Below are 116,706 nucleotides of genomic sequence, written 5' to 3'. Positions count from 1 at the left end.
ACAAATCATGAAAAAATGTCAATTTTGAATTTTTAAACTTTTGCCAAATATCGAGATACCTATTATAAAGTTGGGCAGCTGAAAATTTGGTTTTGAGGGTTTTAGACAATGCTCTTTCCAAAAATCACGGTACCGTTCAAATCGAAGGCGGACACCTCAATAAGTTCCCTTGTCAGTTCGTTCGCTAACATGTTCCTAGCTGGCGAATCAGCTAATTTATTTTCTTTAACAACTTCTTTTTCATATTGAAATTTGCAGCTATAAAACTTGAATATTTAAAATTTTTGTCGGTAAAATAAAATCCAACATCTTGAAGAAAAAGAGAAATATTATAATTTTTAACGAAATCCCAATAATTTACTACTCTATACCTAATCATTCAGGGTCAAGCTTTTTACCTGTAACAAATGGGACTTTTGATCACACTTCTCTAACCGTAGAACTGGAATCACTTTTGCAGACTTCAAGCTGTAGAACAAATAGGATCTTTGCGCAAAATTTTCAGGCAGTAAAAACGGAACACTGGTGCACACTCTTCAGGTACATACATTGTATTCGAAAATGAGACTTTTGCACACATTCTTCAGTGAGTCACTTTTCAAGCAGTAAAAAAAATGAGACATTTGGGCTCATCCTGCCACAGCAACTTTTTAGGAAGATAGTAGATTTTACACTCATAAATCTTGATACAATTTTGATGATTTTCATTTCAACTTTCTAAGCTTCTGCCTCAAGTCAAGAAAAAAGTAACGTAATTGTGAATCTTGCTCATTAGTCATTAGTCATCTAAATGTCATCTTGATATCTGAGATGGATCAGTTGGGAAAAAGTGTTCATGTTTGCTGTAAAAGGCTCTATAAATACTGTCGTCTGATCTGTTTACAAGAATAAAAGTTTTAAAATATTCATCATCCTCTTTTTTTAAAATTTTCATTCAACATTCTACCTATTATTCTCTCTCTTCCCAAAAAGAAAGTTCAGATCGTACCCTAATGTTGAACGCTTCACATTAATTCTCAACTTGAAATTTATCAGTACGTACGTGCATACCTATTCATCAAGTTAATCTTTTCTGTTTCCGTTTTCTGTAGTAAGTACATATTGGTAATTTAAAATTTAATGCCGCCAAAAAGTATTCCCAGAAAACAGTAAAATTGTTTAATATATAAGTAAGAAAATTATTCTCATTTATTTATAACATATCACCAGAAAGTCATTCTCAAACGCAATATCGAAAAGAAATGAGGTCCAAATTTTAAATTCCGTTTTAATGAATAATTTCCCTTTCACTGAAAAAGAAATCGGAGGTTACGAGATAATTTTGAATAGATTTTTGTTTAGTTTTTATTGAAATATGATAGCAATTCTGCCAATCATTTAAATCAGTGTTTTTTTCCATTAATCTAAAGTTCACCGCCGGTGAATGATTCATTTCGAAGAAATCATAGTTGATTGAGTAATGTTTAATTTTAATGGAGTGTGAAATGAATCACTAAAATTGAAAAAATAAAGTACCTATTAACTTATCATTTACGAAGGTTTAAATCTTGCCTATTTAAATTCTATGTTGCGTTGTGCGTTGAAAATCAGAAGTGGAACATTTCTTAATTTTTTTCCTTGTTTTACTTTTTGATCTGACTAGCCTAGGTAATTGCATGTTGCTGAAATAGTCAAAGTTTCGCTTTTTTTTTTAATCAAACCGCTGCAAAAAAGTTGTAACATTTCAAAATTAAAAACCAGAAATTTCATTTTTTAATGTTCTGTTTTTTTTAAAGATTATTTTCTGCATTAAAATGTTTTAGTAACGTTTTGTCACTTTTTTGGTTCCTGAAGTTTTTTTTTTTTTTTTTGTGAAAAATTGAGTACGACCCTTGACCATTTACTTTATAGAGATTTTAACTGATTTTTGACAAAAACTGCAGAAATTTTATCAATTGTTTGGTAATTTCCTTAATGCGTTATTCTGTGTTTCTCATCATCATCATCATCGAGTCGTATAATCGCTCGAGGTGGATTCTCAAAAAGTGGTAAATCTTATGTCCACAGCAAATTTCTCAAAGCATGATTTTTTTTTCTGGTCCGTAGGTACAAGCATCACCTCCCTCACATTTTACACTTGATATTAAGCTGTTCAGCCCCCGCTTTCATTGGCGTACATTCGATTTTATATACCAAATGTCCTTCGACTTGCCTGTCTCACACCATGTTTTTGAAATGAATGTAATAAAGCGTTATGAAATCCTTTTTTTTTTTTTTGAAAAAATGACACATTCTCATCATCATAGAATACTAATGGTACCTATATTATTGTGCAAATTGCAATCTCAATAAGTCCATATAGGAAGCTCACATTTCACATTTGAAAACTGTCTCACAGTTTTTGCGCCAATTTTAGAGCAATTTTTAATTATTTTTGCTGACTTCCCAATCCAACATTTTTTTTGGCGAGTGGCTGCACTAGTTCTCATAGAAATGTTACCTTGCACAGTTTTTTAAAAAACCTACGTAACAGCTCGTTTTAATCTGTGAAGTTTTGATGTGTGGAAAAAAATGTGTCCTTCTCGGCTTGAGTTTTTATTTACCCTGTTGAACCCGCCAAAAACGATAATTGAGAAAGGGAAGTTATTCTACATGATAAGTACACATTTATTACTATCGACTTGACAAAATTTCAGACAGCTGTACTTTTATCGCGCTAGCCGACATATTGCACGATAATACAAGCAAAATTTGTCATTTTCTCCCTTCCACACCTCACCTCCATTCCTACCAAAAAAATAAGTCCAGATTCGAACTCTGCGGCCTCGAAAACATATCGATCTATATTACACGATAATATAAGCAAAATTTGACATTTCCCCCCTCCCCACCCCTCCTCCTCCGCCTCTACATGAAAAATAACTCCAGATTCGAATTCTACGACCTCGAAAACATATCAATCGACATATTACACATCGATGAGGGTCGAATCCTAATTATCACCGTTTTGGGGGGGGGGGGTCAGGGCCCACGGGAGGGAATTGAATTGAGGCCAACACTAGAAAAAGGATTTGGGACACCTATACAAATGATTCCCACTTGAAATTTTCCACAAAAATGATTTTTGTTTTTCAAAATTATGCATATCAAAATTGACCCTTTTTTTTTGAGAATTACCCACCTACCATTGTAACATGTTCTTAAAAAAAAAAAGTTTCCTGCTAGTATTTTTCTGATTTCATGAAATGAGTGGGAAAACTATCGTGAATTCGTGAATGCCAGTGTCCCATTGATATGATCCTCAATATGAGCGAAGTAGATGTAGGTACCTATATACAAGTACTTATGTAATGAAAACGACATAACCTATCCGTACGTAATACTTATACCTACCCATAATAAACTTATAATTTTCCATATCAATTCATTTTCGTTTTCTTTTGCACGAATGATGGCGTAAATCATTTCAACACAATTTTGCAAACCAAAATTTCGTACGAATTTTATAAAAAATCCTCACCGTAAAAGTTGACTTGGAATTTTTTTTTTCGAAAAACATCCCGATAAAAATTTCATTTGCTGGAATTCGAACGGGGCTAATGGAGGAGTGCGCGTAAACATGAAACGAGACTACACAGTTAGTGTTGTACGTATACATAGCAAAATGCAAATGCGAAGACTTTTCCGACAATCGACAGAGGTACTGCTGGTGGAGTAAACTAGGGACGCGGGGATAGAGGTGCGGTATTCGTTAGAAAGGATCTTTGATACAATTACCGAGGAATATATGAGCTGCGCTCATAAAAGTAATTAACGTAATTGGGTTAGATGTTAGCAATGTAGTCCTTTGATGTGGCGTTATTTCCTCCACCATTCATCCCTTTCGTTATAGGAGCAGACGTTTGTCTTTGTGAATACATTCCGTGGAGAATTTTATGCGTCTTGATGAATTTAATAGTCAGAATGAGCTTGAATAATAAACGTTGTTATGTAAAGTAAAAGCAGTAGGGTAAAATGTACGACGGCGGTGTGGATTCGTGCAGTGTAACGTTTGTTCAATACCTATACCTTACCTACCTACCTATATAGAGATACACACTAATATCGAAATGTATTCAAAAATCGACAAAATATATCGGAATATTGGAAAGTTCACGCGTTGAAATATCGTGTCGTTAAATCGCATAGCATAGAAGAGCTTCAATTACCTACCTAAGCTTTTGTGAAGAAATATGTACGTTGAATTGTAAATTTGTTTCGAAATTGCTCGCGTATAATTACGATCTTCTGCAAACAATAAAGATATCGTGGCAATTGAAATATGCTTAGGAAAGTTTTATACACCATCGTATATGTATTGTAGAATATTAAAAGCTGCTCATCTTATACGGTGGATTTATATTTTTTGTACTTATATGTAATTGCGAAGACCTCACTCGAGTTTTATTGTTGTTTATCGCAGGCGCGTATCAAAATTTATGATTTATTAATATTATACGTGCAGTATGTAATTTGAAACCAAAATATAAATCGCTTTTCTCTTAATTCTCTCGCTGAATCGTTTCAACGGCGCGAAAAAGCCAAACGATTTTCGGATAATGTAACGTAATGCTTCCTGCGCAACGAACGTCGCATCGTACGTACGTTCGACCGGAAGCACGACAAAACGGGAAATGATACGCAGTCTCATCCCCTACGTATTAGATGGATAATGATCAAATGGTAATCTTTTTTTGATAAGTTACTCTCGAAAATTATTTCGCTCTTGAATTTTTTGAGTTCAGTTTTCTTCAGAATGATGAGAGCGAAGTTCGTGAGGCGAGGTGAAAGAGACTAGGCATGGTGGAATTGAATGCTTGAATCCACGAAGAACGCATCAAGGTCACCAAAATGGGCAAAAATTTGAGCTTTTGAAGTCAAAATTCAGTCCCCTCCAATGAGGCTTACAAGGGTCCGATTTGAACGAAACAAGGCTAGGTAGATTGAAAGGGCATAATTGTCCTAAAACCCTACGTAACTAAAATTTCACGTCCTAAAGTTCAGTTCTTTTGTTAGAAGGGGTTTAAAATGTTCAAAAAACGCAAAAATCTTTTAAAATTTCAACAAATAAAAATTCTTCAATATTTTTGAATTTTTAAAAATTTAAATTCACTTACTAGTTAGTTCTCGAAAATTTACCAAAAATTGAAAATGAATTCCAGCCCTTGAAATTTTTTTAGTAGTATAAATAATCTTGGGATGCTCTTTGACAGCAATTCCGACAACTCTGTTTTCCTGTAATTTTCACCAATGATTGTGGCTTCGTTTTTTGCATTCGAAAGGTTCCATTCCTACTTCACAAAGTAAAAGAATCCAGCTTGCAAAAGCTGCGCAACCTGCCACAAATAAACACACTTGACAAACAAAGAGAAGATGGTACAACACTAGTGAGAGAAGAGTGAAAAAAACACCATATGTATATGCGGCTTATAACCGCACAAATCCATTGGCAATGTTTACAGGGCGAACGACAAGTACCCAACGTGTACGCGTATTATCCCTTTTATGAAATATTCGCTAGCTGATCGAATTTTAAGCCTAAAGGGCTTATTAAATATTACAACTTCATTCGTTCGGTCATCTCGCGGTTTTAAGGGTGGTATTTTTATTCCTTTTGGAACCCCCCTCCGATATGAGAACCGTAATTAGCGGGCTGCACCATCTGTCGTGTGGATGTTACAGTAGCTAATCTTTCTTAGCCCTAATAACTCTTTCTATACATATACATTGTATCTTTCCATGTACCATAAGTTAAGGACATACATTATAAATCGCGTATAAGGGTAGCAACCCCTCTTGTTGCAACACTTGCAGTATATAATTCCATTATTAAACGTGTTTGTATTAAGAGGGTGTTATTTGTTAACGTCAAACGACAATTTGGATTTTTAGTCGTCCTACTCCTGGTATAGTATACGCGAGCAGATTAATTGAGAGAGAAATTTGTTATTTTTATTCGTAATACGAATCAAATTGAGTGTTGATGTGGTTTTGTTTCGCTTGCTAATGATGCGAAATGGATTGGTGGTGGAAATTGGATTTTTTTCAACTTGATGATGATGTCTTGGGTTTGATTGTGAGGTTTGAAGAATTGCATTATGGTTGTTGTAATGATGTACGAGGGTGATTGAGGGTTTTCATTTTTCTAATTTACGTACAGCAGGATGCTGGTTTTCAAAACTTACAATTCAAGGTTGAGATGATTCAAAGTTTAAATAAATTATTATCCAATTGTAGATGGCGAAATTTTCATAATTTGACTGAATTGAATATGAAATGAACCCTTCTGTGCCCAGGAAAGTTCTGATGACGAATGGAATTTGAGAATGTTTATTGCATTATAATATAGGTCTGACTAAACTTGGAATTCAAGGTCATTTTCCTCTTTAGAATTACAAACATCAAAAAAAAAAAAGACTTCTTGGCTTTTGGACAGTTTTTGATAGAAAGTGAGACGGAATTTTTATAAATTTTTCTAAAAGGTGAACATTTTAGGCAATTTTTAAAAAAACCAGAATTTTTTACAATTTTTGCCAAAACAGCAGAAAGCAAAACTGACAATTTCAGCAAACAGCAGGCCTTTTTGGCAATATTATTGGCAGAAAAGTGATACTTTTTTACAATTGAGGAGCTCATTGCAAAAATAGCCCTTGTCACTTTGAAAAAAAAATTGGGGAGGTTCTTTTATCCACTGCATTGTATGGATGCATCAGTATGATAGCCCTCTAAAAGTTTTTCTGAGAGTAACAGGAAATACTCAAGTTGATAAAAAAATCACTTTGAATACACAATAGCAATTCATCAGAACTTTACAGTGGTTTTTTGTCTTGCTTGTTTTTTATTTTCATTTTGGACAAGAGCTATTTTTGCAATTAGCTCCTCAATTTCTCGTAAAAAAGCAAAACTTTGGGAGAATTTTTGGAAAACAGTGAGACTCTTTCAACAATTTTGTTAAAATGCAAAAATCCTTGTTAAAAAATAGAACATAATATTGTAAAATATTGACAAATTTTTTTTTTCGCAATTTGTCAAGAAAACGGGGCCCAGGGGGCTGTTTTACATTCGTTGTTGATGAAAAAAACAAGACTTTTCGGTATTGATAATGTTTGAAAATTTTTGGTGAATAGATAAGTGAGCAAGGTTTTTGTGTGATTTTTGAGAAAAAGTAAAATTTTTCATTTGTTTGCTGAAAAAAAGAGATTTTTTTGTCAATTTTTGGCAAAAAGCAAACCTTGTGATGAGCAGGAATGCCTTAACCACCATAGGTGGTTTGTGACGTAATTCCCCTGTGGGAAATATTAGTGTAATTATTGTTCCATAAGAGTGGGAAAAACAGGTATACGTGTTAAATTCCTTAGATCTTTGGTCCGATGCGAAGATCTAAAACTAACGAGAACCACTTTTAGTTTAGCGACTCTAGTAAGCTAATGCTTTTTGTCAATGGTGAAAATACACAAGCAGACGAGGGCCACCCCCCCTTATCCCCTAGTAGTGATGTTACCATTTATTGGTTAATATGTGTTATGAATTAACGTAAATTAACGTGATGTCGATTTAATTTATGGTTTCTAGGATCATCTGTCTATCATCTGGACATAGAAGAGATGTACCCTGCAATTTTTACATGTCGTCTTTCTACCAATTGCTGCCACTGCACCTAGTATTAGGGGGACGTTGAACCTTTCCTACAGGTTGTGTTCGCCCATCTTATATTAATTGTGAAAATATTGAAATGGTGAGTGTTTAACAGTCATTAATTCAATATTTTAGACGAGAGATATGATTTTAATGTATCTCCAATTGATCTGCCATACCTTTTTTGTGCTATTACCAGGTTTTCCTGTGAACGTTTCAATTTATCTAGTCAGATTAGCATCTGACCATAGAAGCAAGGTAGTATTCGCCTTGCTCACACACGAGATAAATATTTATTTGGTTTAATTTTGCTGAACTGTTTATAATTAATAATTACATCATTAAATGTGTATAAACTGTTTTACATATCAAGGTGTTTTATTTCACTTTGAGACCTTTCTGATGTAGTTGAGACTGTTAAGGATCTAAAAGCCTACTCTCGGAGCTAGTCAGGTTCAGGTAGAAGAGAAATATTCACTCCCTAGGGAATAATTCTTGGAAAATCCCTACCCAGTACTTATCTTTTAAAATTAATCTGAAGGGTTGAAAGATCAGATTTTTGAAAAAAAAAACATTTTTTGAAATTTTGTCGAAATGGTCGATTTTGTCAGGCGGGGTCACATATAGGTACGTATTAATATACATATATGCATTACTTACCTGCTCATTGATACACCACAAAAAAACATTGATCAAGCCCATCACGAGATCTGCAAAAAAAAAAAAAAAAAAATGTAGGTAATAATAATAATAATAATAACTACAGCACACACTTCACCTATTCAGCATCTAGCTATGCAGTCACCTATAGTACACTTAATGAGTATAGAAATAAAATAATCAAACATTCTTGTAATAAACGAAGAACGACGTTGGTAATACATAAAAGGCGAAAACGTTATTACAATTCGCGTTGATAATTCATGAGGACAGAAAAGAAGAGTATAAACCCGAGCACGTAGCTCACATTCATTGAACGCACGAGAGAAAAGGAAAAGCTTAATAAAATAATAAGCTGTTGATAAGTTTTGATCCTGTTCCGTACGGATTGTAAGTTAAAGATGTTAAGGATAGATAATCTAACCCCCTAAAAACCCTTCACCCTAGCTCCCTGTTGCCGAGTACAAATTCTTACTTCGACACCACCTTATAAGCAGCAATCAGGATTACTGCTCAATCATGTTCTCTCTTCTTCCGTCTATGTGTGTAACGTGCTGTTTGCGCTCTTCTTTAACGCTATGATTGCCTTTATTTTACTCGTGTGTGATAAAATTCCATTAAAGCGAACAACCCCAATTTTCTATAGTTACTATACGTGTGGCGCACTTGGCAATTTAATCTTATATTTAATACGTTTTCATATATAAAAAGCAGGGCGAACAAAAAAAATAAGAAGGAAAAAACGTAGATATCAATTTTTCTTCTTTAGCAATTGCCGAGTTTTTAGAATTTTTTTTTCTCATATTCGACTTTTTGTTTTGTTTTACTTTTACCTATGATATGACCTCAGCACTTGAAATATTGCGTCGAAGTGGGTGGGTAGTGGGTAGAAAAAAGAAATGAGAACATGACGAAAATTCACCCTAATTTAAATCCATTAAAGTATCATCTTACATCGTATTAAATAATTCAATCAATTATACAGTTTTTTTCTTCTTATTAGTTTACTCAAAAGTGCGGAGTAAACCCGGAATTAGATTCTTTTTTAATGGTAACTCGACATGTAGCCGCGGATGATAAGACGGCAGGTAGAGGTTCATTAACAATAGGGAAAGTAGTCTGGCGGCGGAACGGTTTAAGGGCTACGTTGAGGGAATGTGTCCCTGGGGCCCCGTAATAGCGATGTATGTGCAAGAAACCGCTAACCTGACAGGCTCATTTTTTTTAGTTTTTATAGCGAAGACGGCGGCGGCGTACGGAGTATATTTTCAGACATTACCATAATATGCAAACCATCTCAACATGATCCCCTTAAGGTTCAACGGTATTACATTTGCCTGTATAAAGCTGCCCGTTATATATGGCATATTTAGCTCCTGGCCTGCCGACAAATTACATTATATACGCGTCCGAACTCCTTACGAAAATAGTTCATTTTTTAATTTTCAACTTTCTCCTTTTTATTATTATATCATCCTTTTTACTTCGTCCTGCGGTAGATTAATTGCGTCTCTATCGTCACAACTCATGGTATAGAGTACACTTCCCGAGAGAGACACGATCTATTACAGTTATCGAAAAGTAAAAAATCGACCAAATATTGAATTTGATAGTAGGTACATCTTACCTACCTAAACCTCGCTGAAAAGTTATACGAATATCGAGAGCATTTTATCGACTGAGAAATAGACGCTTTTCCAGTAGTTTATCTTGAACATACTCGTAGGTAGATATATTTTGCAGAAAACTATAGGTTAGAGAAATTTTTCGATACTAATTCCATTGATATAAAAAACATGCGTAGATATTTGTATCTATGAAAAAAATTGGAAAAAAATTACCTACCTATTTATGAATAGGTAGGTCTAGGTAGAGATACTCATGCTTTAGGGGAAAAATGTCAAACAAGAGGGTCACAAGAAGTCAAATATTTTGAAATTTTAGCCAAAAAAAAAAATTGAAAATCACAATTTTTAAACATTCAAAAACACGCCATCAGACCGAATTTCAAAAGTTGATTTTCATTTTTCTATTGGTGAATTTTTAAAATGAATTCAAATGTGGTTATTTTTTAAAAGAAGAAGAAAAAATTTGAAAGATAAAGTTGAATCGGTGAGAACAGAAAGGGACTAAGTCCATTTTCGCATTTTTCAGGAATAACAAGAAATTGATTTATTCGAAAACTAAAATTTTTGGTAAACATGCTTAAGGTCATTGAAAGAGAACCCGAAGACATAATTTTTAGCACAGTTTCGAAAAAAAAATATTTACGTGCGCCGGCGCAGTTGCTGCCTAAACAAATGGGACTTAGACCCTTTCTGCACTCAATCGCCAAAATTTCCCTTGAAATTGCTCGGGCACGAATGGGGCTTGATTCTACATCTAAGTACATCACTTGGACTGCTATCTCGTTTAAATTGACCAAAAACCCCTTGAGGTGTAAAACTTTTTGCCCAAGTTGTTAATTTTGTCGTCTTTTTTCAGTACAGAGATGAACTTGAATTTCAAAAAATGATCTTCTCGAAAATGTTTGTTATTTTTCAAGGAATTCAAAAAATTTAACAAAAAAGTCATCAATGCAGATCCGCCCTTTTTCTGCGCCCAAATACCGTTTCGTCGATCCGCCGTATAACAAAACCCACATATCCGTGAAAAAAAATCCAAAATTGTGACTTGGTCCCTTTCTGTTCTCACCAATTCAATTAAAGAAGAAAGCTGAAATTTTGAAATTTGATTGATACCTCATTTCCAAAGCGATTAGTGATAGTTTCGCGCTGTTTTGGAAACTTCAGCTGGATTTTGGACATTCCAGTTCATGAAAAATTGTTATGAACGGGCTAAGATAAAATTCAACACATATCTTTGCGATTCTTTTTGATCAAAATTTAGGCACGAATTTTTAAACTCCGTTTCCGTTGGTTCAAATTGAAAATTTCCTGCAGCGATCATTTTCAGAAAAAAATTAACAATTTCTTGTTTATAAAATTCCGAATTTGAATTGGCGGAAAGGAATTTTGAAGATTTGAACCTCAATTAATCTAAAAAGTGAGAGGTGTCATATTGGCCTGGTTTGTATACGTGATATTATACAAATTATTGGCTAGTAAACTTGAGAGTCAGCTTTGTAAACAATACACTTGTCTTGTTTACAAAGTTGACATCGTCATTATGTATTTTAACTCCGGACTTGAAAGGCATAATCGCGTCAAATAAGATTCAATTCTAATTCTTTGGTTAATTCTAATCGGGTTAAAACGACAATTCTTCTTAAAAGATTGTCGTATTTATTCTCTTATTTTATAATAAGTTTCTATTGATTTTATAATCATAATAAACAATTTTCTACCGTTTTGTGACCAATTGTTTATCAGTTCGCGACTTATTTCATTACAATGACGTTTTCTTATTATATCTGAGTGAGCTGTTTACGGTGAAACGATACTTCTTCATAGAGAGGGATTTTAATCCATCTACCATCCGAGTAATTAGTATCACGTAGACCTCAGGTACATTACGAGATTAACTATATCATTTTGGCGCCCAACGATTAGTACTTTTCGTTTTCGCAACATCTGTTACGAAATTTAGAAAAAAACTCATCTGAAGAATATTTTTTGATTACAATTGTAATCGAAAATATTGTATCCGAAATTTTCCAAACAGTGCAACTACTTTCTGAGATACCTTTTTCGATTACTTGTAATCGAAGAAATCTCATAACAACCGTTTCGCGGAAAAATTTCAAGGACTTTTGAGTGCTATCTCAAAGGTCATTCAACCCTTGGGTCTAGTTGCAACCGCCACTACCCCACCTCCACCCGAACGAAGAATAGATTACTGGACGCGGTTGTTTATTTATTCGTTATCTACTGGAGAAATTCTCAATTACGTAAGTAAATTTCAACTTAATTTAAATTTTTTTTTTTTCTCGCTCGATTTTTTCCGTTCGTATTTACAATCGCGATCATGAATAGTGAAACGCCTTTTACTCCAATTGCGAACGCTAACGTTATACCCAGTGTAAACCCTGAAAACCTGGCAAATGAACAGGGAGATTTTCAGGATTATTATGGCAATTATCCAAACCAAAATAAGGAAAATCAAGATCCTATGTGCATAGATCATATCCACACGTCTGGTCCGGTTACTAGATCGAAATCAGGCATCGTAAAAAGCAATAGAAAATACGACGATTTAGTCTTTATTCCTACGAGTAAAAAATCGTCTCGTAAAGCTGCTTTTAAACCCAGCTTGATCCCAACCAGTGTTGTAAATATCTCTAATTCATCTTCACTCGATAACATCCGTGAAGAAGCAGTTATTTCACCAGCAAATGCTGATGATACGAATAATGCAATTCCAGTTATACCGCAAGTTGAGTCGGCGCATATGCACCGACCAATTTTTAATATGGATAATACAACTACTTTCATACCACAGACTGAATCGGTACAGCTGTACCGACCACCTTTCGACATCCAGAAATACGACAACGTCTTGGAACCTAATACACACAACGCATTTTTGGAAACATGGAGCTGGTCTGAAGAATTGAAAAAACAAATCACTTTGAATCAGCGATCAACCGATCTACGTATTGACAACGTAGAAACTTCAACAAATGCACGTATCGACGAAGTAAAACTGGTGGCTGAAAGAGCTTATGAAGATGCGCAAATCCAATTACGAAACAATTCTGTCTTTATGAAAAACATCGACGAGTGGCACGGTGACGTGAATCAAATGATAAGCGAACAGTGTACCATTCTATCAAATAAAACAGCAGAAATCAAAGAAGTTAAAGATCATCAAATCATTACGGACACCAATGTCGAAAATATCAAGACTGCTTTGTCGGCTGATATTGTCCATCTGGACAATAAATATGACGATAAGGTGCAACGCATAAACCAAAACAGTGAACGAATGTGTACTGATCTAAATTACGTAAAGACTGCTGTACAGAATATGGCCAGAAACCCACCGCAGATTGTACAGGGAGCCGCACCTGCTGCTCCCAAAGGTAAGTCGGTGGGAATCGATGCACTAACAGTAAAATCTGCTGGAATATTTTTCGACGATTCCAAGAAATTCTTCCCGCACGCTTTTGTGAAATCATTCAACAGACACTTTGACAAGACTGGAGCTCTTGATTTCCATAAAATGTCAGCATTCAAGGGAGTGATTCTAACAAGCGACCGTGATTATTTCTTGGAGAAAGCGGAACCAAAAGAAACGTTTGAACAATTGATCGACGTATTCTACTCGTATTATTGGGACCGTGCCAAACAAATCCAAGCTTGGGAATACTGCAGGAACGGTTTCGACAAATGCGAAAGCGAAATAATCCTAGCTACGAGAATCACAAAATGGGCAAATAGCCTGAAACATCTGGATATAATTAAAGAAACAGAGGTCATCAAAACTCTATCTACCAAGGCACCAGAAATTCATCGAGTAAAATTACAGAAATGTAAAACTGTAGATGAATTTATTACTAAGGTAAACGATAAATTGGTAGATGAGACCAACACAAGCATTGAAAAAACGGTGACGATCACCAATACTCCGAATCTGACCAGGGATTTAAGTGGAAGTTATCAAGGTTTCAATCCGTTGCAATTGCAACAGATTACCAAAGCGTTAAACCAACAGCAGACGATCGGAAATATATTCAACAAAAACAAAGGAATGCCTTTCAACAAGAATAATTTTCCGCCCAAAAACAACGATAAGCCACCACCTAAGCAAGAAACAAAATCAATTCCGAAAATTCCTGAAGAGCCTCATGTACCTCCTAAACCAAAACCACTTCCGTTCCGAGTGGATCAAAAGGGGCACATACTCTTGAATAAGTTCGGAAAGACACCGGTTACTGCATCGGTAAACCTGATAGATGCAAATGATCCGGAATTACAGGCATCTATGTATAGCTGCTTCTTATTGAACCAACAAGCTAGCGACACAGACGTGGACGCTATGGATATAAATGAGTTATCCAACATGATGTTAAACTTAGGTATTGACCCTACTCCTACCATGGAACAAATAAGAACTGCGGCTGCAGGTGAAGACGGATTGTTTGATCAGTTAAACTTAAACAACTAGGGGCCCGCGGGGCAGCCTCTAGTAATCACGACGCCCCAATGCGTAGGATATTCAAGGACCACACCGCGATTGGTGATGGAATAGTCCACTTCCTCAAACGAGGTGAGTTGGGCAGTAACAATAGTCTTCCTAGTTATTTGAGAGATCAAGTGAGCCTCTCAGATATTTTCGATGCACTTAAAGACGAAAAATTCGAACCAAAAGGCAAGTATATTCTTTCCGCCGGTCAGCTCGAATTAAACTATTCTAAAAAACCATACGAAATCGTCGAAAAAGAACTGAGGAAGATTATAAACCTGCTACTCGAAAAATTCCAAGCCGAATACGTCATTTTGCTATTTCCAATCGTAAAACCTCGCCAAAAAGGCGACAAAGAGGTAACGCTTGCACGATATATCGAATATCGTAAAATTTTCCTAAGAATGACAGAAGATGCACGTGTATTCTTCTGGAGGGAACCTGCAATGGGATATCTCCATACGGAGATATGTCAGAAACAGGAAGGTGGTCAATATATTCGTCCGAAGACAGGTGCTGACAAGAACATTCTACCTAACATCGAACGGTTTAAATTTATCCACCGGGTAAAACGTTATTATCCATTGATCACTACATATGTAGCGCTTCATTATCTAATGGAGAGGAAATTGGATCAACACGAGTTGATCATATACAGGAGTAAACATTGGACAAATAATCGTGGTATACTCGGCGGAGGAATACGAAATGTAATCGCTCCAGCACGTTTGATTTTGGACGATAACACAAATAGAAATATCCAAACCGACGCATTGGAGGTTGAAGAAATGGTAAACAAACCAACTATACTACCATTACCAACCAATACATTAAATTTCGAGTTAGAAACAGAAACCGCACCGCAAAATAACGTTCAAGAAGAAACAAATGTTTCTTCTGATACGAGCATTCACGCGGAAACGAAGACTCAACCTACATTAATGGTCCCTGACATGATTCAGCAAGGAATATTCAGAAGACCTCATACGACTATGCCTACCAGATCGACAAGATTCTCAAAACCAGCTGTGGAACGAAGCCATTTGACTTTGAACCAAATGCTGGGAGTGAAAAGAAATCGTGTACGCTACGAAGACTCATCAGATGATGATGATGACTTTGATCATGAAGCAAAAGAACTTCAGGCTATCGATTCCATTGATAACACCATTATCGACAACGACCACGTTGCTCCAGATTCGAAAGCTGGCATTATCGATTTGAACACGATAGATCCTACATGTGTAGTTTCTACCTTAATCAATACACGTAATTATGCGCTACAGCTGGACTCTGGGGCACTTCCTAACGTTATATCAAAAGAAGTGTTGAAAGATATTATATACAATGCACCTGGATGGTGGAGGTTTTTACATATGAAAAGACCTGTGCTGTTGAAAATGGCAGACAACAACATTGTAAAGACACATCAAAATATGGTGGAAATAAAAATGTTTTTCGGCACCGAGAAGATAAAAGTGCCATTCTATCTAATAGAATCACCAGGAAGAACATTTATTATGGGTCAAGCCACAATGGATGATCTACGTGTTGTATTGGACATACATGAGAAGTTCGCAGAGTGCAAGCCTATGCACTGTCGTAAGTTTAAGATAAATTTCATGTCACGTGACCAGTTCCAGGATGCCCTGTCAGTTTTCTCCGTGCGAGAATATTATACGGCGTTTATTCATGAAATGGTTCATAACATGAAAAAACATACGAAGTACGCGAAACTCGATTTTGTATCAATCAACGAACAAGAACAAGCGAAGAAGCTATATTTAGAAAACCTAAAAAGCGATCTTGAAGCAGCAGTGTCATCTGGCTCTGTCACTCAAGAAGAAGCTACCCAAGGTCTTCAAGAACTGGAAGAATTCGGAGATATTTTCAGTTTAGATCCTGGAAGATATCGAGGCCAAAGGGTAAAATTCAGGTTCAAACCGGGTGATGAACACCTGAAACCGTGGCGAGGGGAAAAATTCCGTCCCTCAAAGAAAATTGAACCAGCTCTTCGTACGGCAATTCGCAAGATGTTGGCAAAGGGTATCATACGTCCGTCTCATTCCTCATATATCAATACAGTAGTACCAGTCATCAAAAAGAATGGAGACATTCGTCTCTGTCTTGACGCTGACGAACTAAACAAGTTTTTAATGAGTGTACTAACCGAACCAAATCCTATTAAGGAGGTCATCTTCGATAACGCTGGCGATAAATTTTTTTGTACCCTGGATTTTACTGCAGGATTTTGGCAACTGGTGCTTGAAGAAGCTTCCTGCAAGTTCACAGCGTTCCAGATCTGCGGCCAAGTGTACGAATTTACCAGATTGCCATATGGCTTAAAAATATCGTCTGGTGAATTCGTACATATGATCAACCAGGTGATCGAGAATGAAGAAGGTATATCAAAGTTTGTCGACGACATAAAAGTGTCGGGAACAACTTTCCGAGAAACCCTCAACAGATTGAAAAAGGTTTTTACAAAGATCAGAGAAAACGGTTTGAAGTTAAATCCAACCAAAACCCAATTCTTCAGAGAAAAAACAGACCATTTGGGCTTTGTTATTTCAAAAGAGGGAATTGGTAAACAGGTTGATAAAATGAAGAAACTTAATGACTTCGAAAAGAAACATACCAAAAAGGGCGTGTTTAAAATCAGTAAGAAAAACGATGCACTCGCACTCGTTGGACATACTGGTTTATATTCAGACTTCATTCCAAGATACTCTCAGATCGTTAACCCTATCTATCTTCTAACCAAAGATTCAGATCCAGTTGAATGGAAGGAGGAGCAAGCAGCTGCTTTCGAATTGCTAAAAGCCGAATATAAAAAGGATTTCAAGTTACAACAACCGCCACGTGACGGTGATTTGTACCTAGACACAGATATCACAACAGATGCTATGAACGGTGTGTTATTTTACATGGATAACAACGAAAAAAAGATAATAATGTTCGTGTCAGCTGCATTCAAAGAGCACCAGAAGAAATTCACTATGTTCGACAAGGAAATTATGTGTCTTGTGAAGAGCGTCCTAAAGTTACAACGATGGGTATATGGAAGGCAAATCCATGTGAGAACCAATCTATACCCGATCGTACAAAAATTTAAAGACCTCGCACAGACACACCGTAAAGCAGCAGGCTGGATAACCACCTTAAATTGCTTTGATCTGAAATATGACATGAGCTTTTCGAACAAAACATTATACACTGTAGCTGCTCCCGAGCTAGTCGTCAGACATTTCAAGACAGAAGTGCTTCCGTTTGTAGTAAACTTTCTAGAAGAAAATATTTCACAACTCATGTACAAGTTGCGCAACTTGGCACATGCACAAGCTGTCGATTTAAAATGTGAGATAATAAGAGACATTCTAGAAGAAAAAGTTCCGGCGAATAACAAAAAGCAACTTGATATCCAAAACAAGAAGAAGTTGAAATACATCCTCAAGAAAAACGAGTGTGATAAGACAATACTATATCGCATCTTGGATGATGGGGCACATGTCCCATACCTCCCTGATGATCTTTTCTATGATACAGTAACTTATTTACACAACGAGTACGGGCATGTTGGTGCGGCGAAACTAGACATGATATTTAAGCGAATCTACTATCATCCTGGATCCCTAGGTTATATTCGTGAAATTTGCGGCACATGTGTGGTCTGCAAAGTAAATAAGAACTACGTCCAACATAAACAACTCGAATACGCTCAAATCGAATCGTACGCAGTGGGCGAAGTTTTGTCAGCCGATTTATATGGACCCTTACCAGCGTACAAAAACGATCCGAAGTACATATTAGTCGTAAAGGATGTATTCACTAACAAAACATGGTTACGATCATTGACTTGTATAAAGAAGAAACTAGTTTGCCTTCAAATGAAGGATATCCTAGCCGACATAAAAAAATACAATGTCAATATCAAGAAAGTCATCACGGACAACGGATCTCAATTTATTTCTGATTCGTGGTACAATCTAATTGAGTCACACAATATAAGGGCAGCGCACACATGTGCGTACAACCCTCAATCGTCCTCGGTTGAACGTACCATGAGGTGTATTGGAGACAAATTAAGAGTCAAGTTAAATAAATTTCATGATCCATTCAGACCGCACACTGGATGGTACAACTTGGTGAAAGAGATCCAAAATGAGTTAAACAACACCCCCACTACATTCGGTTTTAAACCTAATGAAGCCTGGGGCATCCAGGACACAATTAGCTCGAAACTTCCACACACTCCTCAAATATTTAACTTTTCAAATGAATTGATTAAATTAAGAGAGAAAGTGGAAAAGAGCGTAGCTCCGTCAATCACCTATCACGAGTGTATGAAACATAAACTAGACCCGGAAAAAGATCTAGTAATCGATGAGGGGTACGCACGCGTTACGGCAGACGGCGCATGTTCCAAAAATGGCGATGCAAATGCAATCGCCGGATTTGGAATATGTTTTGCTCCTGATTCTCTACTAAATGTATCCCAAAGAATAGTTGAGGGCAACGGTTTCAGTCTATCTAACAACTTGGCCGAGCTACTAGCCATACGCGCTGCAATGAGAGTACTAATCAACAATGGTATCAAGAAAGCAAGAATATTATCTGATTCGAACTATGCAATCAAAGCACTTAACAACACGGTTTCGAGTTGGAAAACGAACAACTGGAAAAACTCCAGGAACAAACCGGTTCACCATGCTTCGTTATTCCAAAACATCCTAGAACTCAAAAAACAATTCGAATCGATTGAATTTGTACATGTTTATGCCAGACGGCATGAATACACAAATATCATCGCAGACTCTCTTGCGAAAAAAGCGGTCTACACCATTGAGCAGACAAAGTTAAAAATTGATACTCTCAGCCAACGTCAAATCATAGAAGCATACATTCGCGAAAGACGACACTTGAAGAAAATTGAAGAGGAGTACCTTTTCAATAAGTCACATCTAGATCCGACAATACTGGTTCCTGGTGATTTAGTCTTAATGACTAATCATAAACTCTCGAGCTCTGAGAAAAAGACTGCGAAGAAACTTTACGAAAAACGTACTGGTCCATTTAAAGTGGTACTTAAAAAAGGTAACAACTGCTATCTTTTAAAACCCACTGACCAAGAAGATGGACCTACCCGTATAGCGAATATTCGACAGCTCACGTTATTTATCACAAAAAAGGGGCTCGAGAAAATGACTTCCGATGCGTGCCTAAAGTCCAGCTTGGATCCCAGAACGATCGAAGAACAAATCAGGGATTTTCTGCACAAATATGAGGAAGAGGGCGAGGATTTGAGTGAAGGAGAGGAAGAGGTCACTGACCCACCTTTAAGACGACCTACTGGCGATATCGAAGACGTAGATATGAGGAATGCTTCCGAAACGCTTTTTAGAAACTTGGTAAATAAAGCTAGGGATGAACGTGCAATTGCACGTGAGAAACAAAAAGAAAGCGAAAAGAGGACGATAATGGATCCAAGAGTTCCAGATGGAAAAACCATTACAAACCCTACTCCATCCACATCATCTGGGGCAGATGCTGCGGACGTACAAGATTCTCTAAATCGTGAAAATCAACAAAAGAAAAAAAGGGACAACCCACCTACTCCTCCCACAGACCCCACATCTGACTCTGAAGTGCCAGTAAAGAGAACCAGAGGCAGACCGAAGAAAAAGAAGAAACCTACTTCCGAAATCGAACCTACCTCGGATTCTCAAGATGCTGGTAATAATAAAAACGTGATTAAAAGCAACACTGACGATTCAACAAGTACACAAGTGTCGAACGTTGATAATCAAGTTGCTACCACCGACGATGTAAGCACTTCCCCAGATCCAAATTTGCAAAATAAAGATGATACCACCTCGGTTACACCCGATAGTACTCAGCCAAAAATCAAGAAATCACGCATAGGTGCAAAATTTGGTAATAAAGACGAGGAGGAGAAGAAAGTTCCTACAAAACGTTCAGTTCGCATAGCAGAACGCATCAAACGTGTAGGAGAGCTGTTACCTAAACCCAAGCCCAAAAAGGTAAAAATGGTTTGCGCGATCGACTACGAAAGGAAACCCATAGAAAAACCCTATGACTATTTCTTCGAAATTGAACCAGATGACCGCCCGGACCCACCTGAAGAGCTAACAATAGAAGATGGGTTCGTATCTGTTTGCAATCACCGCAAACGAAGTCACGAAACCATCGAAGAAGATTGGGATGGATCATTTCAAAATGATTATTCAGAAATAAATTTGAATGAAAACAATATCAAATCCATACTAAATCAAATTAAAACCTACTTACATACTCATAATATTACGTAGACACTTGTCACGTAACATTGTATTGCATTCATCAATTTTTCAAACTCGTAAATAAAAATTCAATTGCGTTTTTATTTAAAAAGAAAAATTTGATTTCGTTACCTACCAAACTACCTATCTAATCTACGTGACGTCACGCTGAACGAAAGTATATCTGACGTCACAAGCTACTTTTCGTTATCACGCGCACTTGTTGTTGTTTTACCGGCGTATCGTTGATTCATCTGAAGAATTCTACTTTTCATTTTTAAAAAACTTTTCGATCACTGTACATCCAAAATTAAAACATCTCAACGTCGTAAAAACAGAATTTAGGAGCAGAATTGGTAAGCACTTTACTTATAAAGTTCTCAGAATCGAAATTTCATGTCACATTTGTAACATGAAAAATTCTATTTCTTTCAGAGTGATTACATCTGTCATCACTCAAAATCATGCGTCCAGATACACCTTCTCATTACGTACACTGTGTATACATAATGCTACACGACAGTATCCTAGAAACGAACGGTAAAGTAAGAAGAAAAGTAACAATCATCGCATCCCAGCGGCAAACTTTCCTCATGAGAATCACTCAGCTTCGAAAATTACGACGTGCGCTAGAATTACCGATAATCGAAATAGAGGATGGATACTTCAGAATCAAAGTTTCTTTCACCACAGAATTCATCGCAAACAATAATCATCGAATGTGGGAGATGAAAGTTACGCTAAATGAAAAAGCTCATCAGATTATTTTACGAAGGAATAATTTCAGGTATATAATGAGAAAGTTGAAAATAAATACTGATGAAAATTCATGAATCTTACGTTACCTCCCTAGAATTATATAATCAATCGTTAGCAGTTGTGACGATGATATTATATTAATTACAATCTTCGTTCCTAAATAAAAGTCTGAAACTTATAAATACTTAGATCAGACTGAATTTTGTTATATTTCAATTACTTATCATTAATGTTTTTTCGTTCCTGTGATTTTGTTTTGTTTTTATCAGTTATAAGTTGATGTTTTTCGTTATTTTGTTCCAAATAAAAAGACAATATTCTTGTTTCATTTGAAACAACACGTATTTCTTTTCGATAACATTTTAGCTTAAAAATATTCAACAGAGTAAAATTCAACGGTCAACGTCAGGAAGAAACTTAAGAATAATGGTAAATATCGATGACTAGAAGATAAAGCAACGATGAATGAACAGGAGTAGTTATGTTCATCTACGATCACATGTGAGTGAAATACACGGGATAAAAATGCACGTGAATGGTAACCATAGCAACGGTACTTGGATGCTGCGAAGTAACAGCCGTTCAAAGATGAAACTACAAGTTCGGTAAAGTAGATAAAATAGTCCGGTTTAAATTACTAAGGTAAAGATCACCATTTCATACATCTAAAATCCATTTCAAATGGACATTTTACTAAATTTCGTCGATCAAAATATAATATTACGTCTCAATTGAAACGCAATATATTATCAATCATATAGCTATCACCTTACAGCAATTTAGTAATAGTTTCAATTGAAACTCAAATTATTTTGAAGCAGTTATTTCATCGTACCGTTTATTGTCGCATATTTCATTCATTACAGACGATTATATTTTTTCGAATTAATGATAAATACTCGATCTAGCTCATTTAATATCTGCTTTAGAGGTGAGACATTCCATCGTGAAAATATGTTTCAATTGAAACACATCAAATCGATAGGGGCACGTTTTATCCTACTGGAGATTACAGCTAGCTACGTTCGAGTGATTAATTCGAACAAATATCTTGATAATCGTACCTGAAATGAACTAAAATAATCGAGACTTACACAGATGATTTATTAATTTTTTATATGTTATCAAAATTGTTTGTATTATTTCCCAAAGTATATTTTCTGATCAGCTATCGGACAACAAATTGCGAATATTTTACATATGTAAATATTCTCGAAATCTAATCAAAATTTTCTCACCGGATTCGTAAAACAATGATCGAATCTACGTATCTACATTTCCAGGAAAATACACGAAGCAAGGAATCAAATGAAATACCACCAGGGCTTCCCAAAATACTTTTCTGCTATCACAATTAGATCTCATTTGAATATCTAATTAGCAAAATTTCTCGAAAATGGTTTACGAACATGCAAAAGGCAAAGTATCGATCTAAAACTGCGAAATAAATTTTTACGACTTTAAATGACCCAAAAACATCGAAGATTCGGACAAATCGATCAAATATTACGAATCATTGAACCACCGAACAATCTTCTTATCAACAAATACTCGGCTGCCTTTTTATCCAACATAGCAGCCAATCACAACAGAGCTGCGAAAGCAACAAGCCTTTTCTCACAAGAACTCAGGCTCATTCGTTTTATTTCTCTCAGCCTGTACTTATGCTTACTAATTTGTGCTCGCATAATTTAGCCATTAACTATTTCGTTTATTACGATTGAAATCTTTATTTCGATGCGCGTTATGTTGTTATAATTTTTTCTATTTAATTCGTGATACGTTTTGAAATAATTTTCCTTTTCGCCGGTTACACATATAAGTGCGAATTAATTTCACATTTACGTCGCCATCTTTATATGAAAGCCTATTAGGCTCAGTATTCCGTAGATCAACTAGTATATTGGATTTTTCTGGTAAATAATAAATTTTTAATAACATGTATTCCTTCTATTTCAAAATTTCATTTTTATATGTGATATTTTCCTATTATATAATTTTTTTTCAAGTATTGAGGATTTGTATTCAACTCACCTGAGTTGAAACTCAAATCTCTCATCTCTCACGATAATTAGTCAAAATTTTGATTTTACTGTGTATCCTACATTTCACATTTTTGTACCTACTCCTAAACTAATCTCCTGTGTACTTATACAATTCGATTATATTTCCTTTTAAAGTTGTACATTGAATTTTATAACGCAAAATTGTAAACTTTATCGAAAATGTTTTCATTTGTTCGACTACCCTTTAGGTATTCCTACTCAGATCAATTTTACGCGAAAATGGCGAACATCCTCTTACCACCACCGATCAGAGTTCCAGAACCAGAGCTCGTATTTACATACATGGATGCGATATGTGAGAAATGTCATGCGTCAATGTTATACATAACACCGGAACCGTTACCAGAAGCGAATTTCGACACGGGTATAGTCAACGGAAACAAACCCATGATTATTGGATCGTGCGGACACGTATATCACGCTGCTTGCCTCTTGGACCGCTTCTGTGAAACTCGAAAATTCGACGACGAGAATGAAATATGGGGAAGATGTTCACTACCATCCTGCACGACTCCCTTTTTACTCGAAAACATTCGAACACTCGAACTATCGACAATCGTCAGGCGATTCGAGGAACCCGCGAATATGAGAGTAAGTAGGTTGGAGATGAATCAGCAACTGCAGACAGCGTTACGTACTACCGAAATCACCAAGAATCGAATCGAAACTCTTCATCAACAATTAATTCAGACGGAAGCAAACTGTAAGTGTAAAGTTGAAACAATGGATCAACAATTAAAGTGGTACAGGGAGCAATTTAGGATCACGAACGAGGAGTTACGGAGATACCGGCAATCTGGCAGAACTCCAGCCGACCTGTTAAGACTGGAAAACATCGATGTCGACACAACTGTATCGACTTCAATGGCCCAACCCGCAGCTACGTACTCATCATCGATTAATTCAGTGATTACAAATGTAACCACTACTCCATCGGTACAAACTCCTTCATTCGTCAACTTCTCATTCACAAACATTCCGACCACCAACACTGCATCATCATCGACTCCGATCTGTTCGACGTTATCAGTCAACCGACCACCTGGTTTACGAGCATTAACCGTAGCACCACCGGCAAACCATTCGACGCAATTCCAACCGCAATCGACCGCCGAAATGAATCGATTCTGGAATCCGCAAGCTCCATCCGATCGTTTAAGATCATACTTTCGATCATCAAATGGTAATACGAAATTTCTATTTAACGCAAAACAACAAGTACGCAATCGCACACCGACACCACCAGCTCCGACACCAAACGAACCGAAGGTAGACGCAAGTGTAGCTGCGACAACTGTCGCAACTACCAACGTAACACCTTCAGTTTCGACAAATAAAACCACATCAACGACTAAAACGACATCGATCGCTACGTCAAAAACTGCGACTAAAACGACGATGTCGTCTACATCATCTCCGTCCACGTCAAAGAAGACTGTTGCGACATATAGTAAATCATCGGCGGCGAAATCGACTTCCACCACTACAACGTCGGTACACTCATCTCCGAAGATGTCACCTGCAACGGTAAAGAAACAAAATCTGAAAAGTACCAACGATACTAAGTTCGATAAACCTAAAGCGTCAAGTTCGCCAAAACCCGATCGATCGAGGTCTACAGTAAGTAACGAAAAATCAAAAGCATCGTCGTCCACGAAATCGAACTCGAATACATATGCTACAGCTACTAAAAACAGCGGTGATTTCAAACCAAAAAGCTCCAACAGCCGTAGTATAAATGAACACCGTACGCACTCAAGCCGCAACGAAAACTCGAAAGGCGATTACCGTTCCAGTTCTTCAAACCGCAACCGTTCCAGAGAAAAGACCTCGGCGGAATACCTTGAAGAAATCGATAGAATTTTCCAAAATCGTAAATCGAACTCACACGATCGCAGAGATTCATCAAAAGAAAATCGCGAATATCGAGATGACCGATCAAGAAATGAAAGACGCTCAACCGACCGCAGAAAGGCAGACGGTACATATGTGCCGAAAACCTCTTCTACGCCTAAAGAAACATACAGCAGGCAAGCAAACGATTATCGCCGCGATTCACCTTTGGACGGACAGTACCCGGAAAATCGCCACCCGGGGTATGATCAACGGCGGACTAACTATGACACGTATCAGTCAAGCTACGATAACCGTTATATTGCGAATCGATCAAGAATGACCAATGAACAATCTCGAAATTCTCAAGCGCCGTCAATTAGACAATCGACGCCTCAACGAACTTTAAACAGCACCGCGTCTTCAGGTACACCATCGCCGAATAAACAGGTCAGAGTTCGCGGTACTCACGCGAATGTTCAAAAATACCGAAATCGATATTTAATTCGTTTCGGTGCCGAATCAGTTGAATTGGCACCTTGGCATCCTAACAATTCTTACCCACTCCAATTCACAGCAATTGCTCGCGAAATTGGAGTGGAGAAATTCGCCGTAAGCATCGCAGCCCATAACATGCCAATCGTCGGAGACGGGCATGCCGTAGGTCTGACCCGATTTATTATTCGCAAAGAGACATATGCTGATGACATCGACACCGAAACATTACGATACAATATGTCGATCATTGATCTAATTACAATATTCGAGAAGTTCAAGAAAGCTCCAAAACGACTAATGGTTTCGATAGGAAACTTCGACGTATTTATGAGAATGCCAATTGACATTTTCAGAAAGCATTTTACTACTTTCCTGAACACGGTGATGTCATACGGTGCCGAAGAAATTTTATTCTTGCCTCTAATAAAATACCCAGAACAGGATGCTCATTTTTTCGATGAAATTACAGATGTAATTTCAGCCAATTGGGATGGTTTATCGAATGGTACGATGAAAGTAAAAGTAATTCCACCATTTCCGAAGAACACGCCCCAATTGGAGCGTGTAAGGGTGAGCGTGATGGGTCCCTTTTACGCCGAAGAGTACTACGAGCAACAAGCGCAATTCATCCGTGAAAACTACGTACCTGTACCCATAAATATGGCGAAGAAACACGGTCTAGTCCAACCGCCGTACGTAAATATTCCGCCGTCAACTGCCTCCCATTTTGGAATTCTACCCGTCGAAAATTCTGAAAGCTCCATCGACCAGAACCTACAAGCTAAAATAGATGCTCGCGTTGAAAGTTTGTTCTCAAATGAATCTACAACCACCGAAGCGAAGCCTGTCGAGGAGCAAAAACTGAGCTCTAGCCAACCTACACTTACTAATGAACCGATTTCGACGATCTCTACAAATGTAGAGTCCATGATAACTTCTCCGATCCAATCCGAACACGTGTCAGATGTGGAAATGGAAGAAAAAGCTTATTTCGAATCAGGTGATTTGAACATGGAAACCGAATACATAAATCCGCTAGATTTATCCGATGGCTCTCTACCTCATGATATTCACCGTGAAGGAGAGTTAGAACGAATGAAACTAATTAACGAAAACCAAAACGTAATCAATGCTGAGATTTCATCTGATACCTCTAGCAACAATGAAGAAAACCTTGAAAATTCGAGGAAACAATTTAACCACGATATGCGTAACCGGTTACATAAGTCTTATCTCGAACATTTGACCAGTACTCAACAAGATATTGAGAATACGCGTAAAATAATTACGAGAGTGACCGAATACACCGAAGCAGTTAATGCGAACTCGAACAAAGTTGCCCAAGCTATTGAGGAATTGCAAAACGCAAATTCATGTGACGCTCTCAATCTCACCTTAACCAACGCTTCGTCGAAAAATTCCTCAAGGAGTTCGTCAAAATCTCGTTCTGAACGCAACGCTGACGAAACATCTGTTTCGTCAAATCAAGACTTCAAGGCTCCCGATTCGGTTAATCCGAAAAAATCGGTTAAAAAATCGAAAAAGAGCAAAAAATCTCCAGTTCGGTCATCTCCGCGTCTATCCCATAAAAAGGAGAAACTCACGCTCGAAGAAGAAGCTCTCCAAATCGCTGCCAATCGCACCGCTCGATTACCTGGGTTTGCTGCACTGTCCGATACATCTGTCTCGGACGATCTAAACTTATTCTCAACAACGGTGGATCTAACAGCTCCAGCGACAGTTTCGTACGCATCAGCATCTACAGATGAAGAATCTTCTCTTACGGACGATAGAAATTTGTCGCTAAAAGCTATACAAGAAAGCTCAACGGTCCCAGACACTGACACAAACTCCATCTCACAACCGGAAGAGCTATCGTCGTCAGAAATTTTACAGCCGCCGATTATTCCGGCACCGACTGAAACTTTATCGCCAATAAAGGAAACCGTAACCGCAGAACAGGTATTAGAGGCAGTCAATTATATTCACAACGTGTTTAATACCTGTGCTAATCCATCTACTGCTGAAACTAACACTTCTCAATCCCAGCATGAAATTGGGGATTGGGAAAGCCAACTTGAACCAGGTGATCCTTCGTCATGGACCAATAATGAGAACGAAACATCTGTTTCGGACTCGGTTCTAATTGAACTGGGCCTAGTACCCAAAAGTCTCGAGACCTTTGACGACGACGACGACCTATAATTTCAATTGAAATTATTAAAACGCTTGCTTCGCATGTTATGTCCTTGCTTTGCATGTCAAATTTCCGTATCGTAAATGAGCAATCGCTCAATAACTCGAAAAATCGATTTTAATATTTATTTGTTCACAGGGTAAAAAGAAGAAATCCTTTTTTTAAAGGCTGGTTAATGTAAAATAAACGTATATAGAAGCGGCTCGACTTGCGCCATCGCCGATACATAAAATTCGAATACACGTAACGACTACCATCACAACGCAAGCTGATGGGAAAGTAGCTGAAAATTACCATCGAAAACTCTACATCAACCATATCTTCTTACGCCTGGACAAAAATCTGTAAATATTACCAAGGGTTATTCCCAAAAAGTTGTAAATATTTTGAACTCATTTCATTGTTACGAAATGTTAAATTTTTTTTATATATAATTTTTTTTTCTCTCAACGAAATTTCTTAGAATTTTTTGTTTTTATTTTTCACGAAACATTTTCTACATCTCTATGTAAATAATCAAAACCATTTTGTTTTCATAACTATATAATTTTTTTTTCCTTTCGTGACTAGAATTAATATTCTTTATCAGTTTTTGACTACTCATATATACAATTTTTTTTTCTTTTCTATGTTTGATATTTTTGTTACGAGAAGTTTTTTACCCTTTTTACCTATTATTTTTCCTTCTCGCAAGACCATTTTTTTTTACTTTATATATTCTATACGATAATTTTCTTTCGTTTATCATAAACCAAATTGCTATCGCACTGGAAGATTCATTTTTTGATTTTTTTTTATTTCTTATTTAGAATAATAACTTATAATTTTTACGACGACAATTTCATATTGTAATTTCAAAAATTTTATCTCGTCGTCTATTCTATTTACCTATGATCCAGTGCCCTTATTTTTTATTTTATTTTCTCTTCTATGTCTTTTTTGACGCGATTATGTCTGTGTGGATACATTTGTCTCCACACATAGCCAATTTGTGTCAAAATTTTCCTTATTTAACAAGATGACTACAGATGCTAGCCAATATCGTCGACCACTTTTTCCATTTTTGGAGACTGGACCCCTCAGTGTCTGCTGTCACTCAGTCATCTTGCACGGTCATCAGGGTGATCCGATGCCGAGGTGTCGGTTTGCTTTTGGTGATTTGTGTGGGGTGATTGATGAGAGTGGATGCTGTAGATGTTCCAGAATCCTATCTTTAATACTTACTCTCTTGTCTCAATACGTATCCTTCTCATATGAGAAAGTGCGGGGGGCAGGAGAGGTAACGTGGTCCACGTATACAGCCAGTACAATATGGCGACTCTTGTGTTCTTCCGAGCTTTCTCCCATGCGAATTATTCGTATGGATTAAAGTTCAGAGGGGCATATGAGAGGTGTCATATTGGCCTGGTTTGTATACGTGATATTATACAAATTATTGGCTAGTAAACTTGAGAGTCAGCTTTGTAAACAATACACTTGTCTTGTTTACAAAGTTGACATCGTCATTATGTATTTTAACTCCGGACTTGAAAGGCATAATCGCGTCAAATAAGATTCAATTCTAATTCTTTGGTTAATTCTAATCGGGTTAAAACGACAATTCTTCTTAAAAGATTGTCGTATTTATTCTCTTATTTTATAATAAGTTTCTATTGATTTTATAATCATAATAAACAATTTTCTACCGTTTTGTGACCAATTGTTTATCAGTTCGCGACTTATTTCATTACGATGACGTTTTCTTATTATATCTGAGTGAGCTGTTTACGGTGAAACGATACTTCTTCATAGAGAGGGATTTTAATCCATCTACCATCCGAGTAATTAGTATCACGTAGACCTCAGGTACATTACGAGATTAACTATATCAAAAGTCACAAAAATATTGATATATTGTTCATTTTGGACCGGTTTTATGAAAATGTATCCAAAACATGATAATCAGAAAATCTACTAGAGGCTTCAGAGTGGTCAATTGTTTCGGAGAGCTTACAAAAATGAGGCACAATCCTAAACAGAATTTCAGCTCTTGACATCACACTATAATTTTGGAATTTTGGCAATTTGTCGTACTTTTTGTCCTAAAAAACAAAACAAAATAAGAAAGGGAACCAAACAGTGTGAACTTAAAAAATGAAGTAATGTTTGAGCTCAAAACCTTCAATTTTGTAATTCTTCCTTTCTACTTCAAAAATAGTGGAAAAGAAGAGCACCGAAAGATAGTATCTAGAAGACTATTCAGGGAACATTTTTCCCTATAATCAAATTCTTCTTGAATAAAATTGCCCTCCCTCTCAATTCACCATTCATTGGATTTGTGAACAAAACAGACCAACAGTTTGCATTTTAGAACAATAGGTACAAAAAATCAAAATTTTAAAAATGCTATAAAATATTTCTGAGTTATTTTTGCAAGGTTTCTGTGTGTCAAAATTCAAAAATTAGAAATCAGTGGTGAAAAATTGCTCTTAATGATCTTCCATTGAAATTATATGATAGACATTTTCTTAATGTGAACTATTTTTTTTTCAAAAATGCAATGCAAATTCAGGGTGTTTAACGAAACAGCCACACACAAAAATCATGACTTTTTCATGAGCTTTTTTTCACATTTTTACCACATGAAAATACTCCCCCCCCAAAAAAAAAAATTAATAATAAGTTGACACTGCGAGGAATTTTTTAAAAATTTGTAGTCAAGTAGGTATTTCAGTATTTTATTTACTTTTTACTTTTTTTCATTAACGTGCCTTTACTGCAACAAAGGCCATGAGGCACGGCAGGTAAAAAGGTTACAGTCAAGTCAAAAGTTCACTGGAGTGAAGAAACTTGAATAGGTTGACTATGGTCATCAAGTATTAGTTTCATTTTCTGATTTTTTGAACAATTTTTCATTTTTTAAATTCTTTTTCATTTTATGGGCTTTTAAAAAAATTGTCAAATGTGTTTCGAGCAAAATTCATGACTTTTTCACGACTTTTAATTACTTTCATGACCATTAGACATCCTGAAATTTGGAGAAGAATCAATGTATTTTTTCAGCAGATGGATGATTTTGGGGGAGGGGCGCAATTTGTATTCTGCTAAGGGACGTAAAGATTCGAAATCTGCGCCTGCTGCCCTACCCCCAACTCCAATTAATAAGCAGCGATTTCGAGCCGTTTACAGTAGTTTTGGAACTCCAATAAATTTATAGAATTACAATTACCATAAGTCAGTTTTAAGCCGTTGTGGACATTTTGAAAGTATTAGTTTTCCAAAAAAAAAAGCTTCAAAATCTGTTCAAGTGATTAAATGAACTTGAGCACGTATGAACAAGAACAGTGATCTCAACTCACTCAGAGGCTCTAAACTGACTGAAAATTATGAAATTTGATTATCCTCTGGAACGAACACTGGATTTTCGGAAATAAAATTTTCAGCAGTCCCAATCAATTCACAATTTTTTTTTCAATTTTACTCAATAATATCCAAATTTTCAACTCCATGGACACCCTGTATATTAAAATGTGTTATAGAGGTAAATATAGGTAGGTATAGGTACACATAGGTACATATGTAATTACCTATACACAAATGACGTCAATGAACATGATGAAGTTATCAAGTTTGAAAACTAATATTCTGATGTAAAGTTTGCTCGTATAATAAGCTTAGAGGAAAGTTTTGTCTTATAACACCTTTATACTTCGCCGTATACCTGCTATACGAGTGCGAGAAATTTAAAACTTTTCGTCGAAAATGGCGCGAGTTTGTATGGCGAATTAAACGTACTCAAACTGATTATACCATACTTGTATATTATTATGTATTTTCATATATAAAGTTCATTTAACACACTATACATACATATACCCAGTTCACCGTCCCCCCTGCTTACACTATGAGCATTCATTGGCGGAAAAATCATTTACCATGAAAAGCGACATCTTTCTAATGATTATTTACACCATGAGGAGGACGTCGCCGTCGGTCGTCGGTCGTCGTCATCTTACAAGAAGAAAACACACACTGGGTGAAAAAACAAGATATAGGAAGAAAACGCTTGAAAAAATAAGCTTAAAAAACACGCGCGCGTTGAAAAAAACATACGATGAAATGTATCATAGACTCAAATTTATGAAGGGTGACACGCAAGCTGGTGGCGGTATTGTCGGATTGTATATACACAGTATAAACTGCAAACCCTAACAATTTCTCACCCTTTTAACCTCAAAGTAACCCTTCGAGTAATTCGAACTGCCAACTTCCTCTTTTGTTAAGGTTTATTTTCGTCTGGATAAACAGTTTTTAAAACGATACAATAGGACAACCAGTCCATTTACTTTCTTTTATATTTCCTCGCGTTGGTGTTTTTTTTTGCTCCTCTTTCTTCTATCTTTTTATACGCTTTAATAACTGTTTATGAATTATGTAACTGGGCATTCGAAAATTTCGAATTTCGTCTACGTTTCTAGTGGCTTAACGGTTTGTTGAGTCGAAAAATTCTCGGGTAATGTTGCGGAATTAAGTGTCATTTTTACTAACCCGCATACAGTGTGTTTGTACGCAATGTCGCCTAGAAGTCATCGTATAGGTGTACCTTCGTACTTCTGTGGGCCTAAAATTAATGGACATCAACGATATATTATTGTTTCGTTTCCTTCTAAGCGGAGGTTATTCTCTTCCTGTAAGGTTGAAAAGATAGCAGCATGTCGGATGAATTCACATACTGAATTTAAACAGTCAGTTAAATCAATTCTCATTATTTATTTTTTTTCCTAATGGTTTTTATATCAATTTTTCAACTTTTTTTTTCGAAAATGATTTCAGTTTTTGTTATTTTAATTTTTTTTCAATTTTTTTCTGTTTTTTTTATTTTATTTCATTCGTAATTTAAAATTTTCTGTCTTGAAAAATTATACGAAGCTGTTCGGTAAATTTTTTGCATTTTTCTTTTCCATGCTTATTTTTTATCCAGTCAATATTTCTCAAAATTAGACTAGGTAGAACCATTTTTCAGTCTTGTGGCTTTTTTCATGGATTTGTACAGAATTCTAACTTAAACAAATTGAAAAATTTTTCCTCGTTAAGACAACAGAAATTTTCCAAAAAATTTTACATTATACTTCAGTTTATGCCTGTAAAATGAAACAAATATATTATCGAAGGATCAAAAATAATATTTTGAAAATCCCACCTATCGCTACGTACTCGTACAAAGAATGGCTTAAAATTCAATCATTTCGATCTGGCATTTAACCTGCAGCAATGACTCGGTAATAAAAAGATGTTTGATGAGCGAAAAATTTTCGTTAACCAAGAAGAAAAAATACGTATACCTACCTACTTACCGAAAAATATGGAAAACTCATATAGGAAAAATAAACCATACGTCTCTACTCTGCTACCTACGAACTATAAGATCAAGAATAAAAAATTATGAAAATATATTCAATATGATGTCAAAGGGATCGCCTACGAGTAATTCACTTTTTTACGATGTTATAATATTTTTCTTCCTTTTTATATAACTTTTGCATATTTCCCTGGTAGTTTTATTGGTAGCGATAAATTGTCTTTGAAATTGACGTAGCCGCGAGGTATAAAAATATGTTATGTCATTGGTAATACATGAAGAAAAACGTAGGTTTAGATACATTTTCAATTTATTTTTACATTCTGCAAAGAACACGAAATCGATACATGAGCATAACTTATATATATATTTTCCAATTTAAGGTAAATTGTACCTTGTCAACCATAAAATAAAGCTACGAAATTGCACTATCGCGCGCTTTTCCCGGGCTTTACATGCGAACACGTTGTATAATGGGAAATTTCAGCGATGCGAATTTTTATTTTTAGTTTTTCTCGTGTGTACGAGTTTTCTTTTTCTTTTTCTTCTTTTTTTTTTTTTTTGGTTTGCTGTATTTTCAGGTGGATAGATATTCGATAATATGTAATTAATTTCAAAAAGGAATTATTTTTGAGAGGTAAAATTTGAAGACAGGAACGAAACAGGCCAGTTGATGACATGACTTGGATTTTGAATAAATACACAAATGTGGTTTATTTTGAGTTGAAAGTATCTCATTAAAATTTTTCAGACTCCTACATCAAAAGAGGGTGGAAGTATATGGGTCCTCAAAGTAGTTTTTTTTTTCGAAAAAACTGAAATTGAGTCTTTTGCAATTTTACTCCATATGACTTGATGTGGAGAACTTTCTCTTCCCGCCTTCTAAAAAGATATGATGCTAAAATCCCAAAATATATGATTAAAATTTGAAAATCTCAAAATTGAATTCGCGGTGAAATTGTACTCGTAATATTTCATGATAATAAACTTAAAAGTTGAAACTTATCAAGCAAAAATTGATGACATGTTACCGTAAAGACCTCTTCTCACCATATGTTTACCATACTAATTTTTGAAATGACTCTCTTGGGGAGTTACTTACAGGGCCCTCTACTTTTGATCAAAATTAAAAATAATTGGCCTGTTACTCAAAAATTGTAGAAAGTTGCATTGCATGAGGACCTCTTCTCGACCTTTTTCCAACAATCTAGGGTCATTCCACGTCAAATGGACCAAGAAGTGGTATGGGGGTTCGGCGATTTTTTTGAAATTTTTCCTGTGGAAAGACCTTCCGAAGGGATGACCAATGGCGCAAATCGCAGCCCTCTAGCCCATTTTTAAAGGCACCCAGGGGGTGTCAAAGTTTTCAGTGAACCTAAAATATCATCCATTTCAGCTGGATTACTCGATAACCGCGATACCTACCAAAATGGAACATTTTCCCATAGTTAGGGGTTTTGAAAGGCTTTTTAGTGATATCATAAAAATCAGTGTTGCCACTTTTTTTCGTACTAAAAATTAGCTCAAAAAGTTTCAAAACGTAGTTTTCATATCGTTCCGATTCTCAAAAATTCTGAAAAAAATATATTATGGACAACTTTTCATGATGAACAACATTTTAAAAAATTGAGATGGTAACATGTTGCAAAGTTGATTTTTAAAAAATTCAAAGTTTGCGAAAAAATGCGATTTTTTAATTTAAAACACGAAAAAAAGTTTTGATAGGTGAAGTTGACCCATTTGACCCCTATTTTTACGTATCTGTTAAAAAAGTTGAAAAAACCCTTTCACTCGATGAAATGAACTCCTCACAAAAAAATAAAAATTCGAAAAAATTCAATTTTCAATTTCAAACATCAAAAAAAGTTTAAATTTTTTCAGTTGTCTTATTTTGACCTCTTTCTGACGTATTTCATGAAAAAGTTGATGAAAATTACACTCACAACAAAAAAATTAAAATTCGTTCATTTTTTGAATCTTTTCGAATTTTCTTTCGATCTGAATCGTCCGAATTCAAATTTTCCAAAAAATTTAGAGTTGTGGTAAAACACCGACACAATGCTGAATAAGGTATCAGTGATTGATTTTTTTTAAAATAACAATTTTTGAAAATTCCAAGAAAGTTGATGCATGAATTTATTGCTTTCCATGTTCGATCTTTCAATTTCCAATACATATAAGCGAGGGTGAGTTTGAGTCAGCCCGAAGCTTTCGGTGGATTTTTGAATTTATGCTTGGGTGGTGGGGGGGGGGGGGTCCCGTTAAAAGTTAGCCCTACGATCTCAGATCAATTGAGCTCATGATTCCGTTTCCGAGACAATTTTCAGAAATCTGCATATTGACACCAATATACTCGTAAATGCATATTTTTTTCAAACAATCAATGTTTTATTCTCTTTTAATTTAGCTCTGTTTATTGAACCAGAATTCTCTCACCTGTTTGGATCCCTCCCTCATAAAATTTTCTAGAAGCTGCTCAAATTGGGAAATTGACGATAAGTATCACGATTTTTAGCACCTTTGCCTCCTTTTCCTCTATACATATAGAAACAAGTTCGAGATGTTCAACTTCGATTTCAAAAAAATCAACATGAAAAATTAGTTTTTGACCTGATATTGACTTTTTAAAGTTTTCACAATTCCTATAGTCGATTTGGAGTCTGGAGTAAGATTTTGATTTTTTCAAAAACTTCTGAATTTCTCTCAAAAGGTAAAGAAATCGATTAGGACAACTGAAAATTTGATTTTCCAAACATCCATAATTCCAATTAATTTTACTTAGACAAACCATGTATGATTTTGAAAATCTAATTGCAAGTTTTGCTATAGATCAATGATGAAACCCGAAAATTATTCTACACTCAAATCGACCTCTCAAAACTAAATTCCACCGTTTCAAGTACTGTAAGGATTCCAGCAAGATTTAGATTTCGCCCTTCAACTTCAAATTTCTCCCCAAAGTCACGAGAATTTGATTAGAATGGCTGGAAATGTGATTTCAATTTCGTTTTTAAGGCGCTCAATTTGAAAATCCATTGTTTTGGAAGATTCCAGTCGGGTATCTCAGGATAGGTTTTTTGATAAGTTGGATTTAAAATTTCAAAAAAATTAAAAATATTGAATGATGTGGTGAAATTGAAATAGGTATGCACATTACACGAGAAAATCTATTTTTTCAGCGGTCATCCAATGTGACAATTCTCAATAGGTAAGTAGGTACTAAATTTTTGTTGCTGATGGCCAATTCATTTATTTTGAGTATTTTGAATCAGCAGCTCCTTCAATCTCTGATTAGGCAATAATTGTAAAAAAATCGAATACGTATAGGGGACATAATTCTCCATTGAGTACCTAGGTAGGTATGTACCCAAACATTTCGTTCAAGATCAATGGCAATCACTTCTGACCACCTCGTCACAATTATATGCAAATTTTTATTTTCGTCTCTCATCTCTATAGGACATCCTGTATACGCGAGTTTAAAATTACCAAAATGAAAATGTAATTCAACAACTTATCATGGTTTTTCGATAAATTATCGCATATTTTGCGTAAAATAAGATGCTATTCTGAAGGTGTCTCGGGTGCCAAGTCGACATGGTTGTTGGTTGGTTCGAGTAGGTGGTATGTGTATAATGACGTTTCATGAATGAGAAATTCCGCATCGATACTTAAACAAGATTCGAGATAAGTTTTAACGAAGAAACAACAGATTATTGCCTGGTTTCGCAAACTCCACGGTTTCTAGTCGCGCTAAAAGTTAGAATAGTTTTTGAAAGTTGTTAATGCGGTTTATTTGAACATTACTTGCGTTGCTTTTTGCTTCTCACACAGCTTTATCATTCAACGACTTAATCGAATAACAAAATACGACGTACGTGGTAAAGGGTCTTAATTCTATTGACTAGTTACTACCCCTAAGTTCCGTCCAAAATATTGGCTCATCGTTCCCAACACTCCCCTTTAACACTTTCCATCTCTAACTTAAGCAACATCGCTGGCGAAAACTGAAATCCGAGAGTATCGACAATCGAATTATCTCGTAAATTAGACCATTCACGCTTTCGCTCGGTTCGAATTGAATTCGCTGCTGGTCCGGGGCCTCTCATTTTTTTTTCCTCGTTCTGTTTCTCTCTCTCGACTCTCCTATATGTAATTTCGTCAAACGTCAAAAATTCACTTGTTCGTGTAGCGTTGAATATTTAACAAGGTAAACCGAGAAAATATATACGAATTTTTGCGTTTACTTACTTACATCTTTCTTTTTCTACTTTTTTTCCACAATGTCTCTAATGAATAACCGCACGAAACATTATAGGTAGGTACGCACGTGTGTATGTACATTCGGAATTATTATTTAATAAAAGCGTCTCTAGGTACCTATTACCTTGGTTATAATTTTACAAATGTAAGAAAATGAAATATTCTCGGTTTTATTTCACATTTTAATAAAATTTTCAAACCCATATCGCCGCGTAGAAATTTTTTAAAAGAGAATATCTGCGAGAACAATTTTTCGTTCGTGGTTTTATTTTCGCGACGAGCCACTCGAAACAGACGATTTTAAATTGAACGACATTCAAATGAGTTTGAACATTGCAACGTATCAAGAGAGCCATCCGAGAGGAAATTTTTTCAATAAAAAATTCATTTTTGAAAAATAAATGAATGAATTTTATGACTGGAAAGGCGTTTGATCTATGAGGTACGACTCAACGAGTCGAGTTAAAAAAAAGTTAGGTGTTGTCTACCAACATATTTGGGGGGGGGGATTACGTTTTGAAAAAGAAAATGCCAAAATCCATTATGACCACAGAAGGTAAGTAAAACGTCAAACAAAATTGATCAAAATCTCCTCAAATGACCTTTTGTCTAACTTGCATATTGAAGGGGCTAGGTTCGCCAAAAATCACAAAGCGCACTTTGGGACCTGAAATTTTTAAATTTGTACGGTTCAAAAATTTTTCTGTTAATTAAATGCACGATGAAAAACACACAAAAAAAACAAAATTAAATTTTAATAGGGTTTATTGGACTTCGAAAAATCAAAAATCAAGTTTTTTTTTAATAGAAGGCCTTCGGTTTTTTTTTCAAGTTGAATGGTCCAGGAAAAATATGAAATGAAAAAAAATAAAAATAAAACATTTAATATTGAAAAGCTGTAAGTACTTTTTTCTTTTTTCAATTAAAATATGTCGGTACATTTTTTGGCCAAAAATATTTAAAAAGAGCAGGTAGGTACCTGAGTATTTAAGAAGTACAAAAAAATTCACAGTATTAATTCCGAAAAAAATTACCAAATCATAACCCAACTGTGCCAAATAGTTATCTCGTTATTTTTTCCTGTAGATAAATAAAATTTTCATTTCGCAATTTCATCTTCAATTAAAACAACTCCGCTAGAATATAATTTCTTTTCAAATAAAAAAAAATATAAAAACCTCCAACGAGGCGCGAGCACGATAAAGCATCGAATAAGAAAAGAAAAAAAACTCCTTTCAAAATATTATACGCTCCTCCGCTCGCCTTCAGCGTAAATAATATAAACATCACGTTCGCCGTAGATTTCATTAAAAGGATTTTCGACTATGGTATTTAAAATAATTAAAGCACGTGTCGTCGTTAAAGACGCTATTAACTTTACGAAAGCTCCGCCCCTGAAAGTTCGGTGCGCGCGCCAACCTCGTAGCCGGTGATAAACTTAACAACCCACCACTGTTGTATCATTGTCGTATCAGTTCTTTATTGGCGGGAAACAATTTACCCCCTCGAGATAACGCGTACACCAACTACGAAATGTATCGGAAAATCTGGAAAATTTTCATCTTATAAATGTGCGTTTTTAACAGCGAGTTTATTTTATTTTTTTGTTTGTTTTTGAATTTTTTTATAGTTTTTGCTTCGGTATTCATTTTTTGGTTTTATTATTTTTGAAAATATTTTCTCGGTTGAGTTTGCTTTTTGAAGTTATTATTTTTCGCGTGTATTTTTCTTCTTGCGAGGAGTTGAACGACGAGTGTTATACTTGGTGAGTTATTTGTTTAATAATTGTTTTCATTTTATCTATTGCATTGTGTTACCTCAAATTTTAAAATGAAAAAAAAAATAATAATACTTAAATAAAATGTGATAATTTTGTTCAATTTCTAAAATTATTATTTTAAAATTACAAACGGTTTTAGAAAAATGTTTTCAAACAAAAACAATAATTTTTAATTTGAAAAAAAATGTACAGCAAATTTTAAAGGAGAGTTAAAATGAATTGTTCGAGTGGCACATTTTCTATAAAATTTCATCTATGTACATACGAAATCCAATGCTTGAAAATTTCCATTCTGGTTTTGTTGAAAAATGATTCGAAACATGAACTATGATTTAGACTAAATAATACTCATTTAACAGATTAGGATTTCCTGGTAAATATTTTTAATATGTATCATGGTGTGATAAGGTATAAGCAATTTATACGTGTTATCGCTATAATTTAATTTGTGTTTCACGCTTTTGAATCATTTTTGGATTACTTATTCATTACTCATCGAATTTCTTTTCCATTTAATTTGATTAATAAAAATAAAAACATGAAAGACGTACCTATCTAGAGAGAAATATGGGATATTTTGCCCCAAAAAATGAGTAAAAAAGCTAACTAATTATTTAATCAATGAAGTCATAATATTTTTAAAATTTCCGTCCTTTTTCAGTTTCTTAAATCACCTATTTCGAATTTTCAAAATTTCAGCATTAATTTTCTAAGGTATACCTATCTTCTTCTTCAAATAATCTATACACAAAGATATTAAACAGTTTTATGAACAGTCTACTCTTTCAAATCTGTTTTATTTTGTATGACTCGATTAGGCTTCGTTTTTCGAACCCCTGGAAGTCAATTTTACGGTAATGTAAAAAAAAAAAATTAGGAAAAAAAATCAATAGATGGATTATGAAACTTCGACACGCGTTTAGTCACTTTTGTCCTCGCAAAAATACTGAAAAAATTTTCAATGGTGCGATTACAAGCGAAAATCCGAACTTTTTCTCCAAAATGCACTGTTATCAGGTATCATTAAAGCGATTTTTTATGACAAATTCGTCAACAACATTTAGTTGGAGCGTCAATTTTCTCGTATGCAAGTACATACTTGATGCACAAAAAATTTAAAAATTGTCAGAGACAGAGTCCTCAATTTCATTTTTTCTATTTGAATATTTTTTCTTCATTCGATAAAAAATTTAGGCGGGGAACTAAAAAAAAAGTCATATTATTTCAAGACTACAAATATTTTTCAAAATCATCGAAAAATAATCAATAATGCTATTTTTTCTTGTATGGATCAAGATCAGAGATTCTGAATACTTAGGTACCTATATAGTAGATTTGAAACATTCAGCAATCATGATTGAAATGCTCAACGCGTTGGAAGAAAAATATCTGCTATTTTCTCACCCTTGGAATGAAAACACCGATAAAAACTTTGGAGTAAAAGTAGAAGCTTGAAAAAATACACAATGCAGTGTAGGCCTACCGAAGATTCAAGAACAATTTTACATAACTCACAAAATCAGTTTTCATTTTATAAAAATAAAAGAATTTGGGTAAAAAACTAAAATTTGACAAAAGAAGAAGGTTTTTAAGCAATTTTGTAAAAAAAACGGGACTTTTGTTTGGCAAACTTTGAAACAAAAAGAGGTATTTTTAGGCACGGAAGGTATAAAAATCAATACTTTTTGGACATTTTGGTGAAAAAACACAAATTTTTTAGCAATTCTGGCAAAAAATACGAATGATTGACTAAATTTCATCAAAAAACTACTTTCTGATAATTTTTGACAAAAACGGAAAATTTTTGACACTTTTCGCAAAAACAGGACAGTTGGACAATTTTGCCAAACATTTTTTTTTGTCAAAAATTGACACCTTTTGACAACTTTTCCAAAAAGTGACAATTATTTTTGACTTGGGCATTTTCAACAAAAAAAAAACCGTATAAATAATTTCGGCAAAAAACAGGACTATTGTTTGACAATTTTGGATCAAAAAGAAGACTTTTGAAATAGATAAGGCGAAAAACAATTCTTTTTGCATGTTTGTGGAGAGGAAGGGGGGAAAAGACTAACTACTTTTAAGAATTATCAAGCCATCAAAAAAGAAATAACAAAAAAAGGATTTGGTTACAAGTAATTTAGATCAGTCCATATTCGCAAAATTATTTAGGAAAAAAGGGAAAACCCCTTTCTCATCAAAATGAAAACCTTCGAATGATTCAGAAAAGTTTTAAAATGCATGATTTTTTTAGTGGGAAAAGAAAACATCAGAATGGATGTTTTCAGAAAAAGAATTTTCAAAACAGCTTAGGCTACCTAATAATAATAATTTTTGAGTCATCTTCCCTTAAACCCCCTTCCTCACTCCCTCCCTACAATTTCAGCTTATCGACTAAGAAAAAAATCATTTGAAAAAAAAGGATCGAATTTCAAGGATCTGTGGTCGTTTTAGTGCTAGGCAAGCAATGGTAGGCTAAGAGTTCGGATGAATTCTAACTAATACAATCGGCAATTTCCATTTTTGAAGAATAAAATTTGATTTTAGGGGCCAAAAATTTTACGATCTGTTTTACTCAATAGCAAGAATATTTTTTACAAAAACACAAAAAATCACTCAAAAATTCCCATTTTTAGGACTGAGAAACTCATTTTGAAGCCGAAGTAAAAATCATCGTCATTTTCATGTTCTGAACGAAATTTTATTCCATTTTGATAGGTCACAAGTATATTTTATTTCGGATGGTGTTATGGATTCGCGCTGCTTCAAAATTACACACAAAAAATAAATGAGAGTGCATATGGAACTCGTAACATACAGCACTACTTACGCTGGAATATCAATCGTAAGTTGAAAATTTGTAGGTTCATTCAACTGTTTCCAATGGCAAATTGCTGTATTGACGTTGACAGCCCCCCCCCATCATTCTAATTAATATGAAACAAAACAGAATTCTTTTTTTTCGCAGCTACCATAAACCTATTTTTGAAAACACGAATCACAATGCCTCAGATTTATTGTTCCAACTTCTTGATAAATTGATAATATTCAAAATATGAATACCTAGTTAATTTACATTACACTGCTGAGATACGATACGAAGATGTACTAATTCCAATTCCACGTTACACGTTGTAAAACGTATAATAAAAGACAAATTCGTTCTAATTACCGTTTATTATTTAATAGCGCTTTAAATGGACAAAACCATATAGCTAATACTAACGACAGATTAAACGGCCAAATCCAGTAGGGATTCGGCCAGCGAAGGCAAAGCAAAACCCTTTACCGAGCAGAAAGACAGCAGCGTTAGAAATTCGACTAACAAGGGAGAGAATTAGCTAATATAGTAATGTATTTTAAAGGCAATTTGGAGCCAAGGGGTTTAATATAATTGGAGAAGGCTTGGCTGGCTGGGCCCGAGTTCGAATCCCAAGTATGGGATGTGGCCGATTATAAAGTGAGCGAATATCATATTACACAACTACCAGTAGTCACTACGATACGTTTCCAACCTTTTCTCATTATTATATTAAGTTGGTTAGGAATCCTAAGAGACATTCGGTGGCTGCTGTATTACGTACAACTTCGCTTCTGGGGTATTGCGCAAAAGTGACGTTCGCTGTACTGACGTCCACCCTTTCGTCTATACATATAAGACGTGACAAGTATCAAGCTTCTGTGACGTGTATGTGCATCATGTGCATGAATTATAATAATCGTGTAATTTTTTCTCCGTTTTTTACATAGGTTAAAAAAAATCATTTTTGCCTAAAGCCAGCAGAATCTCAGCGGAATGGGGTAGAAATTTTGTTAAAAATCAATAAAATGTTGAGAAGTGGTTGCTGTACCTTTACCTACCTAGTACCTAGACCTTTTAAATAATCACGGGCCTGTGATACGAGTTTCACTCAAAATTACTCCCAAATGTCATCTTCAAGAAACCCACTAAATTACCATACTCACCTCTCGAGTAAAATTCGTCAAAACGAAAAGCATTTTGGAAAAAATACACCAACCAATTACAAAACGAAAAATAATCTCTGAAAAATCCACTCAACGCTGAGAGAAAGGGTTCGCTGCTGTCGAGTCATGTCTCGTCACTATGTAGTACTATAGGTACGATAACATCAGCAGCGACAACAGGGACTGGGGACAGGAATTTATTAGCGAGGTTAGTAATGTGGAGATAATTTCATTATCTCGTCGTGTATATCCTGAAACAATCACACACTGGCAATTTTTTTTTCTCCATCGACGATGTTACGCGCGTAAATAACGCGACGATACGGTAATTTATATTTATAAGAGCGTTAAATTTTTATTAGTCTGCCTTACACCATAACTTTGTTACAATTAAGAACGAAACGACATTAGCATTCAGAAGGACAACTTTGTTAACCAATTAATTTTTTTTGAGTATTAAATCAGTTGTTAACGGCGCCTTCCTCGAATTTGATGCTCAAGTTCTGGTATTAATAAAATAGCACGCGACCTCAAAGGTCAATACTTCCTTTACATTATATCTGTGTTAGTTGCCCACAATTGAGTAAGTACATGTGTAATTTTTCTTACTCGCTAATTACGATCAATTTTCATTTTCAAATGGCTGTCGGAATCTTCAATGTACTAAATGTAAGCCTGTTAGTCGGTTATCCAAAAAAAAAAAAACCATTTGAAATCATCTAACCTGTACTTAGGTACCTATAATAATTATGTAAATGCGAGTTGGGAGATACTCGTACTTTGTTTCAAAATCACATCGGCAAAAAATACACAGTCACAATGTAAATATCAATTGTGAAGATCAATTTAATTTAAATGTAACGACAAACAACAATTCAGTATGCATAATTTTTTCATCATTCACTCGTACAAAAAATACACGAGACGTATCAAGAAGTGTCACTCACTCTTCGACAAATTCAGTACAATTTCGAAAACAAAACAGATATGTAGTTATACTCAACACTGAGATAATTATTGTTTGCCTTCCTCCTCCATGTCAACGGTCATTCGATCAATTCAATAGACTTGGATTCAAAATTTAAAAATTTTTAAGCGGCAAGTTCAAAAAACTTTTATAACTGATCTGACTCAAAACAGGAAAATGAGGATCGACCCCCACCAGCACAAAAATAGTACATACCTACATATTCTTGTAGCTTGAAAACATCGAACCAATTTGAAAAAGTTGAACTGTTTTGTAGCTAGAGTACATTGACACCCCTCCCCCCCCCACAAACACTTCAAAAAACGCGGAAAATTCCAAATCAACCTGTCCCCAATAAATCAACGTAACAGGTACCAATAAAAGAGGGGTAAAGTGGAAAAACCATAGCGCCACCTAATTTCTTGCACGTTTCATCCATGCGGCTAGTTCTCGTATTATTGCATTAAAATCTAAACGCCGCAATGCCGCATGGTTAAAATCAGCCACATGGAAGCATTTACACGCTAAGTTATTTATCTGGACAGATAGGGTTAGTTAAAGAGCGCGTTCAATTGTATAAACCAGCAACATTCGGTGTAATCAGTTATACCGAAATGCTAGCGGCGGAGTGGTGTGGCGCGTTTACAAAATACAAATTCATCCAATCGTTAAATGCTTTTGTACTGTGACTCGCGAGTGAGACATGCAGCACAGCATAATGTACCGTACAACACAAGAATAAAATGCCACTTGTTTGAGAGCGAACTTGAGCAACGATAGAAAAGAGTTGATGGGTTCCTTGTAGATTTTTACCCCCCCCCCTCCACCGTTTTTCGAAAGAACAATTGGACTAACCTTTCACCAATGCCAAAATTCGCTTTTAAAACATTCCATAATTTTTCAAATTTTAAAAAGCACTTTTTCATTCAAGTATTTTATTTAAAAAACTAACACTAGTCAAGTCAACGATTTTTTTTTTAAAATTGTAATATTTTGCATTTTTGAACGTTTATTACATTTTATGAACAACCTATAGGTACTTACTTAAATTTTAAGAGAGTAAGCAAGTACATTATTTTAGTCTACTATGAAGTTTGATTTTTTGGCATACTGATGATTTTTTTTAACAAGCTCTTCAATTCCTGATGAGTCATCTCATTGATCAAAAATTTCGTTTTTCAGGGTCCAGTGCAATTTAATTTTTGCACTACCCCTCCTCCTTTCAAAAAGCCCTCAATATACTTCCTATAATATGCAACAAGAGTAATTTTTTGCATGGTATCGTATTCGATTTCTTAAGGTGGATATCGAAAAAAAGTTGAAATATTTTGACCTTTCATGAAAACCTTTCATTTTGACTTGAAAGTATCTCAGAAAAAATTTCAAATTTCAGCTCCGAGGCGTGTCACTGGAGGGAAGATATACAATGTAGAATCTCGAAAAGCAGAAATTTTTCGAAGAAATTTTAGGAACCTGCTTCAGGAAAAAGAACCCAAGTTTAGAACATGGTGAGTAAGTAGACGAGATTCATTAGCGTTGAACCAAAATTAAAAGGGCCAGCTTCTGAATAATCATTATCAGAGCAACATTTTGTTCAATTTTTCAAGTCCGATACCCAGTGATTATTTATTTTTTGTAAATGTGTCTCAAAAATACCTAGGTACCAACTTTAAGAGTCTCTATTAATGTTTTGAACAAATAATTGAGAGAAAATTAATTCAAGTTACGACATTGTAAATACAGCGAAAGCTGTCAACTGCAATAAATGCAAGTATATTTGAATTTGAAATTAGTGTTTTTATTCTCATAGTCAAAAAACTTGGGAAAATGTGAAAAAATCAGAAAAAATTGAAAAAAAAGGGACAGGGACTTTACCAACAATACCAACATTGTTCCAAGAGATGAAAAATGAAGCATTTTTTCAAAATTTAACAATTAAACGTTTTTAAAAAAACACCAAAAAAACACAAAAATTATCAATTTTTTAAAAATAAAACTTGAAAATGGGAAAATTATTCTTTGCAAACACTGAAACAAAAAGAAAGCGATTTTAGCTGAATAAATGAGCAAAAAAAACAATAAGGTAACCTGACCAGTAGATGATCAGCGGCCAGTAGTTGATTACATTGCATGAAAAATGTTCAGTATTGAAAGTATTTCTAAACTAGCTTCACAAAATGTTGACAGATTTATTTTAGACCATGTTCTTACTAGTTGCACCAACTTATTTAATTGTTTTTCAAATGTAGTACTTATGAATTTTAGTGCGTTTAAATGTCCACGTTCAAGGCATTTCAAAGATAGTGCCATTCTTAAGACATTTTTTTTAGTGAAGTGCTATCAAAATAACTATTTTACCACATAGTAAAAACAAAAATTTGAAAAAACTTTATTATGTTTCAAAAGAGAAGAGATTAGCGATACTAACTGTGCATTTGAAATTTTAAAAATCACAAAATTTGTGGAAAAATTCGCCACTGATCATCTAGTAGACAAGAAAAATCCTTTTCAGCCAGTAGTTGATCACTGTGATTTAACAACTTAAATTCATTAAAACACCTCCGAATTCACAGAAACAACTTCGACTCCAGTTATTCACACTCATATTTCACTCTCAGTGCACATCCGCCCTTTTCTTTTATTCAAATAACATTTATCAAGTGATCAACTACTGGACTTTTGTTATCAACTACTAGCTATTTTACTTTTTGATTATGAAATTGAAAAAATAATAATTAGAAGAAACAACAAAATAAGTTATTCAAGCGTGGCTACGAATAATGTAATGAAAAAGTGATCGTATGGTGCTTTGCTCATCACCCCAAGTTTTTTGTTTCAAAATGATAGCTACTTTTTTACAAGACTTCCACTACTATGGTCAACTACTGGTCAGGTTACCTTATTCAAAAAAATAAAAATATTAAAAAGCCACAAAATTATGGAATATTTCATTTTTAGAAAATTTTTTTTTTTGAAAATCAAAAGCCGAGACCTACTTGAAAAATGTAAAAAAGCTCAAAAAGTTGAGTAGGGTTATACTTCGCCAAAAAAAAACAATACAGAAAAATATTGACGTCTGACAAAATGATATAAATCGGGAAATTTCTTTACCTACCTATCGGTTATTCACATTGAAAAATAGTCCATTTTTTTGTTGGAAATTTACAACAAAATGCAACTTGGCAACAATTGCCACAAAATTCCTTCATCCCTATCTTTGAAATATTTTGTATGTATGTATTTACCTAATGCAACATTTTGTTAAAGCGCCCCACTTTTTTGAGATTTTTATGCATTTATTTTTTTAAATTTTCTTCGGGTGATTTTTTGACAAAATATCAAGAAATACTTCGATTTTGACTTTTTCAAAACAAAATTATGTACAATTACCTGCTTAATCAAATTTTTGAACAATTTTTTGAAAATGATTTTCAGTTTTCATTATTTAAGTTAAAAGATAATTTTTTTTCTTTTCAAAATTTTCAATATTTTTTGTTTTTTTTTGTTGCTAAAAAATGAAAAAAAAAAATTTCTAGACTTCTGCTATACAATAAGAATTGTTTATGATTTCGCGAGTTTGCGTTTATTCTATACACAAATACTAATAATGGAAATGGGAAAAATAATTATAACAAAAAACAATTCAATATTTTCAATTGTTTTTATGGTGTATTTTTTTGCTCGTGTCTGTATTAGTTTCTCTTTTAATTGTCAATGTTGTGGCGTTTCTTACAATTAGTTTCAAATGAGGTCTTTCAACTGTCAGAAAAATTTCCAGACTGAAAAGAAAAATTTAAATAACACTCGAAAGTACACCATCAAGTCAACTAATACGCGTTGAATTTAATTTTTCAAAAGGAAAATTTTTGAATGTGATCCATTTTCCATGAAAAACATCAAAATTTGTTGAAATTGGGATAAAAAGCTGAGATTGAGCCCATGCCCCATTTTTGATCTCCGGAATGGATTGTTTGTGGTTTTGAGCTTTTTCGAAGTCTTTACCAGATTTTTAGATTTTTGAGCTTTGAAAAAGTTGTCATACTTACATAGAAATAACAAAATGAAATTTAACATTTTTTCACCGCAAGAAAATCCTAAAACCGGCTATAGGCCCTGAAAAAGGTTCAAAACCATTAAACTACAATTCAAATTTCGCCTAACTTTCAGGGGAAATCAAAATTTGATCAAATTGAGATAGAAAGATGAAACTTTCTACAATTTTTCAAAATAGTATCTTCGACTTCAATGTCATTTTTATTCATTTTAATTTTTTTTTGATTTTGTTTTTTAACACCTATCATTTTACCATGTTTTTAACAATTTTTCATTCAATTTTTGCCAAATTAATTGAAATTTCATCAGTTTTTGATGATTGATTTTTATGCTCTATTCATGTTTTAACATAACTTTAACGATGCTTTACCCAATTTTCCCTACATTTTGTCGAAATTCTGCAGTTTTTGTCAATTTTTACTAATTTTAATACTTTTTTTTGTTATTTTAATAAAAATTCAATTCTCCTCTATGGAAATCAAAAAAATCCCTTTTACGATAATGATTCGTTCCCGTAATTTCTCAGATAGGCAACTCGCTCACCTGACCTCTGTTTCTTAAAGATACCCGATCATACGAAAATCTTGTGCTCATTCATTCACACTTACGGACTATCTAGGTAAGTCACACACTCAAGTACTCGTACAAGCACCTCAGTTGCAGTAGCGGGCTTTGCTTTTCGAATGGAAATTTCTAATTTACAGCTCGTCGAGTAGTCCAATTCAGTACATTATAACGTTCCGGTTAATACTATATAAAATGTGAACTGCGTTAACAGTAGATAGTATCGTAAAATAACTCGCCATGATTTAATCAACGTTAATTAAGGTCGATTTAATCAACATCAAACGTCGACGATAACAGGCATATAGAACAATACTCGACATTACGAATATACATACTAACTACACTATACACATAAACGTACGTATATGTACGAGTATGTACGAACCAACCACCACGTGTCATTTCCATGTAAAACCCTTCACTGTGTAGAGAGTATTTAACCGCTATATATGTTATATTAAAGCGTGCCTAAAATATTAATACTCATCGTCGCGATGCCTCTATCTGCCGCCTAGCCTCCTCCATCGAATTGTAATTAGACGTCTACGAGTACAGCGGGTAGCCTATCCCTATACCTCTACCTACACAACACGAGAATATTTTTCGCGCGTCTTCGAGTCGACGAAAGTCAAAACCGCAACCCTGTGCTCGTTTCGAATTCAGCCAAGGGAAAAAACCGTATAGCACGAGCCAATTTCCTTTCTGGATTGTTATTTCGCTTTGTAGAGAGATAGATTGAGTTGAATTTGATAGAATACGAATGTTTCTTCGACTCTCTCTCTGGTGTTTTTTGATTCGTTGGTTGAAGCACGTTAGTTATTGCCATAACGATGGATACAATTTCCTGCCTATTACTGACTCTAATATAAAAACACTTTTGTTCGAGTGTGAAAAAAAAATTTCATTCGAGACAAATTCTCGTATACTTAATAATTTTATTCTATTTTTCCTTGTTCGCAGATAATATCAATCAGTAATCCAGAACGCCGAACATGTTCTGTTATCACTGCCCTCCTTCGTTACATTCGTCATCAACGACACGAATACCATCGTTAGAATATCCGTTTTCTTCATCGCACCCGTGTAAGTATTACAGACTATAAAATTTGCCTCGCAGGGGTGAAAAAATCCTCCTCGAAATGTACTCATCGAGCTCTCAAGCCCTTGTACATATTGCAAACGATTACCAAATTACTTTAATTGTATCAGAGATCAGGTGTTATTTTAGCGACGTTCGTAATCGTATTAACCGCGCACTGCTCCCCGATGACGAGGAACAAAAAGGGTTCTTTATTATGTTATACAGAGGGCTAATCACTAATCAACCATGTCCGTGCTCTATCTTCTCGTATATATACTGTACCATATAGAGTGTACAAGTTAATTTCTACGTCGTTATCGAATACTTTGCCCGCACCCAGACACCCAAACTCGCACATTCGCACACAAAGACAAAAGACAATAAAAAAACAGATAGGGAAAAACTAACCCGCCACTTCGTAAAGAAAAAAACCACCCTAATCGACGAGGTCGTCGAATCGAAATTTTCACCTTCTCTGGTGAACCGTATTTTGAAAAATGTTATTAGCCTTTGCGAAATATCAAGTTTTAATAACGCTATTTTCCATCTTCTCTCTTGAAGTCGCTGCGCTGGATGGCGAGCCAACGGAATGAAATTAATTTCGAAGCTCGAACAGTACAACAAACTATCTAGTATAACGCCAATTCCCAAAGGGTAATGAAATCTATTAAACACTATCGCGTTAAATTAGTTAAAAATTTAAATTTTAATTCGAAAAGCTATTTAAGAAAATTAACCCGCGGTAATGGTTAAATCGAAAATTTAATTCATCAACGTACTAGCAGCTTTTAAGCAGCCAGCGTTAATTACCCCTCGTCTACTTCGACGCGAGTCAAAAAACTCCTTTAACCGGTATCAAATTTATAATTCACCCCTTGAATTACTATACTTACTCGTGTACTTATACTTCGAGTAATTTGTGTCGATTATTTCAAACACTTTTTTTTAAATTGAAATTTACATCGAGACCAAGTATATATGGATCTTCGAGTTTGATTAAATTTACTTATCGTTTCAAAGAAGCTATTTTTAATCTAAATTGACGCGGATAAACTTTTTCCAGTGAAGTGAAACCGAGTTTGTATCGAAATAATTTAATATCGTACCTATTAAATTGTGGAGAATTCAAGTCAATTTGAAATGTAAGTTATCCCTACTCTATAGTAAGGGTTTATAAACACCAATTTTTTTGAAAAAAAAGTAGTAGTTTTTTAGTTCACAATAATCAGACATACGCTTGATTCATTTCTGATCCTTATCTGATTGCAAGGGGGGGGGGTAAAAAGAATTCAAAAAGGACCTTTTTTGTCCTGTTATAAATCATGAGAAATCTTGAAATTATCAAAAATTTTGCATAAATCGATATAAGAGGAAATTTACAAATAACACATGCAAGTTGCAATTTTATCAAACATGAAATTTTTCAGGATTTTTCAGTTTTGAAATGCACGATTTTTTTTGTTGGAAAGATCATGTGAAAAGAGTGTTCTCAATAGCAAGTTTTTATTCATTCGCTTTTTTTGGAGGATTTTTAAGAAATAATATCTACATATGCTTTCCAAAGAGTGTCTCAAATCAGTGGGCATAAAATCCCCAGTGTTAAAAACCTATAAGCGAAATTTTTGTTCATTTTTAGTGATGAGAGTCCTTTGGAAGGAAAAAGGACGGGGAGGAGAGGAAATTAAACAGAAAAGAAAACCTGTGAACCCCAGACCAAGGCTCAATTATTGTATTCAATAACTAGGCTAAGATTAGATTTGTTAATCATAATTCGTAACGTTGCTTGTGGGTATTTGATGATTTTTTTTTTTTTTTGAAAAATCAGAAAATTATTTTTCAGTCCGAATCCGAATTTATTTTCTGGATATTAGGTAAGTGAAAAAAAAATTGAGCCTCAAACTTGACTATAAAGTTTCTACCTATCACAATAACAATACCTAATACTAGGCTACTTCATTTAGAAACCAAAAAAAAAAAATCAAAATGATTGTGATTTTGAAATTTTATCGAAATTGAAGACGTCAAAGCAAAAAGGACACAATGTGTGAAAGTTGTATTTTGAGAAAAACCTGTTTGAAAGTTTGAGTGCTTGTGAAGTTTAGAAATGTACATATTTGAACATGGTGCCGATTTTATCTCATTTTCCCATTATCTAACTATATGAAATGCTATGCACCATCATTCTGGAGGAAACTGTGTGTTGGCGGTAAGCGCTCAAACATTTCGAATTATAAGTATGTCCTTTTTAAAGCGAAAAATTGGCCAATTTTTTTTTTTTTGATTTAAAAATGTTTTTGAGCAAATTTTTGGATTTAAACCAGGTAAATAATGGTTGATAACACAAAATCGACCATGAGTAACCCATTATCTCCGAAAAAAGATCGATATGTTGAGTAAAAAAAAAACAAACAAAAAGGACAAGTTTTTTTGACCAATTTTTTTTTATTGATTTAAAAATGTTTTTGAGCAAATTTTTGGATTTAAACCAGGTAAATAATGGTTGACAACACAAAATCGACCATGAGTAACCCATTATCTCTGAAAAAGTAAATTTTTAATCGACTTCGCAGTTTTAAAATGGCGATATCTCACTGGTTTTTCGACTTAGTGAAGTGGGGGTAGTCTCATATGATAGAGGAGGGTCTGAAGAATAACAATATGGATTCGTCTCAAAAAGGACATATGTGTCATATATACCCCTTTTTGTTATGACGTCTTCAATTTCAATTCAAATGTGACATTACTAGAGCTGTACGTTGGTCCATCAAAATGAATCCAATATATTATGTACAGTACTTGAAGTAGTTTCAATGCCATATATATTTTCCTGAAATAAAAAATATACATAGGTACCTACCTATCGAAGGACTCTTGTGAAAAATGAAAAATCTCTCTACTGAATTCCAAATAGTTTCAGAAAAATTTCAACTAATTCAAATTTGAACATGTTAATAATTATTCAACTTCATTCCATTTCACAAATTAGATTAATTTTCGAAATATTAAGTAAATTTTCAAAAAAATACTTTTTTCAATGACTTCTAGAGAATGAGTATGAAATATTTTTTTTGGATATTTTGAAAACTGTGTTCCTTTAACGTAATTCCACAACTTTCTTTAAGAAAAAAAAATCGTTTTTTCGTTTACGTGAAATTATTTTCATATTTTTCAATTATTTTCAATTTATAAAAAATATTTATTCATTTCTTTAAGGTTTTCAGAATAAAAATCATGGTATTTTTGATAAACAAAAAAAAAAAACCTGTAACTTCTCTACATTTCAAATGATAGGTCACTGTTTGTTAAATGATAATAATATTTTTCACGGCATTCCATGACTTTTTTCCAACAAAATACTCACCGTTTTCTTGTTTGATGAAACCATTTCTACATTTTTCGTTTTGTTTGTTTTTTAATTTTTAATTTTTTATGAATAGGCATTGATTCATTTTTTTTGGTTTTTACCATAAAAAAAAGTTCTTTTTGGTATCAGAAAATTGGTTCATTTTGTAGTTTGAATAGGTCAAAATGAAGATTTTTTTTGTTTTTTAAAAAGTCTGTTTATTTTTTATTCCACTTTAATTTTTCGAAAACATTTTCAGTCTTCTCCTCTGCAAGTATCAAAAAAATATTTAGGTTTTTCGAATTCTGAAATTCGTTTTGTACTGGTGTTTAAAAAATATGTACCTACTTCAATTTTTATACCTTTCAAAAAAGATAATTTTTTGTCAAATAATTTTTTTTTGCATTTTTCATTTGTTTTTTAGTTTTGAAATTTGGCATATTTCTTCTAATTAATTAATTCATTCATTCGTCCATTCATTCATTTAAAAAAAAAAAACCGTTTTATCCCATTTTCTTAAGGGTATCTGCCTAACTACCTATCTAATGTTTTCATCTTGAAAAATTATCAGATCATAGTCATAATTCGACTTACATCACCACCAAAAGATGTTCAAGTGAGCAAACAAAAAATTGCCATGAGCATCGGAAATTATCATTAAAATTTTTCTATTCAAATATTTTTTGATTCAAAATTTCTCCTTTGAGTTCTAATTACTGAAGAAAATCCTCATTAAAGTCGATTATATTTTCCACTGGTTGAAATATATTTTAAATAGCTTATTTTTAGGTCACATCAAATTGTATTATTCTTTATTTTAATCACACAAAAATTGAAAACCCGATACTCTTTCGCTTTGTAGTGTTGTTAATCATATTCAGAAAAAGTATTTTGCCCTCGCTTCGTTCGTGCTAATTTCAATTCAGTTCTACAAATTTTCAAAAGAGTTTAAGAATGAAAATATGGATCTATGTACTTCAAAATTTTTTTAGAAAAAATTGCCATTTCAAAAATCAAAAACATCAAATTTTTCTCAGAAACCGGTTCTGTAATTCAGTTCTTATCAATCCTCGAAAAAATGAAATAAAACAATAAAAATACCTAACATCAAGTACGAGTACATACATCGGCATTTAGCTAAAGATCAACATAGGCATAAATACATAAGACTAACCTCTATAGCCTCGAATAGGTATAAAAAAAAATCGCTCTCAACTAAAGAGGAATAGCACATTTTATAATGATCGTATAATAAGAGTAAATGTTTGATGGAAGAAGCAAAAAGCTTAGATACATTAAACCATACTCTACACATGTATGTAGGTATAAAAAGATGGAAAAGCGGATTTAGCAAAGGTTTCCCCACATAGTTTAGAGAAAAAGAAACAAGTAAAACCACGGAGTCGTTATAAGCGGTTTTATTTGCGGAAAACTAACATTCATTTATAATATTTTACATATGCGAAAGTAGATTTTCGACCATTATTTCCATTTGTTTATAGTTTAAAGGCTTTAGCCCCCATGTCCGATGAATTATTAATACCCTTTATAAGCGGTTAAAATTTGAATTTTCTCCAGAAATTTCGTTTTAATTTAGTTTCTCTTCTATATATTTGTATATGTACACACGAATACAAACGAGGTAAGGTTTTAAAACGATGAGATTTCGCCCAAGCTTTATTTCGATGGTGTTTTTTGCTCTTTTTTTCATGGCTGCCGCAGATACCAGTTATTCGTATCATCCTGCAATCCACGATGATTCGTTTGTACGACGTAAACAGCGAAGGAATCGGACTACTTTTACCTTACAACAGGTAAAAGATTACTTTCTCTCGGCAAATGGTTTTAAAGAGCTTTTTCATTTATCAACTAGATTCTTGGGCAATTTAAAGCTAAAATTTCACGTATTTTATTACAGCTCGAAGAGCTCGAAACCGCCTTCGCCCAAACCCATTACCCGGATGTATTTACAAGGGAAGATCTCGCAATGAAAATAAATCTTACCGAAGCTCGAGTTCAGGTAATAAAATCATATATAATTTTGTTGCTTTTTCGTACGTATATGTACGCTATTTTTTTCTCCGTGCATCTTTTCGAATTTGCTTTTCGCGGATAGGTATACCTATCTATCTTACCTACTTATCGTTTACGAATATTGTAAAATGCGTACCTCTACCTATTAGCAAACTAAAATGAGAAAAAATGAATATCAAATTGAATGCAGAAATTAAGAAACACTGTACAGTTGTAAGTATGGTTGTCTTTGTTTATAAGTAGCCTAGTTGATGGAATTTTTGAAAGAATATCATTAGAATAAAAAGTTATCAGGTAGGACCCTACGTTAAAGAAATTAAAATTTTATTTAAAAGTTTAAAAAGTCGAAACGCTTAAATATTTAATGAAAAGCTTCAAAAGATACTTTTGATACATTCGATTAAAAAGCCGTTGTTGATTTAATTTTAATCGAGTATCGTTAAAAGATTAAATCAATTACCAGGCGACTTAAAACGGTAACGAAATATTCTTGTGCAAGTTTATTTTGCAAAGTTTAAGTCGAATTTCGTTATATTTTATAATTTAATAAATGATGATTACTTTAAGGTGGTGCGCATAAAATAAATGTCAGAGACGTTGCTAAGCGACCGCTTCAAAACGCCGATATCTGATTGGCTATAAGAGCTACCCTTTGAGAAATTACGTTCAGTTTTTATAAACATAAATGAAATTAATATGGCTCTGAATCAAAACTGACGTTTTATATCGATTTGTTTGAGAAATTCGCAACAGCGAGAACGATTTTCGCCGTTATAATTAAACGACGACTTTATTAAAACGCCCACAAGCCTTAACTGTTTTTCGCCAATTTTCCACGTTTCCATCGTAGCCGGCTTTTTCACGTAGATTCGACGAGTATGGAGCATGTCTTCAATGAAACATTTTCAACGCGTTTTCGTGAATGAAATTTCGACTTTAGTTGATGGAGCGTTAATTAGATTAGGCTTATAAGGTCAAATCGAATTTCAAAATTTCTATTGCAATTGAGAAATTGAATCGAGAAATCTTTCAGAACTTGATACATTCGTAGGATTGGGAAAAACTTGACGGAAAAAATAAATATTAGCTGGAGGTTCCAAAATTCAACTTTTTAATACATAAATATGTTGATGTGTTCGTAAAGGACAAATTTTCCGTTTTTTTTTCAAAACAATCATAGGAGAGAACTTTGGATTTTAACCGACAGAAAAAGATCTCGAAAATTCGTGACTAGATCGATATCAGCTAATAGTTGAAATTCATTGGAAATTTTTCCTAAACTGGAAAATCCAAAAATTTTACGGTGGCTTTAAAACAGTTGGAACCCATTACGAAGTCAATTTGGAAGGTCAAAAATAGATCTTAAACCTAATTTCAGCTTTCTAAAACAATTTGATGAAATTTGGATATTTTCATGAAAGAAAGTCAGCCAAATTCGAATTTTGAAAAATTTGCCAGAAATCTAAAAATGAAATTCAGCACCTGAAATATGGTCTTGTGGTGTTTTTTGAGTGCTTTTCGATTTTTCTTTGTTCCACCCAAAAATATTTCTGCCACATGCAATATAGTAGTAGGTAAGTATGTACATACTCGCACAATAAGACGATTTTCGGAGGAAATTTTGATTTTTTTTGGTAATTTGACCTACTTTTTCTCTTAAATTCTCGAATTCACTGCTTTTTTGGTAGAAATTTTAAATTTTTTGTCCTTTTTCAAATCTGTTCAAAAATATTAAAAATCATCTTCCTCGTGAATATGCCAAAGGTAATAGTTAATAATTTGAAAACTTGATGCTCATTCAAAAAGAAAATAGGAAAAACACTAAAAATATTCGCATACTAAGTAATTAAAATTGTTAATAAAATGTCAACAAGCTGAGACATTTTTTTCTTTCTCTCTCTTTCAAATTCAATGATGGAGAGAAGTTTCCCATTCACTCACTCACGTCCCAACCATTTGTTGGTTCAATTCAAAGTTGTGGAATTTTATTAGGTACACAGCAAAATAATTAGGTGGACAGGAGGGGGGGGGTGTATTTGCTGATAAGATCCTCTAAAGCGGTCTGCTTCAATGATTTTTCATATTCTCTAATTATTCTGAAGAATTAGTGTTAATTCATTTTATATTTTAGAACATAAATTAAGCAACAAAAAAAACTTACCGAGCAGCGAAATAAGATAGGGTAATTTTTGTTTCTCCATAAAATTTGGAACTCTCCTGAAACAGAGAAAGAAAATGAATTTCAAATGGTGCTTAAATACTGTGCGTATGAAGAGATCTCAGAATTTCAGTCAATGATTTGATTAAAATTTGTTTTTAAAAGATCTTACTCGTAGGTAAATTATATTACCTACTGAATTAATTAATAATTTTGTTGAATGATACATAGCAACATTTTTCAAGGGAAAATTCGAACAATTATTCTATCTTTCACAAATATTTGGCTGTTTTTTTTTTGTTTCAATTTTTTAAAGTAAAATATTGAGAAGAACCGTATTTTTTATTTATTTTTTTTAGATACTTACCTACTTAAATTACTGAAAAAAAATTTGGAAAAAAATATAAAACAATTCACATACAAATTTAGAAAAATTCATATCCACAACTCTACAAGGTCTCGGCACCATATAAGGTTCACTCAAGTGTTTACGGGACATAAGCAGCTATGAAATTGCGGTTTTGAAAAACTTTTTTCAAGAGAAGAAACTTGAAAGTTATCTCTACAAAATGGCGAATCAGGTTTCATTTGTGATCCATCTGGAAAATGAGGCAAATAAAATACATAAATAAATGTAAGGACTTTTCAGGAAAGCAATATTCTCAATAAGGCTCGCCTCTTTTTTTATTACCTATTCAAATTCTTACATTAAAAAGAGTAAGTCAACATACTTAAGTACACTTTTTAATAAATTTTTAATCATAATTAATTCATTTTAATTGCTGACGAATAATTTCATCAGAAAAATTTTTGGGTCTAAACTCGTCAGATTTTTCGAAAATTCTGCTCTTTTCCCTCATTTTATTATAGGCTTAAGCTTTTTTTCTTTCTTTTTTTTTAAAATTCAAACGTTCATCTCAAAAAGGGATGCAGTTGGCTCAACTTCACTTCGCTGCATGTCATATAGGCGTTTAAAAAGGGAGGCTAAAATTTGATGAAATGAATGAAATTCAACAAAAAAAACTACCGATACCATCACTCGAAAAATTTTCTCACAACACGTTACTGCTTTCTCTGGCGACATTTAATTTCAAAAATGCGGGAGAAGGTTAAAACCTTTTTTCGGATGTTATTGCCCTCTTTTACGACAGACTATCTTCATTTTTCGCATTTTTTGTTCACGCGGTTTAAAGAAAAATTTCGTCCAAGACGAGGGTAATTTTCCACAAGTCGTGTTCACGTTAAAAGAATTAGATTATTAAAGCATCACGATCGGGTGTATTAGGATTTTAATATCGCGAGTTTCGCGCATACGTCAATTTATTTTTATGCGATAACAAAGAAATTACGAATTAAAATTCACTCGACGTACACGTTAATAAATTGTACTGCGTTATAATAAAACTGCTGAATCATGAACACTGAGAAAATTTTTCAATTCAATTACCAGACTCGCTTCTAAACTTTGTTTTCGGTATTCGTTCGCGTGTCGCGTCGCGAGCATTTATAAAATAAAAAAAAAAAAAAGAAAATCGACGAGAGGAATTTCCAAGGCCAACAGATCGCTTTATTCGCGTCTCATCTCTGGTCGTATTAAAGTTTAATTCGTCTTTTTAGTACATGCGACATGACAGCGATTAACCGGTCGCCGCGCCAAGCTCGGTGTAAAAAACCACCCTTATTGGCTTTGGACCTCACATCGTGCGGTGTATTCGCGCGTTTGTCAGCGATTAGAACAAAAAGCTCAGACCTCCCCGTGGAATCAACTGAAGAACGGTTACTTCCTCTAGAGCTCTTTAGAACGAAGGAGGAAAAAAACATAAAAGCGTGCCTGTCGTTAATTACTTTTATTATTCGTGAAAACTGAGCGAGTGCGTCCGACAATTATAAAGTGGTACTTGGAAACTTATTTTTTCTTCTTTACTCGTCTTATCTCGGTGCTTTTCTATAATAACAGCTGTTCAACGCGACTCTGTAGTGTACATAGGTACATGGTGAATTAATATTTTCGCGCTTTTAATTTAACATCGACGAGTTGCAGTTCGTTGATTTATATCGTTAATTGGAAAATTCTTTCGAGAGTGAGCTTTTTCATTGTATTAAAAAAAAAAGATGATGGTGAAAAGAATAGGCTCGCAGATACGGTAAATTTGGGGTGGGTTGAAGAAGAGGGAAAAACATGCTTTGGATTTTGACTGTAGTCTTTTAGATACTTTTTTCCGAGCTGAATACGTATCGCGAAAAATTTGATACCCCTGGCTCAAGAAAGAGAAATCTCTCCCCCCTTCATCAATGAATGGTGCTTTAATTCCCTCAATAATTTATAAATGAATTATTTATCTTACACTAAAAATCGTTCAACATAAAGCTAAGCTTTCCAATTACATATGTGACGTGACGTGACAAAATCGACCTTCGGACCTAAAAAATTATTTTTCACTTTTTGACGGATTTTTGGTACTCGGACATTCAAAAATCATTTAAAACCACCCAGAAGTCCCTATGATTTGCATAGCTCCATATACATGGTAATCCAGTCAGAAGTGTGCTCATTTTTTTGATTTTTTTGATTTTTTTTCAATTTTTTCATTATTTCAACTTTTAAATCGACCTGGAGGCGAAACAAAGCGTTCTACGAGAAAAATACATCGAGCAAAGTTGTAGAGAATTAAATTTCCAAAAACCTACAAGGGGTTTATTTTTCTCCAAAATGCATAGTTTTTCCGTTTTTCTCAAAAAACAAAAACCTCATGATGATTACCATAAAATTTCTGTTTTTTGAGAAAAACGGAAAAACTATGCATTTAGGAGAAAAATAAACCTCTTATAGGTTTTTGGAAATTTAATTCTCTACAACTTTGCTCGATGTATTTTTCTCGTAGAACGCTTTGTTTCGCCTCCAGATCGATTTCAAAATTGAAATAATGAAAAAATAAAATAAAAAATTGAAAAAATGAGCGCAATCACGACTGAGCCCCCTGTATCAATGTAAATAACCATTTTACTCAGTGATATTCACACAAGACAGGCAAGAAACGTTATCCAAGACTATGTTTAGCTCAGTTTAGCCGGAGAACCTGATTAGAACGCAAGCGCTTCCGCTAAACGAGCAGGAACTGGACTGAAAACTTTAACCCCCCATAACTCAAAAACTTATTTTCGGCTCGAAGGTCGATTTTGTCGCGTTGCGTCACATATGCTTGAAATATCTCAAAATTAAACACTTATAGAAAAAAAAGTAATTAAGCTTTGCAGATTGGAAATTTGATGCCTCACAATTTTGTTCACGTTCATTTTTTTTGAGCCCTTAATTTTTCCCAGAAATTGATTTTTTGCGATGAGAAACTGCTTTCAATTTTCTAATCACAAAAAATTGATTTTTATGAAAAACTAAAAAGGTTCCACTCGAGATTTTCATGCATTTTTTGAAAAAAAAGAAAAACTTTTTGGCAGTTTTTAGCAAAAAAGTGAGATTTTTTGTCAATTTTTGGAACTTTTAGGTAAAAGATGAGATTTTTTTAGCAATTTTATTAAAGAACGAGAATTTTTGCCAATTAATGGCAAAAAGAACGACTTATTAGAAATTACCGGCAAAAAAGTGATACTTTTTTAAAATTTATGTCGGAAAAATGTGACTTTTTGCCACTTTTTGGTGAAAGAATGACGTTTTTTGGAAATGTTGTCAAAAAACAAGACTTTCGGGTAATTTTTGGAGAAGAGTGAGACATGTGGAATTTTTTGTGAACAAGCGACAATTTTTAGCAATTTTGGCAAGAAAAATCAATCTTTTGCATTTTTGAAAAAAGCTATGTAGGTAGGTAGGTACCTAAGCCTTTTTGATATTTTTGGCAGAAAGTGAAACGTTGACAATTTTAGCCTAAGGCAGGAGCAGGATTTTGTAAACATATAACGCTGAAAAGGCAGTGTAACCAGTTGGAAAAGGATAAAAAAGTGAATACTTTCGTGAAATATTCACTTCTTGACATTAAACAATTACACATAGGTACTTGACATCTTCAGAAGTAAAAGTCCAAGATTTGGTAAAATTGAATTTTAAAGGAGCTAAAGCTAAGGTACCAATAATCAGAGCTGTGTAGAGGATATTTGAGGACCACAATTACTTGGCATAGCAGGGAAACTTCATGCCCTTGATTGGAGGAAGCACTGCATAGCAGTGCGCTCAATTCGTCCAGAGCTGACAACGATCTAAATGGACAGCTATGTCCGCCTCGCAGTTTTCGGATGGTTGCATTGGAGAGCAGAAGTTATAAGTTAAGTTGTTCTTGTACGAAGTCGTCATCCTGTGCATGGCAAGGATGGATGCTATCGATTGTATTTGAGTATTGTGCAATAAACCTGTGAAAGGAATATTGTGTTGTCTTATTTACTGTTGATAGAGTGAGTGGTAAATCCCTAACTAGGTTCATACTAGGAAGGGTGGATGCCAGCTTACTCCAACCCATTTGTGGAAGAGGAAGTCTGATTTCGCATTAACCACTACATTGGCGCCCCACGTTGGGCGCCAATGCAAAGATAAAAATAGATTCTACCTTGCCACTCAAGGTAGAACAAGGTAGAATTGATGCACTCCTTTCCTAGCCAAGGCTTATTCAGGGTTTATCACAAGCTATATAGTTAATACCCAAATACTCATAGTCATAACAATCAACTGTTCAATGCACTTTGTTTATTGAATAAGTAGTTATTAAAGGTAACAGGATGTTATTTCTGTCCTGAACAGTGCCAGGACTGCGACCATGTACAATTACCTTATAAATAATACTTCTGCTACTCGCAGCAACCATTGTAAAACTATATGGAGGCAACAGCCATCCGTCTCACTCATCTTGCACTTTGTCCAAACTAATTCTTCCAGAGCGCGTAAAGCTCTATAATACAACACGGAAAAAAAAATTATGGATAATTTTTACTATTTCACACAGTAACTGGATCCCATTCAAAAATATTGCGATTTTTACTATGAGATTAGTAAATTTTACTATGAGAGTAATAAATTTTACCTAATTCTATAGGTAAAATGTATTTTTTTGCTGAGTAAAAATCACTATTATTTTTGGATGGGATCCGGTTACTATACTAAAATAGTAATTTTTATTGTTTTTTTTTCAGTGAAGTATTTATCAATTATTTTTATAATTCATCAGAATTTCACACTAATTTTAAACAGTTTGCTGGATCGAAAGGGTAGGTATGCAAAAATACTTCACAGGCCAAAATTTTGGAAGTTGAGTTTATTTTTTGATTTTTGATGAATTTTTGGGATTACATACAATCTCATTCAATCAAGTCGCCAAGATGAGAATTTCAGCTTTTCAACATTCAACTTCACCGGGTAAAATTTTGTGGGAATTTCGACTTCCAAAAATCAGCTGAAAACTTCAAAATTTCTCAAAATAAATGTAAACCGCTTTCAATCGATTCGATGAAGGGTAAGAAGCAACAAAAATTAAACTTCAAGAAAAGAAATTTAATAAGTGCTCTTTCGAACCATTCTCTTATCCAACAACTTCAAAACTCCCAAAAATTTTGGATAACTCCATCAAGTGTTCACCAACACTCATTCGTAAAAAAAAAACGGTCCAAAAAAAGACCCAAACTAAGAAACGAATGCACATCGCAATTCGTTCGCAAACGAAAAACACACGTCGTAGTCGTCTTCTTCCTCGTCGTCGTCTCAACAGCGAAAAAAATCTCATAAATGTCACGCTTGAACGATCTAAACACGAGTACATGCTTTTTATTCGGCGTCTCCAATTATTTGTCCAATTAGAGGCGAAATTTACTTTAGAGTTTTCATTACATAAAGCGCATTATTTACGTTATCTTTGCATATTACATTACAGACACCCACCGCGCCTCTTGTTTTATTCTTTTCATAGTCGTTGTTATAGTGTAGTAGGAACGAGCCAGCGACGAGTGGTCTTCCGCGAGGAGTTCTTTTTCCTCCATTATAATGGCGTACATGAAGAGGTATCAAAAAATGACATTTTTCGAGTAAAACAATCGAAACAAAAACCCTCATCGTCATTCATCTCGTATTCGCTTTGTAAACGTCGCGTAATTTTAACGAATTAATAATTAAACGCGATCGTCGTCGACGACGATGTACACGGATAAGGGTTAGTGAGGAAAGAAGGGTGGGGGGGGGTTTGGAATGAAGTTCTCATCTATACACGTAACACGTATATAAGTATACGTTTGTACTTTGTATGTAGCAGGTAGGAGATGGCAAAAAGCTGAGCAAAATCTATACGTATACCATACAGGACGTGTACATTTCTCAACCCATTGAGCCCCTTGCCCTATACTTACTTACCTCTTGATCGCATCTTGCTGTCATTTTACACTATCGAAAAATATAGTAATATACGAGAGAATAACCTTGGGCGGCGGTGTAAACACGAAGGGCTGTGTAGGGAAAGTTATATATAAGGTCGAGACCTAAAGCTGGAGATATTTTTCAATTTTTATCTAATCTGACAGATAATAGGTTCTTAGTGGATGTCAATATTCTTCGAAACTATACACGTAAAATAACATAACAATTCGAAACCACGCGCCACAACCAAACCGATCAACCGCGTAATGTTATCGAGCGTATGAAAAAAGGGAGAAAAACGTAGCGATTCCCGGGAGAATGAGATTTAAAATATTTCACGAACGCCGTTAACTTTTCCAGGTTTGGTTTCAAAATCGACGCGCCAAATGGAGAAAAGCCGAAAGGCTCAAAGAAGAGCAGCGTAAACGCGAAGAACAAGATAGAGATTGTAAAATTACCGACGACGAAAACCATAAACAATCTCCTATAACGAAAGTAAGTAAATTTCTATCCTGTATCTCTCTCTCATTTCAATTTTATGCCAAGTTAGTTATTCATCGTATATCTACTCGTACAATACAATGTATCGTAATATTACGTATAATTTATTGCATAGAAGTAGGTACGAATGTTCACTCATATTGATGAAAATCTCAAATATGAAATTTATAAAGCGTGTTGAAATCGTTTTGCAACAATAAGCACACTCTGCGTATACGTATTTGTTTTCGATAAATGTATTTTAAAGTGTCGTCTGTTCGTATCCACCAGCCTCGCTAAGAGACGCTAAAGAGTGATTTCGCTAATGAAGAAAATCCCTTAAATTTAAATTATAAAGAGTTAAGACAGATTTATTACACTAGCAAAAGATGAATTTCTAACTAAACCGTTCCTATTTACCGATACGATATATCTTTAGTGTTTTAATACATTAAGATGTATTCGAATATTTAACACCTGCGACACGATATTCTCCTCCATCCCACTCTATTATTCCCATCTAGCATCTCTTATACCTACGAAAAGTGTAGCATGCACATACGTATTTGTGGCAGTAAATAAAGGGTTAAATTTCTTTGTTGTTATAATGTATACCGAATGCTTTTTAAAAGACGAAAGATTTATTACACTCGAGTATTTATTTATTCATTTTTCTTTTTGTAACATTTGCCAGAATATTAAATCGCGTGAAAACTGCTATTCCAAAGTGTGAAGTTTATTCACTCCCGAGTTTCTGTAATAAATATCACGTTAAAAGTATTGCCTATTCGTTTGCCTCGAAATTAACGCAAACCAGCGGAAACGTACGAATAAACTTTAGCGTATGTTAGTCGAGTTTTTAAATTATAATGCGAATGTGTATGCTCGGGTATCACCGACGATGTATGAGAAAATTATTTCAAAGGGAGTGAAAATTCCCTAAGTCTTGATTTATAAAGTATTGTACTTATTTTCACTCGTTTTTTTTTTCAATTTACTTTTTGTGCAACGAAAAGGGACATGTTTTGGAAATAAGAATAGAAAAACATTGAAGATAAAATTAAGGCTTTTTCTGATGGTTTAAGTTTTTAGTGATTCGTCTTAGCAATGGAATATTTGTCTTCGAATTTAAAAAAAAAATTGTAGGGTGTTTATAATTGCAAGATTATTACACAATTTTTGAACATTAAATCCTAAAAATAGGATTACCTACCTAATTACCCAAACCAACATTATTTTAAATTTAGGGATACTTCAAAAAAAAAAAAAATACAAAAATTAATGAGCACGTTAAGATCGATCCCTTTCTCGACTCGGCTGAAAAAAATAGGTATATTTTTTTTTTGAAAAACTGAAGCCCTAAAAACATGCATACGAGTACAAGAAATTAAGAAGGTATAGATACTTTTTATAAAGATGGAAGGTTTCCAGAAATGCATTCGATCAATCGCATTGTTAGATAACACTTTATTTTTGTGAAATTCAAGTCCTAAAAATTTTTTCTCAACTTCACGTCAAAAAAGGGCCTCAAAATTCGGTAGTAATTGAAATAATTTATGATTAAAATAGAAACGAAAATTTCCAGAATCGCAACTACCTATGTATGTACAAACAAAATACTATGTAAATTCAAACTGAAAAGATTTCAAAAAATGAGGCAACAATTAAAACCAAACGATCTAAATTTGTAATGAAATTGGAAAAATAATTTTCAATCTTTCCATCCCCCCTCCCTCCTGTTTAAAAAACCACTTGCATTTTTCTGCGTAAAAAATTGTTCTTGTAAAATTATTTTTAAACAGAGAAAAGAACATCCTAAGCAAAATTTTCAATTTTTTTTGGAAATTTTTTGTTCAGTACTATTTTTTGAAAACTCCTAAAACATGCTCTTCAAATATTCTGGGAAAATTTATTTTCTCAGCTTAAAAATTATTTTTTGAACTTTTCCCTATTTTTTCACCACCTACTTTTCGAACTAAAATTTGACTTCTGGAAAATTAATCAGGCAAATTTTTTACATAGATAAGAAGTATAATATAGTCAAATCTGTTTAATTACTACAGAATTGTCAATTACTGCAATTCCCTGATTTTAAAGTGAAAATTGCAAATTTGCAGGCATTTCTTCAACTTTTCCAGAAGAGCGAAATTTCCTGGCTTTTCTCAATTTGTCACGAGAATGGATAATTGTAATCTCCACAAATTTTATTCAGAATTTGGAGCCCTAAGAATATTTACAACTATCGAAATATCAGATTCTCAACGTCAAAATTGCTTAATTACATTTTTGAAATTTTACGTATTTTTTTATTTTGGGGGGGGGGGAGTTAGGTTAATGGCTCTGGCTGGTTAGTGAGCTCTAATTTATGAGACTTAATGTTCCAACAATGAAAAAAAAGAGAGTAAAGTCGACAACCGAACATCCGTGAGATGTACATGACAATTTTTTCTCAAATACCACAGTTTTTAGATCCTGCAAAAGTGATTTAAAAGAAAAAAAATCGTTTGTGAGAAAACTCATTTTTTTCTTGTTCTTTAAAACAATGAAACTAACTCTACATTTTTGTTTCGATAGTCGATCCCCCGTTAGGATTATTAGAAATGTGATGAGAAAAAAAATGAAATTTTCCAACTGCCTAGTACTTCATTTTTAGTCGAATTCTTGAAAAAATGGATTCGCAGAAAAAGAGAAGATCGAATTGGTATTTGGGAAAACCCAACCACTCATGACCCTAAGGTCTTGAAACACTCTAAATTTATTATTCTGTCCTCATTTTGTAGCTAAAATTTTTGAGCCTTTAAAAAGAATGGTCACAGGAGTCGCCGATCGCAGCAAACAATGTTGCAGGCGCGCTGAAAATGACTTTTGTCCATTCTAAAGCAGTTTAGTTGAGAAAAAATCCGATTCCTGTGGAGAATTCCTTCAAAGTTGTTCAAAAATATTCCACATTGTGACCGGATGACAAAATTTAACAAAGAATGACATCTGAACAATAGGACGCAAAATACATGCATAAAATAATGCTTCAAGATGCAAAGAATATCAACGTATCAAAAAATTGGTCAATGTTAATGTTCAAATTGATGATTTTCATATGATTTGAAAACTGAAAAAAATATGAAAAATTTACCAGTGGAAGGGAGTACAAAGTTCAAAATTTTCAATCATACTCTATAATTATGAAAATGTGGGTATGTTACGAGTATTCTCATCTCCCAAATCCTGACATGAGATGGAGACTTCAAAAAATCTCAAGTCGAAAATTTCGAATTTTATATTATGTAAAGACGATGATGAACGTCTGTTCAAAAAAAGTTGGTAGTGTAAGATTCACACTATACGGATGATTGAAAAATACGTGCACTCACTTTATATTCAAGATCCACGATTTGGACTTTAAATGCCTTTCCTGCTAAAATAATTTAGACCTTGCTCAACTAACGATAGGCAATTATCAATGAACAAATCCCTAACACCTTCTTTCTTGATCATATTTTTACAGCAGGATCAAGATGAAACCGATATCTGCACAAGTAGCGATGAAGATCCTCGACTACACGTCTCAGTCTCCGAACGCAGCGGCAGCCCCACAAGTTGCGGAGCAGTCAGTGATACAGAACCTGAGACAGAACGAACGAACGCTTATACTTCCACCAGGTAACGTGAAAATCCCCTTTCATCACGACTCTATTCACCCTCAATCATCAGCTTGAAATAACACGCACACAACACTTTCCCCATACAAAGCATCGCTTTCCCATTTTGAACGCCTCCATTTTCTCGACTTGCAGAGAACCAATAACACCGACGGTACGACGCGACAGTGTCACCTCTACATCTCCTGTATCGGTGGAAAAAGGTACAACAGAATCATCCAGACAACCTCCAATAATCACATCTAGCGCGTCTTCGTTCGGACACCCGTTATTTCACGGTTTCGGAATGGACGGGTAAGTCTGAAAATAAATTTCGCTTTGTAATAAACACCGGAAAAATTAAAAATTAAAATTTTCTAACTGCTTATTAAAACAATTTCCTTTTGATGGGTATTTTCCTCATCCCGCCAAACGTAGTATAACGCGAAAGCAGCGAAAATAATATTTTCCATTAATTAATAACAAAAGTTATCAATTCCATTAAGAACCGCGTCCCACTTCATCTCCCATCGAGCAGGGCTCGAGTTCCCTATTTCGTAAAATTGTTCCTTTCTTGCTTCGCGAGTCCTTTTTTTCCTCTACGCGTAGCTCGTCCCCCCTGCATAACGTCACATCGTCAGGGAAATAATTGGAAAAGCAAAGTGTAAATGAAACTGGTAAAGCCAGTTAGTTTTAATAATAATCTTTGCCGAAGCAGCGACTTCCACTAACGAAGCTGTATTAATTACGCTTAAATTAGCTTCCGGGCTTGCAAAAAAAAATTCTATACCGGGGAAAAGAAGAAAAAGGATAATAAGAAATTATTAAATAAATGAACGATGCTTTTTAACGTCGGTTCCTCCAACGATTCCATTAAAAATACTGATTTTACTCCGGGGAATTGGAAAATAGCTTTTTTAAAAATTGCTAACGAAAAAAAAAAGAGTAAAAATACCCTCGAAATCGTATGGTAGGTATATACACGACGCCGCTGTGGCGTTTAATTCGATTATCATTAGTTATAAAATTTTATACGATGAGGTTTAAACGTAAAATTGAGTTTTTTTTTCACCTTATACAGGGTGTCCTATCGGATATCTGCTGTATACGTGTTTTGAATGTGGGTTTTCATATTCCAACTATGCCTAAAATGAAAGGGAATTTTAACCAATTATGGTCTTCCAGCTTTAGAATCGGGAATTTTGACATTTTCTGAAAAAAAAAATACCTAGAAGGCTACGAAAATGCAAAAAAGGCACCCTAATTTTTTGATATTTCATCTAATTAGCGTGAATACTAAAAAAGCTGAACTCGATAATTTTTTCAAAATTTTGTAGCATCAACACGATGGAAAAACATCATTTTCCAATTTTGGGTATTTTTATTCTGGCCAATTTTCAATACTTAAAAAGGTGACAAACACTGAATTTCAAAATGTCTCCAAAAAGTGAATTTATGGGCCTACAGACAGTCCAAACCAGACAAAAAAATGACGAAAAAGCACATAGGTGAATAATGATTTTTTTTTCAATTTTATCCTAAAATTTGATTTTCAAAAATTCGCAAAAAATCGAAAAATTGTGGTAGATAATAGGTATAGGTATTTCTTTATAATTCTTTGATTTAGTTTTTGTCCACTTTAAAAAGTTTTTTCCGGTGGGAGATTGGGATGCCATTTTTTGTTAGACTGCTGGTCTTCCAAATCCCAAAATAGGAAACCAGTTTCCATTAAATGAATATCTCGAATACCAGTCAAAATTATAATAAATTACTACACCTGTACACGTGAAAATTATCGACTTGAATAATGAATGAATCAACCGAAGTATACAGCAAGGCTTCAATAGGACACCCTGTATGCTTGGCCATTTGGTTGATTTTAAAGCGAGCTAATATCGTCTACTTGTATTACAAAATACACAATGCTACGACTTTGTACCCAACAACCTTTGCCTAAGTGTATAACGAAACACATTCGCGCGAATTCGAACATTTTTTTGAAATGCTTGCGAAATATTTGTAATCCTTTGCAAGACTTCTTTTTTTTTTTTTTTGTAAACGCTCTCGTTTTCGCATTCAGTGTATACACGTCGCTTCGCTCTTTGCAACTGAGAATTCGTCCTTAAGGCTATCTCTTTCCCTCAACGAACGAAATTATCATATTTTTGTACCATCAAAAGAAAAATGTATAGAGTTATAAAAATGAATTGATAAGAGGGATTCGACTGCGGAGGGATGCTCGTATATAAGGCGGGGCGCTATTTCGACAAAACTCAATTTATTTGGATAGCGCGCCGCGGCATTACCGAATAAAAAATTCCGAAGCGGGAATTCGTTTCAGCTTTTTATAATAATAAATAAGCGAGTGAAAAGAACTTGATAGAATTTTTACCGTATAAAAAAGCTTTAATATATTTTTGCCGGCTTTTTTGAAGATATAAAAAAAAAGTTCATTTTAAAATTAAGCCTTCTACTAAACTTTTTTTCTTACTCTTAACTCATTTTGTTTCAATTTAAAATGCCATATTTTATTACTACTTTTCTTTACCGCCTTTAAAATATTAAAAGTTTATTTTTATTCAAATAAGATTTCCAAAGTAGCAACATTTTTAGCGTTCGGTATTTTCGTATTTTTTCCTCTTCACTCTTTTTTCTGCTCGTGCGTTTTTTTCTTCTGCTACCTCTCCAGGCTTTGGAAAATTTTTTAATTATAGCTCTCGATATTTTTACTTTTCGCGAGTATAATTTCCGTTCGTGAAAAGTTTTTCGCTTAAATTTCCTGAAATTTAATCGTGTAATTGAATCGCGCGCCAATTTCGTTGTTTTAATTGAAATCACTATTGAATAGGCTGGCGCTTTTGACGCAGCTTTTTTTACGTAGTCGCGCGCGCCATTTACATCCTATTGGATTTGTGGATCCGTTTACATCTTTATGGGAATTATTTCTTCGGGTTTGGCAGAAGTAGTAATAATACGTTTTTGGGCATGTAAAATCTGATAAAGATTAAGAAAAAAAACTTACAAACGTTGTAGGGCTATTTGGAAAAAATTTCCAAATTTTTTCTGTTTTCCAAAATTTATGAATATGGACTGTTTTTCCTGCACAGGGCAGTGGGCACTTACCATTCCCTCATACCCTAAGATATCTTGACTCGAAAGCGAAAACATCTTGATTTCACGTTTTTGGAAGGCGCAAAATCTGATTTTTGAACCAATTTCGACCCTTGACTCAAAATGAATCACTGAAGAACATCTCGATAAGGAGAACTTGAATTGTCATTTTGCCCCAGTTCATTTTCCACATCGCATCGTTTAAGATTTGAATTCCACCACGTCATGTATCTTCAGCAATGAATTCATCTCCTGCACTCCGGTCATTTAAAATTATTATATCTCAACATAGTTTCTCATTAACACCCCTATTATCTCGTATAAAAAAACTAAACAGGAAAACAATGTTTTAAAAAAAGCCGATCATTTAAAAAAGAAAATATATCGCATTATTGAATTACTCAGCTTTAATTTCATTTCGCTGCCGACGCGTTTGTCGATTACAATGCAACTAATAATTCGTTAACAAAAGTGGTAAAGAAACGGTTAATGACGTATAATTAATTTTAATGTGGTTAATTGAACGATAGCTAGAGAAGTTGAAAAAAAAAACTGTGTGCAAGAAGCTATCCCGCATATCGTCTTAGTATAGAAACGTTAGTATGGCGAGTGTTGTATTTGTTGATTAATGCTACGTAAATGCAAATGACAGTGGCGGCTCTGGCAAATTAATAAATTTTAACGCCTTCGTTTGTGTAGTACATATACGGATAGACGAGGAAATAGTTTTTTAGAGAAAGAAATTAAAGATGGATTTTTCTTGAAGGAAATGATGAAGATAAAGTAGGTAATGGAAATCTTGCTCTAAAGCTTTTACTTAGCACAACAATAGACCATACATTTGTTAAACCATCTCCAAAAAATGGGGCAGGTCATACCTGTGAAAAATAAAGTTTCGATGCAATCGAAGATTACACGATATCTGACTGTTCCTTCATAAGCAAAGCGTGTTATCATCCATATTTTGGTATAATAAAAATAAAACATTTAATAGCACCTCTGAAAAATCCTTATACAAAAAATATCAGTCTTCTGAAACCTTTCACCATTTTCAGCTGATATGAAGCCTTCAAAAAAATTTCGACTTTCCACACTATTTTTGAATTCATTTTCAAATTCTATAAAATGAATAAGAGCTGCTAAAAGTTTGATTTCCTCCCATTTCAAAATGCTCCTACTTACTAAAAAAAATTCACTGGTTTCGCTAATTTGAACAAAACACCTCAAACACGATTTTTAATCGACTAGATTCAAAATTTTAAAAAAATATTGAAATATTGCCAGAATGATGGAGACATTACAGTCGTCTACTTGATTATTGAAAAAATTGGGTTTCCATGCAACACTTACAACACCAGAATTCTTTATTTCATTTTTTTTTTTTTTTCAAATCACAAATCTGCCAAAAATTATTAAAAAGGGGAAATGTCATTTTTAGCTATTTATTTCGAAGCCTTTGGGGAGAACTTTGGAACAAATTCCAGCAAAAAATAGTGAACTTTAGTTGAGGGAGGATTCAAAATTTAAAAATTAGATTAGACAATCGTCCTTGATTAGTTCGGCTAATATTCGTCAAAAAACAATAGATTTTCGGCCGCACACTTTCGAAAAAAATTTTTAAATAAGCAACGGAAATCTCACCGACAGCTCCAAATTGACTAGATGGAGTGAAAATTGATCTTGGGAAATCGATGTCAAATTGGAAACCAATTTTCACAAATTTTACATTAAAAAACGCTCATTCAACAATTTAAAAAAAATAAAAAAATCAACAAAGTTTCATATCCGGTGTTTCTGAAAATGAATTTTTTTCTAGAGAAAAATTTTCATGGGTAGGTATAAAAATCCACTTTCAAAAAAAGTTTTTCCTCGTGCTGTTTGAGAAATTCTATCTATGTTTTTAATTTTTTACAAAAAATAAAAAAAACAAAAAAAAACAAAATGTGGAAGCGATGTGACAAATTCTGACCTCTAGAGAAGAGGTTGAGGGATGGGGGGAAGTTTTAAACCATCGAAAAAATGGGTCAAATTATACCTCCATTTTCAAAGGCAGTGATTCTGATTCTGAAAACTGTTTGATCCCAAGCACTGACTCCCCAAAAAACATCAAATTTAGACACTCACATTATCTAATTTTTTTTTAAAAAAAGTTTGAATCCCCTCAGAAGCTCAATTTTGGTTTTGAGGGCAAACGATTATCAAAACGAAAATTATCGTGCGTGAAAACCAAAATGTATTTGTAGATACTCATATTGCATTCCTCAACATTTCAAGCTCCAACGTCGTCTTCTCTGGGAGCTCAGATTTGATTGTAAGGTCAAAAGAGTTTCAGAATCAGAATCAGCGCCTCCTACAACATTAATTCGAGATACTCTCGTCACTTTTTTCAATGGTATAAAATTTTTTTAATTGACCCTCTTTTCCTTGAGGAATCAATTTGAAAAAATATTCTAAAACATGCTAACAAAATAACCTTTAAAATCCGTCAGGCGTCAACTCCGCTGGACTGAAATTTGGTTCGTTGAAAGCGCAAGTCACTCTGCAGATCTCAGATCCAAATTTTGAGCAGTGCAGCAACCGAAGTTGATTTTTCGTGAATTTTTTTGAAAATGATGGAAATATTCAATGGGTGCCATTTAATCGCACGACCAAAAAAACAAGTATCACGACAAGCGTTTCAAAGTTTCACGGCTGAAAAATGCATTCCCGACCAAAAAAGGTTTACCCGACCAAAAATGGTTTCGCACGACGAGATAAGTCATTCAACAACAAATAAATAAATTCACGACATTTTATTACTTTCACCTGTCATTTAAGGGGAACAACGACGACATTTCAAAGTCAGAAAAATACATATTACCGACGAAATTAAAAATTTAAAAAATGCTAAAATTTGATTGGAAATACAAAAAAAAGGTTAAAAAACCAAGTACGAATAAATATTCATTGAAGTAGAAGGGCTTTTGTAGCCTTTGTGGGTCGGCCCCTCTTCCTTTTCTGCCCCAATGGAACGCCTATTATTTTTTTTCAAATTGGCATTTGAAAGTTTCGATCCAGATTTAAGGTACTTGAAATTATTTTTTCGAAATTTTGAAAATGTGTATTGAAGGTCCACATCAGGGTCTCGGAAAACATTTTTATCATATTTTTAATTTTAAGTCATTCCCTTTTTTATCCATATGCATTTGAAAAAACAAAATTATAAGACCTTTTTGCAGTGACTTTTTTTTTGCGTAATTTTGGTCAAAACAGCTGGAAATAATTATGTGAAAAATCATATTTTTTCCAGTACTCTTTCAAAAATGATGAACAAGTTGAAGAAAAAGACTGAAACTAGTACATTTTCTCGCCAGATGAGTAAAACAAAGACTAAAATTGGAACATTAAAATTTGCGGGAGGGAAAATATTTTAAAAATAGCAGTGAATTGGATTTTCATCTCTTGAAATCATGATAATTTGGGTGAAATTTTATTATTTTTTGTTCGTCGTGAATAATGTTATGCAGTCGTGTTTATTGTTATCTCATACTACATCCTCCGTCGTTCCAACCTACTTTACTGTCGGGCTTTATCCTGGCGTGAAAGTTGATATTTGATTGTCGTTCATTCAGCCTTTTTGGTCGTTACGTATGCTCGTCGTGATACTTGTTTTTTTGGTCGTGCAAAATATTAGTACCCATATTCAATTGATGTATTAATTTTTCACAAAAAAAGTGAACTTGAAAAAAAACTTCTTTTCACTCTTCTCAGATTTGCGACGCACCTGTTTCAATCGATTTTGACTGTCAAACTTATGACAGGATCAATTTTTCAGCAATGGAAGTTGATTACAACGCCTTCTGCAGCAATTTGAAGTTGCTGGAGAAGTTGAATTTTGCGGGAAGCTCAACATTGGTTTGAAAATGTAAGGAAAATCAATGGAAGAGGGTCGAATTCAAGTGGTGGAAGGAGTTCTGAGTAATTGGACTTGTTAAAATTGCAATGTCGTATCACTTGAAATTTTTTTTTGTTTTTTTTTTTGTTTTTTTAAGAATCTTAGCCCTGGGTATTCTCATCATTGGTATCAAAATTGGACCTCAAATGTGATTGATTGTACATTGACATCCGATCAGAAACGTTTTTGTGAATAAAAATGAACCATTGAATTTTTCGTATCTGTTAAATAATTCAGGAAATTCTCGAGCTATTTTTTAAAAAAAACCCACAGTTGAATTTTTTTCCGTGCTACTCCTTGGATCTGTAGGCTCCAGCGACAAAATGAGCGAAATCGATGACAGAAGCTGAAATTCGATATTTTGCATTTCTGCAATGTAGAGGGAAGGGTAAACATCAAACATAGTAAAAATATCAGAACTGAAGTATACTTGACCTCCACTTTAGACGATGGCAAAAAAATGTATTGATCTTCAGCTTCCTCAGTTTTGAAGACGGATCAAAAAATTGTTTGAGTTAGGCCGAATGGAAAGTATAGCCTGACAATGAGTAAATTTTGAAAATTGTAATTTAAAAAAAAAATTCACATAGAAAAAGAAGGATCTTGCAGAAAAATTAATGACACTACACCTTGAATTCCCGAACAGACTCCATAAGGTCCCTACTTAATTTTTTCAAACCGATTAAAAAAATTGAACGCTCGCTGCAGCCAATTCTCAATGGAGAAATTTGTACACAATTTGTAAAAAGAATACGACACAAATTCGTCGCAAATGCTCGCAATCTGATCTCAAACGACAACATTGTGCGCTTTTAAGCTCGTTTTAAGTGGAGCAATAGTGGGACTAAGTTGCAGAACATCGTAACAACTTATATTATCGTATCTCTCATCGCGTCATCGGTGTATATAATTGAAACTCGGTACTAAAACGTAGCGTTGACGACGCAGTTGACATAAAATCAGGAAATAAACTTAAAAGCTAAACTGTACTATATCTGCTGACAATTAAAAGTTAATGACAAAACAGTTGTAACATTGTAAGGGTGGTTCTTATCGGCGTTAAATAGCCGTAAAACTCAAATGGTTCGACAATTTATAAAAGGGGGAAACGCATTTTACAATGTTTTCACTCTGATATACGAGTACAGCTCGGGTCTCGTTCACCTGCACAATGATGACGCGAAAATTAATCTCTGGTACCTACCTGTTTTATCCTCCTCTAAATCAATATTATTTTATTTCGAAGTAAAAGAGCCAAGAGGGTAATGAAAAGAAAACTTTGGCAAAAAAAAAAAAAGAAAAACGAAAAACCGTAGCTCTGGTTAAAGAAAAAGAAACACCGAGACGAAGAAGAAGTAACGTTTAATAAAATCGATTAAGGTAACGAAGTGTATAAGGAAATAATGAGAAATAAGTACTGCTATAAATGGTGGAAACGTTCGGAAGTTGAAATCTCCAACGACCGGAAATTTCCAGACATTAGAATATGTTGAAAGAATGGAGGAGGGAAAATGAAAAGGATAACATTGGATGCGCAGAGGAGGAAACGAAAATCTAAAAGGAAACGAATTGAGAAAAGAAAACTCTGGTTACTTTGTTTACAGGGTAAGCGGAAATGAGGGATAAAGAGAAAATGGCGATTGCTACTAGTTTATCCTCTTTTATGACTTTACGCCTAGAAAAAGCGACGTTGCGATTTACTGTAATGGAAATTGCGTTAAAACAAATCTTTAATACTTTTTGGGGTATTTCCAGATTGAAGTGAACATGTTTTCTTTATTTTTTTTCCTCCTATCTCTATCAATTGGTTACTTTTATTCTTTCAAAATTTATTTACCAGATAAACAAATAAAAAAAGCTAAAGAAACGTTTTTCCAACTAACTTTTTCAAAACGAACAGTCCTTTTAATTCGCTTAAGTTTTATGGTCTTTTACACTGACAGATTTTTCTACAATTCGAGCTCCAAGTTTCCTTTTTATACTAGTACAGATTTTTATTCGCTTTATTGACCATATCGAGTAGAATCTATTTGTAAAGATCCCTTTTTATCAGAGTTTGTATAACTTAGATGACTTCAAAGATGGTTAATTAAACTTGATTAATGACAGTGTTTTTCTCAAACATACATTTATCGACTATAGGTATGATGAATGAAAATTTTCAACACCTGAAAGTAATATTTTAATGCGCTTATTTTCGTATTCGAGTATCATCATTTTCAAATTGTCATTTTGAAGCGTGCTCAGTTGGAAAAATTATTCGAAAATATGTCGCATTATGCATACGAACAACGCAACAATTAACTTATTATTAATTTAACCATCTTTAAGATGGGGCGTATTTAATTAGAATAATTTAACCACTTAACCAAGTCATTAAGTAATTGAAATAACAATAAATGATGAAAAAGTAATTTGTTAAGTGGCGATACCCATGCTAAAATTATTTCCATAGTGTTTCTTATAATTTCTTTATGTTACACACGCGTGTGTGTAAGATCGGTCGGATTTTTTTTTCAAATTACAATTAAAATCAAACTTATACATGAGTAAGTTGAACGGATAAAATAGGCAATTCACTTTTTCCTTAAGTCGAATGCGAAAGAAAAAAGTTGAGTATTATTGCACCTGTTTGGACGTAGAACCTCAGAGTGACCTAATAAAGATTTCATCCCCTCTCTTTGGTCAAAATAGTGACCTTGAGGTTCTTCTACTGTCTTTTTTTTTTTTATTCGATTCACTCAAAATTGAATTTTTTTTTACAGAAATCTAAGACTCTTCAATTTCCTGAATGGTATAAAAATTAGATCTCAAAACGTGACTTCATTTTTTTTTTTCATTATACGAGACTTTTGAGCCATTAAAAAAATTTAATAACCCCTCCCCTCCCCCACCATCAAAAAAAAATAATTTTAAATCACCGAAAAAAGTAATTTTGGTACCAAATTGATGTTTTTGAAGGCACTGATTCTCATTTTGAAACGTATGTATGTTACCTCAAAATCAAACCCAACCCCTCCTCTCACCACCTAAGAAAACGACAGAGCAAAAGTTGAAATTTTTCAGCTTGGAATGAGAATCGAAACACCACTGCAAGGTGACTGGGTGCAGGTATTAGTGAATCAGTCTGGGTAGATTTTTTAAATGACTCATTCTTCAGCTTTTTATTTTTAGGAGCAAAATACAATTTCAGAGGCTATCATTAGAATCATCACAATTTTGGTTTAATCTACGACATTTTTTCCTCGAAGGAAATAAAATTTGGCATTAGAGTCGATCAAGAGAAAAAATGTTAGGGGATTTTGACGAAACAGTGGAGATTGTCGTTTTGAGTTGAAAGTTATTCAGAAAAATAGTTAGGTCAGGAGGTGTCCCTGCAAGGGAGATACGAGTCTTCACAAAAAAGATATTTTCGAGAAAAAAAATCATGGTTTTTTCGCTTTAGCCCTTACCCAACCTGGTTCCGGAAAAAGGGCCTAGTTCCCAAAGATAGTGCTTGGGATTGTGCGTCAACCTAGGCTATTGCCATCAAAGCCAACGACCACTTTTAGGGTTCTATTGAACGGTTGAAAATGAGCAAATTGCTTATTTTTGGGTAGATAAATTCGTGTTTTAGGAATAATTCTTCTCAAGTATTTCGCATTAGGTCAAAAAAGCTTGAAAAAGTAACCATAAAGTAACCATAAAAATAACCATAAAAGTAACCAAAAATTAACCAAAACAGAGACAAAACGATGGGAATACATTTTAATGCAGAAAAAATTCACCGAAAAACCAGAACCTTTTGTTTTTACGTATAATTAATTATAATCTAAAAATGAAACTTTCGTAATTGTTGTCAAAAAATTGATTTTTTTGGCAACAAACGAGACTTTTTTGAAACTTAAGTCAAAAGGTAGGACTTTTTGCTACTTTTGGCAGATAACGAGACTTCGACAATACGAGTAATTTTAGCAAAAATCAGGAGTTCTTAAACATTTTTGGCAAAAAAGCGAAACTTTTTGCCAATTCTTGGCAGAACAGTGATACTTATTCGTTGTTTTTGTCGAAAAATGAGATTCGGAAAAATCGGATAACTATTTGAAAATTAAAAAAAAAGTAACTTTAGAGACTAGCCTTTCAAAAAGGTGAACGAAAGTTACTTTTAGCAACTTTAATAACTTATTGGTTATTCAACAAATAACCGAGTACGAGCCCTGTAATGATCAAAAAGTTAGCACCAGTGTGTTCCAAAATATCTTATAGTTTCAGAAATGAATATTTCCCCATGTTTTGGCGTAATTAATGCGAAATATTTGGAATGAAGATTTTCAAAACACAAATTTACTGTCCAAAAATGAGCAGTTTCAAATTTTCAATCACTCAGTAGAGTCCTAAACGTGGTCTTGGATTTTTTGGCAAAATTAAATTTTTTGGAACTGCGCCATCTTTTCCAAAACAGGTTCGTTGAGGGCTATAGAATGAAAAAACCACCATTATTTTTTCGAAAACGCCTTCTTTGAGGATCCATTTTTCTTCTCCAAGTCCACCTCCGGACCAAAATTCTTCCTGAGTGTTTTTCAACTTGAAATAGAGGTCTCCACTGAATTTGGTCCAAATCCCTCGACATTTTTTTGAGATCCACTTGATCAGCATTCCACAGTAAAAATTCCACCAATGTTTCATTTTTTCGGGCTTTACCTCATCTAAATTTGATTTTAAAATTTTGAAAATGACCATACTTCTCCCCCCCCCCGTTACCAGTTATGAGATCCTTGTAATGCCAGTGGTCTTCAAGATGCATGCACACATGATTTTATGGTACGTGCTGTATTTATTATTCATCGATGCACGTTAAGAGTGGCTGAGTGGCTTTAAATGACTTTTTGAAAGGAAAGAAAAGTTGGCAAAAGTCACAACTGTCACAAGTTACTTGAAAATGACCACAGTATGAGACTCTTGGCAACTGATACTAGAAAAATAATTCAAATCTTACACAAAAAAAAAGTTGGCCAATATCGAATTGAAGAGCTCATCGAGAAACCTCAAACTCATATTTTTCAATTCAGTTTCATGTCATGGAATATATCTTCAAAAACCACGAGTCAGAAGCAAAAATTAATCCATTGAAAGTTGTTGAAAATGTTGAATTCTGCAACTTTTTTTCTGTAAACTTTTCAAATAAAATGCTCCCTTATTTCGGAAAATACGTATGTACCATGAATTTGGTTAATTACACTTAATGACCAGTACCTACATACCTACACTATAAAAATATGTAAAAAAAAAAGAGGTAATATTTCAATTGGGAAAAAGGGTGAGACGTGTGTCTGATGAGACGTTTTCTCAGCAACACCATCAATTGTCTTTTTTATGATACCCACAAATCTTATAATTAAATTTGAAAAAACCTCAAGACTCCTGCATCATGCAATGCAATTAGTCTTCTTCTGCTAGGAATAACATGTAGGTACTTCTATCAAAACAATTAACGGGAAGGCAAGGGGAGAGTCGAGGCGCTTCAAATTTAGACTTCCGCAGCAGAAAACCCACTCGAAGGCCAACGTACAAAATGATTCCGCTGATGTCATCAAAAAATAGTAAAACCTTTCCCCGACCAATCAAACCATTAAAAAGCTCGAATAAACCATTTCGATACGATAGTAAAAAAAAAATATCCATATCCATATCCACGGTTACAGTTACAGTGGCACACGCACGCCTCATTCGGGCCATTATTTAGGACAATTTTAAACCGCAATTGCGAAAACGTTAAGGAATATTCGGGCAGTGAATAGGATGAAATTACATGATGCGTGAACTACTATCAAACAACAACTCAATATACAAAGTGTACATAGACATGGAGAAGAACATTGCAAACTCACGCGATAAAATATACTCAATAAATCAACGAAACGCGTCTAATACGATTACGGGTATTGTCACTGTTGTGATACCATCATCATCATCCACTCAGACTGGAGTAGAGCAAGTTGGCCGATGCCACGTGGCCTTAATCACGCGTCCGACACAATAAGCTTTATAGGCATATACCATACGGCACCCCTGGTCGAGTATTGTAAAAACCGTAGCGGGTATACTTGTCGATAGGTTGTTTTCAGTCGAACCTACGCTCGCCGAGAGGCCACCCACGGTTATTTTTCTATTAATGAGTGTCGAAAGGCCGCACGGGGGCATAGCACTGTCTACAGCATAGAGATCTCTTTTCTACAGCCGACTATCGCTGATTCACTAAATGGCATACTTTTGTTACAGGAGCAGTTTTCGACCTGTATCGGAAGCCAATTCTTCACCTTTGCGATCAAATCCGCCGTTATTTTTCCCACCTCATTTATCGTCGTCCTTTGCTCCGCCGCTGTTTCCAGGACTCAAAGGTACGATAAATATTTTATTATAGAATACGGTTAAGCGAAAATGCTTTTTAAAAAATTATCGCCTTCGCTAAATTTTATGGATTAATTTATTTTATCGCATTTTACGCCAATTCGAGACGCTCCGAGAGGCCTTTTTTCTACGCAGATTTCCTTCTCATACAAAAGAAGCCTACCGTCTATTATTTTAGCCTACTTATTTGTGCATGTACTCGTATAGTTTGGCCTTCTCTGCATTTTCAAGGAAAATAATACTGCGATTACTCGAGCAAGGATTATGGTACCTCGTCAAAAGTTTACGTAAAATTACACCATTTCATGGCGGTTATGAATACAGATATAAAAAATGTATTATCGTCGAGTTAATACTGGCTGCAAAAATTTAATTTCTCAGCTTCTAAATTGAGTAATAAGCGTTTGAGAAAGAAAAAAAGGCGATTCTTGACAGACATGGGCTACACAAAGGGTGCGGAGCGAGGAAAAAAGAGCTCTCAGATAATAATGAAATTCGAATAGAAACCACCATCGTAAAATTATCACGCAAAAGCCTAGTGTACTCGGTATTTTAAAATTCAGAGGTATATAACTTTCAACGTTTTCCAACAACTTGAAAATTTTTTTTCTCACTAACGAGTAAATTGCTGAGAACAATTGCCAACATAATGTACGAGTACGAATGACTCGAGTGTAAAACCACTCTTTTCTACGACTAATTAACGAGATCGTATACGTTCTACACATACTGTGCTAATTCAGAATACCTTCACCTAGGTACACAAGCTTTTACTCTATCATGCTTCTTGAGACCTATTTGAGATTTTAAAAAAGAGGAAAAGCTGTACAAGAGAGAAAAAATTCACAGAGGATTTTCAAAAAATTCGATAAATTTTTTAAAATGTTCTTTGTAATTTATTTTATTAGTAGATAGGTAATTACTTTAGAAACATTGAACTTTTTGAGTAAGTTACATAGAATTGAAAAAACGTGACATTTTCAATGATTAATGCTTGATTTTCTGGATGAAACATCAGAAGCTTGAACTAGGTAAAGTATTGAATTGAAAGAAAACCTTAAATTAAATACAAAATGGAAAAAAGCTACAACTACGAAAAAGGCTAAAAGAAGGTCAAACTTGGAAAATGTTTTTTTTTTAATCCGGATTTGACCCATGAAGTGAGGAGGGAAGAGTCAAAGTTGAAAATAACAAAAAGTCATTTTTTTAGAGGACCATAATAAGGACCCCAATTGATGCCATAGACAAGTCTCCACTGTGATCATTGATCAACATACTCAAATTTCAGCATCCCAGGTCATCCCCACCTTATTCAACAAGGAAAACAACCTCATTTTCCACCCATTTTTGACCCTCAGCCATCCCAAATGGGGTTCAATTTATTTGGTTTCTATTTTGTTTTTAATCTCCAGAATCGATTGATAGTGGCTTTGAGCCATCTTATGAAGTGTACAGCAAATTTTCTACATTTTCTAGTTTTCAAAAAATTCTATTAAAAAAGTCAAATTAATTCTCAGCATCTATAAACTCGTATTAACCAATCTCGTGAACCTCGTCATCGATTTTGTTGCAATTTTTCAACATTTCTTTCTGCTAATTCAAAATCACGTAGGCATTTATCAAGAAAAAAAAACAAACAAAAAACAAAATTCAAAAACTTAATGAGGGCTTTGAAATGGCTTGAAACCTAAAAACATGTTAGCAGAAACTTTTCAAAAAAAAATCTTCGATGCTCAGAAATTTTAATCTCATTTTTATTCTGAATTTGTACATATCAATACATATTTGCAGTGATTTGTCAACGTGGGCTACTTATTTCAAATGAAGTTCTCCTAGGAAACTGAAAAATGTCGTCCCAAAATGTGTAATAAAATGGAATTAAAAAAATTTTATATTTGCAACGAGCACTCTGTTTAATACATCAGACAATTTTCCACTCATAAGCGTAACATTTTTACAAAGCTCTCTGTTCAATTATCTCACTCTCATAATACATAATACAAATCTAACCAACGAATTCGGCCAAATCAGGAGTAACGCAGCAAAGGGCAACTTCGATACTCACACCGAAAACAACGCGCCTGCCAAGTCAAAACTAGGCAATTTTATTAACGTTAAGGAAAACGATTTTGACATCTGGAAGGACGAGTAAAAGTAAAATTATTTTTGATTGCATCACCACTACCACCTTCTTCACCTGGTATTTTACATTTAACGCGAAAACAAACGTAATAAACAAGATAGCTGCCTAAACCGAGAAGTAGTTGGTGGTGCGAGAGGAGGAGGGGGGGGTAGTGGTGGAAGGATGGTATCACGATACCGTGCCGTTTATTTTGTCACGTTCATTAATTTTGTAAATTAAGGAAAAATCTACTTCTACCCCGTTCATTGTGATAATAACCCAAATTACAATTTATACCCCGTTTAGATGGTACATTACGTTCAAAGTTAACCGAAACCGAAAACTTACAGTATCATTAATAACTGACTTAGTTTCACCGGTGAGACAGAGATAGGTATTTTATTTATTAATGCGGCAAAACGGGCGCACAGCGTGCGGGGGCAGGGGAAGAGGACGCGCGGTAACCATCTTAAGAGAAACATCCAATGGGTATTATATCATTACGTTAATGTAAATTTATAACTGCGTCGCCTAAGCGCGAGAACGCGTTTATATTTCGTCGTTTTCAATTCTGCTAACCCAATTTAGAAATTGCGAATTTACCTTTGTATAAAATACGTTTAACGCGAGAAAAGACGAAGACGCGAACGTGAATGATTTTAAAACAAATGACAACGTTAATGAAAATTTTAATAACTACAGAAGGGAAAAAGGTAACGCGAGAAAGTTTCGCAGGATGTATTAATTCGACGCAGACGCGACGTAATTAATAAAACATCGCCTTATTCTTTGCCCACCGATTCTTCTCCTGTATTATTATTCCATCGCGTGGGTAAATTTTTTTGCAAACGATATGAGCTACAACATTCAGGGTGTTTGGGGTGGTACGTGATGAAACGACTGAGTACCAAATGTTAGACGAAGGTGTCAATCATTTTCAAAATTAAAGGGGCTAGCGCCACTCAGAGAGAAAAAAGTTTAAATTTAATTTTGATCAACATGTAAATTAAGAAATCTAAGAACAAGTCACGAGAAAACAATAATATTATAATTTAAAAAAATGATTGATACGAGAGATATCCCAACTGACAGAAAAAAATATCAAAACAGCGTGTAAAACTGCCTACATCACCAGTCAAAATTCCACATGCTAAAGTGCATTTTTCGATTTTTGGTGAATTTTTGAAAATCAAAGGATGTAAGTTGTGCCCCCCCCCACCCCGCGGCGAGTTTTGACAGAAATAGCCAAAACTGAAAACTTGGGAAACTTTTGGAATCACTGTAATCAAAATAATTTTTTTTTCAATGATGAATTGATATTGGATACAACTCAAGTGAAGTAATGAAACTGGTCATTGAAGTCATTGACCTTTTTTGGGGTGAAGGGGTGCATATTTAATTATTTATGCTTTTGAAATTTAAACAAAATCGACTTCAGATCTTTCCCGTTGAGTCAGGGTAATTTTCTTCTAATGGTCAATTATTGCTCTCAAGGAGTACTTCAAATGACCCAATTTGTGTCCCTGTAACCAGTTGTACTGGTATCAAAAACTTCGATTTTCGATTTTCAATAGGTATATTTTTAGGAACCCCTGGAAAAGTAAAAATACACATTTTTTGAAAAAAAATGTTATTTTTGCATATTATGTATACGACTATATGAGCAGTATGCATTCAAAATTAATTTCCAAAATTGTTTTGGGATCATAACTTGGACCAGTTTCCTTCATTTTTGAATTCATGTTTGGGAACCCTGAAAAAAGTTTGAAACTGCACTCAATACCAATTCACCATTGAATTTTTCTTTTTCAAGCACGGTGATTCCAAAAATTTTCAAAGTTTTCAGCTTTAGGAGAACTGATGGTCAATTTTCCCAAGAGGGATTGTACATATATGCAATAGTTTTTGGCTACTTTCGTCAACATTTGCGGGGGGAGGGGGGGGCATAAAACAGTTCTTATTGTAACTCATCTTTTGGGCGAAAAATAAAAAAAATGCTAACGTCATCAAACTGACCTAAAAAGATGATATTTGGTATGTGAGTACTTATTTTCAAACCCCCCTCCCCCCAAAAATATTTGATTTTGAGAGTTGAAATTTCCACACAACATTTTACCCAATAAAATTGGATCATTTCACGTCAATTCGACCAAGAAGTCGTAAGAGGGGGGGGTCGGCGATTTTTTGAAATTTTTCATGCGGATGAAAGACCTTCCGAAGAGATGACCAATGGCGCAAATTGCAGCCCTCTACCCCTTTTTTAAAGGCTGCTAGGGGGTGTCAAAGTTTTCAGTGAACTTGAAATATCATTTCATCAATTTCAGCAGTGGATTACTCGATAACCGCCATACCTACCAAAATTGAAATTTTTCTAATATGTAGTTAGGGGTTTTGAAAGGCTTTTTGGTGATATCATAAAATTCAGTGTTGCCACTTTTTTTCGTACGAAAAATTAGCTCGAAAAGTTTCAAAACGTAGTTTTCACATCGTTCCGACTCTCAAAAATTCTGAAAAAAATATATTATGGGCAACTTTTTATACTGAACAACATATTAAAAAATTAGAATGGCATCATTTCGTTAAGTCGATTTTAAAAAATTGAAATTTTGCGAAAAAATGCGATTTTTTTATTTAAAGCATGAAAAAAAGTTTTGATTGATGAAGTTGACCTGTTCGACCCCTATTTTTACGTATCCGTTGAAAAAGTTGAAAAAACCCTTTCATTCGATGAAATAAACTCATCACAAAAAATATCAAAATTCGAAAAAATTCAATTTTCAATTCCAAACATCAAAAAAAGTTTAAATTTATTCAGTTGTCTTATTTTGACCTCTTTCGGACGTATTTCATGAAAAAGTTGATAACAATTTCACGCATAGAAAAAAAAAAAAATTTGTTCATTTTTTCAATTCACTCAGAATTTTTATTTGCTGAAATGGATGATATTTCAAGTTCACTGAAAACTTTTGACACCCCCCAGCAGCCTTTAAAAAAGGGGTACAGGGCTGCGATTTGCGCCATTGGTCATCCCTTCAAAAGTTCTTTCCACAAGAAAAATTTCAAAAAAATCGCCGACCCCCCCCCCCACCACTTCTTGGTTGAATTGACGTGGAATGACCCAGTTGGAAAGCTAAAATTCACTTTAAACCCTAATTTGAGTTTTCTGAGTTGATTGGAGATGGTTTCCAGCCGTTCTAGAGCCTCTAGTAAATCTTTTGACAGTTGGAAATCTTTTCGAAATTTCATCTAATAAAGTTGTAAAGCCATAATTCACGATAAACGTCAATTCAAACATGCTGTATTGATTGAGTACAGGTAGATCTGAGCATAAATTTTGAAATTGATCTTTCTCTCTCCGAACACCCTGTATACAATACTCTATACGTCGACGAATAAACAAAATACGCAACAAAAAAAAAAAGGTCAAACATAGTTTTTTTCAGGAGAAAGGAGGAAAGCAAACCTCTGACTGAAATTGGAGATATCAATGATTGAAAACTCACTCACATTTTGGTAAAAAGCACTATTGGGAGAAATACCATCCACATAAAAAGCCAACAGCAGCGCCACTTTAGCGACTTGGAATATAAAATGGCTCATAGCACGCAGCACCCGACCCGGGCACACGGAGCCGAAGACAAAATAACTTTAACCTATTTGGCCAATAAATCTTCGGTTAAGTTATCCCGTTATAAAGGAATTATAGCGTATATACTAGGTACCTAAGTTCTATCTCGTTTCGCCTCAGCATCCTACGCCATGCTATGGTATAGTATAGTGTAGCGCAAACAAGAGGGCATCGAATTTGCCTTTAGCTTGGTATAGAAACACGTTACCTTACGCGCGTTTATCCCGATGCTGGCACGCGTAATATACTTATACACGTATATGCAATAGGGAAAACATCGAAGGGTTCATCGTGTGGTCCCAGGTGTAGCAGCTACATATAGAATTAACGTCCTCAACGTGTGCCTCCTCTCCTCTAACTTAATTCTATCCTTTCTTCCGACATTTTCTTTTAGCCTCCATTCTTGTATAGTATAGTATAATGTTACTATAAACTAATTACCACATAGTGTTTACCTTAATTTCGCGCATAACCTAATGGCTTTATAGTTGAGTGGATTTTTTTTTCGTTGGCTGCGTATTTTTTTCTTCTTTTTCCCACGAAAGTGCGGGCAGAGGAACGTAGGTTAAAATGAAAATTAATGCACAGTTACCTGCCGCATGCCGGCGAATAAAAAATATAGGTGTTTACCCAAGTAGGCGGAATAAAACGTATAGCCTTTGAGTAAGAAAAATGATTTTACTAAAAGAAACGGAACTTGTAGCGATAAATCCGCGAATATTTGGTGTCTTTTGAAAACTCCCCCAAGATGAAGAAATAAGGTACCTACGTAAAGAAAAACACACTCGAATATGAGTGGAAAGACCAAAACGACATTTCGTTCAAGTAGATATTTATTTAAGCGATGGTAAAATTGACTCAAAGGTTAGGAAAACAGTGCTAAAATTAGACAGGTGATTAACGGTCTGATCTAAAAGCGATCGAAAGGGTCACGAAAAGATAAATTCAACTCTATAAGTGCTAGATATTATTTTGCACTTTTTTATGATGATTTTCCAATCAGATGTTCATACTGACGCTTCATTATGAGGGATTTCTTATTTTCATAAAATAATGCGGTTTAGGAAAGTTTTTGGATTCGACCGGGGTGAGGTGAATTTGGGAAATTTATGCCTTACAAGGGAAGTATTTGAACAAACAGAAATACTTCGGAACCATACTAAGCTAAATCAGAAGATTACCTATGCAAAAATACATCATCAGTCAAAATTTCAGATGGTTAAGCGCATTTTTCGATTTATGAAAGAAAAAATTAAATTAATTTTGATCCAAAAATGTGAAAAAAATTAAAATTTTTCCAAATGGACCCAGAAAGCTGAAATTTGTTGAGTAGGTGCTCTATTTTCAACCTTTGAAAACGATTTCGAATTATTTTGAGCAGTTTTGGAGTTGTCAGTAGATTTTTGAAAGTCTAAATTTCCACAAATTTTTACACCCAACGAAGTTTAAAAGCTTAAATTGACTTTAAATCTTAATTTCTACATGCTGAGTCAATCAGAGAAAGGTTTCAAACCATTCTGGAGCCTTTGGCTGGGTTGTAGAGAAAGAGGGCAAATAGGGCGATCTGCTCCATGTGGAAAAAAAAGGCTCGTGATGAATGAAAAACATTTTTTTGTTTCACTTCTCGAAACAAGAATTTTTAAAAGCTTCTACTCTCGCTTCGTTCGAACCTGTTTTTTTTCTTTTTCAAAATTAAACTTCCTAAAACAAAAATTATAGTTCTAAAATATTTAAAGTAAAAAAAAATTAACTCCCTCGAAAACTAATTTCAAAAGATTTTGCCTTAGCCTCCCTCGGGTTAATTTGTTTTTCATTTTGAAACAAAAAATTCCATATTCGAGGTTTCCAAAAATTCAAACATGAAAATGATTTCATGAATCATATGAATCAATCAGTAAAATTGTCATTTTATCACTTACTCAACTTCTAGTTGAAATTTCCGGATTTTTCAAAGGTCCCATCAAAACTGTTAAAACCGACATTTTCTCGTATAAACACGATCGGTGTTTGTAATCAAGTGACCCATTGTTTGATTAATTATACGCCATTTTTCAAATCTCGATTTCTGCCAGTTCGAAATTATATCATTTTTCCAGCGATTCCATAATTGAAAATTAGAAAATTCACAGCATTCGCGCCACCGTTTGACAAAAAAATCTGAAATTCGGTTTATGCTCTATTTTCGACGTTGGTTTCAAGTCGTTTTGAAGCCTCTAGCACTTTTCTGAAAATTCTAGATTTTCAAACAGTGCCATAAGAACGGTTCAGATCAACTTGAATATTGTCAGTGACTTGAAAACTGACCGATTACACACCAATTTTCCCAAATAAGTTTCTGTCTTTTCGGAACTGCATATTTCTCCAGCGATTTCACGAATGAAAATTTGAAAAACATAAGATCACTCTGAACCGCCAAAAACCGATTTCGAAAAAAATGATGATGAGTAATCGTCAATCATTCAAATTAATACGAGCAAAAATTTATTTGAACAGATTTTTAGGTATTTTTTTTGAAAACTGAAATTTTTAGACATTTTTATGGAGATTTCAAAACGACTTGAAAGTTGAAACCACTTCAATCTACTCAGCCTCAGCGTCTTAAAATTACTGCAGCACATATTTTCAACTTTCAAAAATTTTTCTGGAAGCTCCAAAACTGCTGAAAACGGTTCGAATCCGTTTTCAATCGATTCGGGAAATCAAAAATAGGACACACCAAATTCCAGCGTTCTACAAGGTAATTTTTCATCAAAAATCGAAAAATGCACTTTGTCATCTAGAATTTTGGCCAATGACACATTTTTACGGTACTCTGGAAATCGAAAATGAGGTACAAACTGAATTTCAGCTCTTCATCTCAATTTCATCAAATTTTGAGTTTTTTAAATGGATTTTGAGTCCATTTTAAATTCCTGAAAATTTACTAAAAATCGAAAAATAAAATTTTGCACTCAATTACCTTATTTGACTCATAATTTATTCAAAAAGTTGAAATTCACTCCAATGGAGCCTACAATGCCTACATAATTTCAACGAAAAATTGTTAAACCCGAACCAATAATGAATTATCTAAAATGTTTACGCCACTCACCATCGCTGAGTAAGTAAAAACCAAAACACGAAATTTCCCATTAAATCACAATAATAATGTACTTCGACACGACCCAGAGAGATGATTCTATAAAATCAGACATTTTTAATTAGGCAAGTTGACTGACGTCGATTTACTTAATTCGAAATTAAACGCCAAATTAACGCAGTGATGGTAAATTACGCTATTTGATGCACTCGTCGAGCCATAATTAATCACGGGTTACAAAGGACGAAAATAAATTATTTAAAAAGGCATTATTTATCGTTAAGTACAAATATAGGTTGCTTAAAATACACCAGTAAGCATAGGCGTGATGATAGGGCATGTGTGCGAAATTAAAATCAATGAGAAACGCGACACGAGGTAGTAAAAGACAGAGATGGAGAGAAAATTGCAATCTTACGATACACCATCGTAGTGATTTGATGTAAAGTTTAACCATAATGATGGATCGTCTATTAGATGGATATCTGTCGGATTACGTCGTATGGAAGAATTTCATAAACACGTATTAAGGAGGCAAAATATTCGCGAGGTAAATCAGCAAAGTACCTATACTTAGGTCTCAGGTGTGGCGTTAAATCTGAAATTTCTTATTCGATTGTCTCAATATACGTTCTCATACGCTATTATGCTAAAATCACAAGAGGGTTATCGGGTGACTTTAATTCACTCCAATTTTACTCTTGAAATAAAACCAACTCGTGCCACAAAAATGCTCACCAATCATTTCTCTTCTGTTTACAGGTTTCCCTGGCCTTTGTTCATGCTGTCCTGTCAAACCTCTCTCTGGCAGCAGTATATTCTCAACAGGCGTTGAAAACGGTACTAATTCCGAACAACGTACTTCGAGCGTCGCTGAACTTCGTCGTAAAGCTCAAGAGCACTCGGCAGCTTTGCTCCAAAGTCTCCATCAGGTGGCCAGTTTCCAGCAACAAGCTGCCGCCGCTGCAGCTGCCCTCCAGTTACCAGTCAGCAGCGTGGGATTGGGTCTACAACTGCCTTCGTTAACTACACTACAGGCTTTGGCCAGAAAATCCGAAACTACATTGAGCAGTTCTGGTATCACGCAGCCTATGCCATTGACGCTGACTCCTCCGTCGGCTAATACCGCAACTCAATCTTCTAGTCACGAATCGTAAACTTATTCATAGTCACATTATTGCAACTCTTTTCTGCCCTGTTTTCCAGGCCCTCTATATTCTTCAATTGTACTGTGTATCTTGTTTGATTATTTGACGAATATTTTACGTTCTTTAATGATGAATAATTAGTTATTTTAATTGTAGGATTAATTCACTTATTTTGTAAATTATGATATTCGATAGTAGAAAATAAAAAAATTCAAATTTTCAACTTTTTTCACAATCGAGCTGGTGGATGAACTTTCAAGAGAATCTAAAAACTGAATTTTCAGCCATTGAAGTGAATTTAAGCATCTTTCTATTTTCTAAAACAATTCGAAAATTGTTAGAAAAGTTGAACCTTTGCAGACAGAGTGGTTCAAAAAATGTGAGAAATGAGCTCGAGGCAGAGGCAGCACCAGGTAAGTAACAAGTTTTCATTATTTTTACCATTACCAGACAGACTGAAAGATTCTGACATGTTAATAATAGTCGCTGCTATTGGAAAAATCGCCAGATGAACATGTTGCCTAAAGGTAAAGTCGAAGGGGCAAATCATAATATTTTGAAAAAAATTCTAATATCAGATTTTTAAAAATAAAAAATGAATTCTCTAATATTCTACAAAATATCAAATTTGAAAAAGCTAAATCACTCCATGATGATTTTTTTGTCCAAAACAAAAATTGAAGCAAACGAATAATCCACGACAAAAATTTCACCAGTGAAAAATTTTAGATCCGTGTGGAAGGGGAGGGGACGTTAAAGACACGTTCTTGACATCCATCAAAGTTTTATTCAAATTGGAGAAAATAAGGTCGAAAGGTCTCCTCGTTATGTATGAAAATTCGCACTATGAGACTGAAATTGAGCTCCTGCGCCTTTTTTTTTTTTTTTTTTAAATCCACACACATTAAAGATAAATCCAAATGCATCTCTCACACAACGTAATTCGCATACGCAAACTCGTCGAAAAAAACTCGCAACGAAACATAAAAATGAAATTAAATTACTGGATGAAATTTTATAGGAAATGAAAGTTGATACAGAAATACGCCGGGAAAGCATGTTAAAAACAATCTAATACGAGAATCAGTTACAAGTTACCGAGTGTAATTGAATAAACGACAGAAAAAAAAACGCATTACCATGTTTTTGTCGGGGTGGCATAACAAACAGAATACAAAATAGGAATTACAAACAAGTTCGAAATCAAGGGCCGTGCTATTAAATTACGTTATCGGTGCTCATCCATTTTCTGTAATGGTTTAAAAGCGTTTTTGATAGGCGTTCGTTACGGTGGCGTTTTTTTCCTAACACGTCAAATGCCGACGATGTAACCTATTTTCATACATATACAGCAAACATTGCGGTAACATAATGTTTTCATTTGGATTATACTATTTATATAGGCGCCTTTGCGAGATGATACCGAAATTGGCGCATTTTTGTGTGGAAGAAAAATTCGCTGAAATTCAAGCACTGAAATAATATTCACCCGGCCTGTCACGTACAAAGAGATGGGGATCGGTACCCAATTATTATCCATTTTAATGATTATTCGTCGTCGTCGAAAAAACTACAAAATGTAGTGGTATGTATTAATGCTGCTTTTCACCAAATTCAGTTATTTCAATTGGCATCAGAAAAATAATAAACTGTTCTGAATCTCATCAGAAAATTGAGCCAATTTTTGAACAAAAAAATCAGAATTACTCAAAAACAAACAGGAGACATTTTATTCACGTAAAAAAATTAAAAATAAAACAATCATTAAAATAAAAACCAATCTTAAACTTTATAAATCGCATTGAAGTATACCTAAGAAAAATTGATCAGCTTCAACAGCAACAACTCAAAAAAAACGAAAAAAATGAAAAATTAATTTCAATTTTGTAATAAATCTTTCATGTATACTGATCTACGAACAGCGTTGCTAAATCCCTCTTTGAAGTGATACCAAATATCGCTTTTCACAATTTCATCGACCTTGGCTGCAAAAAACATACCATATTATAGATACAGTAATACGAAAAAATAGTGCAAAATGAAGGCGAGATTGTGAAAAAGCAAAATGTGGTGAAATTAGAAGGAGCCATGTGTTAGAAATCAAATGTAAGTAACGAATACCACCGATTAACAATTATTTCAGATAAACACAACCAGGAAAGATAATGAAATGATGATAGTGAACATTAGAAATAGACATGACATGAATATCATTTTTGAAGATTTCCGCCACCACATCGACTTTCAAGCACTCCATATTCACCAAAACCTCTATTTCAGACACAGGCATAAGAAATATTGAATAATATTTTTAGTCCATTTACTCTCAAATTAAAAATTATACATTAAGTTGGAATTTATAACGTATTTCCGAAATAATCGACTTGAAAGTATTTCGATCGATGTAATATTAAAATTTCCAATTTGATGATCCAAGTAATACGTTTCTGTGCAAATAAAATCGCCAAGAAGAGGGGATATGTGAATGAGCCTACATAGATACAGTTTTGTTAATTTATCACAGTGTCCCAACAAAATTTCAAAATTTTTAAAAACAGAACTTCAGTGGGACGTTTGGAAACATATTTTTCAAGTATTTCACAAATTATTCGTTGAAGAGAAGAGGGGGTGTCAAAATTTAACATCACGTCAACTTTTTCATTTTTGATGTGATCGGATATTTTTCAGATTTTTTCGGCGATGCGGAGAGGGGTCATTCTCAACATTTTTCACCTCTTTTCCAAAAACAAAAACATATATATATAATTCTTCGAAAATGACTTAGAACAGAGAAAACGAACGCATTTCATTCAACCTAAGTGAACTAATGCGAAACATTTCTGATTTCTTTTTTTTTTTTTTGGAATTTCCCATGGAAAAGTTTGAAAAATGGGAAAACTAAGGATTTTGCAATAAATTTTTTTCAAAATTCTGCAAAGGGAGGGATACCTATAAATTGAAAAATTCAGAAAGTAGGTCTTTTTGATAACGAGCAAGATAAAAACAAGACTACCTAGCAGGTTTAGAACTGTTGGACACCAAGCAGTGCATCACCTTCATCAAGTTTTTTTTTACAACAAAAAACGCCCCAATTCAATATGAGCAGAACTTTCAAAATAAAAGCCTAAATAGGAAATGGGTGTGAATTCTCCTCTCGAAAGAAAGTTTTAAAATCATGGATATGTTTTTTGGCCAAGCTGACTTCATGCTCGACCAGATATGATCAATTCATCCGGACCAGGTCTTCAGCCTGATCCGGCTCTATCCTGAGATCTTTCGCAGTCTGGCTCCCGGCTCCGATCAGATTTGTCTACCTACATGGACACGAGTCATCTAAACAAAATTTGATCTGATCAGATCTGATGTGATCATCCTAGCCAGGGTTTCGGCCTATTGATTTGTCCGTCTGGTCCCCCAAGGTCATCTGCATGCCTGACTGGCCTTTCAAGGTTGTCTATTTGCTTGCCTGGCCTCTCGAGGTTGTCTGCGTGTCCGTCTGGTACCCCAAGGTCATCGGTCTGTCTGTCTGTCTGCCACCTTAAGGCATTGGCTTGTCTGTCTGACTTCTCAAGGTGACTGGCCTACATGTCTAGCCTCTCACGCAAGCCTTGTCTGTTTGTCTGGCCTCTCGAAGTTGTCTGTGTGCCCATCCGACATTAACCCCTCAATATGTCTTCCCACGGTCATCTGTTTGTCCTCTCAAAGTCATTGACCCGTCTGTCTTAGCTCTCAAGGTCACTGACCCTGCACCTGTCTAGTCTCTCATGGCCGTCTGTCTGGCTGTCTTCTAAAGGTCATTGACACGTCTGTCTGGCTTTTCAAGGTCGTCCATTTTCCTGGCTGGCTTCCTAAGGTCATTGACCCATCTGTCTGTCTTTTCAAAGACGTCTGTCTGAGTTATCGAGGTCATTGACCCGTCTGTCCGGCCTCTCAAGGTCTTCTGTCAATCTGTCGAGTGTTGGGCCTCTCAGCTATTTAGCGATTTTGTTTCGAGTTCTTATAAGTCAGATTTGGTATTTTTGAAAGTCCATTTTAATATATGTACTCGTAAGTAAAAATTTCAAAGATGATCTATTTTTCTCAAGTTTTCAAAGTCTTATAATAATGATTAAAAAATGTCAGAGAATGTTCAGATTTTTGAAAACCTGAAATAATGATGGGCTGAATAATTCCATTTCAAGTTTTCGAAAGTCTTTTCGATAATTTTTTTTCTAAAACTATCCAGAGCTTCTTCAATTTGTAAGTAGAACCAGAACTCATCTAATTAGGTAGATTATGTTCATTGTGTAAATCGATGATCTGCCTAACCATTTATAATTCGCCATCTTTGAAGAGTGTTTGCTGCTTAGATTTAAACCAAAAAAAAATCGAAACTTGAAGAAAATCCCACCGAAGTAAGTACTTATAAGAACATAAAATTCTAATTTTTATATCACGTAATAACAGGTTTTTATTTCTCATCTCACTCGTAGGTAGGCCTACGTAATATGAAATGGCTTAGCGTTTGTTAAGCAACATAATTTACTACATATTTTGTTCATGTATAATAAGGGCGTAAAACAAGGGGGATGAGAGTGAGTGTAAATACATCATATTTTAAAGTAGGTTTTTTCTGCTTTTCGCGTTATTACCATTGAGTAAATAAACGACGGATTTATTTCAAACTACACATGTTTACTTTATTTGAAAAGTCCTAAGGCGTTTAAAAACCAACCTTCCGTTAGTAGATTTGTATTTATTATATAGCATTTCTTTCATCGCTTGGGACAAACTGAATATATATTTGAAAAATGTTAATTTATTCAATACTTGATGAGATGCGATACAAATAGAAAGGAAAGGGAGGGTGAAAGGAGAGGATTAAAACCACCAAAATCCACATGCAGACAAAGGAACCCTTTAATTTTTCGAATTATTATTTTAATTCGAAAACACCACCCATAAATATGTTAGAAAAGCTCGTGCAATCGACTTACCCATACTCTTCTTTTCGGCAGCGCTTCTTTCGACGATCCTTCCGAAGAAATCCTTGGTTACCTGAAAAATTAAAATTAACGTTAAACCTCGATGCTGGCGTCATAGATTGATGTAAACGTTTCACCATATTAAACTTATACGTATCTATCGTATACATATTATATAATCGAGCAGGCAGGCAAACGCTGCAACGAGCCCGTATAAAAAAATCAAGCACACTGCGCTGACCCTTTCGTAAATGTACCGTATACTCTGGGACGAAAAATAGAGAAGAAAAAAACACGAAATACCATCGTTCCAGAAGTCAATTTTATTTCTTCTGATAACAGATGTCAGTGTATGTACCGTACTCGTTATCTGTCAGATTATCAATTTTATAAAAGCTATCAAATTTTTATTTTCTAGTAACCTCCATCGCCGCGCGTACGAAATTGATGCATCATGGGAAACTAAACTCGACTTTTGAGACTTCTAAGGCTATCTTTTTCTTCCCTTTCATTTTACTGAATGGTCTATACTTTATCTTGCCCGCTAAAACGAATATATTCGAGTTGCGAAATCGAACTACGTACTTTATCCTCGAATATTACCGCAACATCGCGTTTTTCCATCTTATATAATGGCAATTAGGTTAACAATTTATCTCCGCAACTTGGAAAATTGAAAGAATCAAGTTTTTCGCGCCAAAAAATAACGCTAAGGTTAATTTTATTTCTATTTGGTTCGTTTTCGTTTACAGGAATTGGATTCTTAATCGTATTTTTGATTCCAACTCTTCGCCCCTTTCTTTGCTCACTTCTTTTTCAATTTGATTCAAATCTGCTATTCAATTCCCAATAAAAATACGAGTACGAAGTAGATTCGAAACTTCAGTTTACATTAAGTACATTTAACAAATACGAATTCATCAAAAGTATAGCGTGGAATTTACGAGATTCAATTGCTTCATCGAGGAAACAACAAATTTTGCAAAAAGGAAAACCCTCCCATCCTTATACGTAGTCTCGCAGTAAATAAACCCAGGCAATTAATTTAACTCGCAATGAACGAAAAGAAGGCATCGAAGAGAGAAAAAAAAACGAAAAAGACGTAATCTTTGCAACTAACTACAGAGAGCGAGAAAAACCGAAGAATAGAAAAAAAAGGTACGAGTACGAAAACGATTATCGAGGTAAAACAGCCGTTATAACGCGACTACAAAAACGGTAGTTACACGCGAATAAAACAGATTAAAGTAAAGGCCCTCGCGTCCTTTGCGACGACGTGCGAGGAAGCAAAAAAAAAGTCATTCTGTGGAAAAATAAACGACCAGAATAGCAAGAAGCAGCCAACGAAAATGGTAACTACGTTTCCTGGACGAAAGCTTTACTTAACCGTGTTTTACACGAGCAAAAATACATTGCACTGTAATCGTCATCGCCATTCCTTTTTACCCCCCCCCCCCCCCCCCCACTAACCCCGACCCCATCTTTTCATCCTTCGGGTGCCTCCTCAATCCTCATTTCAACTAAACTACTACACCGATGCTACGTGTATTAAAAAGCTTACAAAAACAATACGTCTGTTCACGTTGGTCTTGGTATTTAGCAAATCCCGAATCCGTCGACTACCCAAGTTTCCATCTTCAATATAAATAAAAAGCTATTTCCGTTTACTTTTACGAGTCCATTTGCAAAAGTTTATTCGCTCGAAATGCGTAGGGTGTTCGTAAATTACCGTCTTCAAAAAATTATACTCGCTCCAATATTTATTCATGATAACTTGATAAGTACATACTAGTTTGAGGATATTCAAAACTGGAGGTGCACTCCAAAAAAGGCAAGTTTTTATGAGAGAGAACACGGTTTTAAAACAATCGTAATCATGATTTAGGTATTCTAGCTTGAGAAACAAGAACTCCAAAAAGACCAAAAATACCTTTTTAAAAAAAAATTAATAAAAATAAACTTTTTTAAAAATGGAAGGGAAGCGTATAAAAAAATGTTTCACAACTGGTCATCATAAATTTAAAAATATAACTTACGCCAACAGTAACTAGCCCTCTAAAAAATTCCAGCAGCACAAAAGGAAACAATAAATTTTTCAACTTTTTTTTTCCAATTTGAAAACATCCTTTGAAATTTAACTTCCAAGCTAATAATGATTTATGTAGCCTACTTCCAAACGAAAGTAAAAATAAATAAATAAACTATTATACTTTTAAAAAATAGGAATTTGAATTTCTGTAATTTATTGACTTATGGAGAAATACCTACATGGGAATCTTTTGGTCACTCGATTACTAATTCATTTCTTTTTTTATCAGAGCATAAGGACCCATTGGGTTAAAGTAGCGGCACATACATAGGTGGTTCTTTTTCATGTTTGTAAATTTATACATATTTTTTTAAAGAATGTTTTTTTTTCATCGTTTTACAAAAAATGTTGTGGCTTTCATTTCATTCAAAATTTTTTTTCCTTTCAATATTTATTTTATGGGCAACTTTTCGGCATTCTTTTCATCAGAGGAGGTTTTCGAATTCGATGAAAAAAAGTATCGAACAGCTCTGTAATTCAATTGGGCAATTTTTTCATCTTTAGGCAAATTTTGATTCCTGAAAACTCTTCAAAATTCAAAAAATGGACTTTAAGACTCGAAACTCTGACTGATTAGGTATTTTTGCAAGTTCATTTGATTACGTTTTGTTTGGATTCGAAATTTTTACCGATTTAGATACTGCTCTTGTTAGGTGCCTGCCTGCAGTGTTCTTATCTAAGAATGAAAACTTTGCAGGAAAAAAACACAGTATTGTTTCACAAGTTTTTGACCATGGTAAGTCAAAAAATTAGGTACCACTAAATTCATCATCTGATTATTTCTTTCTTCTGATCCAAAGTGTTCAAAATGGCAGGAAAATATTTTCGAATACATATAACGTTTTGGAAGGGAGAGAAGGGAAGATGGTTCAACATCATTCCAGATTTTTTTTCATCACTCGAGATAAAATGTAGAATTTCTCTTCCAATTCAAATTTCTCAATTTTCAGATTTTTTTCAATGACCTACAATTGTCGAGTACTACCTAAGAAAAAGTTGAAAAAAAAAATAAATTCTGGAAATAATGAGAGAATAAATGAAAAATTGCAAAGTTTGATTTAGAAGATAAGAAAACAGGAGATTTCCCCACATATTTCAAAAATTTCGAAATGTGGGTAGGTCAGAATTTCAGTCAATTGTTTTCTAACCATTCTGAATCATCAAAAAAAAAATGGGTGAAATCAAAATCCGAAAAGAAGGAAAAAATAAACGAAAAATTTCGAAGTTAAATTGAAAAATAGAAAACCAAGTCAGTTTTTCCACATAAGTATGCTAACTTTTAGAATGAGGGGAAGGGAGTCGACATTTTTTCAGAATATTTTTTGTCAATTCCAAAAAAACTTTTCGATATCAAAAAATATAAAAAAAAGGAGAGAATACTTGAATTGGAGAAAAGCAAAATTTTTTATGTTTAGCTTGAAAAAAATTCTCCCCAGTTTTTCAGATTCCAACACTTTTTCATTGATTTTTCGACAGAAATGAAAAAAAAAAATAATAACAACAAAGAATAACACATGAAAGCTGCATATTTCAGTAGTAGAGTTGACTTTTTGTCAAAAATTAAAAAAGTACCCAATAATGCAATTGCTCCAGCTTCCTAATTCTTATCTCTTAAATACAAGAGATACTTGAGCAACTACTCAATGTTTCAAATGGCGTGGTTTCCCCGTTCGTTATGTGTCCAATTTACATGTAAAAAGTCAAAGTGTGTCCAATTTGGAAATAGATAAATGGAAATAGTTTCTTCTACTTCCTCCTCTTTTCGCGGTCCTTTACCTATACATAGTCACTTGTTAAGAAAAAGTGTTCATCATTTGAAAGTCAAGATTTTTACTACCTATAAAAGAATCACTGGACTTGACAGGCAGGCAAAAATCACACCAGAAATTTTTTTTTTTTAATCTCCATTTCGTGGCTCTCAAATCACACGTGAAAATACCTAGATCGGATACTTTACCAAACACCCTACAGTAGCAAGGGAAAAGCCAGGTTCACAATGAAACCGAAAATATAAGATACATTTAAAATTAAAGTAACGCGATGCTTAGGATTTGTGGGCTACAACTCCGCCCAACGCTTTACGTCGTCCAGGGGTTCGACTCCACCTACGCTATCAATACACAGCCCCTTCAATTCTCTCCCTTCAACGCGATAAAATCCTATTATACAGGGTGTTCCAGAATAACCTTTCACATTTGTTTTTCTCATTACTCTGAGAGAAAAATGTTTACAAAAATTCTTTTACAACCAAAATGAAGTAGAAACATGCCGTTTTTAGACCATATATTTGAGTTTCCATTAAAAATAAAGTTTTAAAAATTTTTCCATCGAGATATTTTCCATCATTTTTGACACATTCAACCAAACATTTTTTCGAATTATTGAACACTTCTCTTCCAATCAGTCTCAACTCACGATTAATATCACCTAGAAGATGTTTTAGAGTCCTAGATTCATCCTGATACACTTTTAACTTGAGGTAACTCCATAAAAAAAATCATAGGCGGAAAAATCAGGGGATCGAGGTAGCCATTAAATTTCTGTGTTCAACGAAATTATTCAATGACCGAAGTGCTCACGCGCTAAACATATTGTGTTGGTCTCTGAATGATAGGTAGCTCCAACATGTTGTAACCAAGTAAGTAACTATACATACACTATATAATCGTCTGCCTTTCAGTTCAGGAACAAGAAACTCGTTCAACATTTTGCCTTACCCCTCACCGTTACTGTTTCATTAAACACACATGGTCCCACTACACCAAACTTAGCCACGCCCAACCAAACAGTCAACTTGGCGGAGTGTAGAGGTTTCTCGAGTATTATCAACTGATTCTCTGTACACTTGAAGCGCACATTCTGTATATTCACTTCACTGTTTAGTTAAAAATGAGCTTTGTTACTGATGAGTAAAGTAAAGGGGTCCGGGAGTCTTTATTTTTAAAAAAGGACCTCACAGTAAAAGTACACTGTGCAGCCATCTACTTCTCCAGGGCAAAAAATAACTATTGAAACATAATTCGGCATGCTTTGGCTACCTAGAACCGCCTTTACCATTCCCCTAGCTCCTCTTGAACACAGATCAGTGGTTACCAAAATGTGAAAGGTTATTCTGGAACACCCTGTATTTCAACTGTTTACTTTCACATCCCGCCGCATCGTGCTTTTCCTTCGAGGGGGCTTCTTTCATTGCTAAAGAACGTTAGAATTTGGAACAAAACATCTTCAATTTAGCTCCTCTCCTTCCGTCCGAGCTCCATGCACGCGTAATACGTATATATCTAAATTCCTAAAATATTTCTTCATAGCGTTGTTGGTAAAGTTTTCTTTATTTTTGGCGAAGAAAATACGTTTTCCTTCTGCCCCGTAACGGCATTAAATTATCCCTTATATTTCCTTTTTTCTCGGGTGTTTTTTCTGCGCCTCCCCTCCGTCCACTCGGCCTTCGCCATTTACGCTGCGCGCTGCTGACCATTCGAAACCATTATTTATACCGACTTGGATACTTTAACAGGCGTTTTTTCTTTATTTATCGCTCTGTGGCTCCGATTGTATTTGTGGTCAATAATCTATACGAGCTAGCGAGTTAACTTACTCTTGAGAATTTTTCCTCCATATAGTAAGAATAATAGGCTTATTATAAGGCCTAGGAAATGTGAAAGTTTTTCCTTTTTTATGTATAATATTACAATATGATTTTTTTCCTTTTCTGGTATCATGTAAAAACGAAGTTTTTTTTTTATTATTATTTTTCATTATTCTTTTCATTCCGCGATCATAAATCATTTTTCTTACTTTTTTACATCATCATTCTCTTGTTGAGATTTCATTGCCCTCTTTAGCGTTTTCTCAAAATATGAACGAACATTGTAAACTTCTTTACATAGTCAAGTTTTTCCTATAGCCTACACCCTTTCCTCAAGAAAAAAAAGAAAAACCTCTTCTAGTCCTCCTAATACATAAAACGTTTTAAATCCTATACAACGTATCCGACTTATTCGAATTTTATATTAAGCCTGGCATACTTTGCGCAGTTATACATTACACGTCTAAAGAGGTTTTGATTTATCGTTTTCGAGTTCCCTTTGCTAGAAATTTCGAAAACTCGGTGCTTTTACGCGATCTTTTATTCATTAAGGAAACTAACATCATCGCGCAAAAACCCTTTACAAAATTGAACAAGAATTATCGCCCGTGTTTTCTGCACTTTCTTCGCGACTGTGTCGGTGTCATAAACGCGAATTATTACAACTGATATTAAACGAACTTCCTTCCAAAGTTTCTAGTATAAAGTCGTAAATTACGTGTAATACGACATTTTCGACTGCACAGGCTATACGAATGATGCATATGAATAATGCGAAAAGGCTGGTAATAATTTTTATGCAAGGGTAGGGAGAAAGAGAAGCAATGTGGGATTAATAAAGAGACATTTTTCTTGAAATTTTTTTTCAATTTCAATTCAAGTTACAAATTTTTAATATCAAGATTACCTCGAGTGACATTTGAAAAAGTTGTACGAGATTGAGTTCATCTTTTTATTAAGAGATTCCTTTGAATTTTCCAGCTTCAAAATGCAAGAAACACCACAGAAATGATATTCGGGGGTTCCGAGGCGGTCAAAAGTGATAAATCATCTCCTCCGCCTCATATTGGGAAAAATCAAGAAAAATAAACACATTAAATAGAATTGTTCAAACATTTACAATTCCAGTCTCAGAATTCCTCTAAATAATTATTTTTAAGAAAAAAGCTGCCTCTTCTCTTTAAGTATGTTGGATTCTCTGAATAGCAGGGCTCTTACCTACTCAATTTTTTCCAAAAAAAGGTAACTTTAGTAACTAAAAAAGTTCCAAGACGTGTGCATTGTGCAAAGTACTTCAACGTAGAAAAAAAATCACAATGAAAAAAGGCAGAAAATTTTAATTGAAAATGTCGAAAAAAAAAAGAAAAAAGAACACGAAACAATAAACATTCCAATTAGGTAAAATCTGAGACTGACAAGAAGCAAGACTTTTTGACAATCACTGGCAAAAAAATAAAATGGAAATGATACCTCTTCCAAATTTTCGGAAAAATAGTAATACTATTTTAAAACCTTTTGAATTTGGAAATTTTTGATACATACAAAATTGAAAATTGTTGGCAATTTTAGACGAAACTGACAATTTTAACAAGCTGAGTTTTTTTTTTAGCAGATTTTGGCAAAAAAAGCGAGACTTTTCAGATTTTTTTTTGGAAATTTTCGACATTTCAAGGTAAAAAAGCGAGATTTTTCAGTGATTAGGTAAAAAGTGAGATTTGTGAATTTTGACAAATAGCAAGAATTTTGGAGAGTAAGTAGTAAGTACAGACAGAATAGGGATCATTTTTTGCAATTTCTGTCGAAAAGTGACTTTTTTCGAAAAATATTGGCAAAAAGCAAGACTTTGACAATTAAAGCAAAAAGACAATGCTTTTGGGCAATTTTTAAAATTTAACAATGAAAGCGAGGCTTTTGAGCAATTTTTGGAAAAATGTGAGATACTTATCTGAAATTTTTTTGCAAACAAGAATTTTTTTTACAAGAAACAACACTTGTAAGGTAGAGATACAACCGACCTCCAAAAAAAACTGTTTTGAACCGGTTTCATATTCATAGAAGAATTACTACGTATGTATTAAAACGATTTTAAAACGTACAAGAAACCAAACCATTTCAATATCACAAATGTTTCAAAAGGTCAGTAACCCACCTAGCTGGCTTCTGAAGGTCACTGACCTACCTGTATAGCTTCTCGTGGTTGTAGTTCAAAACTGCAGTTTTTCTACTCTGTCAAACGGTTTCATTATAGTTTCATATTCGGAAACCGGACAAGGAAGCAAAATTACTCAAGGGACCATGGGAGAGTTTTCCTTGAAAAGAGGTTAGAAGGTAACAAAAATAATTTAACAAATTTCAATTCACTATTTTTTTTTGTTTTCAACACTCAGATCCCCATACGGAGAAACCAAAATTACTCTTGGGACTGCAGGACTTACTTACGTTTCTTGAAAATGAGGCTGTTTAAATAAAAGGAATTCTAAAGCAGAAATTGACAATTATTTTTTTATACAATTTCATTTTCAACCAAGTTCTCTTTCATTTCATTTTTTCAATTTTAGAGAGCTTAGTAGGGAGACTCAGTGGCGTATCCAGAATTTTTTAGGAATGAAAAATCGAAATTTGAGGCAATTTTCTGAAAATCCTTCGTTATGTAGGTAGGTATGGTTATTTCATTGAAGAGAAGGCAAAATTACTGCTCAAGCAAACCGAAAGCGAAAATTTTTCGAAAAAATTTATTAAAAACCGAAAAGACGACCATCTTTGTATATTTCATTTTAAATTTTCATCAGCAGGTCTCTTGAGTGCGTCATTGCGGAGACGAACATTGCTTAGTAAACTCGTGTGGTTATCGTTGTTTTTTTTTTTTTTTTGAGGGAGAATATTTTGAAGAATTTAGACGCAAAAATGACAAATTTTCAACAAACATTTCCTTATTAAATTTGTTACTTTTTTTTAAACCGAGGGGGGGGGGGACTTTCAGCACGACTCAATTTTCACTTGGAAGAATGAAATTTTCAAGGATTTTTTAAAAAAAGAAACCAACAAACTTTAAACGGCAACAACAACAAAATTTCACATCATAACCATAAAAAAATACAATAAAAAACTGTACCCTTCATCGGATTAAAAATCCGAAAAAACCTCAACTATGGGGGAAAATGAAAATCTTGTTCGAAAACCGTTCCGGCGAGGTGAAAAAAACCTACCACCCGGTGTAAATCTATTTTTACGTAATTCAAGTCTATTCTACATGATAGGATTAAATTCTGTGCAGTATCACTGTAGTTATTATTAAAAAGACACATACAGAGAAAATTCTCATTAACGATGCTACATTATGCATGATAAATTTCGCGACTTGATGGTTAGTCGCGATTAAGAAATTAATTATTTAAACCGCAGCATCAATTCAATGAAAAGAACGCTCTGGTCTGTAATATTCAAAAGTATCTTCTTTCAAAACATTAAAAATTAAGTTTGAAATCCGGTTGCCGCGCAAAAGGTTGATTATAAAAAAACAAGGAAAAAAGGTTAAAATGAAGATTTTTCGTTGTGCACGGGATAAAAATCGCTGGGAATAGCATTTATTCTACTTTCGTATTTTCGTCACGCGGCGCGCTTCAATTATTTACTCTTTATTACGGCGAAAATTATTTCATGAAGAAAAGAAAAGCAATTTAAAAAGGAACGGAGCTTTTTAAAGAGTAACGGAGCGGAAATGAGCCGAAGATGTTGACGGAGCTGAGGGAGAAAGTGAAGTTGCCGACGAATGAAATAAACAAAATAGTGCGCTCATTATGCTGGCTTATAGAGTCTGTTATAATATTAATTGCTCTATAATGATAAACGTAATAAGAGCCGGGTTGGTTTAAATATACAGATTTTCTATAACTTTTTACAACGCTGCTGCGCAGTGTTTCGTAAAATTCATTTCATCGCGTACGAGGCCAGAGCTTTTTATTATAGCGCGCCCAGAGTACCCTTCGCTTTCGTAAAATCACCGTAGCCGGTAGTTAACTAATTGAAAATGGTGCAGGTTTTTCTTACAATTGAAAAAAAATGATAATTCGATTTTTAAAAACCAACGTTGAATGAATTTTTCTTTTTCTTTCGAGGTTACCTTCAGTCGAATACCCCCACTGAAGACTATAAATTGAGATGGACATGCTTCAACCAACGAGTCTTTAAATACGACCGTACTCGGTACGTAAGGTAGGTAGATAGGTACCTTTGACGTCGAAGAAATCGTGTTAATTTTGAGGCTCACTAACAAAGCGAATAATGACACGGAGATGAACGGCGACAGTGGCGCTGTTAAGCTGAAAGTCATTAAGGGATGAAATAACAATTCCCAACCCTGCTCCCCCTCGTTCGCGGTACTTAGCTCACTGAAGCCTATCCCATAATAATTAATCTTTCCTTTTGAACGCTATTTTCTTTTTGCACAACATTACAAATAAAAAGATGTTCGAGTTGTTGTTATCGTTACGCTAATAAAATATGATGAAAGGCATTTATAAGGGTAAGATTTTCAAGTTGTAAATAGTTCGCAAAATAAATCTGGCCGTACCTAGTTAATGGACTCGATATTTCTTCATAAGTAACATATAATTTAAGAAGTTTTTCTAACCGCAGACAATCAAAAAGAGGAACTAATTTTATTCGAAGTAAGTATATCGAAAAAGGCGCAACCTTCGCCCTCGGTCTTGAAAATATAAAATGATTAATACCGATAATAGCGTGGAATTTCATGTTCGGTGCAGAGTTCGTTTTTATGAGGTTTGATCATTTTCCAACTTTTAAAACTCAATTTAATACAAAAAAAAAAAAACTTGGAAGACTTTTGGATTGATTTACAAAATTCACAGACTTTGAGAAAACAGCTGTCTAAAGAGCCGCTAAAAATGTTTCAAAAACATTAACTATTGAAAAAAAGTTTTAAAATGAAAGGTATAGGGGAAAGAAGCAGAAAACAGAATCGAAAACTAAAAAACCTCACCGACGAACTAGTCTTCTTTATCGCCTTAGGAGTCAACTTTTGTAAATGATTTTTCTTCTCTTGCGGTAGATTTTCTAAAAAAAAGAAATAATTGATCAAATTCCAAAATCCGATTAATTTGAAAATACATTGTATTACGAACCTTTCAACGCACTGCTTTCAGATAAATTCACTTCGACACATTCGACAGGTTCATCAACTTCCATAGGTGGTAAGATAACTTGAGTATTTAAACCAGTGTTGTTCTTTAGTAACGAAGTTTCCAAACGTCTAATTTTTTCTTGTTCAACTTCTCTGGAAATTGTCATCTTTAGAGAATAACTTAATCGCTTTGACGTTTGTATATCGGGGAACTCGACAACTTCTTCTATATTCCTGATGAAAAAAAAAATATATATTTCAGATGAAGTCTACGATTAATGTCGAAAAGAATGACGAAATGTACATAGAGCATATTTTATAGGGTGCTCAAAGGATCCGGGGAACATCAGATACATAACTTTGAAAATTCTGAGCATATCGTCCTCGTTGCTCATTTTTCTAAAATAGGAGCCTGTGAGATAATGAAGGATCGAATCCAAAAAATAATTGACATTCGAGCTCCGCGACTTCGAATTCGTGAAAATCACCAAGTCACATCACATCTTCACAATTTTGAGTTTTTTTTTTTTTTTTTTTTCATAAAATTGGAAGGGTGAGGAGTCATTTTCAAAAACTAGGCCTATATATTCCAACACACTGCCCTCGGGAACACAACAAACGACTTATCACATAATCTGGATTTTTCTATGTTTTGACCGTGTTTGAAGGAATCTGTTGGAGATTCAGAGAGATCGGATCGAAAAAAAAACCTATGAATATTTTTAACTCAAGCGATTTTTGGAAATAACATGATCCGAAATTTCAATGTCAAAATTTTCAGCTGCATTAATTAATTTTTCAATTTTTGGTAATTCGTAATTTTTTTTCTGAAAAAAAAAAAAAAAAAAAAAAATAGTTTTGAAATGAGGAGCGATATTCCAAAACGCCCTTAGTGCATTTTTTTCAAATTGCATTTTTAAAAATAAAAAGTGTTCCAAAACGCACTTTGTCCATTTTTATTGAATTTTTTTAGCGGTATCTGGTGGATGAAGTGTATAGCTACACTCCTAACATCATAAATCCACCCAAATAAAGTTTTAAACCCGCCTAAATAGCCAATTTACCAGACTAAAAATTATTTTTTTTAAATGGACATAGGGCGTTTTGGAATATCGCTCCTCAAATTAATATTTACTCTCTGAAACTAAACTTCAGCATTTTCGATCATTCTGGAACCTCCAGCGCGATTCTCGATTTCTCCAGAAGACGCAGAAATTAATTTGACCAACCAAACATCGAGTTGTTCGCTTGAAAATCGGCCAAAATATGAACAAACTCGTTAAATAGGTCGAGAATAAAAGCCACAACTCGATTTACATCTGCCAAAATTAATTATCACACTTTCTAAAGAAATCGAAAATCGTACTGGAGATTCAAAAATGACTGGAAATAGTGACATTTTGGTCCGTACTCGGAGGATTTGATACTAATAGTACGAGTATTATCATTCAAGGCGTTTGTTGAAAATTTTTAACAATTTTTTGCATTTTTCAAAGCCCGTCTTCAATTTCCCTCAAGTTATGATGTTTCTAAAAGTGTTAGAAGTTTACAAAACTGATTAAATGAGAAATTTTCATTTCGCTGTAGCTTGGTTCATTGAGCACCTTGACCCTGTATCTACAAACTTACGTGAGCATGGTCAATAACGCAGCAATAATAAAATATAAATCGCAAAATTAAGATTTACACAGGAAAGATCATAAAAAGGCAATATTACGCAATGAAAACAAAAAAAGTAACGATAACTTCAAACCTTGATTTTCTGTCACTTGAATTCAAAGTCAAAATACTCACGGATCAAGAATAAACTGGTAACTTCCATCTGGCGTTCTTTCTTGTACAAAATTCAAATTATAATCAATCATTGTACTGACTAGTTGAAATAAAGCAGCTTTTTCAGCATTACTAAAAAGCTGTACGCTAACCTGTTAAAAAAAAATTACACAAAAAATATGAATTCACATCTGAACTATAAAATAATAATTTTTAGAAAGTACAGAAAGCTAATAACATACAGGTCTGATACTAGGATTCAATAAATGAGTAAAAAAAGGTAAATTATCCAACAATAATTGCTCGTAATGACTATAGGCTCGAATTTTCGGTTCCATGCCTTTTAATACTTCGTGAACAATCTGCTGATATTTCAATTGCTTGGTCATCAGCTGCAAATAAAATAACAAAAAATCAGAATGAAACATCGATCAAAAACGCATCACGATTATTAATACAGAACTAACTTCAAATAATAAACTCGGATAGTTCAATTTAGACGATTGATAAGTGGCGGAAAGGAAATGCCACATAACGAAACAATACGGCATATACGTCATGAGAGTATACATTTGCGTCGATGCAATTGTACTCTTGATCTGATCGAAGAAACAAAACCATTGCAAGCTTTTGGAAACCTATAAGGGAACAAAATGTACAAATTACTGAGCACAGATCGAGGCAAATTCCACGAAACAGCAACGCTTACATTATTCATTGAGAAATTTCTCGTCTTGACGTTTAGGAAATTTTCATACACGCCTTGGGCTAATCTGTCATAATCTCCATTACCTTGAACTGAACTTAACACCGAATGCAATCTGAAAAGAAGAACGCGATAGTAAATTCGCATCGTCATTCGCAGTAAAGCACCAAAACGCACTTCAGGTGGAAATTCACCAGGAGGAATTTCCGGTTTTAATTATCAACTACTAACCTATCTAAGGTCGATGTGCTTTTTAAATATACAGGTAAAAATTAATGCGTAAATCAATGGCTTGGCTTACCTTCGCGATAGAATCAAATCCGTTTCCATTTTGCGACTGTCACTCTTCAATTCTTCGCGCTTCGTGCTGTAAATATAACATGCACCGTACAATGCCTTATTTTATTTCAACTGCGTAATTCTTGAGAGTACTAACCTGGTAGTAGGAATTTGAAATATATCACGCCATACTGTAAACAATCCTTTCTGCATATCTTTACTGCCAATGTTCGCTTGTGATATTGTACTAGTCTTTATAGGCTGACCCTTTAAGCAGTAGATCGTGGATAAGCACGTTCTTATATCATTGCTCGCTTTCTCACATAGCGCCATCATAGCTGATAGATCTGTTTTGATTTTTTCACGTTGAGTGATATCGAGTAATCTTTGAGTTAATCTGTAGAACAAATTATCAATGAAAAAATGAATTCAATATTGTATTAATTCTTATCAACGAGAAAATGAATTTAATATTGCATTATTTCTTTTTTGCTACCTTTGCAATGACGTAGGAGGAAAATGTATAACGAAAGCCATCTGTCGCAATGGCCGTAAAGCAGCTACATATACATCGTTACATATACAAATGATCGGACGTTTCAGCGATCCAGTTAATTTGGCGGTTTTCTTCTTCGGCTGCTTTTTATTATCACCTCTGGCAAATTTGACTAATACATCTATGGAAGGCTAAACAAACATAAGACAAATTCGATTATTAAATATGAATATTTTGCGCATTAATTTCAGAATTGCACGTTTCATTTACAGAAGGAGCACCATCAATTTCATCAATAATAAGACAATTCGGTCGTGGTGACGTGCCAATCACAGCTCTCATTTGGGTGGCTACTTCCAACTGTTGTCTGAATATATCTGGACTACGATCATCACTGGCGTTCATCTCCACAGGATTATATCCTGCGAAAAAATATCATATCTTTAGTACTCGTATATGTACACGAAAAATGAATTTATTAAATCGGTCAAGATGCTTACCGGCATGTCTAGCTACAACGTGAGCAAGAGTAGTCTTTCCCAATCCAGGAGGACCACAAAGTAATACTAATTTGAACTTAGGGCAACCGGTATCGTCTAATTCTTCGTCCAGTACGAGAACATTTTTTCTTTGGAATTTTGGTTCAACTGAAAAACACAATAGCTATAATTATCAAACATTTATTTGGGAAAATAGGGGAAAATTAATCTCACATTTAGGTTTGTTCTCCTTAATTCTGATCTTTTTTTCTCTTCCAAAAACGATTTTATCCCACAATTTGATCCATTGCAATAGGATTCGATTTGTTCCCTGGATGATGAATACGAATTAAATATACAGTTTCAATGAATTATACATGAAGGAAAATTCAACTACATACCTCATCACTCAATAAATCTATGTACGACATTGGTTTGTATTTTTCAACCCATAAATCAGTATCAGCTGATTTGGCCGGATTCACAATAGTTCTTTCTTCAGGAGTATTCATCTCAGCATCGAGTTTTTTTGCGATCTGCATAAAATGATTCATTAATAAAATAATCACATCGCAGAATACACGAGGAGCAACGAAAAATCTTTACAATTGTGTTTGCTTCATTCATAATAGTTTCAAATGGAATGTTGAGTAATCTAGTATTTTTCAATTCTTCCGAAACAGAGACGATCTATCAAAATCAACATAATAATTAAAGAAAATGATCGTACGATTTTCTGCAGAATAGGAAATAAGATATTAAACTTTACCTTTGAATTTACAGCTTCATCGGAGTGCAATTTCGTGTAAAATTTTTCTCCTTTGCCATTTCTAAGAGTCATGAAATTATACTTGGGAACTCTTCTTACCAATACGCATTCAGATTTCTTTTTTTGTCTACGAAAAGAGAGTGTTACATTGGGGAACTAATATGTAGAACGAGTTTTCGTTGAAAATGTAACTTACCTGGCATCGTTTGAAATATCCTGAAAAGTATTACTCGAAGCTCGTTTCTTTCTTTCTTCTAGAATTCTAGCGATGAGAAGAGCATCGCGTTCTTCAATAGGATCACTATTTTTCTTCGATTTTTTCGCCATTGAACCAAAACCGAAATCTAAAATGATATAAACTCAGTGAAGAAGTTGTTTACATTGATTTAAGGAAGTTATCATACATACCGAAGTCTTCATTGAAATCAATGTCATCAATATCTCCAAATAAATCTTCGGCAGTTCTTTTGTTGGAACTCTCGGAATGATTTTCCTTCGCTGCAAGTCTAGTATTTCCAATACGTTTCGAATGACTTCCATTAACTACGATTTTAGCATTTCCGGCATCTTTAGAATGACTCCCGTTGACTACGATTCTATCGTTTTCAACATCTTTGGAAGAATGATTTTCGTTCACTACGATTTTGGTTTTTCCAAAATCGTTAAACGACTCTTCCAAATCCTACAATTATTGATCATATTACGAACATGATTTCACAAACAGAGTAATCATAATCATGATAATCATACTATTAATGGAGGAGAAGTGACTTTAGCGTATCCATTCAATTTTGGCGTGAAAGAGATACCATTTGGAAGCGAATTTTGGGATACAAATGGTTGTATATCTTCTGCGTGGTATATACCACTCGACGTCGAAGGTAAATCATCAATATTTGGTGTTCGATTCAGACTCGATGACATAGACGACGAATCCTTATCAAACGTTTGATTTTTTGGTGTGTTAGACTTCGAAGAGACAGGCAAGTTGTCGAATTTCAGAGACTTTTTCGGAGGACCAGGAGGCGGTTCGTCTGTTGAATTGAAACAGAAACTTGGTTATATTCCGTTTCAAATTATAACTATTCTTAATTTATTCGATTACAGATTAATGAGAAATGAGTTTACCATCTATCATGCATGCGTATTCGTTCATTAGTTCTTCTTCTTCGGCAAGCCGCATCTCGAACTCTTCATCAGGATCCATGTATTCGAAATCCATGGTTGAATGCGATCTCGGAAAAGTTAACAATACACTACAAATTAATTAATTTTTAGTAAAAGAACATATTACGAACACTCAAGCACACAACCATTTTTACAGCTTTAGCAAGAGAATTTGGCGCAATAAATCGAAAACGATTCACATTCGACAACCAAACTTACCAAACACGAGAAATGAAACTTGGATGCGTATGTCAAGAACTGACACAAAAATGTTTGCAAAACCATTTTTTTCAAAAGTTACTCGTTTTTTTGCAAAATTAAATTCATCAACTTGCGTAAACAAGTTATCAAAGTGACAAATTGGTAATACATTTAATTAGAGAGCAGTAAAAATTATTTTGCAAACAATTGAAACATGCAAACGGTGCTTGTTCTTGTAACTGAATTTGAACAAAACACTTGCGAATCTTATCACAATTTCAGTGTTTTTGTTTTGAAATTGATAACAACCGGTAATTGAATAATTTCCTTTATGTTCTTAAATTCATATTATTTTCGAGAATAAATTATCATATTTAAATATAAAAAATACAAAATGAATGAAGATGACAGATTGGTAGATGCTGTAACTATTTCACAGTTTGGAGGTTTCGACAAAATAAAGGTACGTTGAAGTTCAAGAAATCACCTCACACGTACATTCGTCAAATAATTTGACAGAAAAAAACTAATAAAATTCGAAATACTCTAATACTTTTAAAATTACAGTTTACAAAACTTCCTTTGAAGTCCTCTGATTGCGGCGAGAATGACATCGAAGTCAAAGTGAAATACTGCGGAGTAAATTTTGCTGATTTATACGTAAGACAAGGTCTCATTCAGAACATTAAATTACCACATGTTCCCGGGTTAGAATGCATGGGAATTATAAACAAAGTTGGCAATAAAGTCGTATCTTTTGAAGTAAGTAACGTCAACTAGATACTAGTTGAAAAATCTTCCTAGTACTCATTTCAAGAATCACCTGTTTCAGGTGGGGCAACGTGTTTTATGTTACAATGGTAACGGAGGTTTATACCGAGAGGTGGTCGTAGTAAATGAGAAGAACTGTTTCGCTGTACCTGACCATGTTCAAGATGAAATTGCTGTCTGTTTATCTGCCAATTACCTTACTGCGTATTTTTGCTTATTCGATATTGGGAATCTTAAGCAAGGTCAAAATGTGTTGATACATTCTTGTGGAGGTTTGTATGAAAATATATAGATTCTTGATTCGTGAATCAAGATTATAATTTCTTTTAATCAAAATACGCATTCAATATTACACTATTTTTTAAAATTTAGGCGGAGTTGGATGGGCAGCCACTCAATTAGCTCGTAGTGTGGGAAAAGTCTGTATTGTTGGCACTGCATCGCCTTCAAAATTTTCCGAAGTTGAGAATAATGGAGTAGAATTTTTAATACCGTCCCAAAATTACCTGGAAGAATTGCAAAATCATTCTGTTTTGAAATCAAAAAAATTCGACGTGATTATCGATACCGTAGGTGGATCAAATATTGCCAATAGCCAAGCTTTGCTAGAGCCACTGGGAAAATTGATCGTAATAGGTATGTGTATGTAAACATATTATTACTCTAAATAGAAAATAAATTTTTAATTCTTCATTCACCATTTTCTTTTCTTCAGGTGTGAATCATATAGTTACCGGAGAGGAAAAATTTAGCATTGTAAAATTATTGAAATTATGGTGGCAAACGAAGAACATTTCGGTGAGCGATTTGATAACAAACAATGCTGTCGTTGCTGGTTTGCATTTGACAAATTTAATGGAAGCTAAACCGGAAAAAGTACGACAAACTATGGATCATATATTCGATCTATGTAAATCCGGTGTGATTAGGCCACGTATTGATTCCATATATTCGTTTCCCGAGGTAAATCTTTACCCGTACACATGAGTCACCGAGTTGAAAAAACGATTGTTTTCAAAAATTTATTTTTTATTTTTTATTATTCATAGATCGCTGAAGCAATGAAAAAATTAGCAAATCGGGAGAATATTGGTAAAGTAATAGTGAAAATTTAAATTTTCCGTTTCGCCCACGTCATCGTACAGAGTAATCAACTGTGATTTTAAAATACTCAAAATATTGTATCGCCAAGTTGACTGATATTTTTCTACATATTGATACTAATTATAATTTATAAATACTTTGTTAAATTAATTTTTTTTTAATTTTTATTTCTAGTTACTAAATACAATAAATTACGTAAGTAATATTTCTCCACAAATGTCACATTTCCGTGCGCCTAAAATTCAACTTTTCAACACCAACGACCAAGCTGACCGGAAATCGTAACATAAAGTTATGTTCTCATGACACCAGTCACATAAACTTTGAAATACAAAACGAGTAAAAAGTCGATATTTCCTAACACTTAGGGCAACAAAATCGAATGTAAAACAGTCGGTAATAAAAATTCACGAATTTTAAAGTAACACGCTCGGAATAATTGCGACCTTGAAATCCATAACGCTAGGACAGAAAATTAGTTACTTCTGTCAAGATACTGACGTTGATGAGAAAAGCTAACGTATCTGCGAAATACGTAACAATTCTATGACGTAGATTAACATGCAACATTAGCAAATATTAAGATGCACAATAATGATATTCTCGTGGCATAAATTTTTTCTTCTCTTTTTAAATGCTCGTTTAAACATCGCTATTACTAGATGCGCTCGTAAAACACTGCCAAAATGCATGCAAATTAAATAACGAGGGTTTCACGCTCGATTTAAATAAAAAATGCATCTATTGGTGATTTTATCACGATCTAACTCGAAGCACAGCTGCATTAATGACATGTGCACTTCAGTAAAACCGCTGCCATTCCGTCACCTGGAAATAGTACCTAGCAGGCTACTTATACTACTTACATCATTAATCATTGTACTACAAAATGTAAAGATGTTAATCAGCGTATGCAAAAAAAAATTTCATCTGCAAGTACATTCTGCATGGAACGGAACAGAGGGAAAGTAATAATTTAAATATTGCCAGTCCTTCTGAAATTCGAATAGATAACTAGATCATCAAAGATCGAGGAAATGTTGGCATTCATATTCATTCAAATTGAATCATTGATCAGATAATGAACCGGGGCCAATATACACAGATTTGTGATCAAAGGAATGAAACATTATTGTTCCTAACTTATTTAAGGCCATTGTTCCAAAAAATATACACGAAAAGCATGGTGAAGACCAACTAAGCTGAACATGGAATTTAAAATTTAACAAAAAATCCTTGGAAGGAAGTGGATTCAAAATTCTCACGAAGGTTACTCCAGAACTCAAAAATTTGAAGAAGGAATGAACTTTGGTAACGTAGTACTCGTAGGTACAGCATGTAGGCAACCAAAATGCAAAATTTGTGGTACCTATCAACTTTTTCCTTTGTCCTTCAGATGGGCTACGCCTATCCTATCAGCCCTCCTTCGTTCAGTAATTCGCCACGTTCCACTTTCTTCTTCTTCTTCTTCTTCTTATTTTTTTGTTACCGAAAAAAAACTGCTAGGTACCCAGTAATTTTGTAATAATTAGAAATACATTACCACATAAAATAATCACCTAGGTTCCTTCTCAATCACTTGTTACCAAGCAACCCTAAACTTGTTAGGGAAACGATTAAGCTGCATTAATTGTAACTGGCGTGAACGTTTCTTCTGACTTCGATATCTGTGAAAAA

The 116,706-nt window shown here is 34.2% G+C and overlaps 3 protein-coding genes across 5 annotated transcripts; 2 read left to right on the top strand and 1 right to left on the bottom strand.

Annotated features, from left to right (window-relative positions):
* The first annotated feature begins 39,149 nt into the window (after nt 1-39,149).
* On the top strand, nt 39,150-91,728 carry Drgx (Dorsal root ganglia homeobox). 3 transcript variants are annotated; one of them, XM_065350266.1, is made up of 10 exons: nt 39,150-39,457; nt 45,799-45,913; nt 49,986-50,108; nt 55,172-55,263; nt 55,368-55,469; nt 64,342-64,476; nt 67,964-68,118; nt 68,253-68,411; nt 81,400-81,518; nt 91,120-91,728. In XM_065350266.1, the coding sequence occupies exons 3-10, from the start codon at nt 50,018-50,020 to the stop codon at nt 91,512-91,514; spliced, it is 1,248 nt and encodes a 415-aa protein (XP_065206338.1). In that variant the 5' UTR covers nt 39,150-39,457; nt 45,799-45,913; nt 49,986-50,017; the 3' UTR covers nt 91,515-91,728. The 3 variants fall into 3 exon arrangements, with proteins under 3 accessions (XP_065206338.1, XP_065206339.1, XP_065206341.1); XM_065350267.1 differs by lacking the exon at nt 45,799-45,913; XM_065350269.1 differs by lacking the exons at nt 45,799-45,913; nt 49,986-50,108.
* A 1,480-nt stretch (nt 91,729-93,208) lies between these two features.
* On the bottom strand, nt 93,209-113,412 carry cutlet (chromosome transmission fidelity protein 18 homolog). The gene is made up of 21 exons (XM_065350264.1): nt 112,915-113,412; nt 112,537-112,820; nt 112,195-112,468; nt 111,983-112,130; nt 111,787-111,913; nt 111,624-111,707; nt 111,419-111,553; nt 111,252-111,348; nt 111,039-111,185; nt 110,809-110,960; nt 110,539-110,729; nt 110,200-110,439; nt 110,065-110,130; nt 109,767-109,878; nt 109,525-109,695; nt 109,300-109,449; nt 109,079-109,209; nt 107,286-107,518; nt 107,144-107,217; nt 96,482-96,542; nt 93,209-93,490 (listed from the first exon to the last, which is right to left on the bottom strand). Exons 1-21 carry the CDS (start codon nt 113,006-113,008, stop codon nt 93,384-93,386), a joined length of 3,078 nt encoding a protein of 1,025 aa, XP_065206336.1. The 5' UTR covers nt 113,009-113,412; the 3' UTR covers nt 93,209-93,383.
* A 6-nt stretch (nt 113,413-113,418) lies between these two features.
* LOC135835832 (synaptic vesicle membrane protein VAT-1 homolog) lies at nt 113,419-115,179 on the top strand. Its single transcript, XM_065350265.1, has 6 exons — nt 113,419-113,617; nt 113,722-113,916; nt 113,987-114,197; nt 114,298-114,561; nt 114,641-114,888; nt 114,975-115,179. Exons 1-6 carry the CDS (start codon nt 113,549-113,551, stop codon nt 115,038-115,040), a joined length of 1,053 nt encoding a protein of 350 aa, XP_065206337.1. The 5' UTR covers nt 113,419-113,548; the 3' UTR covers nt 115,041-115,179.
* The last annotated feature ends 1,527 nt before the right edge of the window (nt 115,180-116,706 follow it).

The sequence above is a fragment of the Planococcus citri genome, chromosome 2 (assembly GCF_950023065.1).
Source record: "Planococcus citri chromosome 2, ihPlaCitr1.1, whole genome shotgun sequence".
NCBI lineage: Eukaryota > Metazoa > Arthropoda > Insecta > Hemiptera > Pseudococcidae > Planococcus > Planococcus citri.
This window is presented reverse-complemented; position numbering and strand designations above follow the sequence as displayed.

Bases quoted from the DNA above. Each gene is read 5' to 3' on its own strand.
- cutlet (XM_065350264.1), bottom strand. From the start codon at position 113,008: ATGGATTTCGAATACATGGATCCTGATGAAGAGTTCGAGATGCGGCTT. The intron at 111,554-111,623 runs GTAAAGATTTTT...CATTTTATGCAG, and splicing joins TGAATGAAGCAAACACAATT to ATCGCAAAAAAACTCGATGC. The intron at 109,450-109,524 runs GTTAGTTCTGTA...TTTTATTTGCAG, and splicing joins ATCCGAGTTTATTATTTGAA to CTGATGACCAAGCAATTGAA.
- LOC135835832 (XM_065350265.1), top strand. From the start codon at position 113,549: ATGAATGAAGATGACAGATTGGTAGATGCTGTAACTATTTCACAGTTT. The intron at 114,562-114,640 runs GTATGTGTATGT...TCTTTTCTTCAG, and splicing joins GGGAAAATTGATCGTAATAG to GTGTGAATCATATAGTTACC. The intron at 114,889-114,974 runs GTAAATCTTTAC...TATTATTCATAG, and splicing joins CCATATATTCGTTTCCCGAG to ATCGCTGAAGCAATGAAAAA.
- Drgx (XM_065350267.1), top strand. From the start codon at position 50,018: ATGTTCTGTTATCACTGCCCTCCTTCGTTACATTCGTCATCAACGACA. The intron at 55,470-64,341 runs GTAATAAAATCA...TAACTTTTCCAG, and splicing joins TTACCGAAGCTCGAGTTCAG to GTTTGGTTTCAAAATCGACG. The intron at 64,477-67,963 runs GTAAGTAAATTT...ATATTTTTACAG, and splicing joins AACAATCTCCTATAACGAAA to CAGGATCAAGATGAAACCGA.